At 40.0% G+C, this 144,179-nt stretch overlaps 1 protein-coding gene across 2 annotated transcripts; it reads left to right on the top strand.

The window, feature by feature from the left end:
- Positions 1 to 40,318: 40,318 nt before the first annotated feature.
- PRRX1 (paired related homeobox 1) lies at positions 40,319 to 124,766 on the top strand. Of its 2 annotated transcripts, XM_040263535.1 has the most exons (5): positions 40,319 to 43,362; positions 106,846 to 107,021; positions 111,733 to 111,914; positions 115,667 to 115,738; positions 121,441 to 124,766. In XM_040263535.1, the coding sequence occupies exons 1-4, from the start codon at positions 43,122 to 43,124 to the stop codon at positions 115,719 to 115,721; spliced, it is 654 nt and encodes a 217-aa protein (XP_040119469.1). In that variant the 5' UTR covers positions 40,319 to 43,121; the 3' UTR covers positions 115,722 to 115,738; positions 121,441 to 124,766. The 2 variants fall into 2 exon arrangements, with proteins under 2 accessions (XP_040119469.1, XP_040119468.1); XM_040263534.1 differs by lacking the exon at positions 115,667 to 115,738 and having other exon boundaries at positions 42,611 to 43,362.
- The last annotated feature ends 19,413 nt before the right edge of the window (positions 124,767 to 144,179 follow it).

Raw genomic sequence — 144,179 nt, 5'->3', positions numbered from 1 at the left:
TTATTGGGTACTGGATTTTCTTGTCATATTTTATTTTATTTATTTTTTTTTTACTTATTTAAGGTTTTAACCCATATGGAATTAATTTTTTCTATAAAATAGGGTTCAGTTTTATTTTTTCAGATGGGTGGCTTTCTGTGCCAGCCCTATTTATTAAATAGTTCATTATTTTCTCTCTTTTCATATATCAAATCTTACATTTTCTGGGATTGTTTATTTTTTTCTACTGATCTATTTGTTTCTTCCTATGCCTATAACAATCCTAATGCAATTTCAACTATTTACTTGTAATATTCTGATAGTAAGGCAAGTCTCTACCACTATTCATCTTTATCAAAATTTATTTGGCTATTCTCAAAAATGTTTGCTTCATTGTAAACTTTGAAGTCTTTTCACTTTCCCCAAATCTCTGTAAGGATTAAAAATGAGATTACTTTAAATTTAAACAATAACTTTTTGAAAGTTTGTGGTTTTGATTATATCAAATCTTTTCATCAAAGAATGTGGAAAACTTTTCAAAAAATGGTTAGAAAAAAATTAGTTATGAACACATCTGTTTCTGGTACTGTTTTTGATGGTAAATCATTAACCTTTTGACAATCTCTTCTGTGGTAATGATCATTGCAGTTTTCCTGAATCATCTTTGGTAATTTAATTTTGTTAGGAAATTATTATTTTCTGACTTCTCCAAATTTGTTGCTAAAAGTTTTATGTAATGCTGTTTTATAATTTTTCATCTTTTATGAATCTATGATGCTGCTTTTAAAATTCCTGCAGTTTTGTGAGAGTTTTTAATCACATTACCATTTTTTTCTTCTTAAAAAATCTGTAGGTTTATGTCTTTTCTCATCAGTCCTTTTAATTGAAGATTAGACCTTTATTTGAACTTGAGGGAATCTAATCTGTTTTTATTGCTTCACTTCCTTTTGTGATCTCTTCTTTCAGAACTTCCAACATTTACATGTGAGGCTCGCTCTTTCCCCAAGTTTCTGCATGGTTTCCATATTTTTGAAATATTATGTTGTGCTTTGAGATATTACTTTTGTTTGCTATCTTGGACCACTACTTTGAGTCTAGGTGGTAACCAATAACTCCATCAACTTATTTACGGAAATGCTTAGCTCAAAAATTACACATACAGAAGATACTTTAGAGTTGCATTTGAAGCTTTATGAATTGTGTTCTATCTCCTTTAGCAGCTGTGTGGGGAGTTTCATGCATTATTGTCTACCTTCTTTTTGTAGACTGTTGGGCTCTCGTCAACTGATCGCTTTTCTTTATGAGCCCATTGACTAGTTATTGGACCATCTCAAATTGACTATAAGCTCTTGAATTGTACAAGGTGAAGCAGACATTACAAACAAGAAGATGACTCTTATTGAAGGACTGAAAGAAAACCTTTTTGCTTTCTAGCCTCCATCGCGTCTAATCCCGGGTATAATGAGAGTTCAACCATTGTTTTGCTTCTCCTTAGCCTTTTGAAGACCAGAAGACTAAGTACCTTCAGTGGAACTAATGCCAAACTTCTTCCAAGGATCCATCCTGTTTTAGAACCAGGTACTTTCCCGGTTTCTCAATCTTCATCTTGGAGATCTCCAGGCTCTCCAAGACCATATAGAAGAAGGTCCTATACAACATTTCTTCTCTTGGTGTCCCATAGAACTTGGGTTTCATTAGAACATGAGTGTATACCAAACAGCTTCAGAGGTCTGGAGACTCAAAAAGCAGACTAGACTAAAGTTGAAATAAAAGCGGGGCCGGGGGGATATACATTCTGGTTACCACTTTCCTAGAAACTTCCCACCATTTTCTATAGAAATGATGGAAATTGGGAGAACATAGTAACAGAGTGATGAGGACTGTGAAAAACAAGACACTCCAATTGTTGCCAACTGGGAAGGCAGACACTGTGTTGCTACATCTTTCCATTTTTTCAAAGCAATCATAAATCCAGAATTTTATGTGCAGGTGTGTGTGCTAAGTTGCTTCAGTAATGTCCCACTCTTTGTGACCCCATGGACTGTAGCCTGCCAGGCTCCTCTGTCCATGGGATTCTCCAGGCAAGAATACTGGAGTGGGTTGCCATGCCCTTCTGCAGGGGATCTTCATCTTCATATTTCAAAATATCAATGGTTTGTTCAATCTTGTGGTTTTTGTTAATTCTTTGTGAGCTAAAACAAATATGTCTATAAGTAGAATTTAGTCTATAGGCTCCTAAGTTAGGATCTCTGGAGTAGATGTTACTCTGGGTGACAGATGAATATCTCTAATGTTTAAGTTCTCTACAATGCAGGAAAACTATCATGCTTTCTCTTTAGACAAGCTCCTTAGAGGTAGATCCACATTCTCAGTTTAGTTTTGTATTTCCCAAGGTTCCAGGTGCAGTATAAAGTATGCACAGAACATTTCATGTATATTTATGGAACTAAAAGAGATAACTCTTGGTGCCATTGTCAGAAATTAATGGATCATTGTTCTAACTTTTATAAAAATAAACAGTACTGGAGTAGAAGGAGCTACTGACATAACCGTTGAAGATATAAGAGGGATGAGGTCTGGTATCCTGAAAAACAAATTCCCTGAAATTCCTTTCAGCAGAGGTAAGTTGGATAGACAATTATGAGTGTTCTGCAAGACAAGAATATTTTCAAAATCTCAAATGTCCATCTTTCCCATAGCAGAGTTAGCTGGACAATGCTTAATGAATGAGGAAGACAGAAAGTTCTGTCCCAACCATGTACATTTTAAGATTTCATACAATCACCTTAATGCAAAGCTTTGTCTAGTAAGGTAGTATTAGGGTGAACTCAACGCAATGGGTTTTTATTATTTTTCTATTTGCCATGCTTCTCTATGAGACCTTGGTAAAGGAAAGGATACAATAAAACCATTGTCCTATATTACAGAAGCATGGAGTCTGAATATTATACTGCTGAAGAAATGATTATCTGAAATGAGAACTCAAACATGATTTCAAAATTGAAGGGAGAAAGGCCAAAAATTTAAGTTTTGAGTTGCAAATTTACTTAATCTTTGATTGGGCTCTGATGGTCCATTCACCATAGTGCTGCTTCTATTAACCCGGGTCTTTTTTCTAACTACAACCTGCTTTTGGAGTTTCTGGATGACATCAAGATGTGTGGGATTAAGAGATAGTACCAGGCACACTGTGTAACAATTGTGGCAAAACAATGTGTTCCCTCAGGAGCATGGCGAATAATTTCCTGGGTCAAAATAGTAATGTCTAGACTTTCAAGGGTTCTGTTATTATTTTGAGAAAAAAAAGCATCATTCTGTTGAGTCAACAGACTGTCCCGAATTTATCATTGAACCCATCTCATTTTACTCTCTAATCTTAAATTTCTTTGTTTCTGTCTGAGAAACTTGAGTTTCAAAACAGACTATTATTAACCTCAAAGAGTATTGGGTCCACTTATACATGATAGAAATATAATGTGTATAATAATACTACACATTTATTTATAATCTGTTTGCTTTCAAAGAAAGGATTTGAGGTGTGCTATTTAGAGTAAATGAGAGAGATTCAATCAGCCCTTTCTGTCTGGGAATTTGAGAATCTCAGTGTACCCATAGAATGCCAAATATGGCAATTTTCTCCAGGACTGTCACATTGCCCTGCTTCCAAAGATATGACATCCAAAGAGTTCACAGCTGTGCTGTCATCACAAGTTTAAATGTGACACTGGTGATATCATAACCATGGAAAATAATTTTTTAAAAATATCACAGCTGAGTTTTGGGATTACTCAAGTTGTCTTTAAGAAATAAGCTCCACAGAGTTTGATAGAGACTATACTGACATTAAAGGATGCTCAATGAAGGAAATTTACTTTATGAAACAATCAGCTGTGTTAATGCTATGCTAGCCATTCTATATCCAATATCTTATTTAAACTCATAATGACCCCACTGACTAAATATTATTATTATTCTTATTCCATACATCAGCAACAAAGTTCAAAGAGGTTAAATACCTTCTCCAAGATCACACAGCTGGTAAGTGACAGAATGAGGAAGCTTACTCATGTCTACCTGATTCCAAAGCTTCATGTGCTCTTTCCATGACAACCGGAATGTTTGGAATTCAGATTAAATTCCATGTGGGGCCTGAATTAAAGATCTGCTCTGTGGCACCTCTCAGGAGTCAAGCAAAATAGAGGCAAATGAAAACAGTCAATTCACCTCCTTAACAAAGCATAACACACCACAGTAGCAAGGGACGGGATCTCACTATTAGGACAAAATCATGGAAGACTGAAAGCCCTTTTCTCAGTCATTTCCTCTCAGAGAAATCATGATAGATAAAAGTCTATTATGAGTGTTTCTTCCTTATGCCCTAAAAAAAAAAAAAAACTATTTCTCTAGAATACAGAAAAGGTTTATACATGAAATAAATTCATATTCAGGCCTTTTGCGAGTAATTGGATATGCCTTCTTAGGAAAGAAAAGATGGTCAACACATTTTTGGTATGTGAGAGGCAACAGGGTTGAAAAGAAGAATGGAAATCCAGAAATGAGAGAATATTGCCTGTTTTTTGTTATCTCTTGCTTAGGTCAAATCCTAAACATAATACTTGAGGGAAAAAGGAGAAAATAAGATTCTGGTTTATCTTTCTTGGATAATCTAGAAGCTTGCAATGGCTCTGAAATTTGTAGCCATGTTTGTCATATGAAGGAAGTCTGCCTGAAGAGAATCAAGAATTTTTATTCTCTTCTAGTGATCACTAATAATTTATATCATTCTACAGGTCAAGAATTGCCATCAAGGTCTTTTCTGAGCTATTTGCTTTTATAATTTTCAGAATCCTATACATGAAAGGTACACTTTGAAAACTTAGGAGATTTCTTCCTCTTTTCTTTGTGAATTTGTGCTTTGATAGTCTTTATGTTTGAATCACAAATTATGGATTTGACTAACACTGGTCCTAGGTAGCAAATTGTGCAAAACTATAAGGATACAAAAAGACTTAGTGATTTATTCTGTCTCATTGACTTTCCTGCTCGACTGAATATTAGAAAGTATAATGTAACTAAACATAGAAGGTACCACAGAGCATAAGGGTTAAAAGACAGCCAAATTCCAAGCACTGCCTATAGTTGGCAACACACAAAGTTCCATTTTTAAACAACTTTCTTCAAAGCTTCTAAAAAATTATTCTGCTCTTTAGAAAGCACTGCCTAGCCCCCTCACATTGAGACAAGCCTATGGAGTTGGCAGCCATCTTGCACAGTGAAAGACAAAGTGTCTGGCTCTGAGCCAAGGAAAGCCAAAGTGATCAATATTACATTCTGAAAGCACCAATGGACCCTTTGTCCCAGGGCTAGCACTTCTGGGAGATGTGCCAGAAGATTCACGTGTGCACACATGTGCACACACGCACAGTAACACGATGATTCAGGAAATCCAGTCATATGGGAAGATCAAAAGCACAGCAGGGTATTCCTGTGACTCTGGCATTGGTCAGCAATACTTCAATGTCCACATCCAAATATGAAGGCAGCTTAAAGGGTCTACAGATGGAAGATAAACAGAAACTTGAAAAAATGTACTAAGGCAGCTTATTTTTACCCCGTTGTCCTTCCACCTACCATGAGCAGCTCTGGTGCATTGTCAATCATTCCCTCACAACACTTTGAAGTATGACTCCATCCCTGAATCCTACAGAGTGGATGCCAGCCTGGCCTGATCTCACCTCTTTAAGCCTCTGCCCTTCAGCACACTCACAAGTGTTTGGAACATATATTGGGGATAGAAGGGAATATGATCTCAGCCCCAGGTCCAGACAGCTACTAGAACATGTCATGTGTCTGGCATTGAACAAGATCACATTGCCAATTTAAAACTAACGAAATGACCTCAGTTTGGGGGAGAAAGGAAAAGGAAAGTTCATGTGGCTGATGAGAGAACAATGAAAAGATATCCACCCCCACCCCAGACACAAAGACAGTTTATCTAAAAATTAAGGTCATATTTGGGAACAGAAAAAAAATATCCAGTGGACACTAATAGAAAAACTTAATGAGGCATTTTTGCTACTGTTGTCCTTACAAATAAATTTTAAGAACACATTAAGCCAGGGAGGAAATTGGTATTCAATTTAGAACTTTTTCATACATTTAATATCTGCCTCTCTCATCATGTTTGCAATTTTTACAGTCTTTGTTATGAATAGCTTCTCATCACATTTCTATGAGGGAGATCATCATAATTACAACCTTATGTTATGGGAGAGCAAAAAGAAGTGACTTGGCAAAGGTCATGTGGCAACGCAATGTCCTAGACAGGAAGGGAACTGATATATCTGGAAACCATTGTGAGTTGTGCATTCCAGTGTGCCTGGCAGAAAGCAAGGCTCAGGTTGCCCCAGCCAAAGCATTGAGCTTATTCAGAAACATGAGTGCTTGATATGGATATAATGTCACCAAGAAGAAGAAATCAAACTTTTACTAGCAATAAATTGAGCAAAATCATATTGGAAGCAATTTCCAAAATTACTGTTACTGTTGGGAGTGTTGGGAGTAAGATAGGGAAAGGATGAACAGCCCTTAAATATTGGGCATTTGATTTGGCATTTAAATTGCTACAAAATCTGCTCTTAGCTAACAACCTACTCTTTGTAAAAGTATTATATTAATTCATCTAAGGGTGGTATCTCTTTCATGAGATGTCCAGGGGGCTATTTCCTTATGTTCTTGTATAGTTTTGTGTAGTCCTCTTGGTGATGGGATGAACCAAAAATTTTATTCTAGGATGTTGCTTTGCAGTAGAAACTAGGTGTTTGAATGTCTTACAAATAAAATATCATGAAGCTTATAATTCCTGAACAATAAATGAAGCTTTGCCCATTTTCCCAGAGGGTTCTTTGACTTTTTAAATGTATAAGAGTTCTTAATACATTATAGATACTAATTCTTTGACAAGTATATGCCTTGCAAATAATTTATCTCTATTATGCCTCTTTATTCAATTGTTTATGTATAGTTATATTTAATGGCATGCCCTGGCTCCATTCTTTAAGACAGTTCCCTTACTACACAGATAATGATCCAAAGGAAATTTTACATCAATTTCACTTTGCTTTCCTATCAACTCCACTCTTATTCAATTTCAGATGCAACTTGATTCTGACCCTTGGCTCCATTTCCTTTCATTGGCCCCAAATCTGATCTGTTGTATGACATTTGAACTTAGATGTTTTGATATTCTGAAACTACCTGAAACACTTGCTGAATACTCAACTGTAGTCATCTCAGCTCCTTTGTTCCTTATTCAGATTTTCTGAACTTGTATAATTCATGTACTATGTTCTCATAATAGTAGATTATTTGGTCTAACATTAAATTTCCTAACAAATGGTAAATCTTTTATCAACCTGATTTGTTTTCTTCAGGCATATATTATTACTCTAAATCATTTTGTCCGTGTCCAGAGTCAAAGGAATACTTTTGTTTCTTTATTATCTGTTTCATGCTCTCTATCCTCCTACAACTATGTAAGCTTCATGAAGTCAAGGATTTCATCTTTTCACCATAGTATTTTCAACATTTTTGGAATGAATGAATCCAAGTACTCTCTGCACAACCTCCAAATTTTGGAAAGCTCACTTTAGCACACTCTTTGCAACCCCATGGACTATACATTCCATGGAATTCTCCAGGCCAGAATACTAGAGTGCGTAGCTGTTACCTTTTCCAGGGAATCTTCCCCACCCAGGGATTGAACCCAGGTTTCTTGCATTGCAGGCAGATTCTTCACTAGTTGAGTCACTAGGGAAACCCAAGAATACTCGGGTGAGTAACCTGTCCCTTCTCCAGCAGATCTTCCTGACCCAGGAATCCAGCCAGGGTCTCCTTCATTGCAGGTGGATTCTTTACCAGCTGAGCTACCAGGGAAGCCCTTCTAATTAAAGTTCTATACTATTCTCACACTATAATACATAACTAGTTACTCTTAGCTAATCATTTTTGTTGTCATTTTATTCCCATGACACCTTTAATAAGTATGGAACTTTTTAAAACATGACTGTAAATTCTTTGATAATTTCTCCTATAAAAAAGTCAGATCTATGTCCCCTTCTCTTGATTTGGGTAAACTTGTGATGCATGAGACTTCTGAGGCTAGGTGGTTAAAAAATGGTGTGCAATTTCCACCTTGCTGCTGAAGCACTGCTCATGGAATCTTGAATCACCAAGTAAGAAGTTAAACAACCATGAGGCATCCATGCTATGAGGAAACCCACACCATATGGTCACGGGGTGGGGTTCCAGTTGACACTTCAAGTCCAGCCTTTGAGTTATTGCAAATTAATTGACAGACAAGTAAGAAGCCTCCAGATGTTTCTATCCCCTAGCCATTCAAGTCACTCCCAGTCATTTGAGTTTCTCCAGCTGAGACCATTTATACCAAGCAGCAGAGACAGGTCATATACACTGTGTTCTTCCTAAATGTCAAAGGATACCTGGATAAGAAGGATGATAAGAATTAATTCTTGAGGTCAGGCATCTGGTATTTAGAGTAGATGGGTATGATAAACAACATCCTAAGCTAAGATTTCTAACCAAGCTGATGATTATTTGGATTTACCAGAAATTAAAACTCCATTCCAATAGATCAACTAACAAAGAAGAAATATTGCTTTCTATACTTCTTGGCTATTCTCATACATCAGGAGGTATAGAAGAAAAATAAAGAATTTAAGACTCCAGAACACTTAGGTATGCTTCTAAGATTTCTAATTTAAATAATACATCCTGGAAGAGCACCATATCATGACATGACATGACAATGCCCTCCAGTCTCAAAGCACTCTAGAGCTTGTACAACGTCGACCCAAGAATTCATTAGAGAAACTTACTGCTTATCAACACCAAAATTCCAAGCAAAGACTCTTAATATATAAATGAATAAAGAGTCAAAAGAAATGAAACCAATATCTGGGGTTTTCTGCTACCTATTTGGCTTTTTCTTCTAAGTGTTCTGTAGGACACTGCTTCTTCTTGGCTATTCCAAGCACGATTCTAAGCCTCTGTCCATCTCTATTTCACGCACATTAGTGTCTTAATCTATTCAATAAATAATTGTTGAATATTTATTAAGTGCCAGACCCTGGTACTAAGAAAAAGGAAAAGAGATAAAAGGAAATATTTCTACCCCAAAGAAGTATACAATTTACTGAAGATAGAGAAATACTACTTAAAATTTAATAATACAGTAAGATAATAGCTGTAAGTGGCATATGCACAAAGTTAAGTGGTATTTTAAGGGAAGCACCTGACTTTAGATATGTCTAGCAAGGTTCATCAGAGGACACAACATTAAAGCTGAGATTTAAATGGTTAAAGCAGTTTGCAAAGGGTTGACATCAGTGTGGACAAAGTTGTAAGGAAGCACGCTATGTATGAGAATTCAAGATGATTTGGTATTACTAGAATTTAGAGTTAAAAGAGTGGGAAGTGAGGATAAGGCAGTGGACAGAGTCAAATAAAGGTCTTAAATGACTGGCAAAAAAAGGTTGTTTTGTGTTGTGACACACTTTTCTTTTCCTCTAAGCAATGTAAGTTCACTGGAGAATAAGTGTCCTGACAACAAATTCCCTCAATTTTTGTTTGCCTGAGAAAACTTTTATTTCTCTTTCACTTTTGAAGGATAGTTCCACTGGGTAAAGAATTATAGATTGGTGGCGTTTTCTTTCAACACATTATTTCACACTACTCTCTTCCTTACACGGCTTTTGAAGGGAAGTCTAATGTAATTCCCACCTTTGCTTTTCTGTAGGTAAGGTGTTTAAACTCTGGTTTCTTTCAAGATTTTTCTCTTTGTCTTTGATTTTCTGCAATTTCAATATTATGTCCCTATGTGTAGTTTTTTTTTAATATTCTATCTTGCTTGGTATTTTATGAGCTTCCTGGATCTGTGGTGTCTATCACTAATTTTGGAAAATTCCCAGTCATTGTTGCTTCAGATATTTCTTCTGTTTTTTTTTTTCCTCTTTATTTTCCTTCTAATATTCTCATTACATGTATGCTACACCTTTTGTAGTTGTCCCTAAGTTCTTGGGTATTCTGTTCAGTATCATTCTGTTCTTTTCATTCTTTTTTCTCTGCATTTCAGTTTAGAAGTTTCTACTGATGTTTCTTCAAGTTCTATAATTCCTTCTTCAGTTGTGTCCAGTCTATTGAGGAGCCCATCAAAGCATTCTTCCTTCTTGCTACAGTGCTTTTGACTTTTGGCATTTCCTTTTGTTTCTTTCCTTCCACCTCCCTGATGACATCACCTGTATGTTCTCACATATCAACTAACTTCTTCTTTAAATCTCTTAGCACATTAATCAAAGTTGTCTTAAATTTTCAGCCTAATAATTCCACTATTCATGTTATACATGATTCTAATCCTGATATTTGCTCTGTATCTTCAAACTGTATTTTTTGTCTTTTAGTTTGTCTTATAACTTTGTATTGAGAGCTAGAAATGGTGTACTGGATAAAAGGAACTGCCATGTGTGAAGTTTTATGTTTATCATACTAGGAGTTAAACTGTATTTACTGTTTGTTGTAGCTGTAGACATCAGAGGCTAAAATTTTCCTATGGTAGTATTATAGTTAGATAGGGCTCTGTAGCTCAGATGGTAAAGCATCTGCCTACAATGCGGGAGACCCAAGTTTGATCCCTGGGTCAGGAAGATACCCTGGAGAAGGAAATGGCAACCCACTCCAGTATTCCTGCCTGGAAAATCCCATGGATGGAGGAGCCTGGTCCATGGGGTCACAAAGAGTCGGACACGACTGAGTGACTTCACTTTCAGTATTATAGTTGTCTTCCTTATTGTCGTTGGGTTTCTTTAGTGATATCATTAAAAAAAAAAAAGTCTACTGTTTCTCAGTAGAACTACAGAGAATATGCTGATACCTCCAAGAAGAAATGGCTGATTGGTGTTCAGAAGGATAGAAAGTACAAGAAATCTCACCAAGAAAGGGTTCCATGCCCCAAATATGTGTGGCAGCAGTAGGAATCTATTGGTATTGAAATGTTCATGTGGGAAGTATACATTTCAATGGCTATGAGTATGGCAGAAAGATTAAAGAGGAGGCAAAAGACCTGTACTACAAAAAAATATGTTGATGAAAGAAACCAAAGATTATACAAACAGATGGAAAGATATACCACTTCCTCAGGTCAGAAGAATCAATATTGTCAAAAGACTATACTACCTAAGGTAATCTACAGATTCAATGTAATACCTCTTAAATTACCAATGACACTTTTTTTTACAGGTCTAGGACAAAAAAAAAAAATCTTAAAAATTTTATGGAAATACAAAAGACCCTGAGTAGCCAAAGCAATCTTGAGAAAGAAAAATGGAGCTGAAGGAATCAGGCTCCCTGGTTTCAGACTATACTATAAAGCTACAATAATCAAAGCAATATGGTATTCAATGTTATGTGTCAGCTTGATGGGAGGGGAGTTGGGGGAGAATGGATATATGTATATGTATGGCTGAGTCCCTTTGCTGTTCACTTGAAACTATCACAGCATTGTTAATCAGCTAAATCCCAATGTAAAACAAAAAGTTAAAAAAAAACACAAAATCCCAAAACAGTATGGTACTGGCACAAAGACAGACTTACAGATCAATGAAACAGAATAGAAAGCCCAGAAATAAATCCATGTATCAATGACACAAAGAACATACAGTAGAGAAAAAGCAGTCTCTTCAATAGCTAGTGCTGGGAAAATTGGACAGCCGCATGTAAAAGAATGAAATTAGAAAATTCTCTAACACCATAAACAAAAATAAACTCAAAATGGATTAAAGTTATAAATGTAAGACCAGATACTATAAAACTCTAAGAGGAAAACAGGTAGAACACACTTTAACATAAATCACAGCAGTATTTTTTTGGATCCACCTCCTAGAGTAATTAAAACAAAAATAAACAAATGGGACCTAATTAAACTTAAAAGCTTTAAGGAAATTATAAGCAAAGTGAAAAGACGACACACTGAATAGGAGAAAATATTTGTGAAAGAAGCAACCAACAAGGGCTTAATTTCCAAAATATACAAACAGCTCATGAAGCCCAATTTAAAAAAATAAAAATAAAAAAATGAGCAGAAGATCTAAATAGACATTTCTCAAAGACATACTTCTGGCCAAAAAGCATATGAAAAGATGCTCAACAACACTAATTATCAGAGAAATGCAAATGAAAGCTACCATGAGGTATCACCTCACATTAGTCAGATTGGCCACCATCAAAAATTCTACGAGCAACAAATGCTAGAGAGGGTGTAGAGAAAAAGAAATCCTTTTGCACTGTTGGTGGGAATGTAAGTTGATACAGCTACTATGGAGAACAGTACAGGGGCGTTCCTTAAAAAAACCAAAATTAGAGCTACCATATGGTCTAGCAATCCTAATTCTGGGCATATATGCAAAGAAAATCATAATTTGAAAAGATACATGCACCCCAATGTTCATTACAGCACGATTTACAATAGCTGAGACATGGAAGCAACCTAAATGTCCATCCACAGATGCATGGATAAAGATGTGGTATACATACACAATGAAATATTATTCAGCCATTAAAAAGAATGAAGTAATGCCATGTCCAATAAAATGGACAGACCTAGAGATTATCATACTCAGTGAAATAAGTCAGACAAAGATAAATATCCCACTCCAGTGTTCTTGCCTGGAGAAACCCAGGGATGGGGGAGCCTGGTGGGCTGCCGTCTATGGGGTCGCAGAGAGTCAGATACGACTGAAGTGACTTAGCAGCAGTAGCAGTACATAAAATAGATGATCAACAAAGATCTACTTATTACAGGGGACTTTGCTCAATATAAGAACCTATATGGGAAAAGAACCTGAAAAATAGTATATCTGTGTATGTATAACTGAGTCGCTTTGCTACATACCAGAAAGTAACACAACAGAGTCAATCAACTATACTCCAATATGAAATAAAAATTAAATTAAATAATTTACAATAAGGAAAAGGAAGTTGCAAGATTTCTTTCCAGCCTGAATTTGTAGACATATTCACATTTTTATTAGATTCCCATGGTCTTCTTTGAATCAGTGGGTACACATCTACATTCAAATGATTTTAAAAAGTTGTTTCTCAATTCTCTTTTAATAAGATTCATCTCTAGAAAATTAATAAACATGGAACAGAAGTTCTGAGCAAACTAGAATTTATTGTTGCAAAAACCACTTTGGATTAAACCCAACCTAAATAACTCAGTAAAAAAAAAAAAAAAGAAAAACTACAGACATTCAAAAGGAATAAGATCAAATAACAAAATGACAACAAATAAGAAACTCAAAAGGGTCAAACACGCTAATACTGGACAGTATGATGAACTCCTAGGCCAGCCAGATATGACTTAAATCAAATTCCCTATGAATATGTAGTGGAGATAATGAATAGATTCAAGGGATTAGAACTTGTAAACAGTGCACCTGAAGAGTTATGGACGAGGTCCATAATATTGTACAGGAGACAGTGAACAAAACCATCCCAAAGAAAAAGGAAAGCAAGAAGGCTAAGTGGTTGTCTGAGGAGGCCTTGCAAATAGCTAAAGAAAGAAGAGAAGGGAAAAGCAAGGGAGAAAGGGCAAGATATATCCAACTAAATGCAGATTTCCAAAGAACAGCATGGAGAGACAAGAAGGCTTTCTTCAATGAACAGTGTATAAAACTAGAAGAAAAAAACAGAAGGGAAAAGACTAGAGATCTCTTCAGGAAAATTGAAGATATCAAGGGAACACTTTGCCCGAGGATGGGCACAATAAAGGACAGAAATGGCAGAGACCTAGTAGACACTGATGAGATCAAGAAAAGATGGAAATAATACATGGAAGAATGGTACAGAAAAGATCTAAATGAACTGGATTATTATGATGGTGTGATCAGCCACCCAGAGCCAGACATTCTGGAGAGCAAAGTCAAGTGAGCCTTAGGAACCACTGCTGTTAATTAAACCAGTGGATGTGATGGAATTCGAGTAGAACTATTCAAAACCACAAAGGATGATGCCATCAAAGTGTCACATTCAACATGTCAGCAAATCTGGAAGACCCAGCAGTGGCCACAGGACTGGAAAAGGTCAAACCTCATCCCAATTCCCAAGAAGAGTCATACTCAAGAATGTATTAACCATAGGACAGTTGCACTCATTTCCCATGCTGGTAAGGTCATGCCTAAAATCTTGCATGCTAGGCTTCAGCATTATGAGAACCAAGATCATCCAGATGTCCAAGCTGGGTTTAGAAAAGGAAGAAGAACCAGAGATCAAATAGCCAACATTCATTGGATCATAAAGAAAGCTAAGGAATTCCAGAAAAACATTTACTTCTCTCTCATCAACTATGCCAAAGCCTTCGACTGTGTGGGTCATAATAAACCATGGAAAGCTCTGAAAGAGATGGGAAGACCAGACCATCTTACCTGTCTCCTGAGAAACCAGTATATGGGTCATGAAGCAACAGATAGAACACCGTATGGAACAACTGACTGGCTCAAGATTGAGAAAGGAGTATGACAGGGTGCTGTCACCCTGTTTGTTTAATTTATATGCTGAGCACATCATGAGAAATGCTTGACTGGATGAGTTACAAGCTGGAATCAAGATAGGCGGGAGAAACATTAACAACCTCAGATATCTGGATGATATCACTCTAATGGCCGAAAGGTAAGAGGAATTAAAGAGTCTCTTGATGAAGGTGAAGGAGGAGAGTGAAACAGCCAGCTTAAAACTAAACATTAAAAAAATTGAGATCTTGGCATTTGGTCCCATTATTGCATGGCAAATAGAGGGGAGAAATGTGGCAGTAGTGACAGATTTCCTCTTCTTGGGCTCTAAAATCACTGCAAATGGTGACTGCAGCCATGAAATCAGAAGACATTTGCTTCTTGACAGGAAAGCTATGACAAACCTAGACAGTGTGTTGAAAAGCAGAGACATTACTCTGCCTACAAAGGTCTGTATAGTCAAGGCTATGGTCTTTCCAGTGGTTACGTACTTGTGAGAGCTGGATGATAAAGAAGGCAGGGCGCTGAAGAATTGATACCTTCAAACTATGGTGCTGGAGAAGACTCCTGAGAGTCCCTTGAGCAGCAAGGAGATCAAACCAGTCAATCTTAAGTGGAATCAACCCTGAACATTTGTTGGAAGGAATGATGCTGAAGCTCCAGTATTTTGGTCACCTGATGAAAACAGCCAACTCATTGGAAAAGTCCCTGATGCTGGGAAAGATTGAGGACAGGAGAAGAGGGTGTCAGAGGATGAGATGGCTGGATGGCACCACCGACGCAATGGACATGAACTTGGGCAAACTTTGGGAAATAGTGGGAGACAGAGAGGCCTGGTGTGGTACAGTCCATGAAGTCACAAAGAGTCGGACACAACTGGGAACTGAACAACAATAACAACATGAGCTCCTAATTATTAATATTAATAGGGTCACAACTTAGCCCTGTTTTACATCATTGCTGCTGTAGTTCTTTCCATCCAGTGTTTCTACCCATTCGAATTCTCTTGTCTGAAACATTACAGCTGCTATAGGCATCACATAAAAAGTTGCTGCAATCATTAGCTTTTCAGTTTAATAACCACCTAAGCATTTTTTGTTTGTTTGTTTCTTTGAGGGCTTCCGTTTAATCATTCTGAATACTTCTTCTCTTAAATTTCCAGTCTCTCTTGCCTCTGGATCTTGGTTTGCTCATCTGTTGATGGCCCAACCTCAGACCATCCTGACTGTTATGAGTTGAATTGTATCTCTCCTCCCCATCCAAGTTATGTTGGAATCTTATCTCCCAGTACCTGAGACTATGACCTTATTTGGAAATAGTCTTAATAGAGGTTCCCTTGTAGCCTAGCTGGTAAAGAATCCACCTGTAATTCTGGAGACCTGGGTTTGATCCCTGGGTTGGGAAGATTCCCTGGAGAAGGGAAAGGCTACCCACTCCAGTATTCTGGCCTGGAGAATTCCATGGACTATAGTCCATGGGATCAAAAAAGTCAGACATGACTGAGCAACTTTCACTTTCACTTTACTAGAGGTAATTAAGTCAAAATGACTGGTGTTCACTATGACTGGTAGCCCTATGAAAGGGGAAATCTGGACACAGACAGAAAGACAATGATGTGATGAGACACAGGGAGAAGACGGCCATCTATAAGCCAAAGAGAAAGGCCTGGTACAGATTGTTCCTCACAGTCCTTAGAAGGACTCAATCCTAATGACACCTTGATTTCAGAGTTCTAGCTTCTAGAACTGTGAGGTGACAAATTTCTATTGTTTAAGCCACCCAATTTGTGGTATTTTATTATGGCAGTTCAACAAAGCTAATACACTGATCCTTATCTGATAGCACCTTGTGTGTGTGCTTAGTCGCTCAGTTGTGTCCAACTTTTGCAAATGGTGCAGCATGCCAGGCTCCTCTGTCCATGAGGATTCTCCAGGCAAGAATATTGGAATGGGTTGCCATGCCCTCTTCCAGGAGATCTTCCCTACCCAGGGATCGGAGCCACGTCTCCCACACTGCAGGTAGATTCTTTACCGACTGAGCCACCAGGGAAGCCAAAGAATACTGGAGTGGGTAGCCTATCACTTCTCCAGGGGTCTACACCTTGGGATGCAGCTCTGATCACTGTTCCTCAGCTCCAGGTACAGAAACCAAATACAGGATATCCCATCCCACAAAACACAGCAGAAAAACAGTCTTCCTTATGCTCTCTCTGAAATTCAGTGTTTCATAATTTGGCAATATCTAGGAAAATTGGAAATGTAATGATAATCTATGCCCAATAATTCCACATTGCCCTTAAGGTGGATACAAGCTTGGAGTGTTTGAAGACCAGGAAAAAGGCCAGTCTTAGTTTTTCACCTTAATGAACAATTAAGAATGGAGTAGAGTAAGAAATATTCCTTAAAAAATCAACTATTTTCTATTTGATCTTTTTGGATCCTTGGAATCTGGGGCATTTAGAATAAGAGTTTCAGTTCAACATATATCTTGCCCATGCCATGTAGGTGTGACTCTTCACTTTGTGGATCCTCAGATATGAGAGTAAGACTACTTTCTAATACTGTTATGAAACAGGTCAGAGAGTCAAGAAACCCATCAGGTGTATCTTATAAAGTAGCTCTATAGTGTAGCCTAGACAGCACTCAAACTGTTCATATAGCAAGAATAGGCTGCTTATAAATTATTAATATGAAAGCTCAGAAGCCTTATACACCCAGAAGAAACAAACACTTTGCACCTGCTTCTGTAATTCTTACATAAGTAAAGGAAGAGCTGAAATTTAGACTGTTTTGTGGTTTCTTTGGCTTCTATCTGCCCCAAAGAAAACAAATACACACACAGCTGTTATAGCACTTGCTTTCTGCTCCAGAAGAGGATAAATATGGAATAGAAATCTTGAGTGCCTGCAGACGTTGCCTAATAACTAAAAAGAGACAAACACAGCAGGTCTCTCCTGGCTCCAGTAAGGAGGCAGTAATTCACTATAGAAGGGACTCTGCACCTGCTGTGATGGCTGCTTTACGCTCATTTGTGCACGAGAGGCTGTCCATGCATAACCATATAAGTTTAAAGTGGAGGAAGTAACATCACTACTGTGGGTCTGGAGGTAGAGAGCTGTATGAGGATCCCAAACAAAAAAAAGGTAAGTGACCAGTCCTACTGAGATGAAAGCAGTTTCCCAAGCTTGGTCCCATTAAGCCAAGGGTGCCAAGGCCAAGTGTGACTCCAACTGAGAGGCAGTGACCAGAGATTGAATCAGTGCAGTTTTTAAAATATATATAGTTTATTTTTTACATTTCATAAACCAAAGATTTGTGAATTCCAGATCATGTGCAATTTAAACATTTTCAAAGGGTCATGCAGTTGCAATACAATAAGGTAGTTGGCTGGGGTTGGTGATGTTAATAAATTTAACACTTGTTTTTGACTGTTATTTCCTGTTGTAGTTATCAGTGGTATTGGCCAAAGATGTTATTTTTTTTTTTAATGCCATTGATTACAGAGAGACGGAATAGCCTTCAAGTTTCCTTTGGAAAGTTCTTGCTTTTTCTTCTACTATAAATAATGTGGAAGTGATTTTTAAATAAGAATAATTTGGCAAAACATGAAGATATCAATCACTAGTGCTATGAAACATTTCAGAAAAACTCATCCATTCATTCATCCAACCAGCTTTGATTGATTGCTGAGGTGACCTTGAAACTGACATCTGAAGGATGAGTAAAGCTAATCTGAAGCAAGGTAGGTGTGATGACCATTATAGATAAGCAAATGGCATCGGTTCTGATATATGAAGGGGGCCTGGAGGTAAAGTTACTTCAGTTAATGAAAGGACGTACGCTTCTAAACTCTGGTAGAATAGAGGACAAATAAGGAACAGTCCTTGCCCACTGGGAGCTTACATTCCAAAAGGGGGAACTAGACACATGAACTAATAAAAGTAATAGAATATGATCAATTTTGTGATAAGAAGGTGAACTATGGTTTAAAAGGGCCCAAAGATAACTCTACCAGGCTTTCTATAATGCTTGAGCTGAGTCATGAAATATGATCACATACTCCCCAAATCCCCATTTGTCATTTCAGAGAATAACAAATGCTCCAGACAGAGGAAACTGAAATATGAAGGCAGAAGTTAAAATAGCTTAATACATTCAGACTGCTGAAGCTCACTCCATTTAGAATAAGGGTTCATTCATATACTCATTTATTAAACAAATTTCTGAGAACAGTGAACAAGATGTGTTCAGTCTATGCATGCATGAAACCTACTTTATAGTGATGGAGGCAGATTTTTAAAGTAAAATAGGTAGCCAGTGGGAGCTTGATGTATGATGCAGGGAATCCAAAGCCAGTGCTCTGTGACAACCTAGAGGAATGGGAAGGGGAGGGAGATGGGAAGGGGGTTCAAGAAGGAGGGGGCATATGTATATCTAATGCGGATTCAAGTTGATATATGGCAAAAACCATCTCAATATTGTAAAGTAATTATCCTCTAATTTAAAAAATAAAATATAAAAATGAAGGGGTATAAAGCATGCCCCCCCCCAAATAAATCACTGTGTAAGTAAATATAATATTACAAATCTTAACTGTTTATAAAGGAAAAAAGTGAGAGCTAAGGTAGGTACAGAGAAAGGGACACAAGGAAGAACAGAAATACTCTTTAAAGTCTAGGAAGTGCTCTTGCAAGAGGTGACTTTTAAAGTGACACCTAAAGAATGAACAAAAACTAATCTTCAGCAACGTAAGTGTGATGACCATTATAAGTAAGTAAATGGCATAGATTCTGACATGTGGAGAGAAGGATGGGCGGTAAGGTTAATTTAATAGTTAAAGGAAGGAAGTGCATGCCATCACTTTACTAAGGTATTTAATCTCAGTCTTGTAGGCAATACAGAACCACAGGGCAATGCTGAAAGAGACAAATATGGTCATATTTGCATTCCCTCTTGGCAGGGTAGAGAGGTATTAGCCACAAAGTAACCAGTTAGGAAATTGACGCAGTGGTCCAGTCAACGAGAAAGGAATGATAGAAGTGATGTTAAGGAAGGAAACTAGTAGGTGTATAAAACAAGCCCACATTTACTCAAAAAGCTGTGAGACTCAGGAAATGTAGGGCAAGGGGAAGATCAAAAAATGAGAGGAAAATTCAGTGGATGTTATTTTCCATGGGACTTCTTTAGGGCCTCCTTTGTAACTCTAACGATTCTTTTCCTTGGTTTTGAGTTTGCCTACTTAGCATGCCATGTTTACCAGAGGTCTACATAACTTTCTAAATATTTCAGAGTTATAGTTTTAACTATGCCTAGGGCTATATATTTTTTATAAATTTAAAATTTTAATTTTCTGTTAATTGTAATTTATTTTTATACTTTTCAAAAGGAAAATTTGAGCTTTATTATCTTATGGTCATAAAAGATCTATTTTATTTCTTCTTTCTGTGGCATTCTTTATGTCATAAACTATAGTAACAAATGGCTCTTGATTGTAATAACCACAATCAGTTCAACTCTTCTTTGTTTAATCAGTCACAGAAGCCAGTCTTTGACTATCTAAGATTTATATCTGACTTCTGTTAACAGAATTTTATATGCTCATTAAGAAGTTAGTTCACTCCTGAAGCAACTAAATTCAAAAGGTATAATATCAGGTAACATTGTGTTTGCCTTCGAAGTGTCTATAAATTTCAGCAGGTGTCTTTGGGTACTCAAACTAGCTAGTGATGCTATTTTATCACAGCATCAAAGAGAATTGAGAATTGTAACATGACTGTATTCACGCAATGATGTTCTACCATTGAACTTTATTAGTCAAATGTCTTTCAGCATGGTAGAGCTGAGCTTCTGCTCACATGGGGAAAGGGGGAATAGGGTCAGCTGGTCATATGGTGAGATGCACAGGGCATCAGTGACTTAATGGATCACCAAATCCTACTAGAAATATCCTTCCTTAGGCCTGTGGATGTATCGTACACTTCCAAATATATTCCAAATTATTCAATGTTAGTAATACTTTTTGTGAAAGTTGCTCAGTTGTGTCCAACTCTTTGTGACCCCATGGACTATATAGTCCATGAAATGCTCCAGGCCAGAATACTGAAGTGGGTAGTCTTTCCCTTCTCCAGGGGATCTTCCCAATCCAAGAATTGAACCAAGGTCTCCTGCATTATGGGCACATTCTATACCAGCTGAGCCACTAGGGAAGCCATTTGATTTGTACTGATTTTAAAGATGATAAAGCAACATTATCTTACAGCCTCTGAAGTCTCTTTTTAAATTAATAAACTGTATGATAGCTCCCCACCTGACTTTCCTTCAGTCTGGGTGGCTTATTGGAGTAGACTCTACATTTTAGACATTGTCCTTGGAAAATTTATGATTTATCAGTGAAAATCCTAAGAAGTAATAATAATGAGAAATTTGATTGTATCTCTTGCTTAAGTTTTCCAAAAGAAAGCTGATTCTAGCAATTTAATTATCTTTCTCATTTATTGACCCTAATATCTATAAAGTTATGTGTTCCTTCTTGGTGTTTCCATTGTAGCTTCTGCATCTAAAAAGGGATAATGTATTTTAAAACACTGTGTACTTGCATGTTATAAAACTACGTCATCAGATAAATATACATAATATGTAATCAACATGAAAATATAAACCTTTCTTTTCTATTTCCATGTAACTTTCTGTTTATTAGGAAATATCAATCTGCTGGAAATGGCAAATAGAACTGGAAAAAAAGAGTAGTTGATATTCAACTACTGACTACCAAAATGGCATTTTTGAGACATTTTTTATGACAAGATTCTTAGAAGCCAAGCACTGTGGAAAGAGAAAATAAATCTCTAATTTTTTTCTACTATTTTTAAATATCAAGAAGCAGGACAGGCTGGCCTGAATATCAAGTTCCCGTGGGTAGAGAGAATAAGAAGACATACATCCTTTCCATATAGGAGAGTGAACAAATTCTACTTCTTCCAGGATAAAAGACTATGGGAAGAAAAATTTAAAGAGACATGGAGGAGGTTCAGTCCTTAGGCATTCTCCCCACAAAGCCCCTGTCCTCCATTTTCCCACCAACTCCAGGGGATTTTCCTCCTACTTCCTATTTGCAACTCTTGAAAGAGATGATCTCATAAGGTACTATCTTGTATCAAAACAAAAATAAAGAGCAAACTACTGCTGCTGCTGCTGCTGCGTCGCTTTAGTCGGGTCCAACTCTGTGCGACCCCATAGACGGCAGCCCACCAGGCTCCCCCATCCCTGGGATTCTCCAGGCAAGAACACTGGAGTGGGTTGCCATTTCCTTCTCCAATGCATGAAAGTGAAAAGTGAAAGTGAAGTCGCTCAGTCGTGTCCGACTCTTAGTGACCCCATGGACTGCAGCCTACCAGGCTCCTCTGTCCATGGGATTTTCCAGGCAAGAGTACTGGAGTGGGTCGCCAGTGCCACACACATAAACAACACACATAAAGCCAGAAAACAATGGAAAGTGTTGGCTTGTTTATAAGACTTGAGCTAGCCCTGCAAATGCTCCATCATCTCCTTTACTGTATGAAAAAGATTCAGAAATTTGTATGCAAGAGGAGCAGCCACAAGAAAAGCAATCAAGCCATTAGACTTGTATGGTATTGCTGCAACAGTGTTCAGAGCACTTATCAAAAGGATCCTAATCTTAGGAAGTTGAGTACAGTGGGCTAAAACTGAGAGGGTTATGCAGTGCTAGACAAGAGCCACATTGGAGCTTAGTAAGCCAGGGTGGAGCACTGGGGCCTAACCAGCTAAGAGAAACAAAAGCACAGTAAAACCTGTGAGAGAGAGATGCAATAAGTCCCAACCAGCTTTGTCAGAGGACCTAGAAATAAATGCAGGATTTATTCATGGGCCGTGGATCTTATTTGTGGATCTTAGATTCTCTCTCTCCAGCCTTTGTGAGACTTGAAACCCATCCCTAACATTCTCAGATGCTATCCTAAGGGAAAGCCAGGGGGATGGAAAGGAAGCTGAAAGAGTGAGCATTAGAATCCTCAAGGATAAGGAATTATCTCTGAGAAACTATTCAATTCCCAAGAGTCTGTGATACCATTACTTACTGAATTTAAGATTATTTTGGCCCACCTGGATGAAGGACTAGGGGAATAGATCCATTTTAGAAATTAAATAAATTACTTTTTTTTAATTTGAAAAATAAAGTGTTCAATCATCAACTCTACTACACAAATCATTTTCTAAACACATTTATCTTCCCTTTTAGAGAGTGAGTATATTGTGTAAAGACCTGAGTTTTCTGTTTGTTTGCTTGTTTGTTTTGTTTTTTAAAAATCTTCAGTGCAGTGTTCAGAGCACTTATCAAAAGGATCCTAATCCTAGGAAGCTGAGTACAGTGGGCTCAGCTTTCAAAAATGGCACCTTTCAAAAATGGCAATGAGTGTGAATATAGAGAAAAAATAATCTAAGTATCCTTTGATTTATAGGATATATAAGCATACACTTTATAATCCTTTCTTTTCCATTTTCCTACCAAGAAATCAGATTGATTATATTCTTTGCACGTGTTAAGTGAGTGAATCAGTGAATGAATGAGTATCTAGTGAAGAAAGGCCTGGGGGATCATTTTAAAAGTACACATTTTGCTGGTTGGGATCTGAGGTAAACAGGCATGAAAAGTGCAATGAAGACAGACATCCCGTTGAGAAGTAAAGTTCTGGGTGAAGACATGAATACTTCGAATCTTCCAATATAGAAAATTAAGCCTCACAAGGATTACTGCATTGAATTATATTTGACCTTTAATCTCAAATGCCATTAAAAGCAACATAAGCAAAAAAAGAATGTTGGGATCTTCACTTCATGTGCTGTCTGACTCACTATTTATACTTTTCATTTGAACTTCAATAAAGCTCTCTTTGTTCTCTTACGTGAGTAATGGGTTCAGGGTTTTTATTAGTCTTCTTGCTGCAGCAGAGTGCAGTAGCTGAACTTCTTCTTCAACCTGTATGAGTGCAGATTCATTTTTCAATTGAGGATGTTATCTCTAGAAGGAATATATTTCTCCAACACAATTCAAGAGCAGAGTCATGATAACAATTCTTCCCAATGGTCTAAGAACAGGAATCTGGCTCCTGGCAGCTGAAGAACATGCTGATGCCAATATGGCAAAGGCATCTTTCACTGCAAGTAAAAAAATGGCACCTTTCAAAAATGGTAATGGGTGTGAATATAGAGAAAAAATGATCTAAGTATCCTTTGATTTATAGGATATATAAGCATACACTTTATAATCCTTTCTTTTCCATTTTTCTACCAAGAAATCAGATTGATTATATTCTTTGCAGCCAAAGATGGAGAAGTTCTAGACAGTCAGAAAAAACAAGACCAGGAGCTGACTGTGGCACAGACCATGAATTCCTTATTGCCAAATTCAGACTTAAATTGTGTAGGGAAAACCACTAGACCATTCAGGTATGACCTAAATCAAATCCCTTATGATTGATTATACAGTGGAAGTGACAAATAGATTCAAGGGATTAGATCTGATAGAGTGCTTGAAGAACTATATATGGAAGTTCATGACATTGTACAGGAGGCAGGGATCAAGACCATCCCCAAGGAAAAGAAATGTAAAAAGGCAAAATAGTTGTCTGAGGAGGCCTTACAAATACCTGTGAATAGAAGAGAAGCTAAAAGAAAGATACATCCATTTGAATGCAGATTTCCAAAGAATAGCAAGGAGAGAAAAGAAAGACTTCCTCAGCAATCAACGCAAAGAAATAGAGGAAAGCAATAGAATGGGAAAGTCTAGAGATCTCTTCAAGAAAATTAGAGATACCAAGAGAACATTTCATGCAAAGATGGGCACAATAAAGGACAGAAATGGTATGTACCTAACAGAAGCAGAAGATATTAAGAAGAGGTGGCAAGAATACACAGAACTATGCAAAAAAGATCTTCATGACCCAGATAATCACGGTGGTATGATCACCAACCTAGAGCCAGACATCCTGGAATGGGAAGTCAAGTGGGCCTTAGGGAGCATCACCACAAACAAAGTTAGTGGAGGTGATGGAATTCCAGTTGAGCTATTCCAAATCCTAAAAGATGATGTTGTAAAGGTGCTGCATTCAATATGCCAGCAAATTTGGAAAACTCAGCAGTGGCCACAGGTCTGGAAAAGGTCAGTTTTCATTCCAATCCCAAAGAAAGGCAATGCCAAAGAATGCTCAAACTACCGCACAATGGCACTCATCTCACACACTAGCAACGTAATGCTTAAAATTCTCCAAGCCAGGCTTCAACAGCATGTGAGCCACAAACTTCCAGATGTTCAAGCTGGATTTAGAAAAAGCAGAGGAACCAGAGATCAAATTGCCAACATCCGCTGGATCATCAAAAAAGCAAGAGAGTTCCAGAAAATCATCTACTTCTGCTTTATTGACTATGCCAAAGACTTTGACTGTGTAAACCACAACAAACTGTGGAAAATTCTTCAAGAGATGGGAATACCAGACCACCTGACCTGTCTCCTGAGAAATCTGTATGCAGGTCAGGAAGCAACAATTAGAACTGGACATGGAACAACAAACTGGTTCCAAATAGGGAAAGGAGTATGTCAAGGCTCTATATTGTCAACCTGCCTATTTAACTTGCATGCAGAGTACATCATGAGAAATGCTGGGCTGGATAAAGCACAAACTGGAATCAAGATTCCCGGGAGAAATATCAATAACCTCATATATGCAGATGACACCACCTTTATGGCAGAAAGTGAAGAGGAACTAAAGAGCCTCTTGATGAAAGTGAAAGAGGAGAGTGAAAAAGTTGGCTTAAAACTCAACATTCAGAAAACGAAGATCATGGCATCTGGTTTCATGGCATCTGGTCCTATCACTTCATGGCAAATAGATGGGGAAACAATGGTAACAGTGATAGACTTTATTTTGGGGGGGCTCCAAAATCACTGCAGATGGTGACTGCAGCCATGAAATTTAAAGATGCTTGCCCCTTGGAAGAAAAGTTATGATCAAACTAGAGAGCTTATTAAAAAGCAGAGACATTACTTTGCCAACAAAGTTCCGTCTAGTTAAAACTATGTTTTTTCCAGTAGTCATGTATGGATGTGAGAGTTGAACTATACAAAAAACTGAGCACCAAAGAAATGATGCTTTTGAACTGTACTGTTGGAAAAGACTCTTGAGAGTCCTTTGGACTGCAAGTAGATCCAACCAATCCATCCTAAAGGAGATCAGTCCTGGGTGTTCATTGGAAGGACTGATGTTGAAGCTGAAACTCCAAAACTTTGGCCACCTGATGCGAAGAGCTGACTCATTTGAAAAGAACCTGATGCTGGGAAAATTGAAGGCAGGAAGAGAGGGTAACAACAGAGGATGAGATGGTTGGATGCCATCACTGACTCAATGGACATGAGTTTGAGTAAACTCCAGGAGTTGGCGATGGACAAGGAGGCCTGGCATGCTGCAGTCTATGGGATTGCAAAGAGTCGGACATGACTGAGAGACTGAACTGAATGAACCAAGAAAAATAGTATGCCTGAATGCTATGATGCAACTTCTCTCTTTACTCCACCCCCTAAGAAGAAAGCAAAGACTGAGTCCCAAACATTCAATGGTACCCTATTTGAGAATAGGAACCCTTTGGTGAGACAAATGAAATGATTAAAATTCTCTTCTTCCTCGTTATATATCTAGATTTTCAATTGCCACTGTAAAGTGACTCAAGAGAGTCAAGTGAGGATGGCTCAGAGGTTAAAGCATCTGTCTACAATGCAGGAGACCCGGGTTCGATCCCTGGGTTGGGAAGATCCCCTGGAGAAGGAAATGGCAATCCACTCCAGGACTATTGCCTGGAAAATCCCATGGACAGAGGAGCCTGGTAGGCTACAGCCCATGGGGTCGCAAAAGAGTCGGACACGACTGAGCGACTTCACTCACAAAGGTAGGGAAACAGGGAGTTTTGAAGCTAAATTTATACCAAAGGTTACATTCACAGTTTCAAACCATTGAACTGACATTTCTTTACATCACTGATACACACCAGCACAACACACAGTTTTGCAGGGTAGTTAAGATCACATGGCTGACTGTCAGAGAGAACCAAATACTAATATGGCTGGGTAACTCTCCTGGGAAAATTACCTAATGGTAGTTTCCTTATCTGTAACAGGGGATAGTAAAACCCCTCCCAGGGTTATTGCAAAGATTAAATGAAATAATGGTTATAAAACACCTAGCACAGTGTTTGGCATATAGTAACTACTCACAAAATAGTAGCAATTATTACTATTATTACAGCTCCAAAGTTATGAAGTTGAGATCACCATGAACACCTGTGTAGCTAGAACACTGTCATGTCCTTGTATATTTCAGACATCTGTTTTCAGTGCTATAAACCTGGTATATCATTTAATTGAACAAATAAAAGCATAGTTAAGGTTCTGCTAAATATCAGAAGGCAGTTTGTGAAAATGATTAATGCTTCTTAGACCAAGTGATATTTTAAGCATTTTTTCTCATGCTTCTACTTACTCTTACAGAAATTCTCTGTGAAAGATAAGTGGTAAATGAGTGGCAGTTTCTGCAAGAAACATAATATGAGATATCTTCAGCTTTTGAAGTGGAACATGGAGGGAATCAACTTTTTAAAAAATAAATGGAACAAACAATATATGCTCTTTATGTCTGGCATTTTTACATGAACATTATCTTTGTAAGACCCATCCATACTGTTGCATGAAGCAGCAGATACTATTTAAGTTTATAAATATGTGCTAAGTTGCCTCAGTAGTATCCTACTCTTTTTGTGCTATGGAGAGTAGCCCGCTAGGCTCCTCTGTCCATGGGATCCTTCAAGCAAGAATACTGAAGTGGGTTGCCATGCCTTCCTCTAGGGGATCTTCCTGACCCAGGGATTGAACCCGTGTCTCCTGCATCTCGTGCATTGCAGTCAGATTTGTTACCATTAGCATCGCCTGGGAAGCCCCATAACACAATTTATTTCTACATGATATTGTTGACTATTTGGGTTATTTTCTCTTTCAGTATGTCATAAATAGTACAGTTACATATTTTAAAAATAATTTAAAAAAACATTTCTTTGGGTATATATTTCATATGTTGAACTGTCCTTGCATTCCCGTAATAAATCCCACTTGGTCCTCATGTGCAGTCCTTTTGATATGCTACTGAATTTGATTTGTTAGCATTTATTGAGAATTGTTTATTTATGGTCATAAAATATATTGGTCTGTAGTCTTCTCTTCTTATACTATCTTTGTTAGACTTAATTTCCTGTGATTTTGTCTTTGATCCATTGCTTCAGTTCAGTTCAGTCGTTCAGTTGTGTCCGACTCTTTGCAACCCCATGAATCGCAGCACGCCAGGCCTCCCTGTCCGTCACCAACTCCCGGAGTTCACTCAGATTCATGTCCATTGAGTCAGTGATGTCATCCAGCCATTTCATCCTCTGTCGTCCCCTTCTCCTCCTGCCCCCAAATCCCTCCCAGCATCAGAGTCTTTTCCAATGAGTCACCTCTTCGCATGAGATGGCCAAAGTACTGGAGTTTCAGCTTCAGCATCATTCCCTCCAAAGAAATCCCAGGGCTGATCTCCTTCAGAATGGACTGGTTGGATCTCCTTGTGGTGTATTATTTAATTTCTACAAATGTGTGAATTTTCAAGTTTTACTTCTGTTGATTTCATCCTGTAGTAGTGACAGAATATAATTTGAATCATATTTGTCTTTTTAAACCTATTGAGATTAACCTGAAAAATGTGCCAGGTACCTTTAAGGAGAATGCACATGCTGTTATAGTTAAGTAGAGTGCTCTGTATGTTTGTCAGATCTCACTGATTTACTGTGGTAAGTTCTCTATGTACTTTCCTATGTTCTACCTATTATTGAGAGTGGAGTATTGAAGTCTCCTCCTGTTAAGTAGAGCTGTCTGTTTTCCCCTTCAATTCTGTCAGATTTTGCTTCATAAATTTTGCCAGTCTGTAATTAAGTATGTAAATGTTTATAATTATAACATATTCTTGATGTACTGAAGCTTTTATCAACATATACTGTTCTTGTTTCTTTTAACTAATTTTTGATTTAAAGTCTATTTTTTCTGATATTAGTATAGCCACCCTTGCTGTCTTTTGATTACTGTTTGCATGGACTATCTTTTTCCATTCTTTCACATTCAATCTGTTTGTATTTTTGAGGAAAGTGAGTCTTTTATAGATGGCATATAGTTTGGATCATGTGGTTTTATCCTTTCTGCCAGTCTCTGTCTTCTGATTAGAGTATTTAATATATTTACATTTAAAGTAGTTGCTGATAAGTACAGGCTTACTTCTGTCACTTTGCTATTTGTTTTCTGTATTCCTTACAGCTCTTTTGTTCCTCATTTCCTGCATTAGTGTCTTTTTTTATGTTTATTTGATTTTTTGTAGTGAAACATTTAAATTTCTTTCTCATTTCCTTTTGTATTTTCAATGGCTATTTTCTTTGTGGTGACCATGGTGATTGTGTTTAACATCCTAAGATTATAACACGTTAATTTGAATTTATACCAACTTAACTCTGTTAACATACAAAAATTGAATCCTCTAGAGAGGATTCAACCTATTTTAGAAAGAAAGAAAGAGGAAAGTCAGCTCAATTTAATCTAGGACTAAACTCCTCACAGCTCTGTCACTATCCGTTCCAACTGCTGACATCACAAGTTTACTGTTCATATTGTGTGCTCTAAGACCTAAATTAATAATTCTTCTAAAAAATGCATTAGTCTTTTAAATCATGGATATGACAACATGTAGATTTACAAACTAAAATTACAATAATACTAAATTTTAGACAATAATTAAAAATGTATTAGTCTCTTAAATCATGTGTAATAGACAGTGGAGTTACAAATCATTATATGATAATATTACCTTTTATAGCTGCCATGTATTTAACTATTGAGATTTTTATTTCTTCAGATGGCTTCAATTTATTGTCCGATTTCCTTTCATTTTACCTTTCCTTTGCACATTTAACAGGGAAGTTCCAAGGTAATGACGTCTCTCAATTTTTATTTATCTAGAAATGTTTTAATTTCTCCCTCACTGTGAAAGACAGTTTTGCTGTACATAGGATTCTCAGTCAACAGTTCATTTTTTCCTTTGAGCACTTTGAATATATTGGCTCCTGGCCCCCAAAGTTTCTTATGAGAAAAATCTGATGATCTTATTGAGTATCCCTTGTATGTGAGGAATTGCTTCTTGCTGCTTTCAAGATCCTCTGTTAATCTTTGATTTTCAAAAATTTTATTATAATGTGTCTTGGTGTGGATCTCTTTGAGTTCATCTTACTTGGAGTTTGTTGAACTTCTTAGATATTTATATTCATGTCTTTCATCAAATTCGGAAAGTCTTCTGACATTATTTCTTCAAATATCCTCTCTGCCCACTTTCTCTCTCTTCTCTTTCTGGGACTCTCGCACTGAATAAGTGGTCTGTTTGATAGTGTCACTTAGGCTATCCTCAATTTTTCTTTCATCTTTTTTCTTTCTATTCCTCACTTTTAGCAATTTCCATTGTTCTATATTCAAGTTGGATAATGTTTCTGCCTGCTCAAGTATGCCTTTGAATCCTTCTAGTGAACTTTTCATTTCCATTATTGTACTTTTCAGCTCAGGGATTTCTTTTTGGTTTCTTTTTATATTTTCTATCTCTTTACTGATATTTTCAATTTGTTTACATATCATTTTCTTGAGCATCTTTAAAACAGTAGTTTTTAATTTCTTCACCCTGTATTTCTTCCAACAGGTATTTTAAAGGAACATTTATTTATCTTTAATAGGCAATACTTTTTTGCTGCTTTGTTTGTCTTACAACAACTTTTGTTGAAAGCTTGATGTTTGAATCTAATAATGTGAAAACTCTGAAAGTCAGATTCTCTCCTTTCCCCAGGGTTTGCTGTTTTTCTTTCTTTCTTTCTTGTTTTATGTTTATGTTTTCTTTCTCTCTGTTCCAAGGATCAGCCTGAGGTGGAAACTTAAAATCTTCTCAGGTTTTTTCTAAGCCTTTACCTTTCCCATGCATGGTCATTTTCTCATTTTCCTCTGTATGTGCAGTTGCTTTTGAATGCCTTCAGCTTCAGTGTCGTCTCCCGAAAGGGGAAAAAAATAGAGAAAAACAAAGTAAGGAGAGAGGGTTCTGGGCATTTAGGTCCCCTAGGAATCACTTCAGCTTGAGGGGAAGAACTTGGAATTGGGGGAAATACAACAGTTACCACCCTCCTTTTTGCACCCCTATGATCACAATCAGTGATCAACAGTTACAGCACTATTTCCTGATATTTGGAGAGTAGGGTTTTTTGCCTACCCTTGCTTCCACAAGCTGTGTCTAGCTGCTGCAACAATGTGTGTATAGTTGCCTACTGTGAGGCTGAGGCTAGCGGATGGGTAGTTACTACTGTGCTAAGAGCTGAAATTGACTGGTTAACCTCAATTTACTGTCCATGCCTTCCCCTGAAAGTTGCAAGCCTTCAATATACTCCAGAGTTTTAAATTAATTACACAAGACAGATTCTGCCAGCAAAATTGTTGTCACAGTAGAAAGACAGTTTTCTGGTGCTTTCTACTCTCCAACTCCCCAGAATTCTCTCTACTTCTCATTATTTCTTTCCTCCACACTTCAGACTGGTTATTTTCTTCTGATCTACTTTTCTGCTAATTCTCTCAAACCATGTTAAATATCCAATTAAACTCATCTAGCGATTGTTTAAATTCACTTGTTGTATTTTTTAGTTCTGTAAATTCCATTTGATTCTCACAGTTTCAGGGGCAGAATTCCTAGCCTATTAAAATATAATTACTTTGATTATATTAATTATTGCTATTTTAAATCTGTATCTGCTACCTCCAATATTTAAGGACAACTTGTTCTGCTGTGTATTTTTTCTCATGATCTTATTTCCTAATATAGCTTTTTTTTTTTTACTCAAATGCTGGCCATTTTATACAAAAACAATAGTGACTCTGGATGTTATATTCTTCCAGAGAGTATTCAACCTATTTTAGAAGGCAAGAAAGAGGAAAAGCAGCTCAATTTAATCCAGGACTGAACTCAGTCTTGGTAAGCTTCAGTCTTCACCTAAGTTTCTTGCATTCTTAGGTTGTAGGTTTCTCTATTTCCTAACAGAGAGCCTGAAGAGTTTCCTGAGGATTCTCCTCCTTGATATGCTGTGAACTTCAATTTTGGTCTTCCTAACCCTTTTGGGTTGACAAAATTGCTAATCTGCTTTTTATTCTCAGTATGTTATACTGAGCATTTTGTCTTATGCAGCTAGTTAGCAACATCCTGATGGGGAAATGGTATTAATGCTGGTCTTATTTGTCTCAGCCTTACTTCCCTATGAAATCTCAACAACTCCAAACTCTAATTTGTCTCTCTTCATGCTCATACAATTGCATAAAACTCTGCTGGATTATCTGCTTCTTAGCAGGTACTTTTTCTTTTCTTAAAAAGTCTGTTGTTCTATTCCAAAATGTGGCAGAAAGTGGCAGTCAACCCAACAATTAAGGAAGCTTGGAGAAAGTTTGGTTTACTTCGAAAAGTATTCTTCTCTGGAACATGATTTTCAAGTGTTGGTTGCCTTGGAAGCTCTTAGATATTCAGAGTAAGGAAGATATAAGTATTTCCGATTTTCTAGTTGCTCTTGAAAAGAGCATTGTTGGTCTGCTATTAGCTACTACATAATAGAAAAAGGGGGAAATTTTGAACTTTTGTTGAGTATTTACTATTGCCAGGCACATAGTAAGGATCTGCCAGGAGTAGATCCTTACTATGTTACATTTTTTTTCAGCAGTACCTTGAGATGCTGAGACTCAGATATTAGACTCAAAGGGGTTACATAACTTGCTCAAAGTTTTTAAGAGGCAGAATCAAGAAATACAGTTCCAATGTTTTTAAATCTTTTTTCATGATACCAAACTCAACATGGAACATAATAGACTATCTGGTAATGATTACAGGTTAATAGTAAAGTCCTACCTTATGCCATTTGGTTATATATAATTGGATATCTGAAGTCCCATATAATAATTTTAATAAGGAAACTGAGATAGCCAACAGTAATGAAAATTAAAGAGATCACTAAATCTTACTCTTCAGATTCAGGCAAATAATTCAGACTTCTGGCTTGAAGAAGAATATGCTCAAAAGAAAAATTGCAGCAAGAGGAAAAAAATAAAAAGATGAGTAGAAAAGGGGAGCTATTTAAAATCATGCATGCTGGAGAGAAGTCGTTCCTGTGTATTAAATGCAGAACTGGACATCATGTTTAAGAAAAGCAAAGGTATAATTTGCATAGAAGAGGTGAATAGTAACTTAAAGTGTTGAAGTAATAGGTTCACGATCAGCGAAGTGTTGAAATAATACATTGTTTTAGACTTAAAAAGAAAAAAAACAGGTTTCTAAATTCCATTATGTAAATTCTTCCTTCTTATCTGTAGTGATGAAAAGCACAAAAAGAATGGCAGGAAAATGTGACTGGAGGTAATAATCACTGCAACTGGTATACATACACAATAACTCACAGCACCCTTTTGAGGCAGACAAGAACAAAAATGTGAAATTTGTTACCCTTATTTACTGTTGAGCAAAATCTAAAGTAAGGCAGATATAGATGTATTCAACATAATAGATAAAAACTTTTAAAGGAGGTAAAATATATACATACCTAACCAAACAAATAAAGGACAGGAACAGTATGGACTTAACAGAAGCAGAAGATATTAAGAAGAGGTAGCAAGAATATACAGAAGAATATAAAAAAAGATCTTAATGACCTAGGTAACCACGATGGTGTGAACATTCACCTAGAGCCAGATATCCTGGAGTGCAAAGTCAAGTAGGCCTTAGGAAGCATCACCACAAACAAAGTTAGTGGAGGTGATGGAATTCCAGCTGAGCTATTCCAAATCCTAAAAGATGATGCTGTGAAGGTGCTGCATTCAACATGCCAGCAAATTTGGAAAACTCAGCAGTGGCCACAGGTCTGGAAAAGGTCAGTTTTCATTCCAATCCCAAAGAAAGGCAATGCCAAAGAATGTTCAGACTACTGCACTATTACACTCATCTCACACACTAGCAAAGTAATGCTCAAAATTCTCCAAGCCAGGCTTCAAAAGTATGTGAACCAAGAACTTTAGATTTTCAAGCTGGATTTGGAAAAGGCCGAGATCAAGTTGCCAACATCCATTGGCTCATAGAAAAAGCAAGAGAATTCCAGAACAACATCTATTTCTGCTTCATTGACTACGCTAAAGCCTTTGACTGTGTGGATCACAACAAACTGTGGAAAATTCTTCAAGAGATGGGAATACCAGACCACCTGACTTGCCTCCTGAGAAATCTTCATGCGGGTCAAGAAGCAACAGTTAGAACTGGACATGGAACAACAGACTGGTTCCAAAACGGGAAAGGAATATGTCAAGGCTGTATATTGTCACCCTGCTCATTTAACTTATACACAGAGTACATCATGAGAAATGCTGGGCTGGATAAAGCACAAACTGGACTCAAAATTGCTGGGAGAAATATTAATAACTTCAGATATGCAGATGACACCACCCTTAGGGCAGAAGGTGAAGAGGAACTAAAGAGCCTCTTGATGAAAGTGAAAGAGGAGAGTGAAAAAGCTGGCTTAAAACTCAACTTTCAAAAAACTAAGATCAGGGCATCTGGTCCCATCACTTCATGGCAAATAGATGGGGAAACAGTGGTAACATGACAGACTTTATTTTGGGGGGCTCCAAAATCACTGTAGATGGTGACTGCAGCCATGAAATTAAAAGACGCTTGCTCCTTGGAAGAAAAGCTATGACAAATCTAGATAGCATATTGAAATGCAGAGACATTACCAACAAATGTCCGTCTAGTCAAAACTGGTTTTTCCAGTAGTCATGTATGGATGTGAGAGCTGAACCATAAAGAAAGCTGAGCAGCGAATAATTGATGCTTGTGCACTGTGGTGTTGGAGAAGACTCTTGAGAGTCCTTTTTACTGCAAGGAGATCAAACCAGTCAATCCTAAAGGAAATCAATCCTAAATATTCATTGGAGGGACTGATGCTGAAGCTGAGGCGCCAATATTTTGTCTACCTGATGAGAAGAATTGACTCACTGGAAAAGACCCTGATGCTGGGGAAGACTGAAGGCAGGAGGAGAAGGGGATGGCAGAGGATGAGATAATTGGATGGCATCACCAACTTGACGGCCATGAGTTTGAGCAAGCTCCTGGAGTTGGTGATGGACACGGAAGCCTGGCGTGTTGCAGTCCATGGGGTTGCAAAGAGTCAGACATGACTGAGCGACTGAACTGATCTGCTGCTGCTGCTGCTAATTTGCTTCAGTCATGTCTGACTCTTCACGACCCCATGGATTGCAGCCTACCAGGCTCCTCTGTCCATGGGATTTTCCAGGCAAGAGTACTGGAGTGGGTTGCCATTGCCTTCTCCACTTAACTGAACTGGAATGAACCAAATGAATGGAACAGACAACAGAAGGTGTAATCAGGTTGGTTGTTGATCTATGAGCTAATACTATGGGAATAGTGGAGAAAATTGAGGCTGAGAAGTGAAGACCTGTTTAGAAAATTAGAGAGTTATAGGATTCAGGAGAGGAAAGCAGGTGGAAAATGGGTTGTGCTTGGTTCTAGATTTATGAGAACAGCAAGCCCAAGAAGGTTATCCAAAGTGGCACACCCACTGGATATGCTATAAATAAGCACTAAAGTCAGCTGAAGAGCCTTATGTTTTAAATTGGCCAATTTTACCCAAGCTTGAGGCATTTTGTACCTGTCCTATAAGATTCTACTCCACTTTTCCTTGGCTTAGAAACAGAGCTCTAAGGGCCCAATGTTTGGGAGTCTGCAGAGGCAGCAAGCCAGTCTGGGCCCTTAGCACAGCTCAGATGTGTTATTTAGGGCCAAGAATCCAGTGAGCATGCAGGTTCTCTATCAGATTGTGATTATATATTTAAAAAAATCCACCAGGCTTGAGCCCTTCTAGACAGGATTGAAGGGTCAGCAATGGTTTCCCTGGCAGTGCAGTATGCTGCTGCTTGCCTAGAACCATTCCCAGTTTTAAGCTTCCTAGTCACAGGCATTTCCCCAGGGTTTTTCTAAAATAAGAAGATAGCAAGAATTTAGTGTCCTATTTTTCCTTAGAGTCCAAAGGAACTTTAACCTGGCCATCTGAGAAAGGAAATTAACAAAGCAGAGGAAGGAAATTAACATTATTTAAGTGATGACTGTGATAAGGCTCTTCTGCTTTTGTTTTCTTCTTGTCTAATCCTCCCTATGGCCATTTGTGGTTCATCTGAATCTGCATGCTGAGTAAGACTTGACTTCCTTAGGACAGAGAAGGTATGGCACCTGTACATTCATGTTTCCTCTGAGGGCATTTGGCACATCTTCCTGACTACTGATTGTTATTATGCTTATAAATATAATGTGAATACACTAAATATTATAGCTACATACTCACATGTAATGTTGCCTATTCATTTGCTCCAGTGTTACTTAAACTTCATTTGCAATTTGACAAGCACTTATTTGACTACTTAGTGGCTCAGACGGTAAAGCATCTGCCTGCAATGCGGGAGACCCGGGTTCGATCCCTGGGTCGGGAAGATCCCCTGGAGAAGGAAAGATCCCCTGGAGAAGGAAATGGCAATCCCATGGACAGAGGAGCCTGATAGGCTGATAGGCTACAGTCCATGGGGTCACAAAGAGTCCGACATGACTGAGTGACTTCACTCACTCACTTATTTGACTACTTAGTGACAGGATTGACACTAGTTAGATAAAATATGCAGAACTGAGTGGTTACCTGGATAAGCTGGAGGTGGTGTCAAAGTGAAAGGAATTTGAGGTAACTGCTAGGTTTCCTACTGGGGAAGGAGGAGGAGCATGGGAAGATAAGGCTGAGTTCAGCTTTGGACATGTTGAGTTTCAGTCAGTTCAGTTCAGTCGCTCAGTCATGTCTGACTCTTTGCGACCCCATGAATCGCAGCATGCCAGGCCTCCCTGTCCATCACCAACTCCCGGAGTTCATTCAGACTCATGTCCATCGAGTCAGTGATGCCATCCAGCCATCAGTGCATGGGCTTCCCTGGTGGCTCCCGATTGAAGTGCATGGGCTTCCCTGGTAAAGAATCCACCTGTCAATTCAGGAGATGCAGGTTCCATCCCCTGATTGGGAAGATCCTCTGGAGAAGGAAATGGCAACCCACTCCAGTATTTTTGCCTAGGAAAAACCATGGACAGAGGAGTCTGGTGGGCTATAGTTCATGGCGGTAGCAAAGAGACAGACAGGACTTAGTGACTAAACAACAACAAAATGAAGTGCAAGTTCATCAAGAAAATAGCTATTCTTTTTTTCAGGGTTTACTATACAGTAAGCACTATGTCAAATAACTTGCATGCATTCTCATGAATATTTGTGGTTTGTCTTATTTGGAAAGGTGAGTAAACTGAGGTGTAGAGAGACAAGTAGCTGGCCCAGTTTGCCCAAGGTGACAGTGAATAGGTGGCAAAGCTTAAGATTTAGATGTTAGGCTCCCCGACAAACCAGTGGTAATTGACCCATGAAAGTATGAGATCTTCTACCCATTTATTGGAAATGACAGAGAGGATGAGGAACAGAACTCTGGATAATATGAATATTTAAGGAGTAAGTCGAGGAAAAAGAACTCTACGAAAGCCAAGAAGACGTGGTCAGAGAAACAGAGAACCAGGAGAAATCTAGAAAAGAGAGTGCTCAATACTGTCAGTTACCGCAAAGGCATTTAGCAAGTGAAAGTCTGAGAGGGCATTTGCCAACGTGCAGGTCCCCAGTGTCTTTAGTGGCACATGCAAAATCAGTGTCCAGTGATCTGAAGAATATACGGCTCCAGCGAAACTGCATTAGGTCCAGTGTGAATATGTTGGGCCTCCCAAACTATAACAAAATGAACCTATTACCAGCTCACTACTTGGAAATGTGTTTTTAGTCCTACTTTCTTTGATTATTGCAAAATTCCCAAATAATCCAATAGGGTTATTGGATGGAGGTGGGATGGGTAAAAAGCGTTCACCCATGCATAGGAAAAATATTTCTAAAATGCCACTTATGATAAGAACCAGAAGTGGGAGGGCAAAGGAAAGTTTTTTCCAAGTCTGGCATAAAAAGTCATCTCAGAAACACTAAAGTATGGGAATGCTGCAGAATCTATCTTGCATTTTCCTCTTTCCCCCTGGTTTTGTTGTTGTTGTTGTTGTTAATGAATACATATACTAGAATGTCAACCACGAGGAGGAAAGCATTTCCACCCCTACAGCATGTTATTTGCATGAGGGTGGTATTGCCTTGTTTACATGTCATGGAACCTGTGACCTGTCACACGTGATTATCATGTCAGCTTATGAATATGTCAGAGACTGCAACTCCTGGCTTCCACCACAGAGGGGAAACTGCCTAGGGTTGGGGGTGGGGGAGCATTCTGCTAGCCAGATGAGGCAGAGTTCTGCCAGCCCCCAGTGCCAGGGAACCCCTGGGCAATAATCAATACCAAACCTAACTATGAATAGGACCACCCAAGGGCACATGGCTGGGAACCAAACCTCCTTCCTACCTTGGTCTGATCTCTTGGCAAGTTTCCTTACTAGTCCCAGATTTCCTCCCGCTTACTTGGGGAGGAATCTAGAAACAGGAGTTATTTTAAAAAGGTTAGGGCTGGAGGAAGGGTTGGAAATCCACTCTCAGATACTGGAGCAGTCGTGAGGAAGAGGGTTCCGGTTAATTACACAATCCAGAGCTTCACATTTTAATAATCACTGATGGATGGATGGAAGTCAAGACAAAAGCCAAGGAAAGATCTACACATGTTTGGAGACTTTGAATTAGAAATGCTCTCTTCCAGCTCTTCCCCAAAGGAAGTCACATGGGGAAAACAAAGTAGTGATTAGGGAACTACACAGGCCACAGCCTTCTCTGAGGCCTTCTAAGTTCCCAGGCAAAGCCTGCCGCCTACTTGGGAGATAAGCATGTGCTCAGAGCCACAGCTTCTCCTCTTCTGACATCTTTCTGCCAGATGGTTGTTCTCGCATTCTAGAGGTGCTTGGCCCTCCTGGTTCCTGCAACCTGAGCCCAGAGAACTTTGATCCACCAGTTTTCCCCTCCCTCTACCCCTCTGATGAGCAGGACCTGGCACCTAGAGGAAAGGAGAGGCCAGGTGCAGAGACCCTTGGTGCTCAAAAGGAGCTCCCTCGCCTGCCTCTGTGTGCTCAAGGTACCATGTCCCCACTGACTCCAAGGCTGACTCTGAGGGTTCCGGGTCAGCCATCTCCCACCTGGCCAGCTGGCAGCAGGAATGGACACCTTTCACCATTTACCCGGTGAATGAGCTATTTGCTCACGAATTTCCCTGTAGAGTTATACCGATCGCTTTTCATTACAATCCAGAATCTTGATACATTACAAATGTTTTGTGTAAACATAATAAGGGTGTGGATCCAACCCACTAGTAATTGTTAATAGAAAAAAGAAAAAGCAAAAAACCCCACAAGGACCTAAACAAACAAAGATCAGTTCTGCAGGATCTGTGCCAGGAGGATTTGCTTTCTTGGGGACTTTCGTGGAGGGTCCTCCCAACTCACCCTGCTGCCCTAGATCCCTGCGGTGAGAACTCTTGGACTTGGTCTCTGCTGTTGAGGCCTATGGATACCCTGGAAGGAGCTGCCTTCTGGAGCAGTGAGGAGTCCTGGAGACCTTTCCCACAGGATTTCAAAAAAGCATGCCTGACTGCAAGAGGTGGGGGTGGGAGTGGAGTGCCGCCTGCCTTCAAACCTGATCCCAACCTCGCATCTCCCTTCCCTTGGACATCTAGGGAGTCTGCCTCTTAGTTCCAACTTCTTCTGGGCTTCAAGGACAATCTGTCTACCTTCTGCCCCTCAAGTAGCCCTCAAATGCCAACCCAATTCCTGGAGCGGGCCTCCCAGGCTTCGGGACTTAAGCGCAGAGCAGACAGCCCCGCTTTGGCAGCCGGACAATCCCGGCACAGTCTGCTGGTATTTGGGCTCTCGGTCCAGAAGACATTTGGGGGAAATATTGCGCATAGAAATGTACATACACACATGCATAAATTACATATTTGGTCGACAAATGTTAAGCAAATGCGTCTGGTGTTTCGTTGGAATTGTTAGCATCTTGGTATTGGCAAGATCGGTTGATATTATCCCAAGTGGATGATATTAGAGAGCACCTGGTTTCCCTGGAAAACACGGCGGAACAGTACTGGAGACGTTCAGTTACGTTTCCAACTGTTCATCTCTTCCCAGTCGCTCGCTACCTCTCGGTTACCAAGCAGGCAGACGGCACAGCCTGGACAAGGCAACTTTCTCCGAAGCTCAATCTCCTCTAAAATGACGGAGATCAGTAGGTCTTTGGGGGAAGTGGCAAGTCCTGTGGAGTGTCAGAAGCCTCTGGTTCCTTATCCAGACCTTTGTCACAAAGCGCAGTTCGGTCGGTATCAAGGACGAGAAGAAATAGTAAAATAGAACCGAGTAATGAGGGTAGGGGAGGAGGGAAAGGCTAGGGCCTGCTCCGTTCCTGGGAAGATTCAGGCTGACTCGGCTGCGGGGACAAACCCAGCGGCTCCTCGCAGTGCGTGGAAAGGAGAAACAGCCCCTCGGCCCTTTCACCCAAGCGCGTGCAGCCGGACGCCGGGTGAAAAGCTCTCTATGAGATAAAGTAGCGTCCGTCCCAGCCAGCGGCACGGACACACGCGGCGCTCGGCTTCGGCGCGCGCAAGCAGTGGTTTTGGAAATCTTCGCGCAAGGCACCCGCCTCCAACGCTCCCACTCCTGCGGGCCCACCCGGGAGCTCGTCCGTCTCCCACCAGCCTCCCGATAGCCCTGCCGCGCAGCTCGCCCCGGCCCAGACGCGGACACATGTTTAGACCTGGAGCCGCGACCACTGGGGAGACGAAGCGACGGGCTCGGCGCAGTGCGCGACGCTGGCGGGGCTCTGGGGCTCCCGGTCGGGGGTGCGAGCTGGCGGGTGCGGAGGAGGGGGCGGAGGGGGTAGCAGGGCGAAGGGCTGTAAAGAGGAGGGGGGAGTGGGTGGACTAATGATGAAAAAGTCTTCTCCATCCCGGCTCCTTAATTAAATGCATGGAAAGAACCGAGGCGAGCACATCTGGTTTCAATCTGCAGCCCTTTGATGGCATCAAATGTTCTTTTCCTAGATCAGGGCTGGAAGTTCTGGGCTAACTATGGCCGTTTGGAGCCCAGAAACCATTTACATACACCCGGACCCTTCTTTCTCTCCAGCCCAGCTTCTGGGCTATAGCAGGAAAAGTTTAGTTATCAAGCGAGTGGGGGAATATGTGTGTGTGTGTGTCTAAAGAACATAAAACGCCACAAATAAGCACTTAATATTTTACTTACTCGTCATATAGTAACTCATTTCTAATGAGACTATTAAAGCTGTTACTAAATTCCAACAGGTCATGAAAAAATCCCTCAGCACCTCTCTGTCCTCTGTCAAGTTAGGGCTCAGCAGTCGGACGACAAAGCCTTATCCGTAGATTCAGACGCGGGTTGGTCCACCCCTCTCAGTCCTTCCTCCCCTCCCCCACCCCGCGCCAGCCGGACTGGACCCTGAGCCTCCGCCCGCAGCTGCTCTAGGAGTGCCCTGCTTCCTCCGCATCTGGGCAGCGCGACCCTCTCGGCTTAGCGTCGTAGCCTGGGGAAGCAACCTTGGCCGCACCAAAGAGGTTACGAAATTGGCCAGGGTTGGGGGAAGGGGAGCAATTATGACAAACTCCTAGAGTCCTTTCTTGCAGCTAAATAAATATGTAAATTTCCTACTGCCGGGCCCTGGGATTCCTAGCCGCGCGGAGAGACTCGAATCGATTCAGAGCCTTCTAGATCTTCCCAACCTGCCTTTAGTCCACGCAAGAAGCGTGGAAGAGCCTTCCATTATGATCGCTCTGGTCATTTTATCACATTATTTAATAGACTCTCTGCAGAACCGAATGTAGCCTTAATCTCCTTGCTCTCAGGCGCTCCTTCCACCCCCACCACCCCCAAATTGTTAGAACAGCAGGAAATGTTATTTTTAAAAAAAAGCAGAGAGAGAAGAAAATTTGATTGAGGCACTTGTGGATTTTTTCCAACAAATTTCCCCGCAGCTGTTATCAAAACATGCAAATGAGATTTTCCAACAGGATCTTAAATCTGGAGGAGTTAATGCCGAAGCAAAACAATCAGCCCGTTTGAAGTGAATGTGGGTTTCAGTTTGTCTTTTCTCCCCGTGATACTATTGCATGGGAATGATAATTAGACCTTTACTTAAAAAATCCAAAGGGGCTCTCTTCCTTTCTTTTCCCTCCCTCTTCTCCCCCCACCTCCCTCTCTCCCTCTCTTGCTCCCTCCCTCTCTCTTTCTCTCTTGCTCAGAAGTTGGCAAAGGGGGTTTTCTTAATCAGACTGTTTTCTGGTCCGAGGGAAAGGAGGAAGAAGGAGATTGTGATGGAGAAAGGGGGTCTGTAAACCGTCAGGCACCGCACAAAGGCTTTGCCACGTAATTACAGGCTCCTATTAAGTCGAGATCTGCCCTCCCAGGGGTCTCCAATTTTCTTGTATTCCCTACAAAGCCTCCTCTGCATGCCAGTTTGTGCCTTTTGAAGTGCCAGAGAGCTTCTTGATCCAACTGAGAAGGAAAAGGGAGCTCAGCGAGAAGAGGGGGAGAGAGCGAAGGGAACGGGGGAAACCCACTACCACCCTCCTTCGGACTCTTGGAGCCCCCCGCTTTTTTCCCCCCTCCTTACGAAAAGTAAAGTGAGACTCCTGCTCTCCAATACATCTGCAAGACATCACCCTCTCCTCCTGAAACTTTAGTCACTCCTGAGAATCCACAGGAGTGCAGAGAGGGGGAACACGTTTTCTTGAAGATGTTTTAAAGCTGGAACAAGCCTTCTTCTGTTGGTGCTTGAACTCTTGCCTGGGAATAACTTTTTTAACCTTAAAAAAAAAACCCACTTTGATTCTTCTCTCCCACCCCTTCTTCTCTCTTCTTCTGTTTGCCTAACTCCCCCGCCCTGCTGGCCTCTCCTTTCCTCTCTCCCCCTTATTATTATTTTTAGTGCGTGCGTGTGGACGCTTTTGGAGAGCTGGAAGGGATTTTTTTTTTCCCCTCTCTCTCCTGACTTGAACATAGGGTGACTTTTCATTTTATTTTTTGGTGTGGATTATCTCTTTGGATCGCGCCGGACTTGGCCTCAGGAAAGCAACCGAGGCTGTCGAAAGCTGCTGGTGCAGAATTCTCTGCTCTTACAGAAGGGGTCCCCCGCCCTCTTTCCACTTTTTTTTTTTTGTTCTTCCCCTCCTTCTCTCTCTCTCTCTCCCTCTCTCTCTCCACTCCCCCCCTCTCTCTGCCCCACTCGGCTCCTCTCCCCCCTCGCGCCCACAGCGTTTGGTGTTGATTCGAGCGGGAAAGGGGGGTGGGTGGGATCGGAGGGGAAGACCATGACCTCCAGCTACGGGCACGTTCTGGAGCGGCAACCGGCGCTGGGCGGCCGCTTGGACAGCCCGAGCCACCTCGACACCCTTCAAGCGAAAAAGAACTTCTCCGTCAGTCACCTGCTAGACCTGGAGGAAGCGGGGGACATGGTGGCGGCGCAGGCGGACGAGAGCGTGGGCGAGGCGGGCCGGAGCCTACTGGAGTCGCCGGGGCTCACCAGCGGCAGCGACACCCCGCAACAGGACAGTGAGTGTGGGGGCGCATGCCCGCGGGGCGGGGGTGTGTGTGTCCCGGATCGGGGGCGGGGGCGTCCGGGCTGGGCGGCTGGAGCTCGCCGGGGGCCGGAGGGAGAAAGTCAGGAAAGAGGAGAGGTTGGTGGCAGTGGCCAGAGGAAGGGCCGATCACAGACGGAGGGAAGAGGAGGGCTCCGCCGAGGAACGAGCCCGGGCGGACGCCTGAGGGAGGCTCCGAGGCCCCGGCTGGGGTCAGGGACACTGCCCGCCGCGGACTCTCGCAGAAGCCGGCTGCGCTGCCTCTCCGTCCCGGACGAGCGCGGCTGGCGGATCTTCTCGCCAGTCGGCCGAAAGGGCTGGGCAGGAAAAGGGTCCCAGATCGGTGCAAACTCGGGGAGCCCGCCCTGTGTGAGAAGGCATAGGGTTAAGGATGCTGAGTCGGGTCCGGAGGGCTTCTCCTGGGTGGCGTAAGCCGGTTGGAGGGCGGAAGGGACCGAAGAGGCGGAGGGCACCGCGTAAAGCGAGGTAGACCCGCGCGCGGGCTCCGAAGGCCGGAGGTGCCAGAGGGGCGGCCCTGGAGCGCCCGGCTCGAACGCCGTATCCGCTCTCTGTCTAGGAATGTAGCCGACACCTGCCTAAGGGTTTAAGACTCGGTAGAATGAAAGGCCTGAATGACACGGGGAAACTCAGAGAAGCAAAGGGAGGGTCCTTTAGGGGTGAAACCCGAGCCGCCGTCCCGCATGGTCCCACACAGGAGAGATGCGCGACGGAGGCCCGGGCTCCAATGCCAAGCCTGGTGTTGCATTGGGAGAACTCTCCCTAATAGCGCCAAGATTTCCAGAAAAGTCCATGTAGAGTCTCCTTTTGGCACTCTCCTTGATTACTATCGCGTCCCCAAGGAACTCTCGCCTTGTTACTAGCTGTGCCTTATAAAACGTGACTTCAGGTATATCCATACGTCCTGGAGGAGTCTATAACAGACCTGTCACCTGGCTTATCCCAGGAGAAATGGGGTTGGATATTTCCTCCTCAAGGTTGCAAGAGTCAGAACTTGGTTGGAAGTTTTTAAATGAGGCTGATCCCTTTCCATGCTATTATTTGCTGACTGCTCTTTCGTCTTGGAACTCAGAGGCTGTGAACCAGGGAACCCACTGGCAATCTATGATTTTCAAATAACAGTGCCAAGGTCAGACTCTTGGAAAACACATAGCAAAGCAAACAGGATTTAGAAACAGCTGGAAGCAAGTCCTGTGCAAAGTGGTGGGAGAGCAGCGCTGAAACAGGCCGCAGGGAGAGCCCATCCCTACCGCAGGCCGCCTGCCCGTCGCCCTGCATCCCTGGTCCAGGCCTGGGCTTCCCTCAAAGTATTTTAGCCAGAAGCAAACTAGGGCCCATCCACCCTACTATGGGCATGGGCAGAGGGTGATGGGGGGTCTGACCTGGCCAGGCACTAGGGAAAAACTGAGGAATGAAGACCCGGTGTCCCCAAGTCCTGGCTAGGTGTAGAGGTGTCCTTGTTGAGGTTGCTGGCACCTTCTGGGGAGCTGCTCGCTGGTGACACAGGCAGGGAGCAAGTTAATAGATGGTGTAGGCACTTGTAGCTCAAGAAAATGCACTGTGAAATAATATTTAAACACTTTACTAGGGAATATTTTACCAACTGAGCTATCAGGGAAGCAAAGAGTATGGAGAATAGTATTCTGAATTTTCACAGGCCTATCACTCAGCTTTACGGCTAATTATTAATCACAGCATCTACCATTATTCAAAGAAGGCTGGAGCCACAACAGAAATCAAGGTCGTGAAGAAACTGCAGCACAGAAGGTCAGGGTGCATTGAGGGAGACCAGCCAGGGTTGCTTTGCCCCAAGAGCAAGCAGAGGGCTGTGTAAAGCAGGCCCAGGGTAGGTGGCCAGAGCAAGCCCAGGGTCCACACAGGCCAGAGCTGGAGGGATGATGATAGTTCCTGTCTTTTGACTTTATGTGGATGCAAAGAGAGGGGAGTTTGGGTTCACGGTGGCCTCCTAGTGGGTACCCAGCAAGGCTGGGTTGAAGAGACCAGCTAGGAAGCACCCCTAATCTGAGGTGAGGCTGCAGGCTGGCGTGGGAAGGCGACTCAGGGATGGCTTCTTCTAGACCCAGGCCTGAGGCTGCACTGAGCACGTGGCAACTGTGGGGTGCTCGTTTGCTAGGGGACAGGCAAAGGGCAGCAGGAGGAGTTGGCGACGGTCTGTCCTGAGGAAAAGGGATGGAACCTGTGGGAACCTGCCCAGTTTCTACTTGAGTACATCACAGAGTTTCTAGGAGTAAGGAACGACCCCTAAAAAGGAAACTGAGATTCTGGGGGAAAGCATGCTTGAAGAAGAATAGTAGACAAACAGTTCCAGCAGGAGGCCACAGAATGCAGTGCGAGGTGATGGGGATGAACTTTTGGACACCTGGGGCTGAGGAAGAAGCCAAAATCACACACACACCCAAACACCACCATAGGCCTTGCTTTCTGGGGATGACCAGGGCCCATCCTTCTAACAAATGGGTAGTTGCTTTTAGAAGCCGTGTTTCCTCAACCTCCTTCCCCATCTCTGGGGTGAGAATGAGAGGGTCTGGTAAGTTGAGTGGTAGCAAGTGTTCAGGAGGACCTTTGTCCTTAGTTTTGGGCTCCAACCAGGAGATACCAAGGAAGCTGTCACAGTTACCCAGAAGTCAGGACTGGTGGAGCGCTACTGGACTTTCAGTTTGCCATGGACAGTGAGGCTCAGGCTGTGAATCAGAGAAGAGAAGAGTCTCCAGGCAGAGGGCAAGAGCTAGGCTTGCCAGCTGCAAGGGACAGAGGATGGCACCAAGAGTCAGGCGCCTTTTGCAGCGTGCTGGGTGTCTACTCCGGAGAAGGCAATGGCACCTCACTCTAGTACTCTTGCTTGGAAAATCCCGTGGATGGAGGAGCCTGGTAGGCTGCATTCCATGGGGTTGCTAAGAGTCAGACATGACTGAGCGACTTCACTTTCACATTTCACTTTTATGCACTCGAGAAGGAAATGGCCACCCACTCCAGTGTTCTTGCCTAGAGAATCCCAAGGACGGGGGAGCCTGGTGGGCTGCTGTCTATGGGGTCACACAGAGTCGGACATGACTGAAGTGACTTAGCAGCAGGGTGTCTACTCAAGTGAGAAACCATAATCTCCTTTGGAGAGATGGGGAACATTTCAATGACCCCTTTTCTTCTCAGAGCTATATAGAAACACGTCCTCTCTAAAGTTTCTATTCAACTCAAATAAGTAAAACAGACTGTATTTACACTTGCGATGTTAGATTATTACTTTTGCAGATTTTCCAATTACAAACTGGACCCATCTTAGCAAAGAGGAGCCAAGCACTGTCCAAAGTGAAGGCTTGCCACTGGTCTCCTGCAGGCCACACCACAAGTCTGTCCCCCCCCCCCTTTTTATTCATTCCACTTTCCTCTCTGTTGAAGGATTTCTTTCTCCTTTTACTGATATTCCCAACCTAGTAAATTTCTCAAACTTCTGGGTTCAAACACTTTCCGAGATTAAAGAAACGGTTCTTTAACACCCTTAGAAATCCAGTGGCCATTGGGGGAGTGTGGCGTGTGAAGGGTGGGTTGGCTGTATAACAGAGGTAGTCAGGGAGAGAAAAGAGGACCAGGGCATAAAAATAGGCAGACCTACCCCTGGGAGGACGGTGCATCCCGCTGTCATTTCTTAATCTGAACTTCTGCAAACTCTTAAAAAAGCGCCTGCCTTCCACGTTCCCAACCTCTAAATTAGTGAAACCAGATTGTCCTAATAAGACCTTTTGTTGGAAACACATGTAGTCATAAAAAGGTAGACGGAAAGTCAATTAGACACGCGCGCGCACACGCACGCATTCACAAGGCGGTGCTAAGTGTGTACAGGGAGCAGCTGAGCCTCGGGCCGCTGTGCGCGGCAAATACAGAACAGCGGCGCGGGGAAATCGATTGGTCACAAAGGGAGAGGTGTAAACGCGGCGCGAAGGAATCACCCGCCCATCCCGCCTAATGCACTCCCGGGGGCCCATTTCTGCACGCTCTTAAAGGCCAGGGAAACGCCTTGGAGAGCACCGGGCGCTCCCCTGTTGGAATTCACAGCGGAACATCGGTCCCCTCCGGAGTCTGTATTTGCAGCACCTACGGCACCAGAAATCTTCTGCGGCAACACCCCGGGAACCTGGAGCCGGTGCCGCCACTCGGAATTTGGGCCTCAGTGATCTCGATTCAAGGGGGAGTCAACGAAATACACCGTTTTAAGCGTAGCCTGGAAATATTTTTTTCTCTTTAGAGGAGGCAGTGAAATCCAGGATCAAGAGAGGTCACTGAGTCCCCAGCGTCGAATGTCAAGTCCAGAAAAGATGTAGTGAGTCTTGTTTATCTCACATGCAGGAGCGAGGGGCTGAATGGCCTCAATATTTCGAAGAAACTGACAGTCTAGTAACTTCCTCCCGCTTTGGAGCAAGGGCGCTTGGAGTTTGAAGCGTCGGGGAGGTGATCCTCTAAAATCCGAGGCCCCGGCTGCCAATACTCCCCGGGGCTCCAGATCCCCCAATTTTAGAAGTCAGTGAGTCACTGGCTGTATCGTACATTTCACTGAGGAGGACATGGCGAGACTCCGGAGCGCCTTTCTCTCACCTTGGGCGTCACGCAAACCTGCTTTTTTGCTTGGCGACCTTAACTTTCCCCTGGCGAGCTCAGTTCAGAACCAGGGGCGTCGGGTGGGCAGCAACAGGTCACACGGGTCCCTGCAGTACCTTCGTCTTCCCAGGGGCGTCATTTTAGATTTTACGACACGGGTAAATAAATCATCTCCAAATCAACAAGTCACCCCCCTTCCGCCCCTTGCGAAAAAAATCCTCAGCAATTTCAGAGCCAAAATTATGTTCCTACTTCACCGGCTCAGGTCCCCTCAGATACGAATTTTGAACGTTGCTCTGGCCAGTAGCCACCTCCGGGAATATTACATTTTTTCACTTTTAAATAACATCTATAGATTATCAACGATGAGGATCTCTAGACCAATTTGATTTCTCCTTTAAAATATGTGTTTTACAGTTCCTCTCCCCTGTCTTGTTTACCCTCTCTTTATCAGGGCAAACCGTCTAAGCAGACCTGTAGCTCCGGGAGAACCCCAGTCCTTTGCCCGAGCAAGCGCCAGGGCCTCGGGTACAAGGAAGTTGCAATATGTGCGCGCCTGTGCGTGCGAACTTCGCGTGCCTCCCGTTTCTGGCGGTGCGCACTTTCAATGACTCAGAATATGTATTTATTTTTTACCCTTTAGTAGAGATGGGTCAGTAAAAGCCATAAGTACAATTTTTAGGAATGGTGGAGTGGATTTGTAGAAAAGGAGGTAAGGCTTGCATTGTGCTCATATTTTTCTTTGCAGAGGGTGGAAGGGCTTTGGGGGGAGGGGGTGACAATCCTTCCGGGGAACAAAAACGGAGGTTCAGCATCCTCCATACAAGTGATTTGTAAGTTCAACCAACAGGATCCTCAGAGCATTCCTCCGAGCTAGGGATCCCGACATTTACAGGAAAAATTTCGGTAAAGGTCCAATTCCCAGTTGCCACTTGGTGTGGCAACATTTACAGAACTACCTGTGATTGCGCGCGATTGTAATCTGATTGGACGGTTTTTTCTTTCTTTCTTTCTTTCTTTCTAACTGGGGTTTTAATTTAAGGTGGGGCGAGCGCCAGTCCCATAGGTTTGGTGCCCCCCCAACTTTTAAAAAATTCAAAGAAGATGCACATGTCAACAGCATTATTATTTATACACAAGATTTTGGATTCTTGTAAAATCAAATAGTTTGATGAGCAGGTTAAAAACAATTAAAAACCAACCATCTCAAACAGTAAATAATCGTATCAACAAACCACCACGACTTCCTTTTCTCTGAATGCTGTTTGTTATAAAATCAATAAATGCGGAGATACAAGGTCGAGATGTTTGAGGGACAGTCATCGGTGTTTAGCGGTCAGAGGGTTTGATTTTCACGTATGAAAATTTTTGAGCAAGGAATCTCCACCGTGGTCTGAATATTAGTAGATTCTTGGCATCCTCATTTGTCTAATTTAGTGAGGCAGCCTGAAGGAAGCAGTCATACAGAGAATTACGGGCTATCAATTTTAGGTTTAAGACCAAAAGAAAGAAAGAAAGAAAAAAAGAAAACCCACTACATTTCACTTGTCCTGGAACCACTTTTCTTGATGAAACATATTTGGGAAGCCGATTATAGGGGCAATAGCCACTTTAGGGGAGGGGAAGGGGAACAAAGGCACACGTGGTGGTGGGTTAGGGAAATTTTATGAAAGAAAATAAAGAAAACATGTCAGAACAAATCAATCACAAACACAAGTGACTTCTCAGAGGAGTCTGAGGACAAGCAGAGTCAAGGATTCCGCTGTTCCCCCTGAAGCTCTCAAATGCAGGAATTTATGTAGGTCTGAGTTAGGACAGAATGCTGTCTTTGGGTCCTTGGGGCACTGGATGGCCCAGTTGCTTTGCTGCACCACCATAATGAGGGAGCTCTAACTCTTAAGAACTTTGGGCCTCCTTTTTGCCATAATTGGTTTTCCCCAGACTCAGCTCCAAAGGAGAAGTACATTTGAAAAAATGTGAATCCCCAGGACCCGAGTTATGAGAAAAGACAGGGACAGCTTCTCTGGTTCCTATTTTGTCTACTTTCATGGAGTTATTTGCAAGCGATTAGAAATGTTCTTAACAAGCGGATGAGAGACTGTAATGAAACTTTCATGCAGAAATGGCGATCGCACTGGCCAGAACTGCAGACTCCGACTCTTTTTTGCCGGGTGGGTTGCAGGAGATGTGGCGGAAGAAGTAGAGTGAAGGAAAATTAATTCAGTAAATCAGCAAAGATAAATAGAGCCATAGTATTTTAGATTTTAAAGTTCTCCATCTCTGCTGGCCTGGACAAAGATGCAATCCCCCGCCCCACCCCACCTCAGCCCTGGTCCTTCCAATTCCAAGGGCGCTGGGGTGCAGCTCTCAGCTAGATCGGACTCTCGAGCTTTCCTAGAAGCTCTTTTCCTTGCTTTCTCTCGCCGAAAGGGGGTGCATTCCTCCCAGGTCAGGGCTGGAACTTAACCCCCGCCTTCAAAAACTCTTGGGTGCCAGCAGGAGGGAGAGACATACTGGAAGACCCCTCTACACAAGTAGCAAGAGATGGGAGATATCACTAGACTGCTGAACTGTATGCTCCACGTGCATTTTAACGGAAACAACTTCTTTGCAATGAAAATGGTGAGGATTCCAGGGTTAGCAGGAAGAGGCAGGAGGAGAGTGGGACTAGATGACCCTGGATAAGTGGGTGATTGGGCTGATGCCTGGGTTCCATGGGGAAGGAGAAGGTTTGTCCCTGTGGAGGTGGGTGAGACTTTACTGTAGATGAACTCCAGGTATTTAAAGAAAGAGGGGCAGATCTGAGAGACAGGGAGCGAGCCGTATCAATGAGACACTGCAAAATGGCCACAGAAACCCTCATAGTACCTGGAGTCCTTAGACAGGGCAGAGCTCTGGCCACCTTAGAGTTCCTGTTCCCCTCAAGGGAGAACAGTAGCTGCCCCCACTGTCTTGTGTGTGCGTGCAACTTGGGCATTTCCAACCCCTGAATCTGACTCCTGGCCTCCACTGACCCTTCCTTTTGGGGCAAGGGTTTCAAGAGACTTACGGGAAAGGTGAGGATATACCTTTACCAAGTCTTGGGATTTTTCTACTTCTCTCTTGGTTTATTTCTCACTCTTTGACCTTGGAGGGTCAATAGGACAAGTCAATGCTGCAAAAAACAAAGTGGCAGAATAAATATTTTGTCTTCTTAGCATCCATGGTGGTTAATACATACTTTCCAAGATAATCTTGAGCTTGGGTATTCACTAGAAACAGAAGCATGAGGCCAGAACTGGAAGGGAAGTTGCTTTCCTACAAACCTTTGTCTGAGAGTAAGAACATTTACCTCATTCACTTAATTTCTCACCATCAGCCATGTCATTATGTTTTAAAGGACCTCACAGGGCTGGAAGGTGGTGTAGTTACAAATAAGCATAAAAACAGATGGGTGCTCTTCCAGTGCTCTGAATACATATGGGGAGGCCAAATATTTTCAAAGACAATTGAGATATACAACTTAAAGGCCAAGGGGCCCAACTCAATAAAAATTTGAGCCAGAGTATGCTAAGTTCAATCAGCTTGACTATGGGCAAAGTGAAGGGCCTAGCCAGCACTTTGGATATATACAGAGAACCACGTTTTCTCAAGATTCCATTGTATTTATCCACACAAAGTCATGCTAGTCTGCAAAGGGTTTAGCAGAATTGGCTTGGGCCTGGTGAGTGGTAGGGAGACGGTGTCCTGCCCTTCTGAGCTTATCCATCATCCTTTCCTTTGAATTCATTGCCTGTACCCCAACTGGCTATCCACAACCTGTGTGCTGCAGAAAAAACTGGTGCCTAGAGGCCACATGCTAAGTCACTTCAGTTGTGTCCGACTCTTTGTGACTCCATGGACTGTAGCCCACCGGGCCTCTCTGTCGATGGAATTCTCCAGGCAAGAATATTGGAGAGTTTTGCCGTGCCCTTCTCCAGGGGATCTTTCCAACCCAGGGGTCCAGAAGCCTCTTAAATCTAGAATCCTTAGAAAACATGAGGACTTTTGATCAATAAAGTACCAGGCATTTTCTTGTATTTGTCCTCTCTAACAATTCATTTTGTAGTGGCCTAGTTAGAGACTTCATAGGGATTGAGGTTTGGGGAACTGGTTACTAGTCTGTTTCCTTTACAAGTAGTTCATAAATATGTGAAGTAGAGCATTCCAATGGAAATAGGCATTGAATCTAAATCTTTATAACTGGGCAGTGGCACACAGCACCATCAATCCAGACTGGGAGGCGACACTAAATAATTATGTCCATTGTGACTTTTCTTTCAATTTTCTACCTGTGCTGCTTCCCTAAATACTGGATTATAGCAGTCATATACCGCTGGGACAGGTGGCAAACTCTCGCCTGTGCTCAGTAAATGTTTATTAAGTGATAGAATGAGCTCCCCAAGTTTAGTGGATCCCCTTGCCAATCTAATGTAAGAACTAGGTCCCCTCCCCTCCTCTTCCCACTCTAAACCCTTTAAAGGCTTTAGCGATCTCCTCTGTGTTGTGTGCTTAGTTGCTCAGTTGTGTCCGACTCTCTGCAACCCCACGGACTGTAGCCTGCCAGGCTCCTCTGTTCATGGCATTTTCCAGACAAGAATATTGGAGTGGGTTGCCGTTTCCTTTTCCAGAGATCTCCTCTAGGCTCACCATTTTAGTAACCATCTATATACAAATGATTCCCAGTATATATCTTTAAGGCCCCCCTTGGAGCTGCAAATCTGTGTATGCACTACCTATACATTTCCATTTGAACAGCACAAAATGCTTCAACCTCAAAACAACCAAAACATGGCATCAGTGAGCTCCTTTTCCCAATCTTATCCTCTCATAGCTTTTCCTATTTTCCTGTATCAAAACATGTAGTTGCAAAACTCAGAAACTTTGGACTCATCCTTGACTCCTTCCTCAAGCTTCTGTTCAGTCCTACTCAAAATGCCGACAAATTTCTCAAGTCATTTGAATTCATCTCCTTTTAAAATCTTTAAAATATCTCACTTGCTCGCTAAGCTACCTTCCTAACTTATTGGGTCTCCCTGCATCCATTCTTGTCCTCCTCTATGTAGATGATGACAGAGAGTGGATATAATAGATCTTCAAAGAATATTGGCTGAATGAATGAGTGAATGTTAGTGCATTTTTTACGAACATGTGTATATTTGAAAAAATCATGGCTCTCCCCTTCTTTAGAATTCACAATTGCTTTTCATTCTTTCCTAACTTAAGACCAAATTTTTGTCCTGTTCTTTTTAAAAAATCACTCTTTACAATCTGTATTTTTCTCTCTGCCCAGCAGTCTCCTCATTCACACATACACATGCAGATTTGAACCATTCCTCTACTTTTCCCTGGTATGCCAGTTAGGCTAGTCCATGTCCTCTAGTCTCTTTTCTGATTCTTTGACTTCTGGTCTGAAATGTCCCTGCTCTGTGGCTCTTTTGTCCAAACCCATCCATGCTACCTTTCAAGGTTCTGCTCCCATGATCTACTTGGAACACCTTTGACTGCCTCTTTCAGACCAAGCAAATCCCTTTTTTCAGTGCTTACTGTAGAAATAATCAGTTCCTGTGCAAATAAACCTTAATTCTTTTTTAAATATTTTGTGATTGTTAATTTACTTTGAGAAGTTTCTTAAGATTACAGACTTCTTTTTTAGGAGGGGAAAAGATTTAATCCAGTTTCAGTACACAAATAAATCAAATAGATAATTGGGGGGAGCAATAGATAATTGCTTCCACTCAATAGGAAGCATTGAGTGGTTCTTCTGTTTCTGAAATCTTCAGTGCAAGTAATTTTTAAAATATGAATAATACCTAAGTGCGATTCAGGCTTATTTTAGAAAATGTATTATTTTACATTAAAAAGTTTTAGCGAGAAAGTCAAGTCACTTATATTTCACCACCCTGAGGTAGACGCAGGTAACAGTTTAATATTAAAGTATTTCTTTTTATCTTTTGCACAAAGCTTGTATTAACATTCTTGATGGCCAATTAAAAAAAATATTTCAAAGATTGTGTTTTGCCCAAATTAAGAAAACACACACACTGAACCCACTTGCTCTCACTGAAAAGTTAAACAAACACACAAACAACAAACAAAAGCTCTCCAAAGATGATGAGAGCTGTGACATCACAGTTATTTCCCAGTGTTCTCAAGTTCCAGTGGGTACATTTCCAGCAGTAAAGACCTTCTGAGTAAACAGTTTCTTTTTCTTTTCTGCTTGTTCTAGCTGGGAACCTTCCCTAGACATGAGCACATGTCTCCTTTAGAAATTGGAAAAGCCTGCATAATACCTAAAGGACATTCCGAGACCACAGTTGGAGAGCTACTGCTCAAAAAAATTCGTTTTTTACATGATTTAGTGAGGAAAAGTACCACAAAGCAAACTGCAGAGAAAATATCTTAAGGGACTGAAAATTTTCTATTATTGTAGATCCCTGGATCTTAACTTTCTTTTATTAAATGTTTTGAGACTCATACATGTTTTTGTAGAAAAAAGAGGAGGAAAACGATATTTTTCTGTACCCTGCAGAATGATGATCAAGTTGGATAATGACCTATTCCAGCACACGGTAGTGTGTTTTGACAGAGAAAGAAGCACTTAGCAAAATCAAAGATAATGCATTTATCCAGATTAGAAAGTCGGCAGTCCCCCAGCCCTTACTTAAAGTGATAATTGCAGAGAAAATATAAATTGTTATTATGAAGTCTGTGTAAAAATCATTCCCAGGCAAGTTTATGTTGAAACATTTGCCTGATGAGTGCAAATATTTTCTTTAGGGTAAGTATTAGCAAGTGATATAACAGCATATGGAACAAAATTTTAAAATTATTAGATAGAGCTAAATAATTCACCTTCTTCCTTCTCATGAGGAAGGGGGAACAGGGAGAGTAATCATCATTTTTGAGGACTAAAAACCACACTTGCCCAATAAAAGTTTCTGCAGTTTCCCACATTGCCTAGTTCTAAAGGAGGGGAAAAGGAGAACCACCCAGAGCGCTTTGCCTACAACCAGATGTGCTGTTCAGCTGCTCTAATCCTCAAGTTCGAGGGAAGACCACAGGATGAATCCTCCACACATTTAAGAAATAAAACGTAATTTGGTTCATTAATCATGAAACTGAAATCTGCAGTCTTGCTACACATATTTCAAAGGCTGAATCTCCTCTGACAAGAGAAAGAGAAAATAATATCACTGCACGTTTGACCGTTAGGAGTCTGTTCTCAGCTTCCCTCAGGGAAGAAGAGATTTTTCTGTGTGTGATCATTTTTTACTCAAAATATATGAAGTGTTATTTAAATTTATAACTTTTTCCCCTTTACCCTAACATTCTCCTTTCTCAGGGTGGTGAGAATATCTGTTGTCTGCACTGTTTTGGATTTTTTTTTTTTTGGTTTGAAGATTCAAGGCTACCTTGAACAGCCAGGAAATTCCAGCTGTGTTCGGGTAGGCCTTAAAAGTACAATAATTTAAACTGCAGTAATATATGCAGACTGCTGGTTTACTTCTTTCCCTTTATTACTTGTATAAATTGATGACCTACTTTGTCTTAAAGGATTAATAACATTAATAATAAGAAGGATAAAGTGAGATAAAATATGAAACTACTTCACAGACTCTAAGAACATATGCCAGTGCTATTATGTTTTATAAAGGCAATTCTAAGAAGTGAGTTGGGATCACATAATTCTTTTTATTTTACAGATAAGGAAACTGTGGCTTGGAGAATTTTAGTGAACTACTGTTGAATGCCTTGAATCTTTCTCTCCTGATTCCATTTTATCTTTTTTTTTTTCATTGTGTCCCACCACCTTTGACGTCAACCAGATTCTTTTAGATACATTACTGTCTAGGGAAACAACACTGAGTTAGGAGGGTGACGCCAGCATGCCACTTCATGGTACACAGCTGTGCTGCACAAATCTTTTAATTCTTCTGATTCTTATTCTTTGTTATAAACTGGGCATATAACTTCACCATAAACTGTGCCTATCTTCCTCATGGGAATGTAGCAGGCCAAAAAGATATTGCGTTTGTAAAAATATTTGAGAAATAAAGGGCTAAATTTATGTACGAGTCGGACACGACTGAAGCGACTTAGTAGTAGTAGTAGTAGTAGTAGTAGTAGTATATGATAAGGAATACTAAAGGAGGCTTTTCTAAATTAACTTAACAAATAAAGATCAAAAGTAAGAATGCATTTCAATACATTTTAAACTCTGTTCTCAGAAACAAGAGTATTTAATTTAGATTTAGGGACACTAGGAGATTCAGAGTATCTTACTTTGTTTCTAGATAAATCCATGTTAAATGATGGTTCCATTATTTAATTACTGGTTGACTTTAGACAACTCTCTGGGTCTTGGTTTTCTTATCAAAAGAATTGGCACATTAATATCTATCACTCGGGTTTATTGTTTGGAATGATGAGATAATGTAAACAAAGTCCCCAATGCCCTACTCCCCTTCTCCCTAAATGCTTGCCCTTTCCCTGTTCTGCACTTCAACAGCATCTCTGAGAAGTTCAAGCTCAGTTATGTGTTCAGTGTGGTTTTCCAATCCGTGCTGGAGGCCATTTTATGTCCTTGAAATTAGGACTGTTCCCATCCTCCAAAAGTCACAGTCTTACATCATACCCCTTACCGAATGACTAGGGAACATCCATTTTTGATCTACAGTTAGGAGCTTATGCCTTACAATTTTTAGTGACACTCCTAAGACCACACCGTAAGTTCCTGCAGCTCTAGGAGTCTGGCTCAGACATTCCTGACTAAGGTTATTTCTTTCAGGTCAATCTCCCCTTCTTTAGCATGAAACAGTATTGCACATCTTTTTAAAGTTCGAGATGGCATCAACCTCTCATATCTCCATGTACTTCATCCATCACTGCAGACTTTTATTATGACTGAAGAAAACAAAAACCCACCCCCAATGTAGACATTGAGTTTAATTAAGACATATGCTTAGGATACCAGGTGTCAAGACTTCTTATCCAGACCCGACACAGCCAGTAAGTTTCTAGGAGGTCAGTCATGTTACAGTTTCTCTGTGTTATAATATCTGTAACGTAGCTACCTGCCTTACCACTCTTCTGAGGTTTCTGTGGGGTTTACTTAATTCTTTTGCACATGAATAATATCATGTTAACTGTGATTATACATAAAGTTGCTATTCTTTTTGCCAACTTAGACTTCCTAACCAGTTGAGTGAGATAAACATTCTGTTCTCAGTGTGATATGTGACCTGCTTTCATATGTGTGGCTGTGAAATCTGATAAACTTGGAAGACATACAGACTGCATTTCTATATCATGAAGCATCCAAGACTTTTTTTTTCTTTCCAAGCAGTTAACGATTAACTCCCCCTGGCATTCTTCCATAGCAGAACAGTGTGGCTAATGCTTGTGGTGCATGAGGAGAAAATGGGTCACTGTGGGTGAGGCACTTGGATGACGGTTTATTGCAAGACTTGTGTGCTAGATGTCTAGAGAAGCAGGGTGCCATATATCTTCTGCACACAGTAGATGAGAGATCATCTCCTAAACATACTCAGTAGTTATTAGTCAGAGATAAGGAGCATAGCTCTGTCGGGATTATTGGTTCTGACATATGGAAAAATGTTTGTGTGTTTGCTAAAAATACTTTGTGCACTTTACAGTATTTGGGGGTGTAGAACTGGCTTACTGCTTTCCTTTAGGAAGCATGTAGTCCTCATCTAGGAAAACTGGCCTTTGGTCTTTGTAGTCTTCCGTTCTTTCTCCTGTATATGTCTCTCCCATGAGCAGTTCATTTTTAATGATTTGGAGAGAAAGGATGAAGAGAAATAAACAGATAATCTGATTCTTTCCCTAACGTGTTTGCAATCTAATCCGGTATGTCTTTTTAAACATTTTATTTCATTGATTAATTTATTTTCGGTTGTGCTGGATCTTCATTGCTATACTTGTGAGTGGGGGCTACCCTCTTAGTTGTGGTGTGTGGGATTCTCATTGTGGTGGCTTCTCTTGTTGCGGACCATAGGCTGTAGGATGCATGGGCTTCAGTAGTTGTGACACACGGGCTCAGCAATTGTGGCTTCCGGTCTCTAGAGCACAGGCACAGTAGTTGTGATGCACGGGCTTAGTCGCTCCATGGCCTGTGGGATCTTCCCAGATCAGGGATCAAACCCGTGTCTCCTGCATTGGGAGGTGGATTCTTCACCACTGAGCCACCAAGGAAGCCCTAATCCTATATATCTGAAAGTGTGTTGCCTAACTCACCCATGTGCATCGAAAGAAAAAGTCTTAAAATGCAGATTCCAGGACCCCATCCACACCCAGTGAATCCACAGAATCTCACAAACATCTGCATTTTAAATATCCTGGATGGTTTTTATACATCGCAAAGTTTGAAAACACTGATGTACACCACTTTCTCTCATAGTAATTGGTATCAAATGATGTGTTTCTTTGTGGCATCCACTGTGTAATGTGTTTTCCATTATTTAACTCTCCTTAAGTGTCAATCTTATCTTTTTTACCAAGTGTAATGTAGTTTTGAAAAAAGGGCAGAGAGGCAGATATTTTATAACTTTAGAGTACTTAGCACAGCGTTTTTCATGTTGTAGATAGCTTAATAAAAAGCAGTTATTAAAAAAAATAAATGCATGAACAAAGTGGGAGATAAAAAAAAATACATAGAGCACTCACTAGGTGCCTGGCACTGTTTTAAATACTTCACATAAAACAAAGAAAAACAGTCTGAGGCAATTATATGGAGTTGTAAAAATCCCAACTGTGATGAATTTTCAGTGATTGTTATCTCAGCTCTTCTGGGAGAAAAGCATGTGTCATAGAAGGGGCAGTCTATCACACAGATACTAATATTTGCAATTACACTTTAGTTTTAAGTAAGCTTTCAGATGTAACTATTGCACATTTAAAAAGTTATAATTCTGTATTTAATATCTTATTGTCTTACAAAGTTCTTCCTTCCTTTCTGATGGTGGATAAAGCACAGTTTTTCTAATATTATGCAATTTTGTGTACTTCTACATGGTCTGAGGAAGCTAAAGTTTAACTTACCCTTTTTTCAGACATTGTGGGAAGGTTGTATTTTGAAATTTCAACACTACTTTTCCAAGTTTGCCATGCTTAGAGACAAATTTATTCCATTAGTGGGCACATACATTAGCTTGGCACATACTAAAGTTACATCTCAAATGTCTCCTTTTAAGGTGTGCGCCAGGGTTTTTGCCCTAAATGGACTTTTCTGTTAAATGTCAGGCTTTGCTTTTTTTCTAATGAAGTATATGTAAGTCATAGATTGCTGTCCAAAGAGTGTGTGGGGAGATGTGGATAGCCTTTTAAATGACAGATCATTCAGTTAAAAAGGCGTTGCATTTGGAAAAGCAGGGTTAGTGTGATTTTTAGAAAGCTCAGAGGAAGAGAACAAGAAAGGAGGCCCTTTGCAGCCATGAGAGAGACAAAAAGCAAGGGGAAAGCTTCCCTGGAGTCATAGCTGCAGCGGAGACTACTGCTGAGTTAGAGGCCTCGAAGCCCATCTGGGATCCTTTGGTGACATAAACTTTGCTCTAGCGGTTTATGACATCACTGGAACCCCCTGAGTGGAATTACAACTCCATAATTCACAGTTAGCTGTTGTTTATTTTATATTTAATCATTTGTGGAGCGTACTGGTAGTATACTCAGGGGAACTATGTGGTTATGCTCCCGCAAATCTTGTTGTTGCATAATTAAGTACGTCAGAAGTAATTCTCCAGTGTCATAACATCCCATATTTCAGGCCTTGCAGATGCTGGCCTTGCTTGTGATTGTCCTGAAAACTCTTTTTGTTGACTCACCTTATCAATGAGTTTTTCTCTGAGCCGAACAGTTACAAAAGGCAGCTGGGCTTCCTGGTTTAAATGATTTTCTGAGTAGCAAGCATAATGCTTCCATAGAAAACAATACTCCCCTATGTGATATCAATTTTTATAGTGTATCTGTAAAATGTGCTTCCATTCCTAGTAACCCCAAAGAATGTAAAATGTATCAATGAGATAACAAAGAAGGTTCTTGGATTAGTAAAGTGAATTTAGATTAGTCTCTCTATTTCCTTGTGTTTGGCCCTGTGGCTCAGAGATGATCCCACGTTAATGTCTTTGGATTTTTCCAGTGGAGGAAGGGAGATAAAGGAAAGATATTTAGATTCGTGGAGCACTCACCATGAGCAGGTACTGTGCTGGGTGATTTATACTACTTATGCTGTTTTAATTTTTACATGATGTTAAGTTGTAGATATTATCATGCCCAATTTACAGCTAGGGTTGTGAGACTCAGAGGGCGCTGAAGAACTTGCCTGAAGCCTGACAAAACCAGAACCTGCCTTGACCCCTCTGGTACCCTGTATTCCATCACCCTATCATTTACCCTCCAGTGGCTGGAAAAGTGGAAGAAGATGGTCGAGTTGAGTGTGACACGGAATGTGGCTCCTCTGTGACACTTAGTGGTACGTGGTAGCCCTGTAACTGTGGTCCTGGACTGTGCATTGGGATTACAGTGAAAAGAAGAAAAGAGTCCTTTAGAAAATTGCATTCTCACAAAGAAAACCTCTCATGACACTGGATACTTCAATGACAATTAAGCAGCAATGTCCTTAGTCACTCAGGCATGTCTGACTCTTGCGACCCCATGAGCCATGGGGCTCCTCTGTCCATGGGATTGTCCAGGAAAGAATACTGGAGTGGGCTGCCATTTCCTCCTCCAGAGGACCTTCCCAACCCAGGGACTGAACCCATATCTCCTGCATCTCTTGCACTGCCAGGCAGATTCTTTACCACTAGCTTCCCTGGTGGCTCAGATGAGAAAGAATTCGCCTTCGATCCCCTGGGGAAGGGAATGGCTACCCACTCTGGTATTCTTGCCTGGATAATCCCATGGACAAAGGAGTCTGATGGGCTACAGTCCACAGGGTCACAAAGAGTTGGACACAACTGAGTGACTGCTCACTCATAATTTCCTACTATGGAAATGATTTTTATTTTTTGTAGTGAAAAATAAGGTTTTGTTTAAAAGAATCAGTCTGATTTGGTTATTTGGAATTGGAAATTCATTTTTCCAGATGCAGTATTATAAGTAGTGATTAGGGTCCCAGGACTAAGCCCCTGGAGAAGGCAATGGCACCCCCACTCCAGTACTCTTGCCTGGAAAATCCCAGGGATGGAGGAGCCTGGTAGGCTGCAGTCCATGAGGTCGCTAAGAGTCGGACACGACTGAGCGACTTCACTTTCACTTTTCACTTTCATGCATTGGAGAAGGAAATGGCAACCCACTCCAGTGTTCTTGCCTGGAGAATCTCCGGGACAAGGGAGCCTGATGGGGTGTCGTCTATGGGGTCACACAGAATTGGACATGACTGAAGCGACTTAGCTGCAGCAGCAGCAGCAGGGGCTTAGTACTGACTCAGTCAGTGAAGAATGAAATGCCATGCCTGCAATGCAGAAGACCTGGGTTCAATCTCTGGGTCAGGAAGATCCCCTGGAGAAGAAAATAGCAACCCACTCTAGTATTTTTGCCCTGGAAATCCCATGGACAGAGGAGCCTGGCGAGTGCCAGTGCATAGGCTGCAAGAGTCAAACATGACTTAGCAACTCACCCCCACCAGGTCCCAGGAAGCCTCCCTCAGACTAGTGAATGTGTGATGTAGATGAAGAGCGGTGACAACCGAGGCGTCCAGAGAGTTGTGTGCTGGGTGAGTGTCCCAGTGGCTCAGTCACGAGGAGGACAGGGGTGTCTTTCTCTTTTTACTAGTGTAAGTGCTGGGAAATTTCTGGGCAGCCATCTTCAACTCCTACCTCCTGAACAGCCGTGTCTGAATCCATCCCTCCTCTCTAAGTGCTCTCATGTCATGTATAGCGTGGTCACATTGCCCAGTTTCTTTAAGAATGCACTGAGATTTCAGTGCCTCAATCATTCTGCTTACCCCTCTTCTCTCTTAGTTCCAGTAAGAATGAAAAACACACAGAACCAATAGTTTAGTGGGAAATAATATACTGAATTGCCACTATCTAGGCAAGTACTCGATAAACCCAGGGCTGCCCAAGGCTCCATCTTCTGAGATTTGCTAATGAAACAAATTTGGAGACCTAAGTTGATGTCTGTCATGATTGTGGAAGACTCCTATTCCATCGTCTTTCTCTTTCTGACTCTCGTTTCCTCGTGTTTGACCACTATATATTGAGTACTTGCTTGTGTGCCGGTTACTATTCTAGGTGTTGGAGATACAGCAGTTGAACTGTCACAGAGATGAATTGTTTCTTCTCAGAAACCTTACATTCTCTTGGGAAATAAAGTCAACAGACATGTAAATAATGAACAATTAGATAAATGATTAAACTACACATGATGCTAAGTCCTAGAAAGGAAATGAACAGGATTATATGAGCAAGAATATAAATGAAATAACCATGATGAGCATAAAGAGCCTCTCAGGCAGTGAGCATGAACAGCAAGTGCAAAGGCCCTGTGGCAGGGACAAACTTGATAGGTCTAAGGGACAGAAAGGTCAATGTGACTGGAAGATAGCAAGTGATAGGATGTTTGGCAGATGAGATCATAGACATAGGGAAGGGACTGGTGATACTGACCTTGTAGGTCAGGATGAGAAGCTGATAGCAGTGAAAAGCCAGTGGAGGGATTTAAGCTATGGAGTTTTAAAATCTGATTGATGTTATTTAAAAAAAAGAACAATATGATTGCTCTATGGAAAATAGATATTAGAGGAGAAAGGAGAAGCAATTAAGAGGTTATTGCAATGGGCCACATTGGGGGGTGGGAGATGGCGTTATGAACCAGTGTTATGAACTGACCATATGAATACAAAGCTGAACATAGGTATAAGTGGCAGGCACCAGACTGGTTACTCTAGGGGCTCCAGAGGCAGCTAGGAACCTGCTGGCTTAGTAGATAAGAGAGGCCTTGACTACTGGAGGACTGACCCTAGGTGCTTACTTTTCTTAGCCTTATCTTTTCTGTATTTCCTTACCCAGGTTTTCTCTCAAACTTGCAAGCCTTTTCTCAGCAGGCTCTCTGGAGTCAGATGACAAAGAAGCAGGAATGGTTGGGTGCAGCGGGGTGTGAAATGAGAGCAATTTTTTTCTTGAGTTTGTGATTTGAAAAGTTTGAGTCTGTAATTCAGGTACTGCCTGTAATTTTCCCAGAAAGGAAGGGTTCTGTTTTGAGTTATACAAAAGTGTCCTCTTTATAATTTAGCAAAACATCAGAAAGCAGTTTTGCTAAGGACCGTAGTGCGGATGCGTGATAACTGAAATGTCTTGAGACATTAACTGTATTTCCTAGGTTGGAGTACCTCCCTCCCCTCCGCTTTTAGTGCGTGTGCATGAATACACCAAAGGTCAGAAGTCAGTGAGGTCTTTTCTCCAAATGGACGCAGAGTTCAGATGAGCTGCAATCAGAACGTTTTACCTACCACCGATCATTCAACTAACAAGTATTTGTTGTGTTTAGCACCATGTCAAGCACTTTGGAGGATACTAAAGGTACATATGACACAGTCTTTGGTCAAAAGTCACTCATCTAATTGGTGAGATGAATCTAATACTGGCCTTCACATAGCTCACTTTGGTATAATTTTAATACATCCGATCTTGAGATCACCGATCCTCTATACCTGTTCCTCCTCCTCTCCCGTCACACAAGGATACCGCAGGCTACCAGGTGGAATCAGCTCCAGCTTTCAACAGAAACTGCAACCCCTATTTGTCTTCTATTCTACATGCCTGTTTCTCAGCTCAGACATTTCATCTCACAGGGGCTTGATCAGATCTTTCCTTTATAGTTCTTTACAGATGGAATTTTCTATGACCTGAAAATGGTTCTAAACTGGAGGAAGAATTTAAACATGTGAGAAACTACTAGTTGGAAAGAAGAAACTTTGAATAGATACATCTTGCTTCTTAAAAAAATATTTAAAAAACTTTTTTTTATCAGCATATAATTGATCTAGAATGTGGTGTTAGTTTCAGGTGTACAGCAAAGTGACTCAGTTATATATGTACATATGTCTATTCTTTTAGAGTCTTTTCCCATATGGGCCTTTACAGAGTATTGCATAGAGTTCCCGTCCTTATTAATTACCTGTTTATATATAGTGGGCTTCCCTTGTGGCTCAGCTGGTAAAGAATCCACCTGCAATGTGGGAGACCTGGGTTCGATCCCTGGGTTGGGAAGATCTTCTGGAGAAGGGAAAGGCTACCCACTCCAGTATTCTGGCCTGGAGAATTCCATGGACTATATCCATGGGGTCACAAAGAGTCAGACACGACTGACTTTCACTTTCACTTTTCACTTTTTAATATATAGTAGAGTGTATATGACAATCCCAGTCTTCCAATTTACTACCCCCCCTCCCCACTTATTCCCTGGTAACCATAAATTTGTTCTCTATATCTCATCTTGCTTTTGAAGAAGATTTCGAATTACCAGTACTTTAAGCATTGTGCAGCTTGTAGTACCGTGAGAGTTAAGAAATGCCTCATTATCTCATCTTCCCCATCATTCTAAACCTTCTAACACTTCTCGTGATATTTCAAGTTATTTGGCAAATGATAAGTTATAGTCAGCATAAACATAGAAGTATGCAATCGATTAAGCAGACCATGCAGAAAAGTTCAGTATTTGGAAAGAAAAGCTCGACCTTGTATAAACTGAATCTTGGAACAACATTTCAGACCCCTGACTTCAAGAGTAGAATTCAGAGACAGTTTATTAATTTCTTACCGCAGGGAATTTAACAATATGTTTCCCGAGACTGAAATATTGACTTTGCAACAGGGCTTATTTAAAGTTTTATTAGGCTTCTCGCTTCTTCTGAGCTTCCACTCATGTCTTTATTAATGATCTGAAAAAAGGAGCAGAGGAAATTGGGTCGGAATAAATCGTTTTACACCAATGGTAGCTAGAACAACCAGCCGTGCACATCTCCTGATTCAGGAGTACTTAAAGGATAGTGTGAGGTGGGGAAGGCCTGTAGCTTGGGAAGGCTGGTCACAGGGTGGGTGATTCAAGTCCTGACTAGTAGCTGACTAGGGACCAGCTCAGCAGTTTTCAGAAGGCTGACTCCAAGCCAGGGGATTTACAGAGACAATCTGCAAGACACATTTAGAGGAAAGATGATTTGGGAATTACAGTGCTTTCATCCAGACTCAGAAGTTTAAAAAAATTTTTATTTTAGTAGATGAGAAATAGAAGAATTTGGATTTTGGAATCAGATAATCTAGATTTTAATCCTGCCTCTATTTTTGCTTATGTGTGCTATTTTTGGCCTCTATTATACCCATCTATAAAATGGAATGGTAATGCCTGCTTGATTTGTCTTTTTTTTTTTTTTTAAATCATGGAGTTTTGAAGGGGACATAACTTAGAAGAAAAGACGTATATGGTTTGAGGTCTGATCAACACTAATATAAAAGCCTAGTATCATAGGAGGGTAACAAACTGCTAGGGAATCAGAGGGTAGATTTTTCAAATGAGCAGGAACACATGAGGAAAGGCTTCCTGGAAGACGCAGCATTTGAGCAGGACTTGGGTATTGTAGAATTTTTTTACAAGTCAGAATATGGTGAGTTAAGAATACTATAAACACTAGGCAAGCAAATTTCAATGGACATGTACCTGTTCAATCCCACAAAGACACTTCCAAGCCTAAGGGGGAGACCTGTGAATTTCCTTGGCAATAGCTGACATTGCTTCTCTCTGTTATAGTTAAAGATACAGACCCTCTGTCTCCAGGCTGCCAATCTGGGCACTTTTCAGCAGCATTAAGCTCACTTAAAAATGATTTGACACAGCATTACATTTTTTAAAGAAAGCCTGGTCAATTTTTCATTAAAAGTACAAAAAACAAGTTGCTGTTTGTGTTCCAGACATTTTTTTAAAAATATGGTCTGGTGAGTGGAGAGTGGCAGCTTGGAAAAAAAGCTGGTTTAGAGGACTGAAAACCTAAGAGAGCAGAAGCGGGCAGCTCTGCGCTTTATAACCCAGTTCTGCACTTTATAACCCAGCTTTTCTTTAAAGGAGCTATTGGCAACCCTGGAAAGGGTGGGGGAAGCAGAGGGGAAGGAGAGAAGTGGGGAAGAGAATTTCTCGTTCAAATAATCCCATGGTTTTCAGCAAGGTCAAAAGTCTGAGAGTTCTGTGGTGCCTTGGGGAGTGGGACTAAGGAAAATGTGACTTGGCAAGGTCAGCAATTTCTGACACTCATTCAAATTCTAGCCTTAGGGGGGGAGCTATTTGATGAGAACAGAGGAAGAGGTGGCATGAATAGATGACATTTAACATCGGTAGGAGACAGGCGGCTGCAGCAGCTTGTGCACTCAATTCCAGGGGAGACATTTCCAGAACAAACAGAGTCACCTCTTAATTGCCTGCATATGGATTTCCCACTTGGTGGATTCTTTGAAGGTCTATGGGTTGCCGGTTGTCGACTTTAACTTGCACACTCCAGCAGTACTTCATTTCATTATCCCAGAGACTACATGTTGAGAACCCCAAATCAGCTGGAATCTAAACCTCGGCTAAACTTGTTAGAAATGTATGCCTCCTAGGTAAATGAAAACAAAGAAACTGTATAATATTTTTCAAGTGTGAATATAAAAGGCTTCTTGGACTACCTTTTGTTTCGAGGAGTAGATCTAACATTCATTGAACACTTTGTAAATGGTCAAGTTTTTCTGCTCTCCCTTAGTTAGAACAGTCAAGAATTGATTGGTGTACGTATAGCTGATTCACACGTATACATATGTATATGTATTGCTGATTCACTTCATTGTACAGCAGAAACTAACACATGGTAAAACAACTATATTCTAGTAAAAAAATGAAAACTAGACATACATGTGAGATGAATACCACACAAAAAAAGAATTGATTGAACACTTCCTCATCCCCATCTCAGATGTCATTTAAGCTTTTCTGTTAATACTAGGCTCTTTCTAGAGTAACACAAAGTTAAACAAAAAGCATAGTTTTCTATGATATTAAGAGCTTTTTAAAAAAAGGTCACCTTGACCATTTAGGGTTCTTTTTTTTTTCTTACAGGTCAGAGTATATTGTGAGTGGAGAACAATATAAATACAAAACAGGCAAATTTCAAACCCCATATGTGAAAGCTGGTTTTTAAATAATGAGAAAATGTTGATATCGTACATTTACAGTCTTTTGACATTTTGTTTGGTGAACAAGTTCATGGGAGGTATTCAGGGAGGTTAAACAAAAACTCTTGGTCTATAAACCTTCCTCTCTGGCCTCTAGACTTTGGATGTTCAGGGATGCTCCACACTTGTGAATTCTCTCCTCTCTGTCCTGTGGTAAGCCGACGGGAGAAGAGCTTTGTTCTGAGACAGCACCAGGACCCACTGGCTAGGAATGCAGCCCGTTTTGTTGCCTCACTTCACATTCTGCGATTACTCTCTGAGCCTCACCTTCCTTTTCCCCCATATGAGGAGTACTCCCGTTTAGAGCTGCTGTGAGCTTCCAGTGACATAACGTATTGAGAATGGTTAGCAATGTGCCTGGCGTGTAGCAAATTCTTACAGAATGGGAGTTATTTTATAATAAGCACTTGCTTGTTATTTTACAGTGAAACAGACACTGTGGAGTCCTTTATCACTCAGCCATAAAAACTGTGTGAATATTTCCTTGATATATTTGTAAACATCTGGAAACAATTTAGTCTGAGGACAGTTTAGGTAACTAAAGGGACTCATTCTTAAAATGAATATATAGTCTCTGGAGACTCTGGGGTCAGAGAGCAAGTGACCAAATACTTCTACTCAATCCACAAAGCTTTGTGGGAAGAGAGAGGGAAACTGAAGGAGGAAGAAAGAGAATGGGTGGAAGAGAAATAGATTTTGCTTAAAGCTAAGCCTCAAGCATATTTTGTTTGAGAAACGACATGTTGCTTACCCTGTGATTTCCAAGTCAAAGCATCTAGGTTATATATCTATTTATTTGCTGAGTGACTTCTAAATCCAGTGCAGTACCTCTCAAAACATTATTATTGTTATTGTGATTATTAAATCTATTAACCTAGAGATCTTGGGAGATAAAGCCTAGAACTACCTACTGAATTTGGACCCAGTAAGCAATATAAAATCACTGAAGGGGAACATTAGCACTTAGAGTACAATGTGGATCAAAAAATGTAATGTTTCATAGTGTTAAGAGATAGCTGTGAAATTAGGATACATGTGCAAAAATGAAAGCATTGGATTTTTTCTATTTTTCTTAGACATTGCCTTTATTTAAACAATTCATTTGCAAAAGCAATTGGATTTTTAAATTTTGCTCTTGAAGATAATATAAAGTCAGGTATGTTTTAAGGGGTTCCAACTTTTAGCCCTTTAAAATTAACTTCAGATTCATGCTTGGGATAATGTAGACTTTAGAAATTTATTTACTTGTAAAATTTTATTTAAAAAAAATTCTGGGTGCCCTTACTTATTTAGCCAAATAAGGACATTTATATAAAACTCATATTCTTTTCTGACTATATTGTTTCATAAAGTAAAGGATTCTATAGCACTAAAATAATAAAATGAATAAAACACAGGGGCTTCCCCGATGGTTTAGCAGTAAAAAATTTGCCTGCAATGCAAGAGATGCAGGAGATGCAGGTTCGATCCCTGGGTCAGGAAAATCCCCTGGAGGAGGAAAGGGCAACTCACTCCAGTATTCTTGCCTGAAAATCCCATGGACAGAGGAGCCTGGTGGGCTACAGTCCAAAGGGCTGCAAAGAGTCAGATACGACTGAACAACGGAGCACACGCACACAGAATAAAACATATGGGTGTATTTACCTTATTAAGAAACTCGCTGTTTTATACTTATTTCCTTTCCAATTTATGTTGGAATCTTGAAAGCTTTGCCTTCGTTCTGAGGACTGTTTTTTGGAAGTCTCTGACCGAGGTATATTTTGCTTCCTATATATTCACTGTATGATTACTGATTTCATTATCGAAACTCAATGATTTCATGGTGACCCAAGTTCAAGTAAAATTCATCTTATTCTTTAGCTATGCATTTTCAGCTCTTAGTTCTGTGTCCAAAAAAAACGTTATCATCAATATGCATTAACAACCAATTACATATTTAAAACCAGATGGGAGATAATCTGAGTTAAAGGTAGACATTTGCACCTCTTTTTCAGGAATTATTGATTTGTTGTTATTGTTCAGTCACTAAGTTGTGTCTGATTCTTTGCAACCCCATGAACTACGGCATGCCAGGCTTCCCTGTCCTTCACTATCTCCTGGTTGTATTAAATCCACCAGGATATACTTTTATTTTATCCACTGGTACCCAATCTTAGATTCCCCAACTTCTTACGAGCAATGATAGAAAAACTTCTCATTTTCAGTTATTTCACAACACCTAATGAAAATACATGTTTACTCTCTAAAGACAAAGAAAAATCTTGATTTATTGATTGGATTGATATTAATTTACTGTAATTCCATGGAGCCTTCTCTAGCTCTTAAAATACAGTATGTGCCTGTGTTAAGTTGCTTTAGTTGTGTCCAACTCTTTGTAACTCTATGGACTCTTGCCCACCAGGCTCCTCTGTCCATGAAATTTTCCAAACAAGAATACTTGAGTGGGTTGCCATGCCCTCCTCCAGGGGATCTTCCTGACCTAGGGATCAAACCTGCATCTCTTATGTCTCCTGCATTGGCAGGTGGGTTCTTGACCTCTAGTGCCAGAATATAGCAGGGGGCTCATTAAAAAGCTGATTGAATGCATAATGAAGGATGATATTCCTGGCTGTCACAGGCTAAATGACACCATGGACTGACAATTTTGAGTTTACTTAATGCACCATAACAAATTATAGCTTATTTTCTGGTAAAGTTTTTGCAACATGGAATCTGTGAGGGTGGGGAGATGGTCCATGGAGATGAAAAGATGGACAGCATTCTTTTTTGTGAGTGATGATGTGAGTGGAAACAAGGCTGTGCTCTGAGGGAGTTTTGTGTGTTTAATTTTAATGTGTGTGACCAGAAGTTGTGCTAAGAAGCATGTGATTTTTTTTTTCCACTTTCAGTATGATTCTAAGGTCCTGATATTCATCAGCTTAAAAAATTCTTTTTTCATTTCTTAGATATTTTTCTTGCATTTGGACACCAGGTGGCGATATGAGGTGAGATGTGGGGAGCTTGGGCCTCTCATGTCATAGAGTGAAAGGAACCAGGTAATGATCTGGAGAACAAACTGATCAGATATAGTAGTGTGTGTGTTTAGAAGATAGATAAGTTAAAAAGGAAGACGTTGTAATGATTTGGCTGTATTTTGGCTATGAAAGACTAGGTTGGCATTCATCATCTGTATGAAAAACACTGTTCTCACCAGATTCCAGACAGTATTTCCCATGGAAAATTCAGGAGTTACCAGAAGGTGTGTATCTCCTGTTAGCCATTTTGATTAGTATTTCATAATATACAAGACCCACCTTCCTCCCTTCTCTCTCTACATGGAATATACAAACCTTGGGCTGAATAATGAAACATGAATAGGTACTAATCACTTAGAACAGACTGGGGGAGGGAAGTTATTATACATAATAGCACATTTTGTCATCACAAACAGTTCAAGTCTATGTGGCTGTGTACAAGAAAAATTGGTTGAGTCTTAGCATTTAGCCGTGCTGCTGCTGCTGCTGCTAAGTCGCTTCAGTCATGTCTGATTCTGTGTGACCCCATGGACTGCACCCCACCAGGCTTCCCCGTCCCTGGGATTCTCCAGGCAAGAACACTGGAATGGATTGCCATTTCCTTCTCCAGTGCATGAAAGTGAAAAGTGAAAGTGAAGTCACTCAGTCATATCTGACTCTTAGCGACCCCATGGACTGCAGCCTACCAGGCTCCTCTGTCCATGGGATTTTCCAGGCAAGAGTACTGGAGTAGAATAGTCATACCCAAAAGCAAAATCAGTAATTATCATTACTAGATTGGTTTTGAATGTGAAAATATGAGAGAATTCATGTTTGACAGAACCTCCCCACCTCCTGCTATATATGAGGATTTGTGTGATAAAAGTAATTATAATATTAATTGGACTTTAAACATTCAAATGTTTTTATAGGTCAGGATGGATTAAGTATGGGCCACCTAGATTTTCTGTCAGAAAGATCAGGAAGTGTGATTCTGGGAAGAGTTTGAATAAAATATAGTTTAGAAGCTAATCAGAGAGATGGGAATTTCAGAAGAGTAAGAGCCAGGAGAGAGAACAGTAAGTTGGCTTGATGCATGCGCTGCCTTTGGGGTCAGACCAGAGACTACAAGGACTGATCAGAGATAGTCCATTAGAAAAGGCTTGATGGCAGGGAGAAGGGACTAATGGTTTTGTCCTGACAGACAAAAAGGATTTAAAGAAGATAATGTGATTTTTCAAAAAAGGTGCTTCCTTGACAAAATTTGGGTTTTAGATTGCTGTGGAGAGGGTAGAGTATTTCTTCCAAGTGAGAGACATGTTTTGTTCACCAGTACAGTGGCTCAGTGGTAAAGAATCTGCCTACTAAGGCAGGAGATGTGGGTTAGATCCCTGGGTCGGGAAGATCCCCGGGAGAAGGAAATGGCTATCCACCAGTTTTCACGCCTGGGAAATCCCATAGACAGAAGACCCTGGTGGGACATGAGTTGGACTAGAGTTGGACATAAGTTAACGACTAGATAACAACAACAACGATTTCCCAGTGCCCATCACAGACCTGGAAAATTATTCCTCAAAAAGTATTTGTTGACTAAAGGAAATAAAGCATATGGGTTGGGTGCCAGCAAGCAAACTCCAATTGGGTTAAAAAATGTTTTTTAGCCAACCTAGGTGTGAAATATAAAGTGATGTCTTAGACACTGCTAATGGATTTAATCAGGTCAGTCTTAATCCAAGTAGTGAGAACCAACTTGTTTTTTTAGAGTGCCGCTCAAATGAATGCTGACTTCAAGAAGATAGTACATTCATTTCTTCCTTCTTTCTTCCTCCCTCCCTCCCTCTTTCTTGCCCTCTTTCCTTCCTTCCTTCCTTCTTTTTTTTCTCGTGTTTTTGTTATTATTTCAAGTACACTGAATTACGTTGTTCCCATTTTTCCCTCCTCGCTCTCCTTCTTTACCCCTCCCTTTTCTTTTTCTCCTCTTATTTTTTTGCATTCCCTTCCCCACCCTTCTTTTTCTCCTCACCCCTTCTTTCTTCCTCCTTCTGCTTCTTCTCCCTCTTCTTGTATGAGTGACAAATATGGAACTGAAAATAAATAAGCTAAAGGAGCACAGTCCCAAGGGTTTAATGTAACCTTGTACTCCGGTGGCTGACAGAGATCTAACAGCAGGTTTCAGGAGACCCTGTGACCTTCTATAGGGTGGGGGGAGCAATGCCTTATTACAACACTTAAACCTGCCTTTTTGCAACATTAAGAAATATTTAGTGAACAATCATGTGTATGTGATACTGTGTTAACCATTCTGAGAACGCAAAGTTCCTTGTCTCTCAAGAAACTTGAGTTGATAGATAGATCTAGAATCTAGATTCTAGATTAGACAAACACAAAATAATTATAATATTAAACAGAAAGTGGCATTATAAGAGAAGAACAAATTATTTGCTATAGAAGTTACTTTTATCTTGGAAGCCCAAAACGGGAGTAGGATTTATATTTCTGGGAAAGAATATGCATTTGTTTTAACAATTTTCCAGAATCAGGAAGTTCTTCCTAAAACTGACATCCTTATGGGTTAAAAATCTAATTATTTTCCAATAGTTTCAACTTTTTTGATTAAATTTTTAATTTGAAGGGTTTAACTCAAGAGAAGAACCTTGAAAATCCCAGTAAATGGGCTCAATAAGACAGTTGAAATATTCTTCCTTGTTTCACTATTGAATTACATATTAGAATGTAGATCATTTTCTAGAATGTAGTTAAAGGATAACCTTACATTGTTATAACCCTATATTACAATGAGCATTATAACCTTATTACTAAGTTCTGCATTACATTTATTTGATGAAAAATCAAAGCAGCTTTTATTTCAGGTTACTAGTATTCTCTTATTATTTTAGAATTAGATTTTTCCTAGTGTGGAATTTTTTTAAGATAAAAAATGATCTTCTATGACAAGTATTGGGAATTTAAATAGGTCCAATTGAGAATCTTCATGGAAGTAAGTTAAAGAAATCTTTTACTAATTAATGTCCCATCTCTCTCTCTCTTTCACACACACACACACACACGTATACACATACCTCTGCCTCTCTTACACTTCTCTGCATCTGGGGCTTTTGGAATTTTTATATCATCAAAAAGGCTTACATTCTGCAGAAAGCCCTTGACCTTAAGGTACCTTGGGAAACTTTAGGAGCTGGCCTAATCCTATATATATTCCAGGCAAAATTTGACAGCCTTATTGCTTTTCATCATTAAGTGATCCTGGAACTTTTCCTAAATAGTTGGGCATATTAACACCGGCATCTTGATTCATTTCCAGCCCAACCTTCGATTTATTCCACTTAGGCTAGTCATAGCATTCTCCCCTGCTCCTTCTGTGACCTAAGCCATTCTGGGAGAATGCTGTGTGCGCTGTCAGCATTTGTAGAGGTCTCAGGTGACAGAAGCTATAGAAAAGCCAAATAGCGTGGTTTTGTTATTATTACTAATCACAGGGCTCTACCTCAAAGGAATGAGGGTGAGAAAAGATCATTGAGCTTTGATAAATGACTTGCAAAATAGAATATGCTGTAGAAAGATTCTAAATATTACTATACATAAAGAGTGGAGACAGCATGCAAATGTGATTAAGGAGGTGGGGTCAGAGGGCAAAACTGGAATATGGGTGCACTTAGGGTCAATGTGACTGAATTGTGCAATGATGTAATTTCCTGCACATACCAATCTCAGAGTTAGGTTTTCAGGAAACAGGATATTTGATATGGCAGCACTGCCTTACTTATGAAGGGGACCAGGAAAGAACAACAGTTGACTTTCTTGCTGGGCTGTGATCCTCCACTTCCCCTACCCCAAAGTCCAATAAACTCAACAATCACTACTATAAATAATTTGAAAAGTGGTATTACTAGATAAAACTTGCTCAGCCAGACTCTAAAAGGGAGAACTTTTAGGAATGAAATGTTTGATAGTATGGTTGGTATGATGAATGCATAATGAGCTATTCATTACTTGAAATTTCTTAGAGATTGAATTAAAAGCATAAGAAGATCAGACCTTGAACTGGACTAAAGTTTGAGATGAGACAAGGGATCAGGAAAGATCTATTCTCTCAAAAATCTGATCTGATTGGAGGAAAGTGAGACGTCATAGGAAAGCAATCAATCTACGTAGTATAAATTGCACACGAGTTTTTGCTTACAAAACAAAATGGTTGAGGGGCAGTAATTCTGTTTTATTTCAGACACTTGGTTCCTAATTTCCATGTTCTCTGTCTGCAAGAAGTGGAAATGGTATTGTTCATCATACATAGATACCATGGAGTTTTAGTTTTCGATAGTACTTCACAGTTTTTTTGGAGGAAGGTTGCTGCCACAAAGGATTTTATTACCACATTCTTTGGTTTCTAGGGGTAAGTGTGTCCAAAATCCTAGGTGCAAATGGATCCAAATTTCAGCAACACAAGGTTTTAGTTTCTCATTTGTGTTTGTTATAGTCCCTGCCAAAACCTGGAACACAGGAGAAAGGTTGGATTAATTTTTAAAATGAATTTAGGAGGAAACAGTAACTTACGGAATCTCTGAACTCAAGGTTGAAAGAGAACTTATAAACGATTGAATCAAATCTATTCTGGGATCTGGAATTCCTTCTCTGGTATTCCTGGCAGACAGAATCCAAGGCTTGCTTAAAGATTTTCACAGCTAGGGAGTGCACTAATAGAACAGATGTTTTCTTGGTAGAATGGAAAGTATCTTTACAAAATGTATGTGAAAACTTTGTGCATGTATCTGCTTGTGTGCATGTATAATACATATGCCCATTTAGAAGAGGCATATTCCCTATATAACTTCAATTTCTTATTAGAAAGCTAGTCATATGGGCTAAGAAATGTGAGCATGCTTATGGGGAAAATAAGAGAATTGGAATAGTGTTTAAAATCTGGGAAATGTGCCCATGGTATTTACCAGTCTTTTAAGAAAACATATTTAGGCTTTTAGTACCGAGCACATCTTTTTATTGACCCAGGACCTTCTACTATTTCACAATGAAAGCAGACTGTAAATAAAACATTACTGATTTTCTTTTTTTCCTTTTTCCTGTAGTAACCAAATGCTTTCAGCCACTGGAGTCTAATGAGAAACAGCTGTGCTTGAAGTGTTGTTTCTATAGATAAAAAAATTTAAGTACGATACCATCTAAGGCTTTGTTGTTGTTAGAATAACAATAGATGCAGGAACTAAGAGGTGGCTAAAGGCATCAGTTCTTCTAATTTGTCATTCAGCTTCTTCATGAAATGAATTTGGAAGTGGCAGTCTAACAATCTGGTGCACTGGGAGAGAGGCTGAGGTTCTCTGACATAGCATGCAGTTGCAAGAACTTGCAATGGGAGAGATTAGTACACCCACTGAGATGCCTTTGGAGGCCTGATTTATAAGAGATCTGATATTAGAATGGCTAAATGCAATAACTCTACCCCCATAGACTATTAGAGCTAGAAGGGGCTGGAGAAGGTGTCCTTCCAGACCTCTTATTTGCAAATTCCTATTAATATGAGGAATTTGAAGTGATTTGTATAAGATCAGCTCACTGATTGCAGCCGGACCGCCTGTTAAATGCTTATTATTTTCCACCAATGGCTTTTCCAAAGCTGCCTTCTGGTTGTAACCACTCAAAATAGGATGCTAAACAAATACTACATACCTAAACATTTAATCATTCCCCCATCCCCCCTTAGCAAAACCTTCCTGGAATGTATTTGATGCTGGTGTCGTCTCTGTGTTCACAACACTTGGTGAAGGAGTGTGTCTGTTTGGGTGGAAAGGTCATTCTTTCATGCTGCGAATACATACACGCATGAAATTCTCAGTCACAGTTAGATAGAGAAGAATATTTTCTTCTTCAGAGTCAGGATCCGAAGCCTTTATACTGCCAGCTGTGCTTGAGTTCTTTTCATACTGGACACATCAAACCCCAGCCAATCATGTACTCTATTAGTTCTTTTCACTTGGACATATCAACCCTCAGTCAGTTGTCTTTCCTACTACTTCAAATCACTTCCTATAATAATATTGTAAATCAACTATAATTCAATTAAAAGATAAATAAAGATTAAGAACTCAAAAAGGAAAATAGAGACTATCACCACCAGCATTTTTGGATTTGAATGTTGGCAAGAGAGTCAAACATCAATGAAATTTTGCTGTAAAGCTTTTAAATTCAGTGGGCACTGGACTGTGCTAAAATAAGTGAGGAATTTAAGTGGTGCTGTTCATTATTTTGAAATATTAAATCTGCAACATGTAAGCAATGATTTGACTAATAATTGATAGTGACTAACTATGGATGTGCTTTTTTTTAACTCATTTCAGTGAGGAATCATTTTTAAAGTCTTTATTCATGAACCTGTAGTCTCATATTGGCATTAGATAGTTTAAGATATTCTAAAAAGCAGTCATTCTAAGTTACTGATAAATAATCAAAAGAAAGTATAAAACTATGTATTTGAAATCCTGAAACAATTTTATTTGATCTTTATTTTTTTTAAATAAAATGTGTACATATTTAAAGGTAAAAAAATCACTGTTAGTCTCTATTATAAAGTCATGTCTCTAGTCAACAATTAATTTATAAAAGGTATGAAATCACATCTCCCCCCTACCCCCTACCTGCCCCCCGCCCCCCACAGCTATCCTAATCACATCTTCTCTTTTCACTTCTTTTCCTGGGTATACTCTTTTTTGCTGTATTTTCTGGGACCTTTGCTGGAACCCCAGCTGAGGTAGTATAGCACAGGATTAGAACAACTTGGGATGATTTTTCTGGGACTTTCTAGATGTTTAGTGCAGAGAGATAAAATATAGACATGCTTCCCTCTAGACTTCAGCCTAGAAGGCTTGGGCTTTTAGTTTTCTCTCCCTGTAATGGTGTGCTTTCAAACTCCAGTACAAGAGAGAGACAGAGAGATCCACTCTTCACACCTGCACTGGTTACTCACGCAAGGTGCCAAGTAGTCAGGAGCAAAGGAAAGAGTGATACGTGAAAAGTCCCAGGGTCACATGACAGTAAGACAGAGCTAGGCGTGCTTGTCTAGAGCTATTTAGAAACTCGGTGGGTGTTACTCCCTAGGGTACTAAATTGTGTCATTAGTCACAACCAACAGTGACATGTCTGTATTAGAGAAAAAGAGGCAGTCTTGAATCTCAATATCATATTTTTTTGGTCTTATTTTGCTTGTTCCCTAGTGTACAGTTCTCAGAGAGGAATGCGTCCCAGTATTGCAATAGTTATGAAAAGATAACAGAAATACAGCTGCTGGTCCAGAAGGGATGTGGTTAAGATTTGTTAAGCCTCTTGAAGTCCCTTACAAGTGAAAATACCTCACTGATTGATTCTAATGTTTCAGTTTTCCAGTTAAAAAATAAATGGGCAAAGAACACATTTTGCCATTTGTGTTTGAGATTTGTATCTCTTTATTTACATGCAAATTACTTTAAAAGCTAGGAGAACCTATAAAATCGTAAATATTCCACACTGGGGACTCAAACTAAGAGTATTTGTCAAATAAAATGAATTCTTCAAGATCTGCTTTGAGCTACTTTCTTTGCATCTAAGCACAGCCTCTCTTAGAGGAAGGAAATAGTAAAGTTCTCACAGAGAGAGAGAAAACGTTTACCACTCAGTAAAAATCCAGGGCCTTGCCGTATGAAAGCTTTAATTTAGTTCGGCTCACTCTTCCATGAGTTAATTTAGAGCACGAATAAAAGGAGATTATTTTTGGGCAGAGAATCTGCCTGGCACATTCTCTGAACCTAATAGAGCTAAATAAAGCTACCCAAATGCCTGTGATTTTTGGAGGAGGTCCCCCACAAGTGATAGCCCTCTGATAGTTTTTAAGAACACAGTGGACCAAGTGAGAAGGAACTTGCCCTAATCTGGAGAAGTCAGGAGCCTCAATATATGAATGCTACTGCTGCTAAGTCGCTTCAGTCGTGTCCAACTCTGTACAACCCCATAGACGGCTGCCCACCAGGCTTCTCTGTCCCTGGGATTCTCCAGGCAAGAATACTGGAGTGGGTTGCCATTTCCTTTTCCAATGCCTGCATGCATACTAAGTCGCTTCAGCTGTGTCTGACTCTGTGCGACCCCATGGACAGCAGCCCACCAGGCTCCTCTGTCCAAGGGATTCTTCAGGCAAGAATATTGGAGTGGGTTGCCATTTCCATCTCCACAATATATGAATAGACCCACTTAAACACACATTAACAGGCAAAGAAATGGAACGTGAACATGCAAGTGTGCCTGAGTGTACACAAACACACACATACACAGACACACATCAGTGCGGGAGGCAGCAAGAAGAAAGAGAAAGTACATAGGCTTAGAAATAGAGTAAGATGTGTCTCAGTTTTAGCTGGGTACCTACCTGGTTTCCATTGGGAAAGAGATAAACTTAATCTCTTTAAGTCTCAGTTACTTTATAGGAAAAATGGGAATAATTGGAGGGTTATCATATTGGATGTGAAAAGTATAAACATTCACAATCACCTTACAAGCCTAATTTAGTTTTGATTTTTTTCCTTGCCTTTACCTTTTCTGTTTTTTTCCCCCCATAATAAATGTAAGACAAACTCATCATTGAAACTTAGAGAAGAGTATAGAAAAGACAATATTTTTCTATTGTCTATTATTATAGACAATATATCTATTATTGCATCACTTAGAAGTGAATACTCAACATTTTGATTTATTTCCTTCTAGTCTTATTTTGTTGAATATTGTTTCACATAGTTAAGAATAAACCATATGTCTAACTTGCATGTATACTTCCCTTGCATGTATACATATGGACATAAATGTTCACTAGTGTTCTTTCATAGCACTAAAAAGCCTTTATAAAAACATATTTTAATACTGCATATTCCTTCTCCTCATCTTTATCAACATTACTGCCAACATCATCATTATCATCGTTTATGGATCACTATGTATAGTGATATATATGTAAACCACTATAAACAAAAATAAGTGGTTTATATATATTCTTTTATTTTATTTCATTCTCATAAAATACTGATGTTTGTATGCTGAGACAAATATAGTCACTAAAAACAAAATATTGAAAGGAATAGTTATATTAATATGTAAGTCTCTGAGAGAAACGCCAGGACCATTTAAGTTAAGTGGCAACAAGGTGATAATAACATTGACAGTGACCTCATACTTCTTTGGAGAGTTAAATCTAGTGAAGATATACACATATGTTTGTTGAGAAAGATGCTATATCATTTATATATACACTTGAGAATAATCTTTAAAAAAATCTAAAATCTAGAAAACAAAGCATCTTTTTGTTTTTCTGTTCCTAGGAAAGAAATCATTTAAAGATGGCTTAATGCCTCAATGAAATGCAAAAAGACTTCTTCCAAGAATACATAGGCACCATTCAGGATTTGGGAAAGTGTTTTAAAATCACAGTAGAGGCCTTTTGCATATTAAAATTCACTATTTTTCTGACCAGTTAGCCTCTAAATGAAGCAGCTGAGAGGAATAAAACCATATTATTTCTTTAGTTTTCAGAAACCAATCCTGTCATTTCCATTTTTATCAACAGAGCTCATTCAGAGCAGAATTGGAGCAAAGTTGCTGCTGACTTGATTTGGCTAGAGATTCTTAAACAACACCTTAAACAACCATCACGTCTTTCTGCTGGCTTGCTGGTCTACCAGCCTCTGTTAGATGAGGTGAAGGGAGAGAGAGTGCAAGAGATGGGGGAGTCAGTCTTCAAACGGGAAAAGAATGGGCGAGGAAGGGTCCAGGGGGCTCTCTGGGGAAGGGGCTCTTGGTGTTTAATGTACTAGTCCTCCCTTCAGAGTGGCCCACTGGCCGCCAAGGCTGGTGTTATCCTGTGTGCAATGTTGATGGTCTGTAATCCTTTGTCAGGGTAATTGACGGTGAAGTCTGCACTTTTGCAGCTAATGATAAATAGGGCTTTTAAAGGCTGTAATTTCTTGTTTAACTGATGCCAGTTGCAAATACTTTGTGCTGAGGAATAATTCCTCTCTGCCAAATAAAATACAGTGGAAGTCTGGGGCGTGTTTTTCAGCTTATTGTTAATCACAGCTTGCCTGACAGAGCACTTTCTATGTAGGAGATAAATGCTTGGGCCGTCTGGCTGCCAATTTCAGTACAGAAAGGACTTTTCTTGTGGAAAAAGCTTTTCTGTTTCTCCAGCAAACATTAATAAGCCTTGTTTATTTATTTTTTTTAAATTTTTATTCTTGTATAAAACTCTTTCAGAGAGGCAAATGTTTGGTTCCTTGAAAAGAGGGATTCTTTGAGTTTCTGAATGTGTCTCACTTCTTCCTCTGTTCCATCCTGGGGCTGTGGTTTGGACATAGCTCCTCCAGATAAAGGGCAAGAAGGCAACTTTCTCAGTTCACAGAAAATTGAATTATGAGCAGTGGGGTTGAGGATGAGGATCCTGAAGGTTCTGGCCATTTCAAGACTAAAGGGAAAGTTATAGTGAAAAGGCCTGGAAAATGGCAAAGAGGAGAGAAATAAGGGTTCCTGGTGAGCTCAGAAAGAGACAGGCTTGCTTGGATTTGAATTGGACAAGGCAACACAAAAACATGATGAGAAATACCAGTTTGTCTCAGAGTAAAAATGGATGCATTTCTGGCAGTTTCATATATATATCTAATTACATTTTAAATGTACAGTAGAGTTAGCAATTTAAAAATATCCTGTGGTCAGTATTTTGTGATATCTGATACTATGTTTACAGAAATTTTCATTTTTTAGAATAAATAAGTTGCTTAAAGTGAGACTCCTCAGGAGCTCAGGAAACTCACTAGTTCTCAGGTGGAGTGTTGGAGGGTGGAGGCAATTTCTGGTAGTATAGAGCCTTTGATAGTGTTACTGCAGGTTCCTTATGGAGGGGTGCATGGTCTTTTGGGATATATATTTGGACCATTTGGACAGTCCTTCAAAGTTCTCCCATATATTAAAAAATGGTGCTTCTTCACGTCCTGAATTTGTACTTTGCGTCTTCAGTAATTCAGACACACATATACTTAATAGATTGAAAGAAAGATGAGCAGGAGAGTTAAACGTAGGTTCACACAGGAGAGTCAGTGAGAGATGATGGACCGGGATATTACGAATCAGAGATGCCTAAAGTATCCTAAGTATTCAGAGTAGCAGGATGGACCACGTTACTAGTACCAGCCTTTGGAATCTATGTAACATCGATGTTTGCCACATGCCCATACAAAACTGTCCTCTATGCAGTTACTAGGATGTTATCTGACAGGCCAAACTGCTCCTGTCACCCACTCCCCTGCTGATTCCTGTGCACTAAAGGATGGAGTCCAAATGCTTGTTGTTAAGAGGCCCTCCACTATCTGGTCTTACTCTTCTTACAGCTTCATCTTTTTCCTCTTAGATCTCCCAGTGCTCAGCTTCAGCAACTTTTAAGACAGTCAAGATCATGTCACTTAGCAGCTCTGCATTCTTGAGATACCTACTTTCCAGAACTTCTAAAATTAGGACAAAGCATGCTCCTTCATGGGGCTGGGATGAGAAATAAGTGAAGTGAAAATCCTCTATTAGGAATGAGTAATATTGCTTCCTATCACTGCCTTTTCCATTACCGGTAGTCCTTCCCCCAGGTCAAAATGTATATTTTTCCCTTCAAAATCCAATGCAATTAGTCTGTGACTCTTTTTTCATCAATTTAGACACACTTGATCCTTGATTTGTTCCACAATTTTATAGTGTATGCCTCCATTACTTAGCTCATTTTTTTGAAGTTACTTGTTTATATATCTGCTTTTCTCACTTAACTGTGAGCTCCTTGTGGGGGTGGGGGCCACTGACCTTTCATATCCACCAGGCAGTGGGTGTTCAACAAACATATGTTACACTGAATAGAAAGAAAACACAAATAGAAAACCTGAATTGACTCATCATTGCAATTTATTTTTAATTCCATGGTTTAAGGGCTCATGTCAACTTTGGGAATGAACTCAGTCTAACTTGTTGGCTACTGATCATTCCATCTCTACTCAAGCCAAATGCTTTGCTTGCTTTGTTCCAGAACTGCATGTTTGTCGGGTACCCCCCTGTGGAGTTGGCGTATGTGTGAGGTACATGTGAGGGGAAAGCAGGCACCCATTTCTGCTCACAAATGTAATTTCCATCACAAAAAACTAAAAAGAGAACTACCCAACTTAATTTCTTAGTGGGGCTAACCAGATCCTTTGATTGAGGTTCTGATGTCTATGTTCATATGTCAAATTTTGATTTTCTTTTCTCATGTTTTCCATTGTTCTATCACACCCTTTCAAGGATAAACACTTAATTTTTAAATTTTATTTTGATAGCACTTAAGACAAAGACAGTATAATATGGTTCTTCCATAAATGGCAATAGCAGAGTATTTCAAACAACTGGGGATTCCAGAAAGCTGAGGTTGTGGCAGTTCAGTGATTGATGATGCTGAGTGTAATGGATGGGTACTAGATCTATGCAATTATCTTATTCCCATTGGCCTTGTATGTAATTGGATTTATCCTCCTATAATTCTCGGAAGAATTTGTAACTAGTTGAACAGGAGAAGAATAGAAATATCTTGTAGGCTATAACTTCAGTGTTTAATATTTTGCCAAATCAAATGCTCAGAAGTATTTCTCTGAATGAAACACCTCTTATACAAATCATACGGTTGCAACCCAATCATATGTATGAAGAAGTCGGTATATTTATCTATTTCAAACTCTCAGTTAAAATTATACCCAACACATGTCCACAAATTTCTGTGCACTTCTTAAAAAGTTCTTCTGCCTTTTTATAGCTTTAGGAAGAAAGTTTCATAATCTCTGCATTCTTTGAGGAAAGAATGCTAGTTCTTTGAAAGACTAGCAGAGTAAAGCATTTTAAAACAGGCTCTATAGCCAAACTGACAAGGGTCAAGTGTCAGCTCTGTCCCCCTGGTCAGGTTGATCAATCCCTTTCAGCCTAGGTTTCTTCATCTGCAACATGAGGATAATAATAATATGACCTCTTAATGAAATATAAAATAGTCCATATAAAGTTCTGAAGAATGATTCTTGGAAAATAGTAAGTACTCAGTAACTTTGTAATTCAGAAATATTAGTTAAGTACTTGGGAAATCATTTTTTTTAATTTATTTATTTTTAATTTTTACTTTACAATTCTGTATTGGTTTTGGCTTAGATTGACATGAATCCACCACAGGTGTACATGCGTTCCCAAACATGAGCCCCCCTCCCACCCCCCTCCCCACAACATCTCTCTGGGTCATCCCCGTGCATCAGCCCCAAGCGTGCCATATCCTGCATCAGACATAGACTGGCAATTTGATTCTTACATGATATTATACATGTTTCACTGCCATTCTCCCAAATCATCACACCCTCTCCCTCTCCCTCTGAGTCCAAAAGTCCGCTATACACATCTGTGTCTTTTTTGCTGTCCTGCATACAGGGTCATCATTGCCATCTTCCTAAATTCCATATATATGTGTTAGTATACTGTATTGGTGTTTTTCTTTCTGGCTCACTTCACTCTGTATGATCGGCTCCAGTTTCATCCATCTCATCAGAACTGATTCAAATGTATTCTTTTTAATGGCTGAGTAATACTCCATTGTGTATATGTACCACAGCTTTCTTATCCATTCATCTACTGATGGACATCTAGGTTGTTTCCATGTCCTGGCTATTATAAACAGTGCTGCAATGAACATTGGGGTACATGTGTCTCTTTCAATTCTGGTTTCCTCTGTGTGTATGCCCAACAGTGGGATTGCTGGGTCATAAGGCATTTCTATTTGCAATTTTTTAAGGAATCTCCACACTGTTCTCCATAGTGGCTGTACTAGTTTGCATTCCCACCAACAGTGTAGGAGGATTCCCTTCTCTCCACACCCTCTCCAGCATTTATTGCTTGCAGATTTTTGGATCACAGACATTCTGACTGGTGTGAAGTGGTACCTCATTGTGGTTTTGATTTGCATTTCTCTAATAATGAGTGATGTTGAGCATCTTTTCATGTGTTTGTTAGCCATCCGTATGTCTTCTTTGGAGAAATGTCTATTTAGTTCTTTGGCCCATTTTTTGATTGGGTCGTTTATTTTTCTGGAATTGAGCTGCAGGAGTTGCTTGTATATTTTGCTTACAAGAGACCCACCTCAAAACAAGGGACACATACAGACTGAAAGTGAAGGGTTGGAAAAAGATATTCCATGCAAATAGAGACCAAAAGAAAGCAGGAGTGGCAATACTCATATCCGATAAAATAGACTTTAAAACAAAGGCTGTGAAAAGAGACAAAGAAGGCCACTACATAATGATCAAAGGATCAATCCAAGAAGAAGATATAACAATTATAAATATATATGCACCCAATATAGGAGCACCGCAATATGTAGGACAAATGCTAACAAGTATGAAAGGGGAAATTAACAACAACACAATAATAGTGGGAGACTTTAATACCCCACTCACACATATGGACAGATCAACTAAACAGAAAATTAACAAAGAAACACAAACTTTAAATAATACATTAGACCAGTTAGACCTAATTGATATCTATAGGACATTTCACCCCAAAACAATGAATTTCACCTTTTTCTCAAGTGCTCATGGAACCTTCTCGAGGATAGATCACATCCTGGGCCATAAATATAACCTTGATAAATTCAAAAAAATCGAAATCATTCCAAGCATCTTTTCTGACCATAATGCACTAAGATTAGATCTCAATTACAGGAGGAAAACTATTAAAAATTCCAACATATGGAGGCTGAACAACACGCTTCTGAATAACCAACAAATCACAGAAGAAATCAAAAAAGAAATCAAAATATGCATAGAAACTAATGAAAATGAAAACACAACAACCCAAAACCTGTGGGACACTATAAAAGCAGTGCTAAGAGGAAAGTTCATAGCAATACAGGCATACCTCAAGAAACAAGAAAAAAGTCAAATAAATAACCTAACTCTACACCTAAAGCAACTAGAAAAGGAAGAATTAGAGAACCCCAGAGTTAGCAGAAGGAAAGAAATCTTAAAAATTAGGGCAGAAATAAATGCAAAAGAAACAAAAGAGACCATAGCAAAAATCAACAAAGCCAAAGGCTGGTTCTTTGAAAGGATAAATAAAATTGACAGACCATTAGCCAGACTCATCAAGAAGCAAAGAGAGAAAAATCAAATCAATAAAATTAGAAATGAAAATGGAGAGATCACAACAGACAACACAGAAATACAAAGGATCATAAGAGACTACTATCAGCAATTATATGCCAATAAAATGGACAACCTGGAAGAAATGGACAAATTCTTAGAAAAATACAATTTTCCAAAACTGAACCAGGAAGAAATAGAAAATCTTAACAGACCCATCACAAGCACGGAAATTGAAACTGTAATCAGAAATCTTCCAGCAAACAAAAGCCCAGGTCCAGACGGCTTCACAGCTGAATTCTACCAAAAATTTCGAGAAGAGTTAACACCTATCCTACTCAAACTCTTCCAGAAAATTGCAGAGGAAGGGAAACTTCCAAACTCATTTTATGAGGCCACCATCACCCTAATACCAAAACCTGACAAAGATACTACAAAAAAAGAAAACTACAGGCCAATATCACTGATGAACATAGATGCAAAAATCCTCAACAAAATTCTAGCAATCAGAATCCAACAACACATTAAAAAGATCGTACACCATGACCAAGTGGGCTTTATCCCAGGGATGCAAGGATTCTTCAACATCCGCAAATCAATCAATGTAACTCACCACATTAACAAATTGAAAAATAAAAACCATATGATTATCTCAATAGATGCAGAGAAGGCCTTTGACAAAATTCAACATCCATTTATGATAAAAACTCTCCAGAAAGCAGGAATAGAAGGAACATACCTCAATATAATAAAAGCTATATATGACAAACCCACAGCAAACATTATCCTCAATGGTGAAAAATTGAAAGCATTTCCCCTAAAGTCAGGAACAAGACAAGGGTGCCCACTTTCACCACTACTATTCAACATAGTTCTGGAAGTTTTAGCCACAGCAATCAGAGCAGAAAAAGAAATAAAAGGAATCCAAATTGGAAAAGAAGAAGTAAAACTCTCACTGTTTGCAGATGACATGATCCTCTACATAGAAAACACTAAAGACTCTACCAGAAAATTACTAGAGCTAATTAATGAATATAGTAAAGTTGCAGGATATAAAATCAACACACAGAAATCCCTTGCATTCCTATACACTAATAATGAGAAAGTAGAAGAAGAAATTAAGGAAACAATCCCATTCACCATTGCAACAAAAAGAATAAAATACTTAGGAATATATCTACCTAAAGAAACTAAAGACCTATATACAGAAAACTATAAAACACTGATGAAAGAAATCAAAGAGGACACTAATAGATGGAGAAATATACCATGCTCATGGATTGGAAGAATCAATATAGTGAAAATGAGTATATTACCCAAAGCAATTTACAAATTCAATGCAATCCCTATCAAGATACCGGCGATATTTTTCACAGAACTAGAACAAATAATTTCAAGATTTGTATGGAAATACAAAAAACCACGAATAGCCAAAGCAATCTTGAGAAAGAAGAATGGAACTGGAGGAATCAATTTGCCTGACTTCAGGCTCTACTACAAAGCCACAGTCATCAAGACAGTATGGTATTGGCACAAAGACAGACATATAGATCAATGGAACAAAATAGAAAGCCCAGAGATAAATCCACATACATATGGACACCTTATCTTTGACAAAGGAGGCAAGAATATACAATGGAGTAAAGACAATCTCTTTAACAAGTGGTGCTGGGAAAACTGGTCAACCACTTGTAAAAGAATGAAACTAGATCACTTTCTAACACCGCACACAAAGATAAACTCAAAATGGATTAAAGATCTAAATGTAAGACCTGAAACTATAAAACTCTTAGAGGAGAACATAGGCAAAACACTCTCCGACATAAACCACAGCAGGATCCTCTATGATCCACCTCCCAGAATTCTGGAAATAAAAGCAAAAATAAACAAATGGGATCTAATTAAAATTAAAAGCTTCTGCACAACAAAGGAAAACATAAGCAAAGTGAAAAGACAGCCTTCCGAATGGGAGAAAATAATAGCAAATGAAGCAACTGACAAACAACTAATCTCAAAAATATACAAGCAACTCCTGCAGCTCAATTCCGGGAAATCATATTAATGCAACATCACACCAGATCCTGGAAAATAGATAAAGTGAAAGTGAAGTCGCTCAGTCGTGTCCAACTCTTTGTGACCCGTGGACTGTAGCCCACCAAGCTCCTCCGTCCATGGGATTCTCCAGGCAAGAATACTGGAGTGGGTTGCCATTTCCTTCTCCAGGAAAATAGTAAGTACTCAGTAACTTTGTAATTAAGAAATATTAGTTAAGTACTTGGGAAATCATATTAATGCAACATCACACCAGATCCTGGAAAATAGATAAGAAAGGTACAAAATATTGTCTCTGCCTTCACAGAGTTTACAATAATAGTGTCTTATTTATATGCATAGTATTTTTAAGATGAAAACCATCTTCTTTGAATCTCACAACAATCCATTAAGATTTTTTCATTTGTTAGTAAAGAAACTGGAGCATAGGAAGGATGTGAATTTGTTGAATGATAGTGAGAGGCAGACAGGTTGGGCACTCAAGCTTTGTCTTCTAGTTAGTGTCATTTCCAATACACGCCACTCTCCCTTTGAGTAGCTATTGAGACAATGGTACACTATAACAATGTGTTAAATTGTGTGAACCAAGCACTTAAAGCAATTAGAGTTAAGAAAAGAGAACAATTAATGTGATCAAGAAGAGTTGGGACAAGTAAAATAACATTTTTCGTTAAAGATAAAAATAATGAATTTATCCACTGTCCATTTAAAATTCTGAATGCCAACAAACATTGGTTTCCCTTGTATATTAAATTAATGTTACTTAGTTTTGCTGAACTGTATTAAATTATTAATATATATTTTTCCTTAAAATTGTATTAAACACTCTTCTTTCTTATACCATAAAGACATTTGGAATATAAATGAAATAACATATGTGAGGTGCTTTATGATCTTTGGAGGAAAGACACCATATAAATGCAGCCTCTCAACCCTCAGAAGTTATGAACACAATTACATTGTCTCTCTCTAATGGAATTTTGTGCTCTCCAACTGCATTGAGAATAGAATGGGAGACACAGATTTCTAGTTCTTTTCCTGAGGTTTAAAAATCTCTAGGCTGTGGTTAACTTCTGGCTTGAGACCACAAAAAACACACTCCAAATATTCATCATATCCAAAGGTTAAGTAGGGTACAAAGATGTAATTGATTTATTGGCCAATGGTCACTGCAGTCATTGTATAGGACTCTTTGCAAACTTGCCTTCTCAGCTGTTCTGTATGCTTAGAGGAACCTTGCAAAGCAAACTAGACTTGGGAGAACCAATGACATACATCTTCCTGTCTCCTGTCCTGAGCCCCCACAAGGGATGATCCTGGAGAAACTCGCCATTGTGATAGTCTTTGTTGAAACAAATAAAATGGTAGACAGATTTGTCCCAACAGATCTGCACCTTGTGTGTGACAGACTACACACCAAACTCTTCTTAATCCTAAATGTCAGAGTTATTCTCTTAGCCTGGGGAATAAATTGTTTTTTTTGGATTCTCTCCTTTTGGAAGAGGCATCAACTTGCAATGCAACTAACAGGCCTAAATTCTGTTGTTACTGGATCCATTGTAACATTATTTTTCTAGCCCTGACAAGAAACTGCTTTTCTAGAGGGACCCATAAAACCTACCTAGTTGCTTTGGTCTGGACTTTGAAACATATACTGCAAATGGTTCTAAAGGCTTGCATGTTACTTGGGTCCTGGTAGGATGGTGTCAATATATAAACTCTCCAAGTTTAATTAAAAACCTCCTTAGTGATTCATCTTTAATGCACTCCTACTCCTTTTATGTCACTTTCCCTCCTCTGTGTCTATGTTATGCAACAATTTAAGACTATCAGACGGTAAAGAATCTGCCTGCAATGCAGGAGACCTTGGTTCAATCCCTGGGTCAGAAAGATCCCCTGGAGAAGGGAATGGCAACCCACTCCAGTATTCTCGCCTGGAGAATTCCATGGCAGAGGTGCTTGGTGGGCTACAGTCCACGGGGTTGCAAAGAGTTGGACACAACTGAGTGACTAAGCACATTGATACAGCACTTAGTTGTACCAACCAGCACAACCTGGCAATTGACTTACTTGGAACTTTATACACTCTGTCTTGGTCTATTTAAAATTTAAACATCTGAAATATCTAGTTAAGATTTTTTTGTTGTTGTTTACAGCTGAGTCCAGCTGGCACTGATATTACACGAACCATTGTCTGGGAGCTCCTACCTAGAAACTGATATGTCGAAGTGAGTTACCAGATATAGCTGGCATAAGACTAAGTAATAATGATAGGTCTTTGCAGTTTCAGTGGGCTATGTGGAAAGCCCAAACAAGTAACATCTTTCATAATGCCAAGAATTGGTCCTTTTCACTGTGGGCAATTGGATCTGCTTCTGGTTCTCATGTATATAGCACTGTTGCAGTTAAACCCAGGATTCGCTGAGCTGAATCATACACAGACTTATACAGGCACACACACATGCATATACACACAGACGTTTTATAAAATATGTCCCCCACCTCTAAATATCAGATTATTTTAAAATTTCGGAACTTTATGAAATGTTTTTTCATCTTTACTTTCTTTTCAATTGTTTTTGTATGTGTGTGTGTGTGTTAGTCATTCAGTCATGTCTGAGTCTGAATACCTGCTAAATCTGAACATTTTCTTTAAAGTTTATCTAAAAGGAAATGAGCATCTATGCAATGTTGAAATAAAAACATCCACAAAGATCATCAGTAATGTTATTTAAAGCATCGAGAATACTACAGATTTGACCACAAAAATGTGTATCCATGGAATTATATAATTATAGGTTCCAAAATTTGAGATAATTAGGAAACAAATATAATTATTCTTTACTATATACCTCTCTGAGGGCACAGTTCACTGGTCAACTATTTGAAGAAGCATTTATAATTTAAAATCAGGAAAAGATATTAAAAAGTCTAATAACATGCCCTATTTGATAACAGTAGAGATGGAAACCAAGCTTGGCAAAGATATCCTTAAGATCACATGACTACCTATGTCCGATGCAGGATATGGCACGCTTGGGGCTGGTACGCGGGGATGACCCAGAGAGATGTTGTGGGGAGGGGGGTGGGAGGGGGGTTCATGTTTGGGAACGCATGTACACCCGTGGTGGATTCATGTCAATGTATGGCAAAACCAATACAGAATTGTAAAGTAAAATAAAAAATAAATTAAAAAAAAAAGATCACATGACTAGGAATAAAAAATCACGTGAATTTTTAGAACCAGACAGGTCAGGAACCCAGGTTATCTGACTTTCACCCACTGGAGTACCTCCCCTCCCCACCCCTGCCAACTATATAAAATTGTCTGTATAATAAAATTCTATGAAAAGACATGAGCATCAGATTGCGAGGAAAGGGTATAAAATCACTATTGTGAAAATCTGATCTGGTGCTGTGACTAATTAGAGATAAACTTTGATATAAAAATAGACTCTCTCTAGTCAAAAGGTTAACTCTACTGATGTCACTTGGTGACCCCCTAGGCTTAGTGGCCAACAAAGTTAGTGCCCGTTCAGCTTTTGGGAAGTGCTGAGGCTGGTGCTAAAATGGACATGTCCAGGAGAGAAAATAATGATAATCCTCCAGCCAAGCAGCTTTACTTCCAAATTGACAGATCATTAGTAAAGGAAGAAATTTAATGATGTTTTCAAGGGAAGTATGACCACTAATTCTGGAAAATCTTAGTATGAAAACAACCAAATAGAATAAAGTGAAGAAGACTACCAGCGGGTCTGCAAAGCACAACTGAATAGCCAGAAAGGGACCTGATTTCCTTATAGGTAACTCCCTCTTTGGCTAGATTTCGAAAATGTAAAGCTGCAATTTAGGACGGTCTCACCTGCCGTCCATATGCACACTTTCTTTAACCAATTTATGGCAAACATATCTTTTTTTCCCCAAAATCTCTTCTCCCACCTACATACCTAATCCATATTATGGTTTGGTTTTTTTTTTGTGTGTGTGTGTGAGTCACCTGAGTTCATAAAATCTTCCATTTTATTTCAGAGATACTTTGTTTTAAAGGTTCTGCCTTTTGGTAAGCTAGCCACATTGTCAAATCCTACCTCATTTTAATTAGAATTGCAGAAGAATAGAGGGGAAAGAAGAAGAAAGCCAGCAAATGAAAGTTCTATCAGTGACTAAGGAATGGTTTTGTAGTGGAATTCAACTCTAGTTTGTCCTGGTTTGTCTTTGTTCTTGGTTCAGCATATTGCTATAAACTCCTTTCTTGAAAGTAACTTAAAATCTGGGGGAAAAAAAAAACCCTCAAGGTAGAGAAATCTTTAAAAAAGACTCAAGGATGTGGAAGGAAGAATGGCTGAATTGCATTGAAGACACACTGGAAATAGCCGTCAAGGAAGAGAGTGATTTAGGTGGTGACTAAAAAAGCCACTGTTCTTACCCTTGGTCATCCTCCATTTCTAATTATCTTCTTTTTAATCAATAAAACTTGTTATTAGGTCTTTCCTCTCTCCTGGCTTCTTCCTGTTATGAGTTGAGCAGTATAAAGTCTTCTCGCCAACCCTCAGATGATGGGGAGTTGGAAGTGTTGGCTATGACATGAGTCACAGTGACATAGAGATTACTCACAGATTTCCACTCCAGGCAGACAGAATCACCTATTAACAAGGAGCTCTTTAGGGCTGTTCAACAGCAGGGGACATGATTCAGTGGAATAAGATTATCCCTCATGGATTTTTGAGTGCTTTGCCCAAAATCTTTTTTTCTCTCAGATGACCTTAGTGCATCAGCTTCCTTACTAGTTAAAAGTCACATATCCCTAGAGAGGAAATCACCATATAACTAAGGTTTAGGTGTGGTTGACAGACAGTAATGTTCTTGTATGTTGGAGAATGAATTAGTCATGCTTTTTCTCAAGCTCCTTTACCAGTGAAAGGGATCAGAAACAGAGTTACTAGAAATGACTAACTAGAAGAGAATACAACCTAAAGCCAAACAAACATGTATTTTTAGAACAGATATAACCATATCAGGTCAGGACTAAAATATTCAATAATTCTATATGTGTCATCATCACCAAGGTTAAACATTTAATGAGTGCTATTGAGATGTATAAAGCTCTGTTCTACATTCTTACCTGCCTCAAGGGTTTCTTCTAACTAGGGAGATAATTACTGATGGGGAGTCATATACAAAGAAAGTGCATGAAAGCCCCAGATAACACATGCTTCTGGAATTTACATGCCTTGTAGAGAATGCAGTAACTCTTCATAACAGGAAAGTTTGTGTGCCAAGACTTTATAGAAGCTCATCCCTGAAAGGGCTGTCAGATTTGATGGCTGAGTGTGAATCAACAAGGTGTACAGAGTAGGCATTTTCACCAAGCACAGTTAACATATATTCATTCAGTCATTCAAAGAAAAGAGCCTAAAGTATATCAGGCACTAATGCTAGAGGGTGGGATACTACAGTTAAAAGTCAGAAAAGGTCCCTGCCCCCTTGAAGCTCATATTCTAGTGTGTGAGCCAACCAACAACAATAATTACAAATTGTCACAAGTTACAAAGCAGATGGTTCATTCGGATGTTGGAAGGGCAATAGTTGCATCAAGGTTACTTCTGCTTGGTGACCAGAGAAGGTCTCTATGAAGAGCTGACAGGTTAATGGAGACGTGGAGGAGGAGAAGGAGACATCAGTATAAAGAGTCAGTGGATATAGGGAAAGGCCTAGGATGTGTGGTTAGGCAAAGACATACGAGATCAAAGAAGAACATGAATAAAAAATGAGGAAGGTGTGATTTGTCACATCATCAGTTGCACAGCAGGAATGGGGTGAATGGAGGGACAAGTCATAATGCAGCTGAGGAAGTGTTGCTGAACTCACACGTGACAGAGGAAGGCTCATGCTAACTGTGTCTTCTCACCACCCACTTCTGGGTCTCCGCTCTCCTTCACTCGTTAATGGCTCTGATGGCCACCCCATCTACTGGAATATCTTTTCTCTGTTATTACTTTATATTTCAAGTGCCTGTGGCCTCATTTCCCAAATAAATTATAAAGTTCCCTTGAAGGTGGACTATGTATAATATCTCTCTATTTCTCACAGCATCCACTCACCTGGTGTGTAGTAGATACTTAATATTTGTTTGAATGAATGAAGACGTTGATAGTGAGAGGATATGTAGGTCAAGAATAGGTGTGAATGTTGTTAGCAGCACCAATCTGGGGACTAGTCTAAAGTGGTTGGCATAGACAGTGTTTCAGTAAGTCTGCTGTCACCCAACCTATGGTTAGGTGGTCAAAACTAGTAGAAGTAACAATAGAAATAGTGTTATTCTCATTTCTGTTTTTTCCTCCCTTTGAACACTTGCTTCAGTTGTATCTGACTCTTTGCAAACCTATACAGGTGGACTGTCGCCCACCTGGCTCCTCTATCAATGAGATTCTCCAAGCAAGAGTACATGCCCAGGGGATCTTCCCGACCCAGAGATTGAACCTGCATCTCTCATATCTGCTGCGTTGGCAAGTGGATTCTTTACCACTGGCACCAACTGATGTTAAAATAACTGCTTTTTAGTGAAAGTCACTCGGTTGTGTCCAACTGTTTGTGACCCCAAGGAATTTTCCAGGCCAGAATATTGGAGTGGGTAGCCTTTCCCTTCTCCAGGGAATCTTTCCAACCCAGGGATCGAACCCAGGTCTCCCACATTGCAGGCAGATTCTTTACCAGCTGAGCCACAAGGGAAGCCTGAGAATATTGGAGTGGTAGCCTATCCCTTCTCCAGGGGATCTTCCTGACTCAGGAATCAAACCAGCGTCTCCTGCATTGCAGGCAGATTCAACCCACTCCAGTATTCTTGCCTGGAGAATCCCATGGACAGAGGAGCCTGGGAGGAGTCCATGGGGTTGCAAGAGTCAGACATGACTGAGTGACTTTCACTTTTTTACCAACTGAGCTATTAATAACCTCCTAAATTTTCTGTTTCCCTAGACTATACTTAATGGGTGAACTAATTATTTTAAAATAAAGATTCATGTTAATTTCAACTTGAAGACCTATCTCTGTAGAGTACTCTAAGCATGGAGGAACAGGTCAGTCACCTCAGCTTCCTCCAGGAATGAGTAATTACAGAACAGTCTTCATCCACTGCATCGTCTAGTGAAAGATTTTCCAAAACAAAGATAAGAACAAAACAAAGCAAAACAAAAAGCATAACAAAAACAAAAGAATACGATTCAGTCATTGCCTGAAACAGGCAATTATTAAAAGTTTTCTATCGGGCTAGATGCTGATAATTTGAAAGCAATTCTAAAAACCCACAATGCTGGATTTGAAAGAGATCTTGGTTACTGAGTCCAACCTATAATTTTTCCATCAGTAATCCTATTGAGTTAGGATCTGAGCCTCCTGATTACTAACCTAAAGCCCCAATTGTCAATTTCCACAATTGCTTCATAACAGAATTTAAAGCAAAATAGGAGGAAATGTGTACACCTAGTTGTTATAATTTTAAAAAATGTATTGGTTATATCTTAGAGCAACTCATTTTACAGACAAAAATGTTGAAACCTAGAGATGTTATAGTGTGATACAGTTCTCAAAATATGTCCGACTTTAAATCACTGGTTACACTTTGGCTTTTTTAATTCTTTGAAGAGAATTTTAAATTCCCTTCTCTTAAACATTGTTTAAAAATACCTATCTTCTCATGTTGACCATTTTGGCAAACTTTAGTCTTTATATTAGTTCAATAGAGGACAGAAATGGTAGGGACTTAACAGAAGCAGAAGATATTAATAAGAGGTGGCAAGAATACACAGAAGACCTGTACAAAAATGACCTTCACAACCCAAATAATCACGATGGTGTGATCACTCACCTAGAGCCAGACATCTTGGAATGTGAAGTCAAATGGGCCTTAGGAAGCATCACTATGAACAAAGCTAGTGGAGGTGATGGAATTCCAGTTGAGCTATTTCAAATCCTGAGAGACGGTCTTGTGAAAGTGCTGCACTCAATATGCCAGCCAAATTTGGAAAACTCAGCAGTGGCCACAGGACTGGAAAAGGTCAGTTTTCATTCCAATCCTAAAGAAAGACAATGCCAAAGAATGCTCAAACTACTGCACAATTGCACTCATCTCACATGCTAGTAAAGTAATGCTCAAGATTCTCCAAGACAGGCTTTAGCAATCCTTGAACTGTGAACTTCCAGATGTTCAAGCTGGTTTTAGAAAAGGCAGAGGAACCAGAGATCAAATTGCCAACATCCAGTAGATCATTGAAAAAACAAGAGAGTTGCAGAAAATCATCTATTTCTGGTTTTTTGACTATGCCAATGTCTTTGACTGTGTGGGTCACAGTAAACTGTGGAAAATTCTGAAAGAGATGTGGATACCAGACCACCTCACCTGCCTCTTGAGAAACCTGTATGAATGTCAGGAAGCAACAGTTAGAACTGGACATGGAACAACAGACTGGTTCCAAATAGAAAAAGGAGTACATCAAGGCTGTATATTGTCACCCTGCTTATTTAACTTATATGCAGAGTACATCATGAGAAACACTGGGCTAGAAGAAGCACAAGCTAGAATCAAGATGGCTGGGAGAAATATCAACAACCTCAGATATGCAGATGACACCACCCTTATGGCAGAAAGTGAAGAAGAACTAAAGAGCTTCTTGATGAAAGTGAAAGAGGAGAATGAAAAAGTTGGCTTAAAGCCCAACTTTCAGAAAACGAAGATCATGGCATCTGGTTTCATCACTTCATGGGAAAGAGATGGGGAAACAGTGGAAACAGTGGCTGACTTTATTTTTGGGGGCTCCAAAATCCCTGCAGATGGTGACTGCAGCCATGAAATTAAAAGACGCTTACTCCTTGGAAGAAAAGTTATGATCAACCTAGACAGCATATTAAAAAGCAGAGACATTACTTTGCCAACAAAGGTCCATCTAGTCAAGGCTATGGTTTTCCAGTGGTCATGTATAGATGTGAGAGTTGGACTATAAAGAAAGCTGAGCGCCGAAGAACTGATACTTTTGAATTGTGGTGCTGGAGAAGAATCTTGAGAGTCCCTTGGACAGCAAGGAGATCCAACCAGTCCATCCTAAAGGAGATCAGTCCTGGGTGTTCATTGGAAGGACTGATGCTGAAGCTGAAACTCCAACACTTTGGCCACCTGATGTGAAGAGCTGACTCAACTGAAAAGACCCTGATCCTGGGAAAGATTGAGGGCAGGAGGAGAAGGGGACGACAGAGGATGAGATGGCTGGATGGCATCACCAACGCGATGGACATGGGTTGGGTGGACTCTGGGAGTTGGTGATGGACAGAGAGGCCTGGCATGCTGCGGTTCATGGGGTCGCAAAGAGTCAGACATGCCTGAGCGACTGAACTGAACTGAATTAGCTTGATGTCAGAGACCAGAGTAATACCTAAGAAAGGCTTTAATTTCCTCTTTAACCCTCTTCACTTACTGTAGACATTGTTATGGAATTATCCTTGGCTCCATCTTTATCATGAGGAAAAACTAATTCTCTGTTCTCAGTGGCTTTCTCTGCTATAGGCATCTGTCCTTTTAACTTGAGATGAAAAACATAAGGAAATATAAGTCATGCTTCTATTCTTAAGTGTTCAAATGCCTCATTATTGTCTTTTGTTTTATCCAAATAAAAGAGTCTTGTTCTACCAGTACTGTCCTTTCAAGAGCTGAGCGGACTTTCTAATTATGTATATCTCCTTCATTGCTACCTGCCTCCAGCTTTATATATTTTTAAATAAACCTATTTTTTTACCATATTTTTCTTCAGTACATTAAAAATTTTTACCCCCCCAAAATGAATCATTAAAAAAAATGACTCATGGCAGTTGCCTCCCATGAAGACACCAGTTTCTACAGCTAATGTCAAGATTGATGTTGTGTCTTTTACAAAATGACAACAACCCTTACTACAAAGGAAAAATGCTACCCAAAGAAGGCAGTGGCTTATGACTCCTCTGGAGCTTTGTTTGTAATCCTACTCAAATGCCCCATGCTTCCAAGGGGACCACACACCTGGAATATTGCAATTTTAGAAAGCTTTTAAAATCTCAGTCAGAACTCACTCCTTTCCCAGAACTTTGCTTTCCTTGGTTTCTTTGTATCCCTTTGGAATTCATCAAGGCGCTCAGACATTTAGAGAAAAAAAAAGTCACTGAATAAATATTGAGTAATATGACCCAACTTTTGTGTTTTTAGACATGTGGCAACCAAATTAGTCAACCCAAGGCAAACAGCCTGAGGAATCATTGAATTTTCATAGCTTGGGTTTAGCTCTTGGCTGTCTTCCTTTTTCCTGTCTCTTTCTTTTTTTTTTTTTTAAACTCATTTTCAGTGAGATGACTTGTTAAAGGAGTAGATTGCTTACCTGTCTGAGTGTTGGAATCTGCCTGCTTTCTGAATGTTTCTTTTCAAAATTTGTATTGAGAAAGGAAAATTGCCTTGTTAGAGAGCCAGGAAATTGATTAGCAGTAAGCAAAGAGATCCAAATGGGGCTTTCAGAACTAACTTCAATGCATGATTTCCGTGTGCAATTTTGAGTCTATGGTCAGAGTTCAGTTATTTTTAATTTATGAAGTTTTTACTCATTTTTCATGCTCTCTAAATCTCAACGATGCTCCCCCATCAAACCTAACTAAGCCATAGCAACATATTTGTATGTTTTTCTCACCATCTCCCCAGTTAGGCTGTGATAGAGCTCTTAGTGAGCACTTAGATACCAGCAAGCTGTGAATAGAAGAAAAAAACAGAAGAAAAAAGGAAGAACAGCAGTGACTTTGACTAGTCCCTCTCCAGGGAAAAATCACAGCAGCCGTGGTAGCTGTGAAACCTACCCCTTACACATTGACTGCTATGTGTCAGTCTGTCTGCCTGCTCCGTGTTTGCTGAATTTTCAAATGACCCTAGGAAGTACATAGTCTTTCTTCCATTTTATTGTTTTGAAAATTGAGGCTCAGAGAAGTAAAGTGTCTTCTTACCCAAGTCCACACAGCTGATAAAGTAGCAGGGCCTATTGGAGAACACAGGTCATTCTGATTGCCAAGCCAGTGACCTCGCTTCTCTACTCTGCTGCACTCTCCCGATTATAGTGTAGTTGGCTCTCATTAAAACACTCTCATTTCCCACTTTTCTTGACATCCAGAAATGAATTGAAAAATGGGTAAATAAGTGATTCATCCATAGAGAAATTGGGAGTAGTTTACATATCTGAAGCCAGAATCTTATGTCTTTATCAAAGAGAAGGTACTGAGTTAGCCAAAAAGTTCATGCTTTCTGTAACATCAGCTGGGAAAATCTGAATGAACTTTTTGGCCAAGCCAATATTATTGTGTACTCCTAAAATAATAGTTCTACTATATGAATATTTTATATCTGATTACTACTTTGTATTCACTGAGCATTGGAAAGAGCTTCAATTAAATACATAAACTTTGTACTCTGAAATTACAGTCTAAAATAGACCCAGAGTAACATGGAAAATGACAGCATGGGGAAAATTATCAACATAGTCCCAATAGAGCCACATGGGAAGGCTTGCTTTTTACCAGATATCCTCAAGATTCTGCTCAGGAGTCCTTTCAGAGAAATGTCTTAAGACAGTTAAAGTAGATAAGATGATGTGGATTGTGTTGGTGTTTTTGACTCTATGGAAATGGATTTCCTACAGAGGTAAAAGGAAATATATAAGATGAAGTGAAGAGCAGTATACACTATTATGATGCCTCACATTCGCCAGTGTTTTCTATTTCAAATGAGACTTGGTTATACTCAGAGAGCTTTCAACTTTTACCTGAATCTGCATGAAACCACTATAGCTTTACACAGAGTCACTGATCCATCTTTTGGGTGAAACCCATTCAAAATAATGCTATTTCACACATTTCTAAAGCATTTTCTTCTGCAAAGACCATATACTCTCCAAATATTTAAGGTGTTTTAATGCTACAACCTAAAGTTTACAACTCATACTTGACTAAAAGTAAACCACATGTATACCAAGTTGATGATGAAGGAAAAAATATACTCATCAATGATCATCACGCAAAGGTCAGGTTCTGACAGCCGAGATGTGATAATTCACCATAAGATGAATCACAGCTGTACAGTTGGACATTTGTATTGACTGAAACCTGGTCACTCTCTTTTTTAAAAATACTTTTTATCTTGTATTGGGGTTTTGTTGTTGTTCAGTAGCCAAGTCGTGCCTGACTCTTTGTGATCGCATGGACCGCAGCATGCCAGGCCTCCCTGTCCCGAACCATCTCCCGGAGTTTGCCCAAGTTAATTCCATTGCATTGGTGATGCCATCCAACCATCTCCTCCTCTGCCTCTCTCTTCTCTTTCTGTCTTCAGTGGGGCTTCCCTGGTAGCTCAGATGGCATTGAGGTAGAGCTGACTAATATTGTCGTGATAGTTTCAGGTGAACAGCAAAGGGACTTGGCCATACATATACATGTATTCATTCTTCCCCAAACTCGCTTCCCATCCAGGCTGCCACATAACATTGGCAGTATTGTTTCATTCCACTCCATTGGAGTAGAGTTCCCCGTGCTAAAAAACCTGGTCCCTATTGACAGTTGCTGGCATTCAGTGGTGGAGGATCCTAGGTATGCTGCTGAGAGCTGGATGTGCTCCTGAACTTGGCTTTGGTCACTGGGATGTGCTAAACTCAGTCTACAGTCATCCCAGTGAAGGACCTATGTGCCATTTATCGGAGCACTTATTAAAAGGATGCTGTCCTAATTAGAATTGGAGCTTAGTGTAACCAAAGAAACGCAAATGAATGCCACAGCTGTATCTCACTGCTTTTCATAAGCCTTGCAATAAAAGCTAAACAGTTTTTAGTGGCTTTTACAATTATACTTCCCTTCAATTTTCCAAAGGTTACAGGGCCTGAACCACACAAATCCCATTAAAGTAAGTAGTTGTTGTGCAATATAAGTTCCTTTGAAAACATTCTTCAATGCCCATAAAATGATCAGCGGGCTCCTCTGTAGATCCGCTTGCCTGCCATGTTTTCAACCAAAAGACAGATGACAGGCTTTGATGTGGTGGTTGGTTTCTGCTACTGAAGCTGGCGTTTTATCTTCTTGCATCAGATTTCTTCTCAAATGGATGTGACTCAGGCATACGAAACACATTTTTTTTTCTTCAGATTTTATCCCTAAAATATGTTTTTGCTGTACCTTTAAATTACATTTGGCTGACCGATTTGGAATCTCAAGTCTCCCACAAGATACAGAGCGGGAGAGGGTCAGGGTCTTTGGGAGTTAACTGGAGCCCAAGTGGAGAGTACAAAGCCTTAGTGAGGACGGATCACTGTCTGCTGTCTGGTCCTCAAGCTTGAGGCTGGCACTCCTCCCTGTCTTCTCTCCCCTCCCTTTAGTGTAACTTAAGCAGTCCCAAGTAAAGTTCAGAGTGAATTTCAAGCTAGAGTCAAGAACAGAGCTATTGTTCTTTAACTTCTCTGAAAGCCTGAAGGGTCTCCTCCCTAGAATTTAGAGCTTTTTTTTCTGAAGAGGAGCTTGATAACTATTCTAACATCCTGTTCCATTGGAAACTCCATTCTCTTTAAGACTCTTCCTCCTGTTTGTTTCAATTATTCATTATCTTAGATCTGCTTATCTTGTAGGAAATAAAAATGAAGGACTAGCTGCTTCATTTAGCGAAGAGTCAGAAGCACATAGCTCTCTCCCATCTCTAAATCTGATGATGAAGCTATTTGAAAAAGAAACATGGTAAAAGAATGTTTTTTTCCTCCACAGGTAAAATTATCCAGGGACAAAAAGATAATGTTAACCTAAGTATTTGCTATGTGCTGTTAAAAAGACTAATTGGAATTCAGACATGATTCATCCTCTTAAACTTTAGGTAAATCACCAGGGTGGGTCCTGGTGCTCAGATAGTAAAGAATCTGCCTGCAATACAGGAGAGCCAGCTTTGATCCCTGGGTTGGGAAGATCCCCTGGAGAAGGGAATGGCAACCCACTCCAATATTCTTGTCTGGAGAATTCCATGGGCAGAAGAACCTGTCAGACTACAGTCCATGGGGCTCACAAAGAGTCAGTCATGACTGAGCGACAAACACACACACAAATCACCAAGGTTCTAATTTTCTGAAATTACTTCTGTACCACAATACTCTTTCAAATTTTATTGTCTCTTAATTTATCAAAAGACCTTATGTCTTTTTTATAGAAATACCTGAGTGCATTGAGGTGATAAAACATTTGCATAGAAAGAAATGAATCATACTTTTTAAAAAATATTTGATTATACACTAAAATATGTATAGGAATTTAGATATGAAGGAATCAATATGGATTGGAGGTATCAGCAAATTTTATAAAGTAGAATTAAAGTGTGTCATAGGAAACATATTTTGCACTGTGTCCTAAAAGGAAAGAAAGAGAAATGCTAATATGAATGTGGGGAGAAGATAGAAGACGAGGGTTTACTACTGTGTGCAAGTAACCCTGCACATACTTAACTGGTGAAGCAAGGACTTACAGAGGCCTTTGAAATGGAAACCCAAGAACATCTCGATCAAAGTAGCTGTCCTAGATGAGAATTGTTGCATTTTTTTAAATGGCTTTCCTGGCAGAAATAACATGTAGAACACACGGACCCCCTTCCTGAGACCCTCTTTATATGGCTAGTATGGATAAACGTTTTTTCCCATACAGAGTTTTCCCAGGGTAGTGTTTTTTCACTTATATCTCTGACTTAATTGTCTCACTCCTGTGTGGGGCGTCTATTGTCATTTGCACTTAAAAGTAAGGTGGAAATAGAAGTCCTGGGTTCCACACTACTATGTATAGAATGGATAACCTACAAGGACCCACTGCATAGCACAGGAAATGATACTCATATTTTGCTGAAAAATTATGTGTATATTTTATACATATTGTATATATACTATATATTGCATATATGATACTATGTAATATATAAAATATTATATGTCACACATATACAATATTATATGTATAATATTATATAAAATACTACTGTATATAAAATAATATATATATAGAAAATTCGGATATATATATATATCTGAATCGCTTTGTGGTATGCCTGAAAATAACACAACATTGTAAATCAACTATACATTAAAAAAAAAAAAAAGAAGTCCTGGCTTCTAGCTCTGGCTCAGTTTCAGCTTGTATTGTGATTTGAGGCAAATCACTTCATTCTTCTAGACCTCATTGACCTCATCTATAAAATGAGAGGGTTGAATCACATAATTTCTCTGGTTTTATGTGGTGCCAATATTTTATGACTCATGAATCAAGTGAAAATTCACCTGTTAATAAGATAAACAGGTGATCTTATTTTTTTTTGCTTGTTTTTGTTAGAAAGCATGACAATAACTATGTTCTTGAAATTTACACAATCATAACATAATCTTCCATAGAATCTGTAAACACCTTGGATTTGAAACATGATTTTGATAAATATATATCCATGTACCCTGGTGGCCCAGTGGTAAAGAATCTGTCTGTCAATGCAGGAGACACAAGTTTGATCCCAGGGTCGGGAAGATCCCCTGGGAAAGGAAATGGTAACCCATTCCAGCATTCTTGCCTGTGAAAACCTATGGACAGAGGAGCCTCGTGGGCTGTAGTCCATGGGGTCATGACAGAGTCGGACGCAACTGAGCGACTCAACAACAACCACCACCCTGTGGTTATTCTGCACTTTGGTGAATCCTACCCCTTCCAGAATTCCAAGTGTGTGAAGTCGCTCAGTCATGTCTGACTCATGGACAATAGCCTGCCAGGTTCGTCTGTCCATGGGATTTTCCAGGCAAGAATACTGGAGTGGGTTACCATTTCCTTCTCCAGGGGATCTTCCCAATCCAGGGATTGAACCCTAGTTTCCCATACTGCAGGCAGGCTCTTTATTATATGAGCCACCAGGGAAGCCCCTTCCAGAATTCCAAAGAATTAGCCATTTCCTGATGTCCAGTTGGCTGTCAGTATCCTTGAACAGCATCCTTCTGAATTGATCTTTTATAGTAGCTGTTTTTACGAGAAAGATAATATTCCAGCAATAATAAAAATATACTAGTTTCTCTCCCCTATATTCAACCAGAGTTTATATTCTAAGTCTTTATCACAGGTGTTTCAAATGTCTCCCATTTGTAAATGTGCTCTATTTTGTCCACATTTCCTTTCACGCCGCTGATGAGACTGTACTGGATCCTGTTCTGTGTTCCTGGGGGAAAACAGGGAGCTCGTAGTTTGTGATTAGTGAGCAAAGACAGACAAGCCCAGGGCTGCCGCTTGAGCTGTCTGCTGCTCCCTCACTGTCTCTTCCTATTATATTACACTTCTGCTCTGAAGGATGTTTACCAGAGCCACACTCCTTGGACCCCTGTCATTCGTGTGTCTTTTCTCACCTTCAACATGATCTGGACTGGTGTTTTCATTTGTTAAAAACAACAAGGACATTCACTGGGAAACTTCTGCTGGAATCCTTTCAGATCATCATAGCTATTTATTCTCTGTCATAAACTATAATTCTCCATTTCCCTTACCCCCACATCAGGGGAGTTGGTGGTTTATGGTGGACAGTCGGTGGAATTTGAGTGAACAGTGGAAGATTTCAAAGAGCAACTGAGAGATTCTGTAGCAGGTTGTAGCACTAAGAAAAAAACATAAAACCTTCTTGTTCTCCATCACAATCAGGCAGTACAAGGAGAAATGGGCTTCCCAAACAGCATAAAGGATTTAGAATTTGTGGTTATACCTGTGAAAACAGTTCCTCTGAGGAAAGAAAGCAAATCATGGCATTGGGTTAATAAGGAATTTCCTTTATATGATTAAAATGGCCCAGGGTCTGTCTAATTGGTCTCAGTCTGGGATTGGTATGGAAGTTAGAGATTTTTTCAGACTTCTGTGTAACAGGAACATGAAACGCAGGTGTGGTGCTGTCATAAAGGCATGAATGACTGAGAGAGAGAGAAACCTGAAGCGCAAGACATGTAGAACTGCAAACAAAAAAATTCGGAAAGAGAATGGGAGCAACAGGAATGCCTCCATATATTCAAACATGAAGGAGAATACAAATGCAAGGCAACAACCGAAAGATGTATGATCCTAGGTGTTTGAATTGTAGTGTTGACATTGTTGTAAAGTAGTTTTTCTAATAGCTGAATGGTGGTAAAATCAAGGGTGGTGTTGAAATCTTCCAGGCTTTGATTGTTGTTGCTGTTGTTCAGTCACTCCCAGAAATCCTGATAATCAAATTGGCTTCATTCTCAAGATGCCACTGATCTGACCTTCTTTCTTATTGAGAGTGTCACAGAAGTGCCTTCGAAGCAGGGCTCCTGGTTGAGGCACCACAATGGAAAGAACCAGAGAGGTGGTCAGTTCTGAAGACAACCATAAAGATGAAAGAATGAATGTCAGCAGCTTCTTAGACACTGAATGAGGGAATAGGGTTGAGATCATATGGTTTTTTCCTACAGAGACAGTTTCCTCAAGATAGGGAAAGTTTCACATTTTTCCCTGGACACAGATTCAGCAAGCATGTACTGTATACGAGTGCTTTACCTCTCAGGAGGGAACGAGCAGTCTCTGTTCTGAGCTCCAAGGGCATCATTGGTGAAGCAGCACTCGTGAAGAAGGTGGTCTCTCATCAGAAGTCTTGGAGGCCTCAGGTAGGCACTGAGAGATCTGGGCTGGGAGTTCCTAGATTTAAGCTGCACTTCGAATCCCCACCCAACTCTGGAACATGCCCCCACTCTACAGTAATAACACTACAGCTCAGGTGTGGATCATTCCTCCTGGGACATCAGGATTCACGCTAGTAGTTTTCTTGAGTGTTTTGTGTGTTCACAGTTACAGAGGGTCAGGAGACTTCTCTTGTTCAGTGGCTCGGTCATGTCTGAGTCTTTGTGACCCTGTGGACTCTAGCCCTCCAGGCTCCTCTGTCCATGGAATTTCCCAGGCAGGAATACTGGAGTGGGTTGCCATTTCCTTCTCCAGGAGGTCTTCCCAACCCAGGGATCGAGCCCATGTCTCCTATATTGGCAGGTGGGTTCTTTATCACTGTGCCACCTGGGAAGCCCTCAGGAGAATTTACATGTTGAAAAAAAGCGACTTGAGAGCTACTTCCATTGAATGTGGAACAAGTGGCCACACACTCTTTCCCAACATCCTCACTTTCACTCCTTGTATTTTCCTTCGAGATGACTGGGAAAAGCGATTGGAAGTGTGAGTCTGGTTCATCAGGCAGAGCATGTGACTTGGGCCTGAGCAACTCGAGCTGTAAATCTCTGAGTACTGCAGAGGCTCAGTGGTGCCTTGGGTATGAGGGTAAGGGGTAAGACAGTGATGTTAGCACAGCTGGTATCCTGCTCAGCCCCACAAATCCATCGCTCCTGCTGGACCGAGGGACGGCAGCAGGACAGGATCACACTACTCTCTCACAGCCCTGGGCAGGCTGGACCAACTGGCCATGGTGCCTTTGGGGGAACTCTGAGAAAATCAAGGAGGAATCTTGATGGCTAAAAACTTGAGGACATGATTCTCCAAAGGTTCCTAAGACTTCAAAGCCCTAGAACTCAAATTTGGGGTGAAACTGGTTCAGAGGTCTTTCAGGACTATTCTTGAGTTCTTAGTGAGTTTGAGGTCAGCATCAGCTGGGGTGGGTAGGTGTTGTAGCACTAGCCCTGATCTAAGCTGATGCCCTTGATGCCTAACTCAGCAACAGCATGGAGCCTTGAACAAACTTAGTGAGGGATTATTTGCTTTTTCCAGGAAGATGCATGGGAAAAACTGAAATCCTTCTTATCTGTTTGAATATGGCTTTTCCTTTATAACTGCATTTGTGTTGATGTGGGTTTGTGGAGGTGACATAACCAGGGAATTGTTCAGCTCCTTGGTTATGAAATTGTGAATGAACATAGCATTACCTAAGGCAAATGAAGTCCAAAGCAATCTCTTCTCCTTTCCATATCTCTGGAGACATCCAGAGAATATAGAGAGGAGTAAAATGTTTCTTTTGCCCTCTTTCACAAAACAGGCTTCAGGGAGCATATGAAAAGATCTCTCTGACAGTTCAGGTCTGGTTGAAGATTTAGAAGCAACAAACAAACATCAAAACTGTGGTGGGTTCTTGGTGTATGAACTCGACGGCACCAAAACCTGTATTTGCCCCTGGAAAGTGGCATTTGGCCCTAGCACTTTGATGAGTGTGGGAGCCAAGGAAACAGTTTCATTGTAGATATACAGAGAAGAGGTATAAACCAGACCTCTGACATGACTTTAGCTCCTTTATTATCAATTTCTTGTATTCCAGATGATCAACTGAACTCAGAGGAAAAGAAGAAGAGAAAGCAGCGGAGGAACAGGACAACCTTCAACAGCAGTCAGCTGCAGGCTTTGGAGCGTGTCTTTGAGCGGACACACTACCCAGATGCATTTGTGCGAGAAGACCTTGCCCGCCGGGTGAACCTCACTGAGGCCAGAGTGCAGGTAACCAGAGTACTCCCGCCTCAAAGGCACATCTCTGAAGACTGTTGAAAAACACCGCTTGTAGATTTCAGACCAGGGCTGATAGTAAGAAGTATCATAAGTGGGCAGCATGAAGACAGAATCAGTTTCTGATTGTGTTTCTTTTGGCAGAAGCATATTTTAAAAAATCAAAGTGAAGGCCTTTCAGTAGGGCAGAATATGCCTTGCTAGCGGTCTCACTCTTCTCACTGTTTCCCACCCTTCCAGATTCATGTTATAAACATTGTCCATCAGAGCATTTGACTCTGCACCTTCCCCACCACCTTGCCCCAGCTTTCAACTTGAGCAGTCAGGTGGTCAAAGAGATGAACTCTCTGACCCCTACCTCAGTTTTCCTCCCCAGACTTTGGGAATGTCCAAATCTTCAAGAAACATATTTATAGTGATGGACATGGATGGCAGTGGGGAATGAACACATCAAAGACCTTGAACTTAGAAACTGCATTAAGAGCACATTTAAGTACGTGATTTTGTGTTTTCGTGAAGTGAAGAAGGGTAAGTGTATATAAAACAAGGTGAAGAGAGAATAGTAATTCTTTCAAATATTAATGCCATGACTCATCAACTACAAGCCAGGCATCTAGAAATAATACAATCTGTGATTAGGAATAATAATGATGATAATAATAACTAATACGAGTTGAGCCCTTATAGGCCAACCAGTGTCCTTAGTTACATAACTAATCTGTCCAATCCTCACCCCAATTCAGTGAGGTGGATAATATTTATCCGACAGGTACGGAAACTGAGACTCAGAGGTTAAAGGATTGTATATAACGTGACACAGCTAGGAAGGGGCTGAACTAGAATTTGAAGACACATATGCATATCTAAAGTTCATGTTTTTAAGCATTACAGTAGATTTTAAATAAATACGTAAATACAAGTCCTCTGGCTACATGCTTTTTCAAGCAGTGCTTTGCTATCTCTGCTCAGAGTCCAGATTTGATTATCTTCCCTACTGCTAGAGGTAGGCTTGTCTTCCCTAATAAATTATTGTTTGTAAATCTGTGTTCAGTCTGAGATTGAAGAATTTCTTTTTGAAAAATACCTTTTAAAAAATTTATTTACTTTTGGTTCTGCTGGGTCTTCATTGCTGTGCAGGCTTTTCTCTAGTTGCAGAGAGCGGGGCCTACTCTCCATAGCAGTGCATGGGTTTTCGTTGCGGTGGCTTTTCTTGTTGGGGAGCATGGGCTCTAGAGCACAGACTCAATAGTTGTGGTGCATGGGCTTAGTTGCTCTGCAGCATGTAGGATCTTCCTGGACCACAGATCAAACCTGTGTCTCCTACTTTGGCAGGTGGAATCTTCATCCCTGAGTCACCAGGGTAGGCCCTGGGCTGGAAGGATTTCTTTCTGCAAATGATAACTCTCTTGATGGGGGACTTGGGCTAGGGTGTGGGAGGGTATGGAGGCTAGGAACTGTATGCAGAACCCTATCCTGTGAGAGATATTTGTTGAGTTGAGGGAGAGGGTCTGAGAGGTTGCCTCAGCCTGAAGACAGTGTGCAAGCATTGTCCCTGTGAAATGAGGATTTCACCTAGAAGTCCTCTCCAGGAGGAAAAAAAATGTCTTTGACAAAAAGGGTAAGTTGCCTGGGCACTGTGGTACCCCCAAGGATAGGTTAGGAAAAGGCAGATGTGAGGATGCTGTTGTTACTGTGTGGGAGTCTCAGGGCTCAGGTGAGAGTGGTCCACAGGCACAAGCTCAGTTCTGCTCTCTCCATCCTGCGGTCCACAGCACAACTCAGGTCTGCCTTCCCACATCCTCTTCCCCCATGCTGCTCACCACAGATCTCCAAACACATTCCCTGTTTCTACTCTTAAATCCTTTCTTCTCTCCTTCAAAACTCATATTTTTTTTTAATGCCCCTGGCTTGGCCTACAGTGGCATAATAAATAATTTTAGGTCAATAACTCACAATGCCTGAAAGTACCACTTTTGCCATGGCAATTTGAATTTTAAACAAGGGAACCTGAACAGGGCAATGCTGGGAATTAACAAAAAAAGGTGAAAGAACAATTTTGGATTAGGGAGCTAAATTGGTCCCATCACAATAAGCAAATGACTTTCTTATATGTTGAAACTATTTTATCTTCTTCCTTTTCCATTCTACTATGTTCTAAAGTCTTTTAGAATTGTGAACATTTCCCATGTAAGCAGGACAGAATTCTCCCTTTGTGAAGACTTAGCCTTTGCCAGTCTGAACCACTGCCTCTGAATCTGGCCTTCTTTATATTTATGACCTTTATCACAATGTGACATGTATTATATTAAGTTGTATGCAGGCCAACTTCCCTAGCTAGACTGTGAAGTTCTCTTGGATAGAAGCCATATCTTATCATCATTGCAATCTCATTTTCTCCCTGTCTTTTTTTCCTTTCAAATATTTATCAAGCATCTGTTATTCTCTTGGAACTGGTTTGGGTTTGCTGGGGATAAATAATACACTGGCTCTTTCCTCAAAGATGTTCCAGACTGGGAGCAGAGAAGACAAATGTGCAGATCACACTATTATCAGAGCATAAGATGATTCCTACACTAAAGAAATGTTCAAGAACTAGTGATAGATCAGAGGAAGGAATGATTAAATCTGCCTGGGGAAAAAGAGAATACGTGAAGATGGAGTAGTCACTCTATGCCAAGTCTCACAACAACCTGTGAGTTGGTATTATCATCTTTATTTGATTGTGAGACAAAGGATCAGAGACATATATAACTATCCAAGGACAAATCTTTAAGTCATGGAGCCAGTATTTTTTCATTAACTCTGTTAGATTTTAAAATCACGTTCCTCCCACACTAACATTTCACAAAGAAGGTGATGTTCAAGTTAAATCTTAAAAAAAAAAAAATGTGTCTTTGACACCTGGATAAAAGGGGAGAATACTGCTGACAGAGAGAATATTCAGTTTGAATACATATAGGTGGGAAAATAGCCAAATCCATTTGGGAGTCTTAACTCCAGAGTAAGATCTGAAATGATGAAGCACCAGTGCGTGAGGGCCAAGTGATACAGAATGTGGCTGAATCAATGGACAATGAGCTAATTCTTAAACAGTCTTTGTTCTAGAATAAAGATAAGATATTATCTTTGATATGTTTGATAAAACATTTTGATTTTATTCTGTGGGTGACAGAGAGTCAGTGGATGATAGAAAGCTAAAGAGAAGCACTAATATATTTGCATTTAAGATGATAACTCTAATAGGAATGTGAAGGACACCTTAGAAAGAAAAGAGCTGAAGCCAGAAAAGATTCTTCCTCTGCTGATTTGCACCCTGGTCTTCCATGGGGCACCAATCATATGGTATTCTATGTGAATGTTGCCAGCTAGTGCTGTGAAATTGTCCTACTCTGCACTATAGGATTTCTTTCTCCCACACCTTGTCATGCCTTTCCAGAACTGTACCTAAAATTCTTGTACTGCTGTCTTTCAAATTTACATGTCTATCTTCTTTTAGTAGATTGTGAGCTGCTTATGAGCAGAGAGTAAGTCTCATCTCTCCATCCCAGTATTTAGGCCAGGAACTAGAATGCAGTCTCCACAAAGACTGGGAATGAGTAAATGAAGGAATAAAATTCCACAGCAGTACAGAAGAGTCGTAAGATCATAAGTCAGATGTTCTTGAGCTCAAAAACTCAGCCATTTATTACTTCTGTGAACTTCAACAGAGTCCATCTCATTGAGACGGTTTTCTCAACTCTGAAATAGAAATAATAACACCTAATTGTGGAATTGTCATAACTATGAAAAATACAGGTAACATGTTTGTATAAATTCCTAGTCCTAGTAGCACTTAATAAATGGTAGAGTTTTTATTAGCTGTCGTCAGTGGTATCAGTGCTGCCCATTTCCTTGGAAGCCTGCAATTAAATATACTCCTGAACCAGATTCCAACTTTCAGTATCTGAATTTCTGTTTCACAAGTTTCTTTCTAGAACTTCAGGAGACATGCCAGAAGTGCTGGAACATTAATAATCAGTGACTGACAGGGGCCAATGAATGAATCCACAACTCTTTCACCTCTCCAGTGGGAGGTGTGTGCCCTGTGTCATCCTTAGGGTCCCTCAAGGTTTAAGCTCCCACAGACAGAGCTGGTTCAGTAGCACACCAGTTAGCGGTTGCTTTTCTTCTGTTACTTCCTCCCTCTTCTGTGGTTATTCCTTTCACCTCCCAGATAAACTGTTTGCTTCTGAAATCCTTAACGCAGGGTCTACTTCTGGGAAGATGGGAGATTTTCTTTAAATATCCAATAAGTATCATAAAAGCAGATGATGTTTCTGCCTTTTGAAGAACTTTGAAGAAACTTTTAAAATGTCATTATACCTGTGGCAGAAGTCTGGGTGAGATTTTTCTTTTTTATTATAATTCCGAGAGGAATTATAATCCACAATCTGCTGTCAAATGGGTTCGTCATGGATCCCATATCTGGTGGCTTGATCACTGGAAGCACCTCTTAGTTTTTGTTCTTAATAGCCCTGGAACATGGCCCACTGGGGAAGGATTATGGCATGTTTTCTGTTGTTCTAGGAAGAATTCCATGCTTAGCCTATGTCTTCCTTGGGAAGGTATTGTATGGGAAAAATCAACCAGGAGTTTATTCATGGAACCTCTCCTTTGTGTTTCCTCTCCCTCCTCATGCCCTTCTCTCCTTCTGACAATCCTCCAGGTGTGGTTTCAGAACCGAAGAGCCAAATTCCGCAGGAATGAGAGGGCCATGCTGGCCAATAAAAATGCTTCCCTGCTCAAATCCTACTCAGGAGACGTGACTGCTGTGGAGCAGCCCATCGTACCTCGCCCTGCTCCAAGACCCACTGATTATCTCTCCTGGGGGACGGCCTCTCCGTACAGGTGAATGACTGGTCCACTCTCCCTTGCTCCACCTCCACACATTTCTCAGCGGTTGGTCACATTCAAAGCTGCTTGTGCAGCTGGCTGCCATTTCTTACTGGGTTAACCTCTTCAGAGACATTCAACTTGCTGACATCCCCAGATTTTCACAGGAGATCACTAGTTGCCCCAGGAGCAGGGTCTGGGGCAGAAGAGAGAGGGGCAGGCCAACAGCAGTCTCCTCTTGGACTCAGGAACTCTTGCAAAGGTTTCAAAGATGGGGAAGAATCTAAAAGAAAAAATCGTTAAGCTATGCCCAGAGTCCCTCTTGCAATCATTCTGGAACAAAACTTTATTTCATTTCCAAATTGGACAGATCGGTTCGATTATGCTCAAGTAGGAATTTAACACATAAGGCTCTAAGTGTAGGACCAAAGGCAAACTTCACAATAAAACTGATGTGGATGAAAAGAAGTAAGGAAGGGGAAAAACAAGGAGAGAGACAGAGAGAGAAGGGAAAAAACCCAAGATCATTCAGATCACTCTAATGACCATAGTTCTTTATTAATAGGTGGGAATGTCTTGTGATCCAAGATGCTTTCCTATTCTATTGCTAGTTCTTGTCAACTTATTTGAAGTTCTTTTGGGGTTAGTTTGTGTGGGTTTAAAAAAAAAATATATATGAAAGCAGTGTATAATTTTCACTAAATTTTTATATTTAAAAGGTGAAAAATATGAAGGAAGCAAATAATATTATTTCAGTTACTTGGAAAAGCTTTTAACTTTCATCGATTATGCTGTTCAGAAAAAGAAAAAAAAAAAAACAGACGAATGCCAGAGGGAAGCTGAAACACTTGTGCCTAATGCATTGCAATCAGTCTAAAGTGTCCATTTGAACCTAAGCCTGAGTACTCTTAGAAACCAGGTCAAGGCTCTATTTTCTCTGGTCAATTGAAGCAGAGGAAGAAGTATTTACAAACCACTTACTATGCTTCTGTTTACCTTTTTATTGTTAAGGTTAATTAAGAGTTTAAAGAGAGGTTTTAAACTAAGTGTAAGAGATTATCTCCCAGTTGATGCTGACTGAGTTCCTGATGTGAAATGCAACACTAGTGAAATGCAGATAGTTTCAAATTTGATCTCTCTAATTAAAGCAAAAACCTTACCTAAATATTCTTTCTGTTTGAAATCAGTTCCTTGAAAGAAATGCCATAAATGCATTTGGAAATTTCTTTTAAATTCCCCATTATGAAATTAGCCTGAATTGCTTTGGTCTATGCTTAGGAAATTGGAAATTACTATTGCTCTTAGACACAGTATGCTTTGCTAATTTCAAAAGATTAGTCCTATTTGTGTGTCCTTTTTAAAATTTAGACTTCTCTCCCAAAGGATTTACTGAAAAATATATTTTGCAGACCATTATAAAATCACATATTCTTTAATTTTTTAAATAAGTGAAAGATTGCTTTGGTGGTTTTTTTTTTTTTTTTTAAATAAATAGTGGTAGCTCATAGACTCGTTAAATGGTTTGGGAAATGGATGTGGATCAGAGCTTGAAGTCCCTGGTTTGAATCTGGTCACAACCAGGAAGTTTAGCTCCTTTTTATTTATTCCTGGATCCTAGTAAGGAACTTTTTTTACCAGCTGTAATAACCCAGATGGCTGTCATGTGGTCTTTACCAGTGAGAGACAGAGAGCAGTATCCTGCATAGTGGGGATGAAAACCTTAATATTGGACTAGATTACTTGGACCTCAGCAGAAGTTCAAATCCCATGCCTGATTATACATACTTTGTATATGGGCATCTAACTGAAATTATTAGCATGCAATTTATGTATGCTTTTTGGGGAAGTGTTATATTTTAATTTGAAAGATTGTGTAGAAATACTAGATACACTTTTAAAAAAAACACTCATAATTCCACCATCTTGAGATAAGTATTGTTTATTTTTGCAATTAGAGTTCAGTATTTTATATAGTATAGACATAGTGTAAATACTATTTTGTATTCTGCTCCTTTCACTTAAAATCATATAACCTAGTTACTTCTTATTCAATTCATGGTATACTTTTATATCTTTTCTCTCTTAGACACAGAGTTTGTTAAAAATAATTAAAAATCTCACAGAATCTGACTGTTCATATTCTGTATGAAGAATAAATTAATCTCCAGATTTAAGTAGAAAAATGATGGTTTAAACAGTAATTTAATCAACAATTATGTTTTTGACCCAGTGTTGACTGAAGTGTTTATATTTTGATTAATTTCAAAAAGTGGCAAAAAATTATCTTGTTCCTTAAAGATATTTCTGCTGTGTTTAGAGCCAAAATACTCATTATGATCTCACATTTGAAGCTTGGTAGGAAATATAAGTGTTTTTAAGGAAATATAAAAGAAAACCAAGTGATGAAAAGCAAAGGAAATGATAGATCTTTTGTGTTCTGGAAAATTAACTCGCTATTTCTGTTGGTACTATTATGTCAAATTAGTTATCTCACATGTGACATTCATTAAAAAGCATTTCTCTTGGTTAATCCTTGGATGCTTCTGTGTGGCAGCTTTGTCCTTGATCTGGTTCCAAAGAAGAGACTGAACACTTGCCCGAATTTAAGTCTTCGGCATGCAGAGTTAGAGCCAGGGCTCATGAATCCTGTTTCTGTCTAATGTATTAGGCCATATAACCCTACTTTCATTCACATTAAATCTTACTCTACTGAAAATAGTAAAAAGAGTAAGACTGGAAAGCTACATAATCATGCCTGTTTGATTCAGGATTTGTCTCAGATGTGGGAAGCATGCCTGCCACTGAGGTCCATGTTCTGGAGTGTGTGGGCATTCCCTGGCATGAATGAGACATGCAACCCAGGGACTGTGAGGAGACAATTTTGCCAGAGAGGACAGTTTGCTGACTTCCCCTGGAAGAAGAGAGGAGGAAACCAAGTCTCAAAGCAGATAGCTTGCGTATGGTCAGAATTATAACATGGGAAACAGCCAACACTTTTTTTTTTTTTTTCTGGGTGTCTTTTATATCCAGAGTGGTGGTTGTATAATTAATCATCCAAACTGGGACACTTGTGAGAGTAAAAGGGGGGTGCTATTAATAATGGCACAGGACAACAGGCCTAAACTGGGATTGTCCCTGGCAAACTGAGACATGTGGTTCACTCTGTTTATAGCATGTCCTGACCTCCTTCATTACCTCGAGGATATTAGAGGTGATGATGTCAGGCAGGCAACTGAGTCGCCCAGAGTAGCAAAGTAGTCCCTAACTGGACACTACTGTCTTGGCAGGTGTCTTCTTTATCTACTCAAAGCCAGTTGAAAGAAGCTTGTCTTCAGCGCGCATACTCACTGCTTTGCTCAGAACTGTTTTCTTAGGCAAATGAAAGCACACACAAGCACCAGAGTTATTAGGACTCCTTGACTGTACAGTTTTGCCTCTTGGGCAGCAGTGATTTACCAAGTCCTGGACTTTTGACTGTTGTTTTGAATGAAGTAGTCAAGAAACCTTTCCTCAGGGACATCCTTTCCTGTGAAAGATAGATAAAGAATGATCTGGCCCTGCAGTACTGATCTGGATTGCCTTTTCCAGAGGGAGGGCTGGGCTTCAAAGGAAACTAAAGACAAGTGAAAGAGAGGCCAGTGATCCTTACCCACGATTTCCCTCCCCTAACCTTCTCCTCCTCCCCTCATTTGATCGTGGTCACAGTGCTGCCTGACATCTGCTGAACGCATTTGGCTCATTTCTCCCTTTCACACTTTCAAAAATAGATCCTCCTCCCTCCCAAGATGTTGTTTACACGAGGGGCTTCATAACGGATTCTAACGGAAGACACTGAAAAGGTAACTTGTCAGAGGGGGAAGAGGGTGGCTGCTGGGGGTAGGGTGTAAGTGGGAATTAAGTATGTTCAAGAAAGCGGGGCTTACAGTCCTAGAAATGAAAGCAGTGAGGTCTTCCAGTGGGAAATACTATTGGAAACCAGAGCTGCAAGAAAAATACGTCCATAGAGTTCAGGGTCGCCTGACAGCCTAGAGAAGGGCTCTTCAAGGATTACTGGGCGTATGACTCGCCTGGGATCATGTTACAGTGCAGACTCAGATTCAGTAAGTCTAGGGCAAGACCTGGGAAGTGTGCATCTAACATGCTTCCATTGTGATGCCCAGGCTGTGGACACTTGGTACATGCTTTGAATAGTGAGGCTTTAGGGGCTATAGGACAGAGGTCAGAAGAACTATGTTCTTGTCCTGGCTCTTGTTGCTCTTCAGGCCAGTTGAGTCATGAATCTCTTATGTGCCTTGTATCTAAGATTGAGCTAGTAAGAATTTCCCTATTATATATCACACAGGGGCATTTGGAACCTATGGTTAAGCAACGTGCATTTCAAAAAGAAACACAAAAATCACTGAGATAGCAGAAAGATGCAAGACTTCATATATAAAACATTTTTAGAGGAAAAATGTTTACAATGGCAGATGGATCACGGAACATGCAGTGTAAACTGAAGTCTTAGTAATGAAATATGGTCCAAAGGTGTCTACTTTAAGAGCTAAATGCACATTTAAAGAGATCGACTTCTGAGTTTTAAAAAGAGAAGTTGGAAATGATTACTTTAATTATAAAAGATCACTTCCCAAAGGATTTATCGGGTCTCTCCTTAAAAGTTTAAATTCCCCTAGGAAAACTCATATTGAATTTTATTAGATGGAAGCACGTAAACCTCTGTTGTTCTTGCACTGACAACGGAACAAACCCAAGAGATGATCTCCAACCTTTACACATCACAAACAGACTCACAAAAACCTCAAGCTCTATAGCCTTTGGAAAAATCTGAGAATCCCTAGGATCTCAGAAAGACACACAGACTTCTGGGGCTGACAGATCTGTCTTTGGGGTGAAGTTTTCCATAGTTGGTTATCATTTGTCTGAAAAGATCAAATAGAAAACAGAGTTGAAAACTGATTCAGGTATTATCCACCCCCACCCTCAGCTCCCCTTAATTGTTCTGTGATTGGTGGGATTGCATTCTGGGTGACTAGAAAGCAGAAGGGGAGATGCTCCTAAGTTTCCTGGCTTCCATACCATGCATAGTATTCCCCATACTTCCTTTGGTGTTTGACAGCCGTTTTAACATATTATTCCTCAAGACAACCTCTCAAGGTAGGTTGAAATTATCAAAAATGATTTGTCCCCCTGTGAAAACAGAACTCTAACCCTGCTGGTGGTTAGCATTCTGCTGTCTATGGCTGAGCTCCATCTGTTAGGAATCTCCAAATAAGGAGATGGAAAAATTTCAAGCTTACTTAAATGTGTCAGCTCTGTGCAAGTTCCAGAGCAGATTTGCTGAATCAACAGATGGGATGCAAGCATTTCTTTTTCATCTCTGATTCCTCAATGCCTTTTATTCATCAGTGTGATTTCTTGGTCACGGACACAAAGAACTTTACATTCTTAAAAACCAAATAGAAATGTTGCTTTGGCCAAATGCTATAAAGCCCAGTCTTAGTACTTATCTCATGTCTCCATCCTGTTAGAGGAATAGGCAGAAGGTAAGATCAACGGGCAAGATCTCTAGGTGTCAGTAAGCAAGCTCTTTGTGTTATCATGTGCTTAATAAATTAATTAGTTTTAACCTCATCTTTTTAGCCCAGGAAGCTTAATCCTGTTTAGGAAGGCCATGATCTTAATGGCCCCCCAAATTTGGTTGAAAACAGCTTATTAACCTTATTGGTTTCTGTCTTGTGAGAAAACCTTTCAAAGTTCTCTTTATTTTCCTAACACAGAGCTTCAAAAGTTTTGATGACATGGAAAACAGGTGGTCATGAACAATCTTTCAGATTGGCAGCCACTCAAGGCTTTCTTGCATCTGTTGTTACTTTTGGAAGTGGGTCCTCTCCATCATATTTCTAAGGCCTTTCAAAAGAATGACTAAGCTGTTTTTAGATTAATTTTGTCTTTTCTGACAACATGTCTTGATTGGCACTGGTATGTCAAAGGACTGGTCCCTACTTGCCTAAATGGCACTTTTAATTTAGATTGAGAGACTAGACTCATGTCAAACTACTGGAGGGAAAACAGACTCATTTTCTTTAATTTATGCACAAAATATTGCTGAGGTCTCTGCCTATACAGTTGTGTATTCTAAGCATTTATTTAGAGGCTGTGAATTAAGACAGTCTTACTTCTTATGGCTATGCAATGCTGAAATGTTTGACCAATTTTTGAAAGTTTATAACTGTTCTAAACATTTATCAAATGAAAATCTTATCACTTATCAAGCATCTAGGATATTGCAAAACTCATTCATTAATAGCAACTGCTTTTTTATTCAGATAACCTTCTAACTTGAGAGCTACCTATAAGGCATTAACATGGTCTCAAAACACAGTGGTGTCTTTATAAAAGAACCACAGTACAATTAGACAAGAGTGATGTTCTCAACTCTGCAAACAAAGCCTGTTGTTTAAGGAAAGGTGTCTCAGTGAAAATCTAGTTTCCCAGGTAAAATACAACTCCGATTTCACTAATTTGGGTTTGAGATGGGAAGTGGATCAACATTCATCTCATCTGGAATATTAACATTTGGCCTGCATTAGAGAGAGAGTCTCAATATTTCCAAGAAATGTGTTACCATACTAAGTCTTCAGCCTAGAAAACCAGATGACACTAGTAAATTATGAAGTTTACAGCAAAATGGTTGTATAATAGACAAAATTGAAATCACAAGTACAATAGACATTTCTAGAAAACAGTAACAGCATCTTCAGCAAACTAATCCCCCACAGTTCTAATTCCCTTTGTCAACTAAGGAAAATAGACCACACCCTTGATTATCAAAAGAAAGAGAGAATCTCTATTAAATGAGACTTTCCTTGTTTAGAATCTCAAAGGATGTCTCAGGAAACTGAGTCAAATTCTTAAAAGCACAGTATTCCATCTTTGCCATATTTCCAGTTTGCCATCAGAGAACCTTTTCTCTTTTTGTTCTTTCATGAAATTTTAGCTTCCTGTTTTCAGAAGCCATTCAATTTTATTCTCAGTATTTAACAAAAAAAACAGATAACTCAAAATCCCAACTTATCGCCTATACATTTAAACTGGTACCATGTATCATCTTTAGTACTTAATTCTCTCACAGAAATCTGGCTAAGAAAGGCTGATTTGGTTGATTTCATAATATACAACTTAGGTTCATTTCCCAAATCCAGGTGTCTCTTTTCTTAGATACTTAGATTTTTTTGTTTCTTTGAAATCTTAGATTTCAGTATATCCTAGAAATTTCTCAAGTATGTGATTTATGGATTTGCATTTCTTTCTGATAAGGTCTTGAACGGAAGCATGTAATTCATATAGAACTTAAATGATAATACGTAAATGGATTTTGAAAATAAGTGAAACTTCTTGGTATATTGTAACAACAACAACAAAGAAAAACGTGTCCCATTTTAACAGGTTGTTCTGATTATTTTTTTTTTCACTCCTAATTAAAACCTACTGAATTGAGACTGTTTTTCAGCTGTTGTCTTTTGGTAGATAGTGGTTGAAGTAAGTCTCTTCAGTAAATCTAACCTGCACCAATTTTTATTCATTTATTGGTTACTGTTAAAAGCTATTTGTGGTGGATTAAGAATATGCAGTCATCAGCCCCTGCTTGTGATATGTCCCTTCTGATTTTTCTCATTCTAGTAAGATACCAAAATTAATGGGAAGGACTGGTTCCTTAAAATAAAAGTCTGTTGGTAAAATACTTTTAGAAATCATTACTCACAGCAGGGTGACAGAGATCACTGATACTGAGCAGTAATCAGTTTAATCTTACAGTACCTAGATATTTCTCAGTTACTTATCTATTCACTAAATACTTTCTTGAATGCCAGATATGTGCTAGATATGGTGTTAGCTCTACCTGGAGGCACAGTGGTGAACAAGGCAGGTATGGTGTCTCATCTATGGAGCTTATAGTTGAGGAATTAAAATAAGTGCTAAAAGGAAAAGTACAGGGTGCTATAGATGAACCTAACTTTGCCTAGACAGTTAAGATCAGGTACCCAGAAAGGAATAAGGATTTTCATTTTCAAAAATGAAAGAGTGTGGTATTATTTCGGAACCCTTCTGAGTCTTCCTCTTGCGGTAGGACACCCATATAAACAAACACTCACACACATACCAGTGTTATAAGGGTCTTAAATTAAGGATGTATATTTCTAGTAGGACATAATTATAATTTTTAACCCAGTTTTCCTGGGTTAATTGCTAGTAACTGAGCTGAAACAGGCTTTTGTGAGTCTTGACTATAATTCTTGACTCGAAGTCTTGACTACATGGTGTCCCAAATAAGTATTAATGATATAATCTTCCTATTTGTAGAGTAGCTTTAGTTTTTTTCTCTTTCTGGTCCAACACTTGATCCCCAGAACCACAAACTCCTGTGTGGCTGACAAAATTGCATAGGAATGCAGGCACCAGAAGAGCACATGTCATTCCATTTATAAGTCTATCTCATTCCAACCCTCAGTTGAAAGGTATTTTGCTAATCTTAGAAACAACTAGAAATATGCTCATTTAATTAAAATGAGTTGTTCCTTTATATCTATTTAGTATCAACTAATAGATACCTTGCATCCTAGTCTAAGAAATCTTTACTTTTCCTTTTAAAGAAATTCTTGGATGCAATTAACAGAAAGCCACCAATTACAAATTTCTGCCCAGTGGTATTCCTAGGTCTTAATTACAGTCTCTGACTTTGGGTTTTTCTCTGCAATAAGAACAGTCAGAAACAATTACCTCTGAGGTCAGGAATACTGAAACTGGATCATTTGCTAGTTTATATAGGATATTTAAACATTTCCAAAATAATGGACATGGCATGCAGTGTAAGCTGCTCAAGTACTTTTGAGTATATAAAATCAAGGCCAATAGGGATGGAAACTTCTTGATTCTGCAATACTTGGTACCATCAACCAGTGGATCAAGAAAGCCAGAGAAGTCATCTTAGGTTGTTTAACTGGTTCTTCAAGGAAACTACTTAATATGGTATTCAGTGATTATCTAAAATGTGTTAAAATGTGTAAGAATTCAAGTCAGCTACCTAGAATGAGGAAGGCAAAATGCCCTTCAGTTTCTTTTTCCAAATGTCTCCTTCTCTTCCTCCTCGCTCCCAGAAACTAGTGATGTAGGCAGGACAAGATTAAATACTGTTTTAATTGGTCAGCTGATGAAACACCTGTTATCCACCATAAGCAGCTTTCTTCTCTCACCCCAGAAATAAATCATTACTCACTGTATCCAACACAGAAAATACTTCCCCCCTCACCTTGATCCACTCTCCACTGCTTTCCCCTGCCCTTCAAAACACTTGCCACTAAGGACCTTCAACACACTAAGGGCCTTAGACTAATGAAAACCTGGGGCTGTAAGGGACCTCAGAGGTCATGTAGTCCAAACCATCTGCCCCCATCCTGAGAGTTGCACCCATCTGGGGCACAGACTTGCGACTTCATGAAACTAATGCCTGTTATTCTCCCTGCTCTCTCCTTTGTCCCTACAGCGCCATGGCTACTTATTCTGCCACATGTGCCAACAATAACCCTGCACAGGGCATCAACATGGCCAACAGCATTGCCAACCTGAGACTGAAGGCCAAGGAATATAGTTTACAGAGGAACCAGGTGCCAACAGTCAACTGAGGAAAAAAAATAATTAAACAGGCCTAAGAAGAAATCAAAAACCATAAGACACCTATCCTGCTCTGTCATTTCTACATCTGCTGGAAAAATAAATAAATAAAAACAAACAAACAAAAAAAAAAACAGAACTAAACTATTGGGACCATGGCAGAGAAAAGCAGGAGAGGAGCAAAATGAAAATTAGTTAACAAATGTTCCTCCTCCCTCTGGGATACCACCACCACTTGTTTCTGTGTGTGTTAATTTTGTTTTTCCTTCTCTTCATATGCTTTGCTTAATATACTCTGAGCTTCTTCAGTTAAGTTCAGCCCACCCACCCCCATGATTGTATAGGTTTTAAAAGAATCGACAGCAGCCAAAGAAACCATATATGTATATATATATTCAGAATACTTGCCTATAGTCTCCTCAGTGAACCTCAGTGCCTTACCCCATCCTTCTTTTCAGTTCTCTGATCAGAAGCTCTAGGAACTTCTGAAAAGCCAAAGTCTTTCTGAAGAATTGGTGCCAGACATAGTTCCCTTGCTCATTGTCTCCATCTGTGTTGGTCATGGTAAGGTTATTCCATCAGCTACTATGGGGGGAAAACAAAGCAATTGTATGCAACATCTGGTCACTGGCCTGTCTAATCCAATGTGATTGGCTATGTCTGGCTAATTCTATGCTCTAAGCTCTAGATTTAAGCTCTAAGCAATAGAGGATAATATCACCTCACTACTACCCCTCACCCCTATCCAAGCAAACAGCCATCTTAAGTTAAAGACATTTGTTGTTTCTTGAGTAATTTGCTAACATAGGCTTATTTGATAGAAGACTTATTTTTCACTTGAGAGAGGAAGAGACATTTCTCTAGGAAAACAAACACTAAGTTGTGAAAGGCATGGCCTACATCTCTTTGGTGCCTTAAGGGTAGTCAGATGCACACTTATATATATACTGTATATATTTATATATTATATATATATATATAAAATATTCTTACAAGCTTGAGTTTGCAGTTTCTCAAACACTACCAAGAGCAAATTTCACACCATCGCCAATGTCCTTATTTCTACCGTGGTTAAGACTTTCTATTAGGGATCTTGTTTCCTTTCTTTCTCTACACAAAATTCTTACTATGGCCACAGAGCAATTGATAAAGCAGCTGTTTGAGAACAGCTGTAACTTTCACATTAGTGTTTTAAATACATTAGAAACAATCAAGGCTATGAAAATGTCCTTGAGTTTGGCGCCTGAACTCTGGTGGAATGCTGACACATACTAAACTAGCATGAGAATTAGACTTAGCAGAGGAAAAGCCATTTAGTTATCTGTCCTTTTCCCACTCAACAGGAATAGGAAAGATACATGATTCAGTGAAATACTTAAAGGTTTATCTAAATTCTAAGAATTTGAAAGGCAATTGTTGGCTATTTGTATCTTCTAACCTGTTGGAATAAAGTTTAGTATCTAGGGCTGGGAGCCAGGACTGACTGATCTCTTGTTTTTTTCTCTTTGTTCCCACCCATGCTTTTGTAACTTGTCAGGTAGACATGACCAAACCACACTAGCATGCCGTGCCTTGGTGTACCTTTTTTTTTGTAAAATGGGTTTAATGATACTTACCTACCTCACAGGGGTGTTGTGAGGCTCTAATCATTTGCTCCTTTATTCTTTCCTGTATTCTCTGTATGTCCAGCACTTTGTAGCCATGGGAGGGAAGGGACTATGAAAGAAAACTATGTTAATAGAAGGCTATGGTACCCAGAAGCCTTGTTTTCTAGCAAGGACATGCTACCTTGCTGTAAATACTTATAACCTTGCATTTGGAAATGAGAAATAGGCTTATATTTGCAGACCTCTCAGAAACCACATCATTTGACCAAAAAATAACTTGAGACACACAGAAGACATCTCTTTGACTTATATTTTCATCTTGACCAACTTGGATTTATAATAATTTTTAAAACTAGTCAAAAAGCTTTAGATTGATTTTGGCCAAATAAGCCAACTGTGAGTAACAGGCAAGGATTTGGGATTTAGGGTGCACTTTCAGTACACATTTGTGATTTTCCCTGGCATATCAGATTGAACTAATGGTGGTATTTTCAGTCAAACAGTCATCAACCTGAAAATGTATTTCCAATGTTGATTCTAAACTTTCTTTAAAGAAGGAAGCCCATCTTATATGCATTTGCTTTCATCAACTGATTTCCTCTTCTTTTAACATACTATTAAGTAATTTCTTACTGAATGGTTTATGTAGGCTGGCCGAACAACACACATTACTGCTTCCTAAAGTATTCTTCAACTGATTCTCTTGTCCCACTAGCTGCTGAGGATTATCAAGGTTTTATCCTAATAGATCAAAACATTCTTTGTGAAAAGAGTGCAGTCCAAGAAACTAGTGAACCTTTGGGGTTTGGGGAGAACAAACTAATAGAAGATTTGGGGTGTATAGTGCAGGGAATCGACACCATAGGTGAAAAGATTTTGCTAAAAATGGGGGGGATCTTAGAAGAGGGAGTAAAGAGATAGAGGATCATATAAAACAAGGTCATTTGAAACTTTCATCCTGACATTCATTTTGAGTGGTGGAGAGAAAAGCCTGAACCCCCATAACCCTAGTGCTGGATGAAATTAGGCAGTGCCTGGGCAAGTGCTTGCTGTCCAGGAATATCATAGAGTAATCAATGCTGTCAGCCATAGGAGCTTTTATTGCTAGTGAATCAATACCACAAACATTGACTATGTAAGGATCTGATGGAGAAATGTACACAGGGTACCAGCACTCAATTTTTTTCGTTCATTATTGATTTTAAAAAAAATAGAAGTTTCATATGTGATTTGAAACCACATATGAAAATTCTGGCTCCTAAACCAGATGTGAGAGGGCCTCAGGGCCACGAAGTTCAAAGGCATATCCCTGTTCTTCATCATCTATACCCAGGTAACAGATGAATACATGCCAACCGTCTGTGTTCCCAGTCCCTCCCCAAACAAGACACTGATGTGTAGAGTACTTGGCAGGTTAAATCAAGCTGGAAGAGGTGACTGGATAAAAAAGGGAATGACATTTAGGGTATAAAGATCTCATAAGAAATGTAATATGTAAATTATATCTTGCTTTATGATGTAAAATATACATTGTTTGCGCTAGAATAGAAGTGATTCCTTTTCAATAAAAAGAAAGAAGGATACAACTATGTCTGCTGAGTCTGATGGTTCTTTTCCCTTTGAAATTTAAAAACAGATCTGCTAAGATCTAAGACTGCATTCAGAAAAAAAGTGAAGGTAAGAGGAATTTCTGAACAAGATAACTTCTTAGAGTATAATAATATTTTCTACATATTTTGTTTGTTTCTCACAGACAAAGACAACAGTAGGAGAAGGTGGGGGCACTTTTCAGTAGAATGGGTAAGTGTAGAGTGAACCTTTAAGGAGAGTTTGGCTATTTTTCACCCAACCCTTTAGTATCCACAATAATGTATATCATTAGACAAAACAGATTAATAACAGCCTTTTCTTTTAGAAAAAAGAAGGAACAAAGTAAAATTTCTTAAGCACCTATTGTTACAGTATTGAGTGTGTAGTAAGTGGGGGAGGGGTGGTAGAAAAATAGGGAAATGAGTTTTTTTTTTCATACAAATTAAAGTAAATCTGATTTAAATGGCAAACATATCATGAACAAATTTATGCAATAGAAAGTGAAGTTGCATCCGACTCTTTGCGACCACATGGACTGTAGCCTACCAGGCTACTCCGTCCATAGCATTTTCCAGGCAAGAGTGCCAGAGTAGGTTGCCATTTCCTTCTCTAGGGGATCTTCCTAACCCAGAGATCGAACCCAGGTCTCCAGCATTGCAGGCAGACGGTTTACCCTGTGAGCCACAGGGAAGCCTATAGTTCAAGACAATAAATGTGTCCAAGAAATAAAGCAGATGGGAGTTCAGAAAAAGAAGCAAGAAAACACTGAGCTGGAATGGGAGAGAGTTTCACTGAAGAACTGGGACTTGAGTTTCTTCAGCAAGGATCTGTGCAGGAGAAGGGGAGGTGATGGATTTCAGGTGGGAGGAGTGGTACAGAAGAAAGGATGAAGGGAGGGATACAAGAATGAGGAATTTGTATTTCAGGACCATGGCAAGATGGGCCTAGAAGGGATGGAGAGCTTATTTTGAAGCAGAGGAGAAGAAGACACTGAAGATTGAAGTTGATTCTTCATCTTGCAATGCATTATGTGTCAAAGGAGTATGGATTTTTCCTCAGGCCATTGAGATTCATTGAAAGTCAGCAGGATTGTTGTGGTAAAAGGATGGAGATGAACTAGAGCAGAACAGAAACCGGAAGCAGAACAGATAGAAGAGGAACAGAAAACAAAGGATGCATAGGAAACACCTTGCAAGGAAAAAATCAACAGAACTTCATGATTGGAGAAAGAGACTGGAGTGAAGTAACCCTGATTCGAAATCTGGGCACGAGGGGGATGAATCACTGAGAAAAATCAACAAAAACAGGAGAGGGCCAATAACAGGAGAAAGGTATATTGCACTCTAAGGACTTCCCTGCCAGTCCAGTAGTTAAGGCTTGACACTTTCACTGTGGGGGACATGAGTTTGATCCTCAGTCAGGGATCTAAGATAGCACATGTAGCATGGCATGGCCAAAAAAAGAAAAACCTGAAATGTAAGTGTTCAGTACGTGAAGAAGTAGGGCTTAGAACTGAGGTCAAGGGTGGAGACAGAAATTTGGGATTCATCTTTAAGGAAGTGACACCTTGAGGTATGTATGAATAATTCTTTGAGAAGAAAGAGTATCATTGTGACTCAAATAATTATTTCAGTAAGTGCCTTTTGGAAGTAATTAGCCCAGGGAGAAAGACAGGACTTTGAAAAACACTTCCAATTAGGAAGAGAGCTACTGAAAGCAATTTGCAAGGAGCTTTTTAAAAAATATGGGAGAGCTCAGCTTTTTTGTTATCTGAGATTTAAGAAAAGAGAAGTTTTTAAAAAGAAGGGAATCACATTTCTCTAATAATTAACAACGTTGAACATCTTCTCATGTGCCTCTTGGCCATCTGTATGTCTTCTTTGGAGAAATGCCTTCTGCCTATTTTTTGACTGGGTTGGTTGTTTTGGTGCTGTTAAGCACCATGAGCTGTTTGTAAGTTTTGAAGATATCACCTCACACCAGTCAGAACAGCCATCATCATTAAAAAAAAAAAAAAATCCACAAACAATAAATGCTGGAGAGAGTGTAGAGAGAAGGGAACTCTCTTACACTATTGGTGGGAATGTAAATTGGAGAACAGGATTGAGGTTCCTTAAAAAATGAAAAATAGAGCTACCTTATAACTCTGTAATCCCACACCTGGGCATATATCCAGAGACAAAAATTATCTGAAGGGATACATGCACCCAAATGTTCATTGCAGCACTGATTACAATGGCTAAGACCTGGAAGCAACCTGAGTGTCCACTGACAGAGGAATGGATAAAGAAGATGTGGTACATATATACAGCGTAATATTAGCCATTAAAAAGAATGAAATAATGCCATTTGCAGCAACATGGATGGACCTAGAGATTGTAATACTAAGTGAAGTAAGTCACAGAGAGAAGGAGAAATATTGTATGACATCCCTTATATGTGGAAGCTAAAAAAAAAAATGAAACAAATGAACTTACAAAGCAGAAAGAAACTCACAGACTTAGAGAATAAATTTATGGTCACCAGGGGGGAAAATAGGGGGAAGGAATAGTTAGAGAGTTTGGGATGGAGGTGTACACACTGCTATATTTAAAATGGGTAACCAGCAAGGACCTACTATATAGCATAGGAAACTCTGCTCCATATTATGTAGCAGCCTGGATAGGAGGGGAGTCTGGGGGGGAATGGATACATGTATATGTATGGCTGAGTCCCTTCACTGTTCACCTGAAACTATCACAACATTATTAATTGGCTATACCCCAACACAAAATAAAGAGTTTTAAAAAATAAATTAAAAGAAGGGAATGCTCACTATACTCAAATGCTGTAGAGCAGACCAGCTAATTGGAGACAGAGAAAAGGCCATTGGATTAGTGATTTTCTAGAGTACAGAGTGCTTGAGTGCTGGAGGAAGGTACATTGTGGCAAGTTATGGTAAGAATATGTGCTTGATAAAAATGGAAGCAGTGGTTATATACCAGAGGCCCCCAAACCCCAGGCCTTGGACGGGTGTAAGTCTATGACCTGTTAGGAAGAAGATGTCACAGCAGGAGGTGAGTGGCAGGCGAGCAAGTGAAGCTTCTTCTGTATTTACAGCTGCTCCCTGTCGCTTGCATTACTGCCTGAGCTCTGCCTCCTGTCAGATCAGTGATGGCATTAGATTCTCATGCGAGCGGAACTCTACTGTGAACTGTGTACATGAGGGATCTAGGTTGCATGCTCCTTATGAGAATCTAATGCCTGATAATCTGATTCTGCACTGTGGTGAGCTGTGTAAGTATTCCATGTAATAATAATAAAATACACAATGAATATATGCACTTGAACCATCCCCACCCTGCCCTGGTCTGTGAAAAAAATTGTCTTCCACAAAACTGGTCCCTGATGCCAAAAAGGTTGGGGAGCACTGCTATAGATCACTTGCTTGAGATTTTTGGCATTGAAAGTGTATTAATAAAAATCCTTTCAGTGGCAGGTGGCAGAAGCCTATCAAACTAGTTCAAATTATTCAGAGCTTTGCTTAAAGGACACTAGGGTTGCCTACTGAACCCAGAGAAATACTGCTGGAGCCAGAGTAGCTCTTGGGATCCCAGACATTGGAATGAGGCCCATACCCTTAGGCCTAACAAGATCCATACACCTTGCTCTGGGTCTCACCAGCACTCTTCTGACTGTGCAAAGAATCTATTGGGCCAGATGACTGTGCCCACCTGGATTCTGTATCTCTCATTGCAGACCATCCCTCAGGCACTTGGGGTTTAGAAGTTCCTTTCCAAATGATCTGGAATCCACGTTCAGGGTTTCCATTAGCCTCTTTCCCTGGGACGACTATTTGTGGGGGTTGGGGTAGATAGCTGGTCCTCGGATATGCATGCTGCAGTTATTCCCAGGTGACTCAGTGGTGAAGAATCCACCTGCCAATGCAGGAGACACAAGAGATGTGGGTTCGATCCCTGGTTTGGGAAGATCCCTTGGAATAGGAAATGACAAGCTGCTCCAGTATTCTTGCCCAGAAAATTTCTTGGACAGAAGAGCCTGGCAGGCTACAATCCATGGGGTCACAAAAGAGTCGGACACAACTTAGCGACTAAACAACAACAATGCATGTCTACTTTTGGTGCAGGATGGGGCTGGGTGAGAAGAGAAGTGGGGAGGCTACAGGCTGCAGTCTAAGGCCTGGCCAGAGGCTCTCTACACTGCCATGTTCTGGAAAGGAACTATAAAGCAAACAGTCTGAGAATTCAGAATGAGAACCTTGCTTTTCCTGTCATTATAAATGGGTTTATTAATGGAGGAGGGTGGAATATAATTTGTTTAACAGTTTGCTGGCTTAATTTATAACATTAGTGTCTGGATGTGAATATGCAAGCCTTTGTTTGTTCTCTAGCCTGAATATGGCTCTAGCATCCCCATGGATGAGCCACCAGGCTTGGCTGCCTTTTGATTTAATTTCTGGAGATTACATTAACTAGAAAGCAGTGCCAGAAAGCTTTCTGAGTCATAAATCTTCAATATGAACCCATTCTGGCCCCACATTTTTTTTCTCTCTTAGAAATTGGACTCAGACCTCTGTGCATCTGTAGGACCTCAGCTTGAAGGCTTCTTTGGACAGGGTGACAGGAGAGTTTTGAACAGAGTTTATCTGTCCCCTGGTGGCTCAGATGGTAAAGAGTCTGCCTGCAATGCGGAAGACCCGAGTTCAGTCTCTGGGTTGGGAAGATCCCCTGGAGAAGGAAATAACAATTCATTCCAGTAAATTTGCCAGGAAAATCCCATGGATGGAGGAGCCTGGCAGGCTACAGCCCATAGGGTCACAAAGAGTCAGACACAACTGAGCTATTTCATTTTCACTTTATCTGTCCCTTATCAGTCAGCATACCAATTTATTGTGGTTTACCTGGGTTGTGGTTTACATTATGCTTGTGGGGAGACAGAACAGCAGAGAGGTTTGAGAAGGGGCCGAGAAGGAAGATTTCAGTTATTGCTTTAGTTCTTCTTAGCCCCAGTACTTTCCATTGTGTCTCCTTGTGTTTCCAATGTCTTTATTTGACAAGGGGGGATTTCTGTTGCAATTCAGAGTTTTCTACAGTCTGACCCTTGGAGTCATGCAGACCTGGCATTGGGTTGAAATCTTCCCTGTTGCACAGAATACCTCAGGTCATTTAGTTTTGGAGTTGAAGGCCTGTAATACTCATTTCTATATTGTCTGGTGCACTTAGTTGCAAGTGGCAGAAACCCAACTGAAATTAGGTTGAGGTGGTTTAAATAGGGTGTTTATTAGCTGGATTTGGAGGTAGATCAGAGGAAGAAAGAAAGAGTCAAGGGAATCGAGGTAGTTCTGAGAAGCTCAGTCACTGGAACTGAGACTTGGCATCACCAGAACCCCCTGTCTGTGTCTCATCTCTGCAGGCAAATTTTCTCCATGGAGTAAGGAAAGTGGCTGCTGGCAGAGGAGACTTGCATCCTTTCAGCTTGGAAGAAAGATCTGAGAAACCATCTCCTGTTATAAATATCCTGGGAGATAACTTTAATGTCCTGGCTTGGTTTATGCACACTCATGATCCAATCACTGAACCCTAGGGGTGGAGATGTACTAAGTGTCTAGACCACCAATGTGTGACTTTTTCAGGCACCACTTGAGCACCAGTGCAATGCCTCTTGTCCTTACTTCTACATCTAGTCAGTACTGAAACATTCAATCCTCAGTATATTTCCAGAGTCTTGTAGATAGAACATCAACTAAACCAATGTATAAATGCTCCCCACTTTCATTTTCAGGCATACCAATTTTGGACATCAGTCCTGAGTGATGGTGGCTACCTTGATAATGGACCCTTGCATTGGTTTTCCATTTTCATCCTTTTATTCCCTCAACTCCTCAATCCTGCTCCCTGTGACCATTTTCCAAATAAACCATCTGCATGTCAGCCATTACCTCCATCTGTGCTTTTCTAGGGAGAGGGTGGGGGGAGGTCTCTGACTAACATGGAGCTTTATCTCTTTTGCCAGGGGGCATCCTCTCCAAAACTTGGATTGAATACTGGGAACCTGTTGTTACCAGAAGAAAGAGAGAATGAAATGAAATATAGGCAGATAAAAATAACATAGGTTCTCCAGATCGAGGAAGGAGAAAAGAACACTTTTGACTGTCAATTGTTTTCCATCTCAATTGGTATTAACTTGCTTCTTGCTGACGTTGACAAATGCTTGCTGCAAATATGTCAATTAAAACTGTATCAATTCCTTTCTTCCTTCTTGTTGAAGAGACAACTAGCATTTCAACAGATTCCTTTTACTCTTCTTTCTGGGCACATGGATAGGTTTCATTCCCCAGCATCCTTTGCAGGTAGGTGTGGTCTTGTGACACCTTCCAGACAATGGTATGTGAGCAGCAGTGGATTGACAGTTTTGATCCTGGCTCATAATTCCGACCTGCATTTTCCCTTGCTCTTTCTTCCCTGTGGCTGAGTGCTAAGACAGCATCCAATCAACTTTGGGAGCCACATTTTAAGGATGGTAAAGCAACAGTCAACCTGGGACTGGAAATGTGACTTCAGGAAGAAAAGTTGCAACTCTTGATGATCTGGAAACATTCTGGAGTATTATATGGTGGAGAAAATAAAGTTCTATTCTGTCAATCCATGACATGACAAAGTCTATTTGTTAACTGCAACTCAGCCCAACCTAAAACCTCCTTTTCCTTTCTTCTCCCTTCTTCCTTCAATATCATGTGCATTTCAAGATCCTTGTAACTCATAGACTTATGAGTTACACATAAGCACACATTCTTCCATATTGGACATTTGAATATTATAGTATATGGTTTTGTAGCATCTTGTGCCCTTTGTATAATACATAATTAACTGAATGTTGAAGTAAATAAATAGACTAAATAACACTTTCAATAAATTAGTGCCTGACACCATAGAGTTCCTGGAAAATATGTCAAAATGTTATTCTAGTTTTAAAAAAGGCAGCATTCCTGAAAGTATGAATGCCAGGTCATCTACAAACTGAAGACATCTGAAAACTATTTCTTAAAGTCACATATTTATCTGCTTAGTGACACTCAGTTACTCAGAGGTAAAATAAGGCTAGAAATCCTGGACAGCTAAAGAAACTCACATATGTGCACAGGAAGACATGAATAGAAATGTTCATCATAGCACAGCTTGCAATAACAAAATATTGGAAACAAACGAGATGTCCATCAAAGAAAGAATAAACAAGCTGTGATATATTCATACAGTGGGATACTATTCAGAAATAAAAAATGAATAAATGAGAAGTGGCTACACATCTCTAGTTGGAGACCTCTCAGAAACATCACTTTGAGAAGAAAAAAATAAATTGTAGGGATATATGACACTATTTATATAAAGTTTAAAAATAGATAATAAAATTATATATTGTTTATAAATGTGTATGTGGTAAAAACACACATACATATAAATAAAAAATGAAATGAAAAATAACTTCAAAATACTAATTTCTGAATAAAGCAACTTCTGAGTAAGGAGGTAGGGGATGGAATCTGAAGAAGCACACTAGGTGCTTTAAACAAATCTGAACTATTTCATTTCCTTAAAAAATATGAGATGAAAATAAATACTAAAGTTTGACAAAAGCTGGGTGGCAAGCACACTATGTTCAAAATACTGATCTCTGTACTTTTGTGTACTTATGATATTTCACAGTGTGTTAAATGTGGGAAAAAAGAATGGGCATGTATATCCCACAACCTCAGCAGAAGGTCATGCAAGACTGTTGGTGGCTGTGTTTGTGTGATCTTAGACTTTGCTCTAGGGCATCCCTGGCAGCTCACTGGTAAAGAATCCACCTGCCAATGCAGGAGACTTGGGTTTGATCCCTGGGTCGGGAAGATCCCCTGGAGAAGGAAATGGCAAGCTTCTTCAGTATTCTTGCCCAGAAAATTCCATGAACAGAAAAGTCTGGTAGGCTACTGTCCATGATGGGCTACAGTCCAGTCAGACATGAATTAGTGACTAAACAACAACAAGAAGACTTTGCTATAGCCAAGCGGGGAGCAAAGATGTTATAATACATTTTTAAGAGGACTTGAAAAAAGTTCTACATATAACTTAACTCACCCAATCAAGCTTCTAGACATGGAAGAAGCAATGCCCCTTAAAGATTTATACCAAGAATATTTCCTTTGGATTACTACCATAAACCTAAATTTCTGCCTTCACAGGAAGGGTTTCCAGGAGTCTCCCATTATCTGGGCTGTATAGATATCCTGTATATAGGCTGGAAATATATATATATATATATAAATATATTCCATATACATGGAATATACATATGGAAGCTATATTCAAGATATAACTTCTATATCTTGAAGTTATTATTAGCCATTATCACTCCTGCATGGTCTTAAAGGCATAGGACATAGTTTTGATGCAAGTGATGGAAGCAGAGGAGAAGTATGTGTGTGGGGTATGGGAATCCTGTGGCAGAATACCAAACATTGATGGAAAAATCTACAGAGAAGAATATAGGGAATAATATGATTAAATGGAAAAAGCATGAACCTTGTTTCTAGTCTCTGCTTTCTTATTTGTGGTGTAATCTTGGCAGGTTATTTATTCCCCATGAGCCTTTTTTCTTCTTTTGTAAAGTAATACCTACACTGTGGGCTTCACTGGTGGCTCAGTGGTAAAAACTTCACCTGCCAAACAGGAGACATGGGTTGGATCCTGGGTCAGGAAGATCCCCTGGAGGAGGAAATGGCAACCCACTCCAGTATTCTTGCCTGGAAAATCCCATGGACAAAGGAAAAAGAGCTGGACATGACTGAGCACCTGAGCATGAGCACAGTTACCTACACCACAGAATGATGGAGGGGTTAAACAAGGCATCCTGTGGGAAGGATTAACATCCTGCTTAAATCACATCATAGATTTCCTTTTCTATTCATACTTATAAGCGACATCTCAGAAACATCTCTACTGTATCTCAGATACAGTAGACAGAGTCTTGGTTTGCAGGTTAGAAGGCCCAGATTCTGTGCGGTGACATAGCTGAAGGAATTCAAAGATGAGAGATATGTAGCAACCAATGAGAGGAGGAGGAAAAACATGGAAAGGAAAAGAGGGAGTATATAGAATGTGTGTGACTGCCCTCTTCTTCCAGCAATTATATGCAAGATGTTTCTCCTGTTGCCTGTGCTGTGCTTAGTCGCTCAGTCATGTCCGACTCCTCTTTGTGACCTCATGGACTGTAGCCCACGAGGCTCCTCTGTCCTCCGGGCTCCTCCTCCAAGCAAGAATACTGGAGTGAGTTGCCATGCCCTCCTCCAGGGGATCGTCCCAACCCAGGGATTGAACCCAGGTCTCCCACATTGCGGGTGGATATTTTATAATCTGAGCCACCAGGGAAGCCCAAGAATACTGGAGTGGGTAGCTTGTCCCTTCTCCAGAGGAAATTCCTGACCTAGGAACTGAATCAGAGTCTCCTGCATTGCAGACAGATTCTTTGCCATCTAAGCTACCAGGGAAGTCTCTCCTTTTGCCTCAGTTCAGTTCAGTTCAGTTGCTCAGTCATGTCCGACTCTTTGCGAACCCATGAATTGCAGCACGCCAGGCCTCCCTGTCCATCACCAACTCCCGGAGTCCACCCAGACTTATGTGCATTGACTCAGTGATGCCATCCAGCCATCTCATCCTCTGTCATCCCCTTCTCCTCCTGCTCCCAATCCCTCCCAGGATCAGGGTCTTTTCCAATGAGTCAACTCTTCAAATGAGGTGGCCAAAGTATTGGAGTTTCAGCCTCAGCATCAGTCCTTCCAATGAACTCCCAGGACTGGTTTCCTTTAGGATGGACTGGTTGGGTCTCCTTGCAGTCCAAGGGACTCGCAAGTCTTCTCCAGCACCACAGTTCAAAAGTATTAATTCTTCGGCGCTCAGCTTTCTTCACAGTCCAACTCTCACATCCATACATCACCACTGGAAAAACCATTGCCTTGACTAGACAGATCTTTGTTGGCAAAGTAATATCTCTGCTTTTTAATATGCTATCTAGGTTGATTATAACTTTCCTTCCAAGGAGTAAGCGTCTTTTAATTTCACGTTGCCTGCTGCTGCTGCTAAGTTGCTTCAGTCATGTCCGACTCTGTGCGAACCCACAGATGGCAGCCTACCAGGCTCCCCCATCCCTGGGATTCTCCTGGCAAGAACACTGGAGTGGGTTGCCATTTCCTTCTCCAGTACATGAAAGTGAAGTCACTCAGTCGTGTCTGACTCTTGGCGACCCCATGGACTGCAGCCTGCCAGGCTCCTCTGTCCAGGGGAGTTTCCAGGCAAGAGTACTGGAGTGGGGTGTCTTTGCCTTCTCTGTTACCTCAGTTCAGTTCTGTCGCTCAGTCGTGTCCGACTCTTTGCAACCCCATGAATCGCAGCACGTCAGGCCTCCCTGTCCATCACCAACTCCCGGAGTTCACTCAGACCCACGTCCATCGAGTCTGTGATGCCATCCAGCCATCTCATCCTTGGTCATCCCCCTGTCCTCCTGCCCGCAATCCCTCTCAGCATCAGAGTCTTTTCCAATGAGTCAGCTCTTCGCATGAGGTGGCCAAAGTACTGGAGCTTCAGCTTTAGCATCATTCCCTCCAAAGAAATCCCAGGGTTGATCTCCTTCAGAATGGACTGGTTGGATCTCCTTGCAGTCCAAGGGACTCTCAAGAGTCTTCTCCAACACCACAGTTCAAAAGCATCAATTCTTTGATGCTCAGCCTTCTTCACAGTCCAACTCTCACATCCATACATGACCACAGGAAAAACCATAGCCTTGACTAGAGGGACCTTAGTCGGCTATTGAAGCTGTTTTCCCTCCCTGTCCTTTGGGTACAAAAACGAAACAAAGTTTACAAGCCTCTTTTCCCCACCCCCTTGCAAATTCTACAGAATAGTGAGGGAGGGGAGTTTTGATGATTTTTTTTTCTCTTTTGTAACACAAAACAGTCCAGCCCTGCAGAGCTGATTCTTGAGTGAAGACAAAGCCCCCAGGTTATTTCACTCCAACCTCCTTTCCCTACTGTTTCTTGCTGTGCAATGCCCTTGATACTCAAGGATGGAGTGTTTGGTGTCGGTTAGCCGAGGAGAATTCCCCTCAGCCTGGACAGCACTCCCTATTCCTCCTGACCCCTTACCTTCCCCTTTTGGCCTGCAGGTGAGTTTTCAGTTTTCTTAAAGTTAACTATTTTTGTGTAGTGAGAAGAAAAGCAGCCACCATAGATACCTAAGAGAGATTACAAAATGTCCCTTCCTCAAGCTTTAAAAAAACTGAAGTAGCGTACTGTGTCCCCTCTGCCCCTGCTGCCTCTTTCACCAGAGACCTAACTCAGCCCCTGTCCTCCCAGGTAGAGAATGAACCTCCTTCTCCATCTTAGCCCAATACCAAATGAATTGCTGATGGTCAGGTGGGATTAAAAGTATCCTGCAAATATGCTGTAGACAAGAGATGCACAAAACACAGGGGTAGAATTTTGCAGAAAATGTAAATCAGTTGAATACTAGGCCAGAGAAACTGGTCTCTAGACAGATAATATAGACTGCTCCCCAGGTGGCTCAGTGGTATAAAAAACCCACCTGCCATTGCAAGTGTTACGGGATTGATCCCTGTATTGGGAAGATCTCTTGGAGAGGAAATGGCAACTCACTCCAGTAGTCTTGCTTGGGAAGTTCCATGAATAAAGGAGCCTGGAGGACTACATTCCATGTGGTCACAAAAGAGTCAGACATGACTTAGCAACTAAACAACAATATTATAGACTTTAAAGTCAAGAGTACTCTTAGGATAGGATAGATCATTCCATAATGGTGAAAAAAAAATTCAGCATGAAATCATAACAATTTTAAATAATACTTAACAATATTTAATGACAGTCTTAAAATTTATAATCCATACACTGACAGAATTACAAAATAAAATTTAGAAATTCACCATACAAATTGGAAATTTTAACATACTTCTCTCAGTAAATGATAAACACTAAAAATTAGAAAGCTTATAGAAGAGTTGAACAAGACAATTCATAAACTTTGTCTTTATACATATTGATCATATAAAATAAAATTTAAATACCAGAGAACTCATATGAGTGAAAGAAAGTGAAAATGTTCATTGCTCAGTTGTATCTGACTCTTTGTGGATCCCATGGGCTATAGCCCAACAGGTGCCTCTGTCCATGAAATTCTCCAGGCAAGAATACTGGAGTGGGTTGCCATTTCCTCCTCCAGGGGATCTTTCCAATTCAGGGATTAAAGCTGGGTCTCTTGCATTGCAAGCAGATTCTTTACCATCTGAGCCATCAGGGAAGCCCCATGTAGGCAGCATACTATATAAACTATCTTTTTATCATAAATTAATTAAATTCAATCAAAAGAACTATGATGGGGAAAACACTATGGGCCATGTTTGAAGTTCATAGACAGCATTCAGTATTCCAGAGGAGTAGATTCAGGAAGGTACTTCAGTGTTTTAAGGAAAGGAGATAATAGGCATTATACCTATATAGGGATAGGGGATAAGCCCTACAACCAGTCAAAGGTCCTGATAGTCTGGCTCCTGGAAACTTCAGAGCAATTAACTCTTGTCCCTATTCTGCTGTACTGGGTTCAGGTACATACCCAGGACTAAACTCATGTTGGCCTATAGGAGTTGAGGGAGGTGGTTGAATGTACTATATTGAATTGGTCCCAGCAATAATATATTATATAACAGTAAGTTTGATGATCTCAGGCTTATATTCTGACAAGCCTATGCTCAGGCCTCCTCTGGCCTGTATAAGACTGAGAATGCTGGGTTTCCTGAAAAGTGATATTACTCTCATTCTTTTAGACATTATAAGCCATAATTGCAGAATCTTAGGGTGTAGAAATTTGCCCTTCCATCTCTCCTAGAAAATGTGCTGTATATCCTGACATCACTAACTTTATTAAGGATCCTTTAGAAAAATGATCCCAGATTGATTTTCTAAAGCAATAGCTGTTTGAACATTCATAAGTTTAAGCCCCCTAATGAAATGTATTAAGTATTGTTTGACTTTGCTTCCCAGAAAACTATAGAGTATATGCTTTTTGAGAAAAAAAAAGAAACAAGAGAGTATGGCCACAAACAAGAGGATAGGATTTAGTCAGGTACTTTACGCTAAATTGGCAGGATTTGTAGATAGGTAGATTGGGATTTTCATTCCTGGGAGACTTTCAAAAATTAGGAAACTTATTATAGCAGTCCTTACATACTTTTTTACCTGATGACTTTATCCTCAGACTGGTAGCTAGAAAGTTGAAAATGTCGAAGAGAATTTTTGAATAAGTTTCTCATTTTTCAACAGAAAAAATAAGGAATTTTGAGATAGATAATGATATAGTACAGTTCAATATAATTTTTGACTGACTGAATAGGATTTTTTTTTCATTAGTATGTATTTTAAATCTATTTATTGACATTCTAGAAAAGATAAATCTAACCTATAGGAATAGGAGTTCAGTGGGTTGCCTAGTGCTGGGGTTGGGAGGACTGACTACAAAGGCTACAAGAGATCTTCCTGAGGGATGGAACAATTCTCTACCCTGACCTGGGTGATGGCTCGATGATGGCACACATTTGGTAAAGTTCATCAAGCCATACTCATAAACTATGTATTTGTATGTAAATTACACTTCAATAAAGATTAAAAATAGTATGATTGTAGAAATCTAAGAAAATGTTAGCAATATCAACAAATCATCTATAATAGTAGTAGAAACAGAAGTACCTTGATGACCCTGTGAAGAAAGGTTTAAATTGTAGGAAGGGGGAATCTAAGAACAGTTATTAATTAATGACTTGAGCTGCAAAGCAATGAACAAACTTTTAGTACATGCTGGTTAATTCAATTAACTGGGCATTCATACCAAAAAAAAAAAAATCCCATTGTAATTTCAGAGAATATTATTTATTCAGAATTGTTTTGAAGGCCTTAAGGATTAGGGTCTGCAAACAAGCAATTACAACTGTTATCATGATCCTAATTATTTTTAATTACATTTTCACTTCCCTTGGTGAATAATATATCTTATGTTCACATGGAAGTTTCCTGAAATTTAAACACAATCTATCATTAGAAGATAATAACATTGGTACCAAACATAAACAGAACCTGATTTTCCAATATGAGATAATGTGCTTCCATTTCACATGAATGGAAATCACAGAAGGATAACGGAGAAAACCTAGGGTGTTACTTTTAAAAAGTAGAATTTAAAGACGGATGTCAATCTATGAATATGAGAGCTTGATGGTAATTTAGGTAAAACCACAGGCTGATCCTAGATGCTAAAATTTTCTCTGCTGAGACACAGTCAGGTTGGTTCTAGAAGCAAGCCTAAATCAAGAAGAGTTATACATTGTACTCTCTCCAGATGGAGGCTCACCAATTTTAGTGAAGGAAAAGTGACTTGTACATTTTATTCTAATTTTGAATTAGGTATCTATGAGGACAATTTTAAAATAGCCTTTTTAGAGTATCCTGATATATTTTCAATGCTTGAATGGCTAGGCACCAATATGAGTAAAATTCCAGCAAGATGCCAGCTTCTGGTTAGCTAGCCGTTCTTTGGGTTCACTGTGGAATATACTAACTCTCAAGTTCGTTGAGTTTCCAAACCTCTTGTAGCAAAGTTAAACTCAAAAAAGAGAAGAAACAACCCTTTGACAACTTTGACATATTTGCTTACTGGGCAGTCCTATTGCATGGACTTCAGAATTAAATCATTAGTGTTGATGAATTTTCCTAATTATGCTTGGGAACCTGGCACACAGTTTTGAGAGTTGCTTCATGTTGTCCTGCTCAGCTTGAACTCTAAAAATTGTTCAATTGCTAAACCAAACATGCCCTAGGTTTGCCAAGGAAAATAATCTATTTTCCTATTTTCTGTGCTCCATCAGGGTACAAAACACAGAATAAGCCAAAATTCCTCCACAGTGGGCTTGCAGTCTTGAGGAGACCATTATTTTTGATGCAGAAAGTCAAATATTTTTTCCAGACTCAATTTTCTTGCTGACCACACCGAGCATTGAGAAATCAGCAAGCGCCTTCTTGGGAAAAATTGAATTGAAGAAGGAATTTGGCTTTAGAAAACAGGAAGTGGTTTTCTAATACTGTATAAGGCCAAGAGAGAAAGACATCTAAACCACATTGTCAAAGGTGTGTGAATAATCTCTAGAGGCAGTAACTATTCCTTCTGAAGCTTATCTAAACCAAAGTCATCTTTATCCATTATTCCTCATATAATGACAAAATTAGGATAACACCAATGGACTTTTCTCTCTGTTCAAGGAAGAGGAGATCGAGTTGGGAAACACCAGTTCAACACTTTTAAGAAGTCTTTAGTACAAACATATTTCATCCATTAGGGTAATGTTTTCCTCAGGCTTGTCCAGGAATAAATCCCAATCTTCTCCCCTTAACATCCCAAAGACACAGTTGATTTGTTTTTAGTTGGGGCAATGAAATGTTTAAATGGGAAACACATGTCCATTTGGTCTGGAGAGGACATGCTAGGAGCTTCTTGTTTACGAGGCCCCCACTCAGCAATAATCTGACAGCCACAGAAAGACTAAACAAGCAACTAGCAATTAACTCCTAAATAATAGTTCTTCCTGGGAAGATAGTGGATTTTAAATCCATGTAGAACACTCAGTACCTAATATAAGATTTAAAGGGCTTTTTATTTCAAAAAGGAGGAAGTGCTGTTAAAAACCTTACTTAGTTGTTGCCCTTCTCTTTCTTGGAACACAAACAATTTGATCTAACTGTTCCACTCAAATGCTCATGATGCTGCCTGTCCTAGGTGATATTTCCACCTAGATATTTCTTCCCAGCATTTCTTTGACCTTTATATTCTTTTATAAATTCTAAAACCCAAAGCACAATCTGGGAAATTGGGAAGAAAAATATTATCTCCTAAGACAGTTACTGGAGAAGGCAATGGCACCCCACTCCAGTACTCTTGCCTGGAAAATCCCATGGATGGAGGAGCCTGGTAGGCTGCAGTCCATGGGGTCACTAAGAGTTGGACACGACTGAAGTGACTTAGCAGCAGCAGCAGCAAGACAATTACACTGAATAAACAACATAGAGAAGTTCCTGAATCAAAAGAATTTCAGGAGATGGTGACATGTGGAGTGGAAGTTTAAGGTCAGCATTTTTGGTACCAGGACAAGAGCACATAGCGGGGATCACAGTTTAATCAGTCTTGCTTGTAGCTGTTACCATGGCATAAGTGTTCGCTCATGGCCCTGTGGGCTGTTAAGAGTGAGTCTGTCTTGTAAGTAAAATAAATATAGTAAGTAAAACACAAGGAATATTTTATACAACTGCTATGAGTGGTGTTTCTGGAAATAGCAGGTTTTTGAGACAAAATAAGTACTTAAACTGATAATGTTGACACATGATTTCATGTATACTACTCTTAACCTTGTTGGAAGATCTAAATGTTACATTATTTAAATTCCACCCAATAGTGTTTTCTGGTGTTTCCAGTGTTTATGTATTTGCTATCAGACTACAGTTCTTTTTTAGTACTATTAAACTTAATATATATCATTTGTTAATAATGAACATTAATACAGTAATAATTAATAATAAATGTATTTATAAAGAAGGGTTTCCCAGGTTTCTCAGTGGTAAGAATCCACCTGCTAATGCAGGAGACATGAGTTCAATCTCTGGGTCCAGAAGATCCTCTGGAGAAGGAAATGGCAATCGCTCTAGTATTTTTGCTTGGGAAATTCATGGACAGAGGAGGCTGGGAGGCTAAAGGGTTTGACACAACTTAGTGACTGAGCACCCACGCTTGCACATATTTATAACCAAACATGTTTTGTATATTCATAATAAAAAGTAAGGAGCACACAGAATGTTGAAAATATTTGAAGAATAATTTATGACTTTGGGAATTCTAACTTTTTGTTTCTAAATCCTAAGATTAATACTTGGGAATTGAGGCACTAGTCCTTGGTGAACTTGGGAGGAAACATCATTCATGAACAGAACACCAAGTTTCAGTATTTAGTGCCTTAGCGAAGAATGGTCAAAATGTTTTGAACTTAGAAATTGGAAGAGCTAGATTAAAAACCTTCTTACAGAGACATACCCTCTAGACAGCCTTCGGCAACCAACTGGCAATATGGAAATAGTAACACTTTACTGGATTGTTGATGAGCTCAAAGAAGATTAAGAACTTTGCTTTGTACCCTTTTATGTACTTTAGGTAAATTCAGGCAATTATCTCAAATAATCTTGCCAAATTTTGCATGCCCACTATAAAGTTGGAAGGAGCCAAAACTGAGGTGGAAGGCTGACTGGGACATTGGTAGAAGGAGCTCTGTGGCTAGTTCCAAGTATTCTGCCCATAATAAAGAGACTTCTCCATCTGCAAAATGGGATCAGGAAGGGGCATGGTGAATGGCTCATGGATTTTGAGATTCTGGATGTTTCTGCTGACTGCCTCCTACAAGTTTCCAGATTCAGTGGCCTTTATTTTTAATACTAGAAAATCTTTTACCAGCCTAATGAGAAAACAACCAGAAAAGAATCAACTAGAACAAAAATCAAAAATCAAATGTGACCCAAGAGACTGACATGTACACACTGTTATATTTAAAATAGATAAGCAGCAAGGACCTACAGTACAGCCAGGGAACTCTGCTCAATGTTCTGCAAAATCAGCTTAAAATAAAGAAAAAATGTGACCCAAGCATACTATCCAAATATTTAAGGTCATTAGGATACCTTAACCATCCAGCTTTTCTACTGTTTCCAATTTCAACCATTTAAGTACTATATTAAACTTCCTACAACATCTGTATAACATCCGTACTCCTTTCTTTAATATTGCTCTTTAATTTCGTCCATTTCTAGTCTTGTCCAAAACAATAATAAAAATGAAATTATTGATTCATGTGCAAATTTTATTTCCCTAAAACATATTTGTACAACTATTACACATATCATAACACATTGGTACACAACTATTACAGTAAACAAATGCCCACATGTCTACCATTTCAGATTATCTTGTCTATCACGGGACCACACTTTGATAAAGAGTTCTAAAGACTATTTTCACTGAGTTTACTAACAAAGCGTAAGGAAAGGCATTTTGTCTTAAGTGAGTAAATGAAAGCAGACCTGTGAAGTCACACAGGACCCTGTGCCAAGAAAGGTCTTATGTTTGGTCTAATACTCTTCTGTCACCTTCCAAAAATTCTTAATAATTTTTGAACAGGAAGCCCCACATTTTCATTTTGCATTAGTCAGTTCAGTCACTCAGTCGTGTCCGACTCTTTGCGACCCCATGAATCGCAGCACGCCAAGCCTCCCTGTCCATCACCATCTCCCAGAGTTCACTCAAACTCACATCCCTCGAGTCGGTGATGCCATCCAGCCATCTCATCTTCTGTCGTCCCCTTCTCCTCCTGCCCCTAATCCCTCCCAGAATCAGAGTCTTTTCCAATGAGTCAACTCTTCCCATGAGGTGGCCAAAGTACTGGAGATTCATCTTTAGCATCATTCCTTCCAAAGAACACCCAGGACTGATCTTTAGAATGGACTGGTTGGATCTCCTTGCAGTCCAAGGGACTCTCAAGAGTCTTCTCCAACACCACAGTTCAAAAGCATCAATTCTTTGGCTCTCTGCTTTCTTCACAGTCCAACCACTGGAGAAACCATAGCCTTGACTAGATGGACCTTTGTTGGCAAAGTAATGTCTCTGATTTTTAATATGCTATCTAGGTTGGTCATAACTTTCCTGCCAAGGAGTAAGCGTCTTTTAATTTCATGGCTGCAGTCACCATCTGCAGTGATTTTGGAGCCCCCAAAAGTAAAGTCTGACACTGTTTCCACTGTTTCCCCATCTATTTCCCATGAAGTGGTGGGACCAGATGCCATGATCTTCATCTTCTGAATGTTGAGCTTTAAGCCAACTTTTTCACTGTCCTCTTTCACTTTCATCAAGAGGCTCTTTAGTTCCTCTTCACTTTCTGCCATAAGGGTGGTATCATCTGCATATTTGAGGTTATTGATATTTCTCCTGGCAATCTTGATTCCAGCTTGTGCTTCTTCCAGCCCAGCATTTCTCATGATGTACTCTGTATATAAGTTAAATAAGCAGGGTGACAGTATACAGCCTTGACGTACTCCTTTTCCTATTTGGAACCAGTCATTTTGCATAATGTGCTGCAAATTATATAGTCAGTTGCAAAGGGATAGAGGACTATAAAAAGACTGAAAGCACAGAGCTAAATCAACACACCTATGAACACCTTATCTTTGACAAAGGAGGCAAAAATATACAATGGAGAAAAGACAATCTCTTTAACAAGTGGTGTTGGGAAAACTGGA

The sequence above is a fragment of the Oryx dammah genome, unplaced genomic scaffold (assembly GCF_014754425.2).
Source record: "Oryx dammah isolate SB20612 unplaced genomic scaffold, SCBI_Odam_1.1 HiC_scaffold_21, whole genome shotgun sequence".
NCBI classification, from domain to species: Eukaryota; Metazoa; Chordata; class Mammalia; order Artiodactyla; family Bovidae; genus Oryx; species Oryx dammah.
This window is presented reverse-complemented; position numbering and strand designations above follow the sequence as displayed.

What these genes read in the sequence shown, in the direction of transcription:
- PRRX1 (XM_040263534.1), top strand. Translation starts at nt 43,122, where the DNA reads ATGACCTCCAGCTACGGGCACGTTCTGGAGCGGCAACCGGCGCTGGGC. An exon ending in CGACACCCCGCAACAGGACA is followed by an intron (nt 43,363 to 106,845) that starts GTGAGTGTGGGG and finishes CTTGTATTCCAG; the next exon opens with ATGATCAACTGAACTCAGAG. An exon ending in GGGACGGCCTCTCCGTACAG is followed by an intron (nt 111,915 to 121,440) that starts GTGAATGACTGG and finishes TTGTCCCTACAG; the next exon opens with CGCCATGGCTACTTATTCTG.